This window comes from Tachypleus tridentatus, chromosome 6 (genome assembly GCF_004210375.1).
Source record: "Tachypleus tridentatus isolate NWPU-2018 chromosome 6, ASM421037v1, whole genome shotgun sequence".
NCBI classification, from domain to species: Eukaryota; Metazoa; Arthropoda; class Merostomata; order Xiphosura; family Limulidae; genus Tachypleus; species Tachypleus tridentatus.
In genome coordinates, this window is record NC_134830.1 from 122,785,779 (window position 1) to 122,899,126 (window position 113,348).

The following is a 113,348-nucleotide window of genomic DNA, read 5'->3' on the forward strand; positions in this document are numbered from 1 at the left end:
AGTTTTCGATTTCCAAAATAGAAGTTTCGAAATTATTTTACTTTAGGGAGAAATTAAAGTGAGAGAAATCTTACATTATACGATTTCTTTGCTTACCTTTTTTTCTCTACATTACATGCAGTGACGTATTTAGGTAAAAGCTAGAGGGGGCTCAGTTCCAGGACCCATAATCTTTATGGGGCCCACTGATTATTTTATTCAATGTAAAATTACATGGGATGTGGTGCCCACAAAAATTATTAGCCAATGGGCCCACAGAACCTTAAATCCTGGAAGGAATAGATATCGTTTCTATATATTAAATTTAATTTTTGTCGCCCCTCCCACCCCACCACTGGTACCGTAAACGGTTCGTCTGAGGTCTTATAAAGCTAGAAAGCAGGTTCGATACACGTGAGGGGCAAAGCACAGATAGACCAATGTGTAACTTTGTGTTTGACTTCAGAGAATGATGTTTGTTTTCTAGGCTAAATATGGCAACTTTATCATTTTGATTTTCAAACAGTAACTTCCAAACATTATATGTTTCAGCAGTATAAAAAATATGTTTATCACCATGTGTCTAAATGTTTCGTCGCAGCATAGTTATTGTTGTAAGCAATACTTCAATGTTATAAGGAATTTGTTTGTTATATGGGGTGCGGGTGTTAAAGATGAAGTAAATTAGGCCTAAAAAGTATAAAAATTTGACTTCAATTCAAGGTTAGATTAAATATTTACCGGGTCCAATGAAATATTAAAAAAGGTAGTTAAAAACAAAACAGAATGAATATTGTTCTGAAAGACGTGAACAGCAAAGCTTGACAAAGGATAAGTTGACAAGTTTGAGTAAATACTTTTATTTTATGCAATGTATTACACAAACGCTCTTAGTATAGCATTGTAGAGCATGTTAGTTTGAAATTTAGATAAAGGAAGAAGTGTTGAAGAGTTAGAATATATCGAAGTTCTAATTACGCGGCAACAAAAATACTGTTTGATAAAAAGATTATTGAACTCTTCCAGTAAATAGTATTAAAATTAACAAGGTAATGGAAAATAAATAATTAGAAGAACTGAAAATGGATTTCAATGTACAAATACAGAAAAATAATACACATAATTCGTAAAATAATGAACTGATAACATAATAATCCAGCAAAATATTTGCGAGAAGTGACAGACTTTCTTTTATGTTAGGAGATTTAACAAGGAATATATGGTAAGTAAAATACGACAGTAGAAAAGGTTGATGGAAAATATTTTAAAAATTATTGAAGATGGTTGTTTCCCATGACAACTATGTCAGAAGAAACACTGTGGTCAGAAAAAATGACATATCTAGAAACTGGAAGGTCAGTGGATCCTTCTCTTACAGACAGAAGGTGTTCACCAAAACGATCATCCAGTATATGGGCTACTTCTCTAAAATATACTTTGTGATACCTGCTACACTGGATGCAGTAAATTACGCATTCTGGAATGCAGGTGTAATGTACTCTGATGTGAAAGGTGTAACCAGAGTTTGTTGTTTGAAATGACAGAAATAACAAATTTGTATGGTTCAGTGGTGAGTTCTAATAACGAGGGATTTGTTATCTTATAGCTTCGGGTGCACCAGGTGATTTTTAAAGTTTGGATTATGTCTGTAAAATACTAAAGACGGTGTAGCAAATATTTGAGCCATTAGTAGTTAAAAAAAATCTATATAATATCCGTTCTTTTAAACTACTGGTACGTTAACATTAAGGAAGGCAGATCTTTCTTGACATTTCACCTTAGGTTGGATGACGTTGCTATTTGATACGTTTGTAATTTTTTTTATTATGTCATTTTGGGGTAACGTTTTTCGAAAAATCTTGTCCTCCTAGTGGTTATTTAGACTACCATTTTTTCTGTCCCTACAGAATCAAGATTGTTACTTCACAGGACTGAAATGTTTATGTTCTAATGACTAAGACCTCTTCAAAACCAACGGCTCTGTTCAATAGTCTTAAATACTAGTTAACTTTCTCTGTAAGATATACCATAGAGATTAATAACAGTACGAATGAAAACCTCTGGAAAGTGACTTTTACTCATTATGGTAGATAAAGACTTCAAAGCTACTATGAAATAATCAAGGAAAGGAAAAGAAATGGATATTCAGAAGTATCCCTCAGGTGTAGAATGTTACTGGCCATCATTTTATTATCGGTTATATCTTGGCCCCTTCCAAATTCAGATCTCTGCCAAATTTCTCAAATTTGGTAAAGAGATCCTATAAAGATGTGTTGGTGCCTTGTTTAAGATCCTCAGCTGTGTTAAAAGGAGAACCAACATAATCACAGGCCTGTGATAAATTAAAATTAACTTTGTAGGACTTTGCATAAGGGCAAAACGAGGCCAAAAAGCTCATTGGAGACGAAAATGTTTACAATAATGAACATTGCTGCACTGAGACAACTAACTGACTTGGTTCTACTACAGTTTGGATATTCATGAGAAAAGTCTTTATGGACACCTCCACCAAACAGAGAACCGTTTCTAGAAAGCTATATCAAAGCTGTAGAAAATGACATAATATAGACCTTAAAAATCTTCCAAGCAATGTTCTAATAAAATTAACCAAATTGAAATAAATGTTTTAAACGATCTTAAATCGAATAATAATATTACAGTAAAGCCAGCGCACTATATCACAGAAACTAATCAGCAACTAGAGGACATTAATTTCTATAAAAAAAACTCCCACATTATCCGACAACTTTGTTTATTAAAACCATAACTGATAAACTTAAAGAATTCCTCAAATACAGTAAAATCAACAATGAACTTTCAGTATTTGATGCCCAGACAAGCTTTCATATCTTACCCAAAATACACAAACCAAACAATCTTGGTCGACCCGTAATTTTTAATATAAACATGACTACTGAAAAACTGTCTGCTTTTGTTGACCAACACATAAAAAGTATCCCCTCTACCCTCCCCTCTTACATAAAGGATACTAGTCACTTTCTTAACATCATGGAAGATATTAACACTGACAGACAGTTACCACAAAATAGTCTTCTTCGCACGATGGATGTTTCTTCCCTTTACATCAACATCCCACATGATGAAGAGCCATCAACTCTAAAATCCGCATTAAACATCTCTAACCCATCAGAATTTCAAACAATAACGGATTTTACCAACATAGTTCTAACTCTGAACAACTTCGAATTTAATAACGAGCAATATATTCAAGTTGACGGTACTGCAATGGCTTCCAATTATGCCAATATCTTTTTGAATCATATTGAAAACCAGCTTTTACAACTCAGCCCTGTAAAACCTCATACATGAAAACGTTACATAGACGACATTTTTCATTTGGACAGCTGACCTTCAGTCACTTAAAGAATTTATTACACTTGCGAACTCCTTTCACAAAACAAACAAGTTTACTTGCGATTGTTCGCCTACACAGGTTAACTTTCTTGACGTAACAATTTATCTAAAAAACTGCATTTTAAAAACAGATTTGCACAAAAAGTCTACAGACAGACCACAGTATCTTCACTATGAAAGCTGTCACCCCCTCATACTAAACGAAATATTATCTACAGTCAAGCTCTTAGAATAAAGAAAATATGCTCAGATGAAACAAGTTACACAAAACACACTAAGGATCTAAAACTAATCATGTTACAGAGAAGGTATAAAGAAATCGAAATCGACAAACAAACTGAGAAGGCTAACAACATTCGGCGGAAAAATATTCTGAACCAGAATAATAGTAAACTTTCAAATATAATTCCTCTTGTTATTACCTACCATTTTAAACTCATGAATATTTCACGAATTCTGAAAAAAACATTTTCATCTACTACAGCTTGACAGTTGTCTTAAACGGATATTTCCCGAAGTTTCCGTTGTTTTCCTCCGGAAAAAAAACACTTTAAAATATATCCATTTTCACACAAAAATAAATTACACCACACCCCAGAATGGTTGTCATCCATGCAATGATGCTCATTGTCAAACCTGCAAATTTATAAAAACCACTAATTCATTTTCCGAAAAGCACAATCAACGAAATTTTAAAATATCTAAAGAAATTACTTGTGAAACAAAAAAACACTATTTATTTTATACAGTGTAAAAATGCAATTATCAGTACATAGGACATACACAAACATATCTCAAAAAACGTTTTAACAATCACAAATCCTCTATTAGCACCGAAAAAGATCTCCCTACCGCTGAACACTTCAACCAACACGAGCATTCCATTAACGATGTTACTCCCACTGGCATTGAAACAGGATTCAAAACTAGAGCAAATAGAAAAATAAAAGAAGCTTATTGGATTGCCAAACTAAACACTGTTCAACCTTTCTGAATTAATCTAGACCCAGGAATCAGTGATCTCTGGCCATTAGTTTCATCTCTGTCAGAAAAATAACTATTCTTCACATATTTTTTTCATGAAATAATTCTTTTTTCCTGTTTTTAAAATGATTTTTATAACATATCTTTCTCAATCACTTTCCAGGTGTTATCTTTACTTTTTTACTTAAACACCTAAGCACAGTTCTTAAAAACACACATATTTTATTCATTCCAGAGTTAAAATACCACCAACACCTTCCCATATACATTATCACCATCAGCTACATAGCACCGGAAATGAGACGTTTACAACACTACACAAAGAAATAAACAATTCCCGGAACGTTTGATGACATCTGTGATATCACTAAACTAAATCTTTATATATCACTCGTTCAGTTATACTGGAAATTCCCAGATTGCCCCTGAAGAAGGAAAGTCCACCCTTCGAAAGCGCTTGGGCTATAAGGGTTTCTATTTGAGTTTGAACATTGATATTTTGTAATTCTTCTAAAGCAGCCAACATGAGCTCAACGTACAGTATGCAGAGAATTCAGAAGACTGGAAATGAAGAATCAAAGATAAAATAAGTAGTTCCCAAACACTGTTAGTCACTGGTATGGAACTAGCTGAAACAGTTGCAAGGCTCAAAGTATGAGCCCAACATTGGATAGACAGAACTTTAAGAAAACTTGTCCCAAATAGAAGATTAGATGAACGTATCACTTACAGCACCTGCTTAATCAAAGATCTACCATCTTATTTAGTTGTAGTCTAAAAGCTTCTGGGGCCTTGTTGGAGACGGGAATGAACCATAAAATGTCTTCTGAAACATATACATCATTGCTCCAAGTTTGTTATATCTACCGTTTTAACAGCAAAAACAAAACAGCAACTGCTTTCATTCACTTTTTTAACTATGACTTCCTGGATCTTTGTTCCACAAATGAAGATCAGCTTGCTTTGTTTAACAAGAGGAATACACCTTTCATTACTATAGCTCTGTTCTGTGTGTTTCTTCGAGTTCTTTTCTCCACATTTTACTCTCATTTGTAAGATGGTTTTGAAGTTTCCATCACTGATCACAGGAGGCTTGACATAACCTGATGGTTAGGGCACTCAGCTTACAATCTGTGGATCGTGGGTTCGGATACTCCTCACCTTTCAACCGTGGAGGTATCATAATGTGGTCAATCCCACTATTAATCGGTAAAAGAGTAGCTTAAGAGTTGGCGGTGGGTGATGATAACTAGCTGCCTTCTCTCTAGTCTTACACTGCTAAATTAGGGATGGCTAGCACAGATAGCCTTGGTGTAGCTTTACGCGAAATTCCAAGCAAACAAACAAACGCAGACAATAATTACAATTGCAATGGTGTCATCCTTTAATGTAAAGTGCTGTCATCTAGTGGAGTAAAACAAAAGTATAGGCTTTAAAATTTGTAAAACTTGAAATGTTTACTTTTCGATCGACGGTACTTTTATCTGTTTTAGTTGATCTAGTGAAGACCATAGGCGGTCTTACCAACTAGACAAACTGGGCAGTTGCTTGGGGCCACATATATGGGAGGTACCCCGATGTTATACCTTTTAATCAACTGAGTTTTCTTATCATCATGGGGCCCCATATACTGAATTCTCCCGGGACTCCAAAATGACTAAGACCGCCCTTGTTAAAGACCCAAGTATACATTTAAAACCTTATTCTGCAAATGTACAGTTATTAAAGGTGTTTGGAATTCAGATAAAAGTATAGTAAACTGTAATAAGTGGTTTCATTAGCCTTTTGCACTTTGTCTATAATTTATGTTGTATAACATTGTTCACGACATCCCTTTAATGTATTATATCACCCCCATAGTCTTACGTAATTTTTGAATGACCATTAAGTAAAAATTTTCAGCAGTATAACTGAATATTTATAAACTAAAATATTTCACGTAAGGGCCCGGCATGGCCAGGTGGTTAAGGAATTCGACTCGTAATCTGAGGGTCACGGGTTCAAATCCCTGTTACACCTAACATGCTCGCCCTTTCAGCCACAGGGGCATTATGTGACGGTCAATCCCACTATTCGTTGTTAAAAGAGTCGCCCAAGAGTTGGCAATGGGTGGTGATGACTAGCTGCCTTCCCTCTAGTCTTACACTGCTAAATTAGGGACTGCTAGTACAGATAGCCCTCGTGTAGCTTTGCGCAAAATTCAAAACAAACTAATTTCACGTAAGTCTCCGAATATCCCATGAATCCAGATATGAATTATTGGTTGGATATTTTGATGTTTTAAGTGAAAAATTACAATACTATATATATTTTAACCCATTATTTTCCTTACATGAACTGTGGTATAATTGAAAAATGAACAAATCTGAAGAAAATTTGTGCCACTTTATAACCTTTTCAATTATATTTCGACTATGTCTGATAAAACGTTAATCTCTTTAAACTGTTCGTAGAGCGATAGAGGTCAGTGAATCTTTGAGTTATTTATTTAATTATACTTGTCCCAAGATATTGATATTAAATTACTTTACGTTAGGACAGTATTTCAACTACACTATTTTCGTCACATCCACTGACGACGACACGTAAAAATAACGTTTCGTGTGGGTTATACAAAGAGTGTTCCTACTATTGTTTTCCAGCCGGCCTGAAAACCTGTGAACTGAGCGAAACGCATCATAAATAATGGAAAATGGTGGACATAATATGACTGAAATACACTCTTATCCTTAAAAATCCCAAAGGAATTGAATAAAGAATGTAATGTTAAAAATACAATAGGCTTAATCCAATGTCTTGCTATAGATATAATCAATTATTACTTTGTTTTGACAACTTAGAAAAGGCATTCACACTATAAAAATTGGATGAAATACTATTTAGAAAATTTGGTGATTTATGTTATAAATTTTGAAATTCCTTGTGATCTGTTATTTGTTGTGTAACTAAAAATGTATAGTATTGGATATAGAGTTTGTTATACTGTATTAAGATTTAAATTAGCTCTTGCATATTAAAAGTGACAATATAACTCGGTATTTATATTCCTTCCGATATATTAAGCTAGCTTTCTTTTCTAAGAATTACATGACACAAGAGGAATGACATATCAATGACATAACATGTTATATTTGTTGTTTAGCGCAAAACTATATGATGGGCTACCTGTAGGTTGCCTACTGAGGGTATTAAAACACGATTGTTAGCATTATAAGTCATTAAAGTTTCTGCTAAATAATCGAGGACACAAACATACTTACATAAATGTTTGTTTCATTTCTTATAGCAAAGCCACATGGGGCTATCTGCTGAGTCCACCGAGAAGAATCGAACCCCTGGTTTTAGCGTTGTAAATCCGTAGACTTACTGCTGTACTTGCGGGAGACTTCAAAATAAAACATTGAAATTAAATACTTTACATTTGTATAGAATGTCTCACACATTCACTGAATATCTAAAAAGGTATTAGTAAATACCACTCCAAAATGTCTCAGCGATAAAGCTGGACCTGGAATACTCATGGTGGGCACAATAAACCATGTATACAGTCAAATGCCAATACAATTGCGAAAATCTAAAAAAAACAACTGTATATGTAATCACTAAATGAAACAAAAACGTCGTACGAAAGCAGTGCCTATTAAAGACATTAGAAAATAGGGAGGCCTATACTGCACTACACAATGATCATTGTAACTAAAATCGGCAAAATGAATTACTTAATCGTTATTTATAGTGGTTATATAAGTTAAACCGAACCGAACGTGTACGTTTTATCCCTGATGCTATTCTTTCATAAACCATCTACTGAATTCGTCAAACCGTAAGCCTAAATACTCAAGAAATTTGTTTATCGGGGAAAAATAGAAATTCAGCTTTTTAAAATAAAGCCTATTATATTAAACCTTGTTTGACACGTAAGACCAATCGGCGCTAAAATATCTTTAAATTTAATCTGTAGACAAAATAAAATAGTGGATAAGCGTTTTCAGAGGGAAAAAGAGCGATGTTTAACATTTTATTTATTTTTAACGTAAGGTTTTCACGAACTTCTAAAGCTGAGATAGAGGAAAAACGTAGAAAAAAGCCAACAACAAAAGATTGAAGTGAGAGTGAGCACCATGATGAGAGCAAAAGAGCTGTCTGAGGCCTTCAGAAAGAAAATTGTAGCAGCTTATAAGTCTGATAAGGGATTTAAAAGGATCCCAAAAGATTTTGAAATCAGCCATTCTACTGTCTAGAAAATAATCAACAAGTGGAGGGCTTTCAAAACAACTGCTAACATGCCCAGGTCTAGTCGTCCAAGCAAGTCCACCCCGAGAGCATACCGCTACTGAATGCCTCTACAATCAGAAAGAGACTGCACAAGTTCAACTTGCATGGGAGGTGTGCGAGGAAGAAATCTTTGCTCTCTAAGAGAAACATCAAGGCCAGACTGAAGTTTGCCAGATAGAATGTAGACAAAGACCAGGACTTCTGGAATAATGTTCTTTGGACAGATGAGTCCAAAATTGAATTATTTGGACACCAGAACAGAGGACATGTTTGGCATAAACCAAATACAGCATTCCAGGAAAAGAACCTCATACTAACTGTGAAGCATGGAGGTGGAAGTGTCATGGTTTGGGGCTGCTTTGCTGAAGCAGGACCTGGACAGCTCACAATCATAGAATCCACCACGAATTCTACTGTGTATCAGAGGGTGCTTGAGGACCATGTGAGACCGTCTCTAAGAAAACTAAAGCTGAAGCGGAACTGGACCCTGCAACACGACAATCACCCAAAACATACCAGTAAATCCACGAGGGACTGGCTGAAAACTAAGAAATGTAGAGTCCTGGAATGGCCGAGTCAAAGCCCATATCTTAATCCCATTGAGATGCTGTGGGGTGACTTGAAACGGACTGTACATGCAAGAAACCCCTCAAACATCTCACAGCTAAAAGAATTCTGCATTGAGGAGTGGGGCAAACTTTCTTCAGACCGATGTCAGAGACTGGTAGATGACTACAAGAAGCGTCTCATTGCAGTTATTTCAGCCAAAGAGGGTAACATTAGCTATTAGGGGGTAGGGTGTCCTAACTTTTTCTTCAGTTAGAATAAGCATTGTTGTAGAATTACATTTACAGAAGATCTTGAAAAGTCATTTCTTCAGTTTTAATTGTTTAGGTATATTCCTATAATCTCTCAGTATTGTTGAAATTGAGATTAAATATCTATATATCCAAAAATGTTACAAAAATACACAGGCTTTCATAGGGTGTCTTAACTTTTTGACATGACTGTATACATAGGCCTACTGACTGATACTTACGAACTATTGCTTAGATCGAAAAGCTTAGAAGCGCGCCTATATTAAAGATGTACATTTCAGCTACTGAAAAAGCCTACATCTAGGCCTAATTATGTAATTCGATTGGTAAGAACACGAGAATCACAAGAACAAACCCACAATTTGTAGGCCTGTTATGCAATAAAACATTTCAACAGACCAAACTGTAGGGGGATGATTGTATGCACCATACCCCCCACCTAAAATGAAGGGGTGTATCCCCCATCACCCCAGGATCTACGCCCCTGGTGTCGACAATTATATTATTTGTTATGTAATTGTATTTGTGTATTTTTTTTCCTTTTGAGTAAACGTAGCGTTTTCTTTTAAACGTGTAGTTGTAAGTCATGGTTTGAAAACTACTATGTGTCTTCCATCACAAAATCTCAAGATTACAAAACACATTATTACCCACAAAATGTCTGATTTTAAATTATTGTAAGAAAAAATGAATTATACATTTTTTATGTTGCGCATGTTCAGCTAATGTCCTGTGTTTCAGTTAATCCTCGTAACACTAGAAGCGATCAGAAATAGAAAAATATTTATTAACATGGACTTCACAAGATTAAAATGTTCATAGAATTATAATGTCGAATACAAAAGTCAAAAAATTGTCTAAATAGAGAAAGTAATAAAAATACGGAAAAAACAAAACAGGGCAGATTGGAAATACAAGCTCTCAGAATTTTAAAATAAAACAAAATTGTTGTTTTGGTTACTGAAATATATCTGGCCACAGTTTTCGAATGTCTGTTTCCTTTGTTTTCTCATTGAATTTTTTAATCAGTCTTTTCGATTGTTCAGGAGAGAAGTAATTCTTCCAATCTCCTACAACTCCTTTACGTACAAAGGTGGTTTGTTTCGGTGGCGAGATATTCAGATTTTTCATGTGGTTTATAATGTACCGAAGTCCTTCTGGTAGATTGGGATCTGCTAACAATAAATCTGGTGAAGATATTAAAAAGTCTGTAATGTGCTTGTTGGTGTTTTTCTTCATGTATTCAATACTTGTGTGGTATAAAATGTTCTTCATGATGGATGGATCATTCTCCATCATTGTTACATATTCTCTGTCGAGAAAGCCGGCCAGTTTCATCACCGCAGATTCTGTGTCAGCCTTTATATCCTCGTATGTCATAAACAAAACATTTGGATCATTGCGATGCTCGTACCAGGAGAGTAGGTGGTCGAAATAATCTCCAAAATCAACCAATCCATCAATAAACAACTCGAAGAAATCATCAAAACTTCCGTCCTCAAATTCATAGCCCGAAAACATCTTCGTATGATGATAGAATGACACACAGCAATCTTTAGGGTTCCTGGTGACGTAAATATACTTTGCTCTGGGAGAATAAGGAGTGAGATGGAAAGGAAGATGCGTTTTGATGGCTCCTGGCTTTGGCATAATTTCGACAGCTTCAGACCCAATCATCTCCAAGAAAGGTGTCGATCGTTGGAACTCCTGGAAATTATCAATCGCCTCTCCCTTCTTAAATATACTCATCACGATGTGTTGAACCCATGTTGTCCCACACTTGGGATACGTCACGATGAAAACATCATCATCTCGCGGCTGGTACTTAAAAGTACTTCGTAAAGCATCCGGGGAAAACATTTTAGGAATTCGAAAACCGTCCACATCTTGATAAGCAGGAGTTTTTGTAACTGAACCCATGCCTGTTTGTCTCTTCTCTTGCCCTTGCTTTTTCTAAAATGACTAAGAATAACAAAATTATTATTACATTAAACATATGCAGGAATTTCATCCCTCGAAGATTTGAGACCATGTTAACAGTTATAAAATTTAATGAACAGTAAATGTGTACTCAAGCGTTTTCCTCGGTTGGATCAGCGGGAATCTAAGAGGCTTATAACACAGAAGTTCGGGAATTCATCCCTCGGCGTAGCCCACCTTTTACCTTTTTTCTGAAACAAATATACTGTTAAGTCTGTCAAACTGGAATATTTAAATGATGCAAATAACTTGGTAATCATAGTCGACCTTTGTAACATTTAAATGGCATAGAGCCTTTAAATTATACAGTATTTGTATAAAAAATTAGTTAATCCTATAAGTCCACGCATGAATACTTTCAGTTTGAGTTACAGTTACGACAGAAAGTGTTCGTACCCCTGCATCCCAAGTGGTTTTTTTGCTTATAACTTACAAAATATCATGAGTAGGCTGATAGAAGTATAATATATTATAAATACTATACTAACATACATCTACATAAATTTTTATGTAAATTAAACGAAAAATAAACTGTTTATAAACAAATAACCAAAAATAGGAGGAGCAGAAAGTGTTCGTACAGTTCAGAACGTGTAAAAAACTGATATTCCCGTAAAAATTTTGTTTAATTTGGCGAATAAACTACATTATACCATTCCAGAACTAGACACTGGGTTCATAATTATTGGAATTTAGCCAACAAAAAATGTACTTCCGGCAATTTAGTGCCGTCTCCGTCATTATCTGCTTGGTCGTCATGGCGAGCAGGAAACAACTGTCCAGTGATTTAAAAAACCGAATTATTGTAAAATACAAGTCTCGTGTGTCTCCTTCCGGTATTGCTACACAACTTAATGTGCCGAAATATACTGTTCAAAGGATAATTGCCAAGTTTAAGCTCACAGGATCAACTGCTAATCTCCCTCGTTCCGGACGCCCTAGCAAAATTCCAGAAATAACCTTTTTTGAAAGAGGAAAGTTCTCAGAGAAGTTAACAGAAACCCTCGTTTAACACGTAATGACATACAGAAACTGGTAAGGAAAACTGGGGTTGAAGTAAGCACCTCTACAGATACGAACATGTAACGTTCTTCTGGGTTCAAAGCATGCCGTTCTCGTAGAACTCCATATTTAAAGCCTGTTCATTTAGAAGCACAATTAAGGTATGCAAGAAAGCACGTAGATAAACCCTTTACCTATTGGAAGAGTATTCTTTGGTCAGACGAGACTAAAATCGAGCTTTTCGGCCACAATGATGTTCGCTATATTTTCCGTAAGAAGGGGGAACGAAATCTTCCAAAGAACACCATCCCTACAGTTAAACACGGAGGTGGCTCGATCATGCTATGGGGTTCGTTCAGCTCTTCTGATGTAGGCAGTCTTTGCCGCGTCAACGGAATCATGAAAAAAGAAGAGTACGTTGATATATTAGGCACTTATATCAAGAATGATGCTCGGAACTTGCGGCTTGGGCGTCGTTGGATCTTCCAGCACGACAATGACCCCAAGCACACATCGAAATATGTGCAATCCTGGTTGCAGAGGAACCATATAAGCGTTCTGGAGTGGCCATCGCAGTCACCCGATCTCAACTCAATTGAAAACGTTTAGCATGAGTTAAAGACCAGGGTTCATTAGCGTCATCCGAAAAACTTGCAAGAGTTAAAGAAGAATGGAAGAAAATACCAGTCGAGTACTGTCAAACGATCATGGAAGGCTAAGAGGAGAGATTGCGCCAAGTAATTCACCTGAAAGGCTACACAACTGACCATTAAAGTAGACGTAAGAACACTTTCTGCCCCTCCTATGTTTGGTTATTTGTTTATAAACAGTTTATTTATCATTCAATTTACATAAAAATTTATGTAGATGTGTCTCAGTATAATATTTACAATATACTATACTTTGATCATTGATACTTTTCAAGTTATGAAGAGAAAACTACTCACGACGCAGGAGTACGAACACTTTCTGTCGTAATTGTATATAACTTATACATATTTCACCTTCTTACATTTGATCTTTAAACTCTTAAACTTGTGTTTATGTCGCGGCTTTGATTGTGACATCATCACCTTGTAGTAACGGAAAGCAGTGTTGTAATATGCATCAAGTTCAGAAAACCACATCATATGTTGATGAAACTTTGTAGAATGGACGGCAACTGCCTTCTGTGAAGACACAAGTGTTGAGGACGACGTTTCAAAAGTCCTCCGCCTTTCGTTTTCAGGTCAGTGTATGTGTAAGGTATTCTCGGTCTTTTACAGTGTCCTCGTGGATTGTGGAGAACGTGTTATGATTGGTTGGATTATTACAATGACAAAAGACCGACAACACCTTACATACGTACTGACCTGAAGACGAAAGGCGGAAGACTTTTGAAACGCCGTCCTCAATACTTGTGTCTTCAGAACAAGCAGTTGGCGTCTAATCTACAAAGTTTCACCATGAACACTCTGCCTAAACAATCTATCAAAGAACACATCGTATATTGGTTGTAAACACTTTATAATTGTACAAAAATAATGAACTAACACTTAACATTTTTCATTGTAGTCTAATAATGTTCCTCACCTGAAAGTGAATTTTCGTCATAATATCTTTCAAGGTTTGTCATGTTTCATAGCCAAACTGTACCGCTGCAGTCCTTACAAACATTAGCAGCTCTCAAGTTGTATCTTTAAAAGTTGTTAATCAGTAAACGTTCTCCAATGACCTTGATGATAACCACGTCTTTTTGTTGACGTAGTAGGCGTTAATACTTAGTTGTAACCTTACAGGAAAACGAAGACATGCGAGTTTTTATATTAAGGGTGATTTTAACACACCTTAACATCACAAATCACCGTGAAAAGAAATGCATAAATAATGGAATCACACATACGACAGCTGTGCTCACTGGTATTCACGAGCTAGGTGATGGTAAGTCACGTGATGTATCGAAAAAAAAACGGTTGTTCAACCGAAATAAACGTATTTCGATTTTAACGTCGTTAGAAGTGACAGTGAATAACTAGTCACATAAGTTTAACAGTAATGTTGATAAGAATTGTTATATAAGTAGCATGAATATGACAAGAACGTTTATAAGTTCTTCTGTTGAAACTACTCGTAATCCGAGGGTCGTGGGTTCGAATCCCTGTCATACCTAACATGCTCGCCCTTTCAGCCATGGGGGCATTGTAATGTGCGGTAAATCCCACTATTCGTTGGTAAAAGAGTCGCCCAAGAGTTGGCGGTGGGTGGTGATGACTAGCTGCCTTCCCTCTAGTCTTACACTGCTAAATTAGGGACGGCTAGCGCAGATAACCCTCGTGTAGCTTTGCGCGAAATTCAAAACAAATCTATTGAAACTAACTTAAAGAGTATATAGATTAACTTAGAAGTTCTGTAACAATATTTATAAGTTCTTTTATCAAAAACTAACTTAGACTATACAGATTAGTTGTAGAAAGTTAAAACTATGTTTATAATCTCAGTGTTTAACATAACTGAAATATTAGTCCATCAGCTCATTAGCAATATTTTCAGTAGAACAGGAAATACTAAACGAAAGTCTATTGCTGAATAATGGATTCTAAGTGTGTTATAACAAACATACCTTCAGTCACGGAATGAAAGAAAACAGGATACGTTGAACAACGCCGAAGTCTAATCTGTCGATAGCCCTTGTATACTGTATAGTGTAATTATATATATATGTTACTGCGCATGTGCACAAAAACTTTGAAGCCGTCCCAGTAGCCGCTGGAGTGATGACGATGTTTAGTAAGGGCTGTTCTTAAGGTCACGTGAGAGTAGACAGTTTTGTACTTTTACCAGCAAGTTTAAAGATGTGTTAAAACTTTAAAGAAATGTGTAGTCTTAAAGTAAGTATAGTACACAAAATACTTATGTGTTGTCTTAACAAAACTATTGTACGTAAAACACTCATGTATAGTGTTAATTCATAATATAAAAAAAGTAAACAAAATACGCCCCCTTCACCAGTGGCACAGCGGCATGTCTGCGCAATACCTTTGGTAGGCAAAGCACAGATAGCCCATTGTGTAGCTATGTGCCTTATTCCAAACAACCAATCAACATAAAATACGCATATATGGTGTTAATCTATCGATAGTAAATAAAATACATATATAAATAAGTCTTTGTGCAACGACAGTATATAAAACATACATACGTGTTAATACAACGCCAGCATATGAAGTATATATGTACAGCCTTACTACACCGATAGTACACATTATATACATATGGAGTCTTAACAGTACGAGAGTACACTGCACGCATATGCAGCCTTAGCATAACGATAGTACACAGAATATACATTTAGTCTTAGTACAACGATAGTACACAATACACGTATGCAGTCTTAGTATATAAAATATACTTATATGTTTTTTAGAAAGACAGTATATGAAATAAAAGTTTACAGAACTTTAACAAATATACATATACAGTCTGAAAACGATGATCACCACGCACATGAAGCTGTTAAGACAACCGTTTGGAGTTCATGTAAACAAACGTTGTTTGCTAAACGTCGGCGTGAAAATTTTGTGCACTGTTTATCCTCCAACTCGCGGCGTTTAGTTCATTATTTTGTTAGCCAGGGTCACGAAAAGTGTGGATTATTTTAAGATTTAAAGTATTTTAAAATACGTTTTAATGTGGTTTACACCAGTACGGAATTCTTATTTTATCCAATCTTCGTTATTACGAAAATAAATTAGTCTGAAGATAGTTTACTTAAATATAAGTACGCCAATGATGTCAGCGTGTTGACCTTTTTCAACAAAATAATCAACTTCGTTCACTGAGAGGTCAACTGCTCACAAAACATCAACAGCCGTTTCGAAACCGGCGGAGGGCAGATCAAAGAAAGCCCATTGTGTATTTTTGTGCTTAACAACAAACAAAGAAACAGTAGAAGTACATCTTTTTAAATATGCATAGTGCTTTTTATTTTAAAACATTTACTCAAAGAAACAAATCATCTCAGAAGAAAAATAATTATTGAACAATTATAATGCATAATTATTTTAATAAATGATACTGTAAACAATACGACTTTACGTGCACTGTCCGCTGATTTTAAGTTACCCAACACCCACTGTTCACAGATTCTAGGTTACACATTATCCACTGTTCACATATTCTAGGTTAACCAACACCTACTGTCCACAGATTCTAGGTTACACATTATCCACTGTTCACATATTCTAGGTTAACCAACACCTACTGTCCACAGATTCTAGGTTACACATTATCCACTGTTCACATATTCTAGGTTACCCAACACCCACTGTCCACAGTTTCTTGGTTAACCAACACCTACTGTCCACAGATTCTAGGTTACTCATCATCTACTGTTCACATATTCTAGGTTAACCAACACCTACTGTCCACAGATTCTAGGTTACTCATCATCTACTGTTCACAGATTCTAGGTTAACCAACATCTACTGTTCACAGATTCTAGGTTACTCATCATCTACTGTTCACAGATTCTAGGTTACTCATCATCTACTGTTCACATATTCTAGGTTAACCAACACCTACTGTCCACAGATTCTAGGTTACTCATCATCTACTGTTCACAGATTCTAGGTCTACTGTTCACAGATTCTAGGTTACTCATCATCTACTGTTCACATATTCTAGGTTAACCAACACCTACTGTCACAGATTCTAGGTTACTCATCATCTACTGTTCACATATTCTAGGTTAACCAACACCTACTGTCCACAGATTCTAGGTTACTCATCATCTACTGTTCACAGATTCTAGGTTACTCATCATCTACTGTTCACAGATTCTAGGTTACTCATCATCTACTGTTCACATATTCTAGGTTAACCAACACCTACTGTCCACAGATTCTAGGTTACTCATCATCTACTGTTCACAGATTCTAGGTTAACCAACACCTACTGTCCACAGATTCTAGGTTACTCATCATCTACTGTTCACAGATTCTAGGTTACTCATCATCTACTGTTCACATATTCTAGGTTAACCAACACCTACTGTCCACAGATTCTAGGTTACTCATCATCTACTGTTCACAGATTCTAGGTTACTCATCATCTACTGTTCACATATTCTAGGTTAACCAACACCTACTGTCCACAGATTCTAGGTTACTCATCATCTACTGTTCACAGATTCTAGGTTAACCATCATCTACTGTTCACATATTCTAGGTTAACCAACACCTACTGTCCACAGATTCTAGGTTACTCATCATCTACTGTTCACAGATTCTAGGTTACTCATCATCTACTGTTCACATATTCTAGGTTAACCAACACCTACTGTCCACAGATTCTAGGTTACTCATCATCTACTGTTCACAGATTCTAGGTTACTCATCATCTACTGTTCACATATTCTAGGTTAACCAACACCTACTGTCCACAGATTCTAGGTTACTCATCATCTACTGTTCACAGATTCTAGGTTACTCATCATCTACTGTTCACAGATTCTAGGTTACTCATCATCTACTGTTCACATATTCTAGGTTAACCAACACCTACTGTCCACAGATTCTAGGTTACATCATCATCTATTCTAGGTTAACCAACACCTACTGTCCACAGATTCTAGGTTACTCATCATCTACTGTTCACATATTCTAGGTTAACCATCATCTACTGTCCACAGATTCTAGGTTACTCATCATCTACTGTTCACAGATTCTAGGTTAACCAACACCTACTGTTCACAGATTCTAGGTTACTCATCATCTACTGTTCACAGATTCTAGGTTACTCATCATCTACTGTTCACATATTCTAGGTTAACCAACACCTACTGTCCACAGATTCTAGGTTACTCATCATCTACTGTTCACAGATTCTAGGTTAACCAACACCTACTGTCCACAGATTCTAGGTTACTCATCATCTACTGTTCACAGATTCTAGGTTACTCATCATCTACTGTTCACAGATTCTAGGTTAACCAACACCTACTGTCCACAGATTCTAGGTTACTCATCATCTACTGTTCACAGATTCTAGGTTACTCATCATCTACTGTTCACATATTCTAGGTTAACCAACACCTACTGTCCACAGATTCTAGGTTACTCATCATCTACTGTTCACAGATTCTAGGTTACTCATCATCTACTGTTCACAGATTCTAGGTTACATCATCACTGTTCACATATTCTAGGTTAACCAACACCACAGATTCTAGGTTACTCATCATCTACTGTTCACAGATTCTAGGTTACTCATCATCTACTGTTCACATATTCTAGGTTAACCAACACCCTACTGTCCACAGATTCTAGGTTACTCATCATCTACTGTTCACAGATTCTAGGTTACTCATCATCTACTGTTCACATATTCTAGGTTAACCAACACCTACTGTCCACAGATTCTAGGTTACTCATCATCTACTGTTCACAGATTCTAGGTTACTCATCATCTACTGTTCACAGATTCTAGGTTACTCATCATCTACTGTCCACAGATTCTAGGTTACTCATCATCTACTGTTCACAGATTCTAGGTTACTCATCATCTACTGTTCACATATTCTAGGTTAACCAACACCTACTGTCCACAGATTCTAGGTTACTCATCATCTACTGTTCACAGATTCTAGGTTACTCATCATCTACTGTTCACATATTCTAGGTTAACCAACACCTACTGTCCACAGATTCTAGGTTATCATCTACTGTTCACAGATTCTAGGTTACTCATCATCACTGTTCAGATTCTAGGTTACTCATCATCTACTGTTCACAGATTCTAGGTTACTAGGTTCAACATTCAGGTTACTCATCATCTACTGTTCACAGATTCTAGGTTACTCATCATCTACTGTTCACAGATTCTAGGTTACTCATCATCTACTGTTCACAGATTCTAGGTTAACTCATCATCTACTGTTCACAGATTCTAGGTTAACCAACACCTACTGTCCACAGATTCTAGGTTACTCATCATCTACTGTTCACAGATTCTAGGTTACTCATCATCTACTGTTCACATATTCTAGGTTAACCAACACCTACTGTCCACAGATTCTAGGTTACTCATCATCTACTGTTCACAGATTCTAGGTTAACCAACACCTACTGTCCACAGATTCTAGGTTACTCATCATCTACTGTTCACAGATTCTAGGTTACTCATCATCTACTGTTCACATATTCTAGGTTAACCAACACCTACTGTCCACAGATTCTAGGTTACTCATCATCTACTGTTCACAGATTCTAGGTTCCACAGATTCTAGGTTATCATCTCACAGATTCTGTTCACATATTCTAGGTTAACCAACACCTACTGTCCACAGATTCTAGGTTACTCATCTACTGTTCACAGATTCTAGGTTACTCATCATCTACTGTTCACATATTCTAGGTTAACCAACACCTACTGTCCACAGATTCTAGGTTACTCATCATCTACTGTTCACAGATTCTAGGTTACTCATCATCTACTGTTCACAGATTCTAGGTTACTCATCATCTACTGTTCACATATTCTAGGTTAACCAACACTACTACTGTACTGTTCACAGATTCTAGGTTACTCATCATCTACTGTTCATATACTAGGTTAACCAACACCTACTGTCACAGATTCTAGGTTACTCATCATCTACTGTTCACATATTCTAGGTTAACCAACACCTACTGTCCACAGATTCTAGGTTACTCATCATCTACTGTTCACAGATTCTAGGTTACTCATCATCTACTGTTCACATATTCTAGGTTAACCAACACCTACTGTCCACAGATTCTAGGTTACTCATCATCTACTGTTCACAGATTCTAGGTTACTCATCATCTACTGTTCACATATTCTAGGTTAACCAACACCTACTGTCCACAGATTCTAGGTTACTCATCATCTACTGTTCACAGATTCTAGGTTACTCATCATCTACTGTTCACAGATTCTAGGTTACTCATCATCTACTGTTCACATATTCTAGGTTAACCAACACCTACTGTCCACAGATTCTAGGTTACTCATCATCTACTGTTCACATATTCTAGGTTAACCAACACCTACTGTCCACAGATTCTAGGTTACTCATCATCTACTGTTCACAGATTCTAGGTTACTCATCATCTACTGTTCACATATTCTAGGTTAACCATCACCTACTGTCCACAGATTCTAGGTTACTCATCATCTACTGTTCACAGATTCTAGGTTACTCATCATACTCACAGATTCTGTTCACATATTCTATTCTAGGTTAACCAACACCTACTGTCCACAGATTCTAGGTTACTCATCATCTACTGTTCACAGATTCTAGGTTACTCATCATCTACTGTTCACATATTCTAGGTTAACCAACACCTACTGTCCACAGATTCTAGGTTACTCATCATCTACTGTTCACAGATTCTAGGTTACTCATCATCTACTGTTCACATATTCTAGGTTACCTAACATCCACTGTTCACATATTCTAGGTTACTCATCATCTACTGTTCACAGATTCTAGGTTACTCATCATCTACTGTTCACAGATTCGAGGTTACTCATCATCTACTGTTCACAGATTCTAGGTTACCTAACATTCACTGTTCACATATTCTAGGTTACCCAACACCCCCCGTCCACAGATTCTAGATTAGCTAACAACCAACTACTCATATATTCTATGATATCCACTGTCTACATAACTTCATTAAGTTTAGGTCTTTCATACACTATTGTATCTTAGCAACAAACATTCTTAGTTTTATTCTACTTCTCTCCTGTCTTAATGTTTTTTCCACAGGTGTACGGTTATCCGGTTTCTCGCCAGGTGACGATGAAACTCTCCATTAAAAGGACTCAGAATAAAGAGACCCGTTCCCTGAAAAACTGCCACAGAATACAACATTGGAACCTCTAATAGTGTATAAGGAATAAACTTTCTCAACGAAAATAACGAACAGAAATTTCTAGGGTAAATTTGTAAATACTGAAAAAGTAAATATTGTCAACAGGTGCTTAGTAACATTTCAATATATATGTTGTTAGTTTAAATTGAAACAGTAAGAGGACTGTAGAACTGTAGACAACAGTTTCTGATAATGACACACTTACACTAGCCATACAACAAAATGACTTGCACTTTTTATATATTATTGTCCTTCAGCTGTGGATATTCTTACGTCATGAACAGTGTAATCAGGACGAAAGCGAGATCACTGTTTCTCGTGACTGGCGTGTAATGAGTAACGCCCACTTGGTGGGTCAGTGGTAAGCCTAAGCTCGTGGCTTCCTAGTGGCTCAGCGGTGTGTCTGCGGACTTGCAACGCTAAAAACCGGGTTTCGATACCCGTGGTGGGCAGAGCACAAATAACCTATTGTGTAGCTTTGTGCTTAATTCAAAACAACAACAATCTAAGGTAGTGTAAAGAAGAAAGATACTTGTAATGGGAAGTTATGTAGTTTTGTGACTAATAATAGAAAACGTGCTATTTACAGAAGAGTGTTACGTAATAAACTCATTTCTGAAACGTATATTTTTAGATATGCAGGATCTTTTAAACATTAAAAACTGTTCGAAATATTTATTGATGTATAACTGACACTTGAAACCGTTCGTACGCGGTGAACCTGCATAATTACAAAACTGAGGAAAAACAAAAAAATTGTACGTTTTACAAGTAAATAACTTATTATAACCATGGTTTCACTAGTAAAAGCATTAACGAGTCTAGAATGTTTAATATCGAGGTTTATATATAAGTCAAAGCACGGAACCTACAGCGACTTTGACATTCATCTTGAATGTCATCTTTTTAACCAACGAATAGTGGCCCAAGAGTTGGCAGTCAGTAGTGATAATTAGCTTCCTTCCCTATAGTTTTACATTGCTAAATTAGGGACAGCTAGCTCACATAGCCCTCGTGTAGCTTTGCACGAAATTCAAAATAAACCTAATCAAACTTGTATCAATTGATGTTTAGTGTCAGTAAGATGGGATGCAATCTATTTTCTTTAAATTACATCTTCTAGAAAGTTCTTTAATTCACGTTTCTATGAGAAGTACTGTTTGACCTATATATACACTATCCCATTCTAAACATGTTGCTGTACTTTGTTATTGCACAACATGTTTCATAGGCTGTATAGTAGAAGGCTGGTCTTAGGTTTTTGTTCAGAATTGTGTATTTCATAAGGTTTTCTGATACGTATAGCTCATCTTAAACAAGTTCCTTGTTTGTAACAGTACGTGGCTTTATTGATGTTAAATGTATGGCTTCCAATTTTTAAACAAATTGTTAATTAATGTTGTATAACTATTGACAACAGCAGCTTGTTTAGTTTTAGTTCAGTTTTATTATCTTCACGTGACAAGGATACACCGATAATGGAACACAGCAAGTTCGAGAGTTATTAGATATCTTGATGAAGCATTTTCTGAGGAATTACTATAAGTCACTTTCCTGAAGGAATGTATCCTGTTATCTATATCAATATTTCAGTCTAAAAATTAACGTTTTAGTCTTCAAATTCCGTATTAAACTAAATAAATTTTGAATTAAGAAAAGTTACTGTTGACTTTAAGTTTGGATTCCGTCCGGAAACAAATCACATTTTGAACATACCTGTACCGATATTGTCATATTCTGTATTATTTCAATAACTAAACAGTTTGTTGTTTAAATTGTCCATAAACTTTTGCAAGCAAGGAGAAAGAGAGAGTGGGGAAAACCCACCGCTAATCCATCATTCTGTTTATATATTTGGTCGCCCCCCCGCTAGTACAGCGGTATGTCTCCGGATTTACAACGCTAAAATCAGGGATTCGATTCCCCTCGGTGGGTTGAGCAGATAGCCTTTGTGGCTTTGCTAAAAGAAAAACACATACACATATATTTGGTCAATGAATTTAAAATAGTTCTGATCGAAGAAGGTGTTGTTGTTTATAATTCCTGGGTCTGAACAAGGGTCTACTTGTGTTTTTATTGTTTGTAATACCTGGGTCTAAATAGTGGTCTACTTGTGTTTTTATTGTTTGTAATACCTGGGTCTAAATAGTGGTCTACTTGTGTTTTTATTGTTTGTAATACCTGGGTCTAAATAGTGGTCTACTTGTTTTTATTGTTTGTAATACCTGGGTCTAAATAGTGGTCTACTTGTGTTTTTATTGTTTGTAATACCTGGGTCTAAATAGTGGTCTACTTGTGTTTTTATTGTTTGTAATACCTGGGTCTAAATAGTGGTCTACTTGTGTTTTTATTGTTTGTAATACCTGGGTCTAAATAGTGGTCTACTTGTGTTTTTATTGTTTGTAATACCTGGGTCTAAATAGTGGTCTACTTGTGCTGTTATTGTTTGTAATTCCTAGGTCTGAACAAGGGTTTACTTGTGTTTTTATTGTTTGTAATTCCTGGGTCTGAATAGGGGTCTACTTGTGTTTTTTTGTTTATAATTCTTGGGTCTAAACAGGGGTCTACTTTTTTACATCCATTACATCACTAACAATTTTTATTGAACGTTTTAGTTCTTTCCATATTATGAAACTGTTTGAAGTAAGAAAGTCTTTAATTTTACTGTAAAAACTAGTTTTTAAAGTACACCAGTCGTATTATCTTTGCCTACTTTTACGATTACTAAACTATCATTTTTAAGTTTAGATTTTATTTAAACTAAACACCAATTTGATCCAGAGAAAAACCAAAAACAACAACAAAACAACAAAATTATTCACATCTGTTAAAAAGGTGAACTATACAATCTGAAATTTTAAAAATAATCAGATGTCTAAAAACAATTCCAGAAAAAGTTCTAAACGACCAAACTAGCTTAGATTTCTTCTACTTTTTACCCCACCAGTCTCCAGATGACTGTGGAGATTACTTCACGTTCTTTGTTTAATGAACATTCCCCGAACTTTAACCACCATGATCCATAAATTTATTTACAAGTTAAGAAAGAAGCGAATATAAATAACTAATTTCTGACCTCCCTTGGATTATTAATCTTAAAAACCTAGCAGAATTAGATTTATGTCTCAACCCGATGATGTCTTAGTAAATGTATTTGTGAAACGTACAACTGTCTTCTTTTACCCTAATTTTTCATTTATTGGTATGTTAATGTATGCATGGAAATAAACATGTACAAATTACTGATTATGAAATACGATTTAAAATTCCCTCAATTAAAGAATTATATCACCTTTAAAACTGAGTTTTGTTGAACCATCATTTTTGAAGTTAACTAGGGCAGTGAGTATTTTAATAAACAAAGTTTTGAATGACTTTTGTCTTCATGAGTAAAGAAAGAATCGTGAATTAACAACATTACGCCATCACACGGTTTGTTGTAAAGCGCAAAGATATACAATGAGGTATCTGTACTGTGCCCAAACTTTTGGCGTTGTAAGCCCTCAAACTTGCAGTCTAACCACCGAAGGGGTAAGCAAGTAGAACACCTTTTTATCTGACTAACCAGTCGAGCTGCGGCCCACAAGTTAGAATAATGAACTGTGATTTAAGGTTCCGAAGTACAGATCTCATACATTTTGAGATGTGGAGGGTGGTAAACTCCATTATTCAGTACACAGTTGATGATGTATGGTGTTAACTGCCTTCCCTCTAGGTTTTCAGCTCAAAATTATGGACGGTTACCTCAGATAGCCCTCGAGAAATTTAGAGAGCAAAAAATTCTATCTAACAAAGGCAGATCTTTGAGAACCATACAATTTTATATTTTATGTCAAAACGTACGGCAGCGTCATCTCTATCTAAGAGATTACTGAGACCTATTTTGAATTATGATTAATTCAATAAATTTCAACCATAACTCTATTACTTAGTTATAAAATTTAACTTAAAAACCTTTCTTAGGAAAACATTATTCGAAACTGACAATCTCACTAGATGGCAAAACATACTTGAAATTTTAAAATTACATCCAGAATATTAAAATCATGATCGTATTTTTTTTACTTTTGTAGAAGAGCTTGTCATGTTTCTTTACCCAATTTTGTTGGTTTTATTAAGAATTACATCTTCTGAATTACATTTAAAAATGGAATGTATAACAAGATTAAATATGCATAATTAATTTGAACTTTAGTTGAATTAAACAAACACCAACCCTTATAACGAGTTTATCTTCCACGAAATACCGCGATTATGCTTAATAAATTCGAAACTAAACTTAATGGTTAATTGTATTATAATGAACTAATTACCAAGATTTAAAGATGAAAAACATTAATTTAATTAACAAAACGTGGTTACAGAGTCTATTTATTGTTTTAATATTTAGTTGTGTCCCTTTCTGGTATTGGTAACTGACATTGCCATGGCAACGTTAAGTCATGATACCACACACGGTTTTATGAGGGTGCTTTTTAGTTTTCTCTTTTGCACTTTGTTACCCAACACATATCCACCAATTTTTAATAGAGTTGAGATATGGGTTGTTACCTGACCAGCTTAATGTCTCGATCTTTCCCCTTCGAAGATAGCCATTTATCTGAAAAAACAAATAAAAAAAACACGTAAGATGTCTTTTGAATACACATGGAAGAAATTTCCCCTTTATTTGATGTCTACTGTATAAAGTTCATGGAAATTAACAAATTTTAATCCTGTGGGGTGGAGCAGAGTTATCCTGAAATGTGGATGTGGTAACAGTGACTCTTGAAGTTTCCTTCAAGCTATTTTGAAATATGTGGACGACGGTCAATGGTTCTGCAGTCTTGGACATTTCAGATATGTTTTTTTACGCTTTATCTTCTCCTACTCCACAGTCAGCTATGCTACACCCAGTGGCTCACAGTAGACTGGCTAAATTAAATTAAATTATTCTAGTAGTCAGAAATCCCTCTTTGATCTTAGACACAATGACTAGTTTCCATTTGAGTTAACTCGCAACCCCTGGCTATCTTATGCACATTGTAACAGATAGATTTTTAAGCTAATTCTCGCCAATAATCTCTGTTCCGAGCCATAAAACAGCTGATGTAACACCCAGACAGCTGATGTATTAATTAGGCAGTACTGTATCATCCAAGAAACATATTTACAGCTACATAACAGACGATTGTTCCAAAGAAAAGTGCGGGAAAAAACATTGGATAATGCAATAAACTTTTTCACTGTTACATATCTTATACACAATTGTAGATACTTGCCACTTGGCAGCAGACAAGGATACAATGACATGAAGATGTGTTTCAAACAGTACAAAGGAACAATTATGACCTAACCAGACATCAGAAAGATAGGAACAACCGGAATTTGGGGCAATTGAGTTAGGAATACTTCATCAACCTAAAATAAGATACGAAATCAATTATTTGAGCGAACTCGTCCACAAATTCATGACTTATTTAATGGAAAATCTTTGTAGAATGATTTTACTGATTTTTACTGATTTTACAGCTATAATTAATGACTGATTAATAAACGGTATGAAATTGCTTCTATAAATAGAACACGCTAATATGAAAATTCAAAATCATCGTAATCCACCTGAAAGAAGCTCACGTTTCAATTTCACAGAAGAAATCTAATTAAAATGTTGTTTTCTTTGATATAGTTGGTGGTATCATAATTATTGCTCCCAATGGCTCAATGATAAGCCTGCAGGTTTACGACACTAAAAATTGGTATAGATACTTGTAGTGTGCAGAGACTAAGAAGCTTGGTGTGTCGTTTTGTGCTTAACAACATCTACATTATAAATAGGATCAGTGTAGATAACTCTTTAAAAATAACTACAAACACTTATTAAGTTTGTAAAAATTAAAGTTAGTCATAACAGAACTATGTGCATCGTTTCTTAACTCCTATATTTATCTCATTTTGTCATTATTCTGTTATTAAACAGACAAAATATTTTGCTCAACATACAAAAAATTAAGTTAAGTTTAGGCTTTAAATATTATTACATTGAATTTGTCTATATCTTGTCTGGTTGTGGGTATTTCACTTTCAACACGATGTTCTCTTGCAGAGATGTAAGAAGTTTTTCTTCAGGAGCAGCGACTTTTAACAAACTTGAAATTTTGTTAGCCCATTCTATAGCTTTGTGTTTAATTCCAAACAAACAAAAACACAAAGCTATAGAATGGGCTATCTGTGCTTTGCCCACCACGGCTGTCGAAACTCGTTTGTTAGCAGTGGGAGTCCGCTGGGGACAGATTTTCACGAAGGGCACTGTTATGGGACAACTAGTGACGTTTTATAAAAGTTAAACAAAGAAAAATTTTAACTCTTTAAATGGAAATTTCATTGTTATTTTGGTTTCCTCAGGTATTTTTATATTTGAAATTAATCACTGCCATTATCGATTACTATTTCCACACAAAATACAGGGGTCTGTTTCAACTCTCCCTGCTCTCTCAGTTCTTGCTTTTCTGTTCATATGAATCGACATTAGGCAAGTTTATGACACTTTCTATAATTATTCAATGTTAATCTTATTGAGCACGCAAATGCTGTAACACATTGCCCACTACATCAACACTTGTGAGAGATGGTAAATGAAGCAGTAATACGGATATTGAAATGTGTTAAGCCATGCATTGAAGTCAAGAAAGATGTGAAGGAGAATATAAAGAATACTGAACTGGTTCAGACAAATGACACTGAGTAAACACCGTTAAGACTAACAGCAGGGTGTTAAAGGAAATCGTGGAATGGATATACTACATAGGACTGATGGATGTACTAGATGAGACAGACACTGATCATGACAATGGTTAGATCAGTCAGGAAAGAACTGATAGCGTGGCAGTAGCCGCGTGGAGCAATGGACATCTAGTGTTTGAATTGTTTGCAGTAAAAACTAAGAGATTACATTCATGGTAAATATGAGACATTGCAGAATGCACTTGTCTGGTTGACCAGTAATGGTGAAAATTATGACAGGATCTTACTCCTGACAGAGTCCAGAAACTTCATGAAAAGATAAACTCTTTGAGAAGCCGAAAGGCTGGTCTGATAACGCACGTTCTAGCCCATAGACCATAGAGGCATAGTATACAATGAGATAATGAATCAATTAATTGGTAAGATTCTCCAATTATGTTAGTTTAAAGTAAGGTCACACTGGTAAGCTGTGAGGTTGTACGTAAGAAGCTAGAGAAAGCGTTTCAGTATACGTGAAGGACAGACGCTACTTTAAACAAACTGAATTGATCATTATAACTAGAAAAACCTTGAAGTGATTATTGGAGAGAGAAACGTTCGGACTTAAACTGGTGTCAAACTTTTCAAGTGTAAATTGGTAGGAGAAGTAATGTTAAAATTAGCTGTCTATACTGGTGTTAAAAATATGAATAATTACCACAAAAATTTGATACGTAGTAATTAATAATAATATACTATAGAGTAAAAGTTATTAAAATATAACTCAGGACGGTTGGTGTCGGTATTAACCTGAAGATGACCTCTGCTTTATTAGCGAAAGTGTTAAAACCCATACCAGCCGTCATGAGATATATTTTTACTTCAAGTGGGCTTCTCGTCATCACGAGTGAAAGTGGTTGTTACTGACCGGTTGCGTTCTTATAGTTGATGGTTCAGAACCACAGACAGTGCAGCATTAACTGGTCTGTGGATTAATAAATGTGTGTGACGATATTTCACAATTGGGGTGAAGGGTCCTCGTGTTTTGAACATTGTTAAACTCCCTATACGTAGGAAATAATTAATAAGTTGACACTTGCAATCCTGCTACTATTGCAACTTTTGATTCTAATTGAAAAAAAAAAATATAGTTATTCTATTTTTTATATCTTGTCTTATCCATGAAAATAGTTTGTGTCGCTTTTTATTTGGTATTTTAATTTAAACTTGCGATTTTCTGACAAAGTTTCAGAATTCTAGTTAAATAAGTAGAGAATCAGGTATTCTATATTTGACATGAAAATTCGTATTCGAAGCCGTGAAACCTGGAATGTCACGAAAAATTCTGGAAAGTGTAAACACTGTTTCACCATAGAAAAACAAATATCGTTTTTACTTTCTGCCACTTGGAGATGGTTTGGGATCTTAGTGTTGAAGTTTGGTCCAGTTGGATTGAAGGCTTTTGATAAGACAACTTAAACGCGTAAGTTTAAACCCTTAAGATTTAAAAGTACAAAGGTTAAGTATTACAGTTAGATGTGGAATAATTAAGTTTAAGAAATGTCAGCTGCTTTATTACTGTTAGTAATTAGGAAGGAGTGTTACAGAAAATTATCAAGTTTTCATAGAATTTCCTACCACCGGTCTCTCGGCAACAATTTTAATGTTACTTCAACTGCTGCAGGTCTTCAACAGGTAGGCTCGAGCTTTCAGCCTAACCATGGTATTGGTAATGACGTAAGTAAGAGAATATAAGTACATCTGTTGCTAGTGTACTGTCTAGAGCAGTGGTTCCCAACTTTTTTTATGCCCCACACCCCTAAAAAAGTTTAATATGTTCTCGCACCCCATGCAGTAATTATTTATTTGAGAATAAAGGTAAAGGTGGCCAAAACAAATGTTATCTCGCACCCGTGGTTGGGAACTACTGGTCTAGAGTATAGGTCTAAAACTTAAGTTTGAAACTTTAGTCAGAGGAGAGACGTAAAATTTCTGTTACCTTTTAGTGTAATCTGGTATGAACCTTGTTTTTTTTTTCTTGGTGTGTGTGTGTGTTCAAAACCATAATTCTAATTCCTACTAATAAGTAAGCCTTAACTATTATAACAAAAAAAATCCAAATTCTTAAAAATTAGTGACATTGAAATATTCTTTAAAAACTTAGACTAACCCAAATATCTGATTTGGTACTCATGGCAGTTGGGCACAGTAGTACTGTGTGCAACTGTAACTTCTAAGTGTAAAATGTTAAAAAAGACAACACTAATATTTGGGTTAAATCCAGACACGAAGACAGTCTAACTGGATCTTGAAGTTGAATATTATTGTTCGATAGATTTGTTGATTATCCAATAATCTATTGGAAATCTCCAGTTAGATTTTAAAATTGTTTGATAATTTTACAGTGCACTCTGTCAGAGGTTCTGACTATCCCATATAGGATTCTACTTTGGTCTATATTATATTCATAATAAATGGTTTTTTTGAATGATACTAAGGGATAAATTTCACACCAATAATTAGAATTTTGATTATTCGATCACTTGTGAAGTTTGTGTATACAGGGCTGACTCTGAAACTTTCAAACCTCTGAATAATTTCATTTATGAACTTAGTAAAAAGAGTATGTTACTCATAGTTTGAAGGCCTTTGGATAACATTTACTAATAAATGTTCACTCAGAGAACTTAGAACTAAGAGCCTAAAACTCATAGTATTTTAGGCATGTTTAGTTATGAAATATGTCACAGTTTCTAAAATAGATTCTTTTTGACCAGAAAAGAAAGCTGATTTAGGTAAACTGATATAGGTACAAATATCTAGTTAGCATAAGTTGTTCAGATTTAAAGAATGAAGAGAGATGCATTGAATCTTCATAGGTTGTCTAAAATTGTACTCTCTGAAGTCTTGAGGGCTTTTAATATTTTCAAACCATCTTCAGTTGGGATCTTCTGGCCACTTTGACCTCCTGGACAGTGAATGTTTTCTACATGCCACTGAACAAGCCCTTCCAAACTTCTCTTCAGTTTTGTCTTCCCCAAACCTTCCCAAATATAACCAAAATGTTTGTTAGCTAAACAAATTTAAATATAATGTCACATGGTATCTAACTTTTAATCTGTAACAGACACCTGGTCACAAGGTATTATGTATCACATGGTATCTAACTTCTAATCTGTAACAAACACCTGGTCACAAGGTATTTTGTATCACATGGTATCTAACTTCTAATCTGTAACAAACACCTGGTCACAAGGTATGTCATATCACATGGTATCTAATTTCTAACCTGTAACAAACACCTAGTCAGAAGGTATGTCACATGGTATCTAACTTCTAATCTGTAACAGACACCTAATCACAAGTTATGTTATATCGCATGGTATCTAACTTTTAATATGTAACAAACACCTAGTCACAAGGTATATCATATGATATTGTACCTAACTTTTAATATGTAACAGGCACCTAATCACAAGGTGTGTTATATCACATGGTATCTAATTTCTGTAACAAACACCTGGTCACAACATATGTCATATCACATGGCATCTAACTTCTAACCTGTAACAAACATCTGTTCACAAGGTATGTCAGGTCACACAATATGTACATTTCTTCTAATGGTTCCATTATGTCCATGACTCATTTTCAACTAAGGATAGAGGTATGTTCATACACATAAGAAGTTGGAAGTTAGTTTTAGAAAAAAACATTAGTTTAAGTGTCATCAGGTATATTTGGTTAGTAATTACACCTGTTATGGGTTGTTAGTTTGCTGTTTTTATCAGTTGCCAAATAATCCTTCCTGTATGTGTGTCTTTAGGTTTTGTTTTAAACGTAAGCATGTAAACATGCCAGTTTTCATGGTTTTATCTACAGACATATGACATTCAAGTTTCTAAAATTGAGGTCTTCTTTTTTTAACATATTACATAAGGCTTATTGTTTTAATATATGTTGGCTGCCAACTCTTTTAATGACTACAGGAAATCATTCTGTTCAAGTTATTATTGTAATTCATTCATATGTCAGTTGTTGTTAATGTTTTATTGTAATTTTCTTTCAGGCACCAAGCTCACTTGTGGTGTACTGTCGTCACTTGTAAGTCAATACTTTTTATTTGTGGTAGTTATATGGACAGGTACGCTGTCTGTTAATCAGATCGTTTTTTTTACACACATAAACATTACAATTTCAGCTGCTTAAATATGTAGCTTATGATAAGCTGCAGAAATGAATGTAAGATTTTCCACAAAGATACTTTAAGTATACTGGAGGCAAGGATAAACAGGATGGTCCAAATTTATCCTTCTAATTCTAATTTAGAATTAAATAAATAACTAGAAAAATACAACCATGCAGTTTAAAACATTTACATTCATAATTTATTACATGGTTAAGCAATTGTGACCAAATGGGTAAGATTTGAGAGTTGGTTAAGAAATGTTAAGTGTGCATGCAGATGCTTTAACAGAGAGTTTCATAAAGTATCTACATTAGGGAATAAAAGTATGTACTTACCTGGCTTGGTTATATGTTCCTTATGTGGAGATTCATTTATAATGTAAGGAACACATGTAGGTTCAAAAATCAGTTTAAGACAAAAACCTTTAAACAAACACTTTCCTCTGTCAGGGACATAATGGAAATTTCTATCATTAATTCCAGTGTGTTCCTGATGAAAAAAGGCTACATGGTTTGGTATTTGACATTAATAGATTTTTACTGTTACATGTGGATCAAAACTTCACAGAGATTTGGTTTAAAAACATCAATTTCCTAACTTCCATTGTAAGAGAGATTTGGAAAAGTAAGAGGTATGGTGCTACAAGGAATATACACTGCTGGCTAAAACCTTAAGGCCAATGAACATAAAGAAAAAATATGCATTTTGCATTGTTAAACTCAACCACTTATTGTAGTAGTGCTTTGAAAGATGAAAATAAGAAAAGGGAAAATAAAAATAAAAAAAAACTTTTGTAGTATTTAATAGGGAAAATGTAAACACTATGAAATTAGTCTAAATACTAGCTGGTCAAAAGTTTAAGACCATATCAAAAAGAAATCCTAAACAGGGTAGGAAATGCCCAACAAGAGGTCTCAGTAGTGAGTTGCACGGCCATTATTGTGAATAACTTCAAACATTCACTTTGGCATGGTCAATATAAGCATTTGCAGAAGGCTGGCTGGAATGTTATTTCAAGTGGTGAAGATGGCTTCATGAAGATCATGCACTGTTTGGAATTGACGTTCATTTCTACAGACTTCCCTTGCCATCCATTCCCAAACATTTTCAATGGGGTTCAGTTCAGGCGAACACGCTGGATGGTCCAAAAGAATCATGTTATTTGCCATGTTTTGTGGTGTGGAAGGAGGCATGGCCTTTGAAGACATTTACAGTTTTTAAAGCCTTTCTCTCATAAATGGTGTCTTATTGTTTTTGAGCTGCATTCTGCATCCGTAAGGGTCTTAATCTGGTCTGACGATCAGCTGGTGTCTTGATTGACAACCTGTTGCATCCTTCTGCTCAACGCCAGCAAAACTTTCTTGGGCTGACCACTTGAAATTCTCGTTCCTCAGGGTCTTTTAAGAAATTTGCAACAGCAGTTTTACTACCCCAATCTCACCAGCGATGGCACGTTGAGAGAGACCTTGCTTTTGCAGTTCGGCAATTCTATCGTGTTCAAACTCTGTCAACTTTTTAGCCTTTGCCATGTTTTTACCCAATGTAATGCAGGATATGTCAGTGGGAGATGTTGACAATGCTAATGCTTGAACACAAACAACTAAATTTTGTTACATGTTTACTGATTAACGCTTCATTTCAGAATGGTCTTAAACTTTTGACCAGCTAGTATTTAGGCTAATTTCTAAAAATTTTTTATTTTTTTTTTTTTCTTATTTTCATCTTTTGAAGCTCTACTCAAATAAGTGGTTGAGTCTAACAATGCAAAATGCATATTTTTTCTTTATGTTTATTGGCCTTAAGATTTTGGCCAGCAGTGTATGTACTCAATGAAAAAAAATGAAATTCCAACACAATATACAAATATTTACATTAATTAACATTAAAGAACACACAGAGTAGTAAGTCAGTATAAAAAATAAATAAATAGAGTCTATCTAACACAAAAGTAGGTCAAGTGTTGGTGCTCCATATTGCTTGTATGTTACCTTTTCATTAGTTGGCAGTTCAAAATAATGGATGGTGGAAGACAGCACTGGTAGCTTTACCATAATTCAGAAACAGATATAATATTTCTGCAACTGAAAGGGCAAGGAAGTTTAGTGGCAATGAGAATGGAACCTGAGACCTCTAAATTATGGGGTAACTGCACTAATAATTAAACATGAGATCACCCAATCATGAAGTTACTCCATGGATAACAAGGCCATAGCAGACCAAAGACAAATAAAACTTGAATTTTTAAAAGAAAATATTAAGAATTTAAGCAATCATAATGTTTCAATTACTTGGACAACTGGAATAAATGAAAATAGTAATTATTGGAAACATTAGTCTTCATTAACCAATTATTTTATGGGACACTGCAAAGTATAATCTTGGCTATAAGGTAATTAATATAGGGTCTAGTTGTGTATCGGCTAAATATCATAGTGCAGTGTCATGGGGCACTACATAGTATAATCTTGGCTATAAGATAATTAAGTTAGGGGCTAGTTGTGTATTAGTTAGAACATAGTGATGTGTCTTGTACCAGTTAAAGCTGTTGTAGTGATGTCTTGTATCAGTTAAAGCTGTTGTAGTGATGTGTCTTGTGTCGGTTTAAGCTGTTGTAGTGATGTGTCTTGTGTCGGTTTAAGCTGTTGTAGTGATGTGTCGTGTGTCAGTTAATATCCAGTAACAAACACAATCCATTTTATTTATAATGTAATACATTACTGTGCACTTTAATTCATTTCTGTTCCTGTAGATCATCAAAACATGCTAATGATAGCTACCAATACCTAGAGAAATGTTCTCTTCCTACAATGTATTTTCAAGCCAGTCTACCACGGCTTCCCATACCTGAACTGGAAAAGACTTGTGAACGATACCTGACAGCTTTAAAACCTATCATTTCACAAGACCAGATGAAAAAGACAGAAGAAATTGTGAACAGGTTCAGAAGTGGAGAAGGAAAGGGTAGGTAAATTAATATTAATTCTAAACCCTCAATAAACATTGCGTAGTATGCTAGTAAATAGTAGAGTATTTTCATTAAAACAAGTTCATGTCTCTGGCACAAATAAAGCAGAAGTAAAGTGTTATAGTTTCACCAGAATTTCATTTTACAAACCAGAATTTATATTTTAGCTGTAAGTGTTACAAAATGAATTCAAGAGTTAATTAATAATGGGTCAAGTCTTTCATCATGTTTCAAGTCTCTTTTGTGTTTTATGCAATACTATTCACTATTGAATGATAAACCTAACTTTGTTTCTCAATTCAAAAACTGACAAGTGCTAGAAGATATACAATAATTTTCTTTATTTTGGTAGATGGAGAAACCTGGTCTAAAGTTATGGTGATATGTATGTAGCTACCTTTTCAGAGCTAAAGGACTGAGATATAGTAGTTTGTTTAAACTTCTTTTTATCAGATTACTCTAGACTTATACTGTTTAAAGACTCCACATTGGAGGAATCCAACAAAAGCGATGCATCAGGAGAAGGTTAGTGCAGTATAACAAGTTTTGCTGGACTTAAAGCCTTCTGTAGTTAAAAGAAATTACTGGAGATTATTGATAATGAAGATAAATGAAGTGTAGGACATTGAAAATACTGATGATGAACAAGCCACTGAAGATGAAAGAAAACAATGTAGAACAGATGATAAAGAACACTGTTATCAAGAAGGAGGACAGGAGGGCTGTAGAAGGTACTGAAGAAAATGATGTGGGCTGAGATCTTGACTAGTGAAACCTACATGGATGATAGTGAAAGACAGGAGGGCTGTAGAAGGTACTGAAGATAAAAATATGGGCTGAGATGTTGACCAGTGAAAGTTACATGGATCATGATGAAGGACAGGAAGGCTGTAGAAGGTACTGAAGATAATGATATGGGCTGAGATGTTGACCAGTGAAACCTACACTACAACCAGTATATTCAGATCAGTAGGATGGTTAAACTTGTATTAATGGAACAACACTATAACTAGCATATTCAGATCACTACAACCAGTGTGTTCAGAGCAAATAAAAGAGATAATTATTTACAGATCCCTGTATTTTATTCCAACTTTTCTGGACTTGTGTGGACCCTGTTTGTTCTAGTCAATTCAGCAAGACAAATCATTTGAACCTAACTGTAATACCAGTATGTAGTTTACTAGTTAATATTATTGTTTCTTGTTTGTAGTTCTTCATGATGAATTAGTTGCCTTGGACAAACAACATCGATACACAAGCTATATTTCAGGTAAGACGTATTTGATCAATTTAATTATCTGCTACATGAAGAACATTGGTTTCAATGTTCGTAACATGTTAACGGTGTCAAAAAGGTCATAATGTTTATTATATATACATCTTAATGTTGTTAACAGTGTCAAAAAGGTCAGTGTTTTATTGTATGTACATCTTAATGTTATTAACAGTGTGAAAAAGTTCATAGTGTTTATCATGTGTACATGTTAATATTGTCAACAGTGTCAAAAGGGTCAGTGTTTATTGTATGTTCATCTTAATGTTGTTAATAGTGTCAAAAAGGTAAGTGTTTATCATATGTACACGTTAGTATTGTTAACAGTGTCAAGAAGGTCGTAGTGTTTATCATGTACATCTTAATGTTATTAACAGTGTGAAAAAGTTTATAGTGTCTATCATACGTACATCATAATGTTGTTACCAGTGTTACAAAGGTCACAGTGTTTATCACATGTACATTTTAATGTTGTTAACAGTGTTAAAGAGGTCAGTGTTTATTGTATGTACATTTTAATGTTGTTAACAATGTCAAAAAGGTTGCAGTGTTTGTCATATGTACATTTTAATGATGTTAACAGTGTCAGAAAAGTCTGTTTGTTGTATGTACATCTTAATGATGTTAACAGTGTCAGAAAAGTCTGTTTATTGAATGTACATGTTAATGTTGTTAACAGTGTCTAAAAGGTCATAATGTTTATCATATGTACACTGAGTGTTAGAAGTGGTCTGAAGTGTAGTCAAGGCTCTCATGATAGGAATACAAACACAGAACCTAAAGGTTTAACTGGTCAAGATTACTACATGTCGAAAAGTGTTTGAAATGGAGCTATTTGCATGTCCCAAAAGATGGTTTGTGAAATTGATTTTGCATGTTATATCATAACTTTGTGAACTGTTATTAATGTAAGATGTACATCATATCCTTGTTGATGATATGAAAATATAATGTACTGTACACCAAATTTATTCAAAATCTAGGTACAAAACTGAAGTCCATACAATATAAAAAACTACTCTGACAAACAAACCAACATTATGTATAAAATACAATGCAACAACTATCATGAGTTCTGTATTGGAGACACAAGCAGAAAAATGGAAACTGGATTCAAAGAACACAAAAAAACATCTTCACATGTTTTTGAACACTGCATATCAAATAAACACAACATAACCATAGAAAACAGCTAGATACTAAGTATGGAAACAAATATAAACAAATTCAAAATTAAAGAAGCCCTACTTATACAACAACTAAAACCAATGTAAAGGAACATCTTTGTACCTACACTAATTAATAACCTGTCATCTAACTGCAATCCTGTACCTGTTTACACTTTTGATCCTAAGACGTGACCAGCAGCAGTCTATTGCAAATTCTCTTTTTTAACCTGAAGATTACCTAAGAATGTCAAACATTGTTCTCTACTTTATTTTAATAAAAGTTTTAATATCCATACCAGTTGTCTTGAGATAAATGTGTAGTGAACATGTAAAATAAACTGAAACATTTGAACAGAGACTTGATGTTAAGCTGACCTATAAAATAGGGCTGTTTGTCTCATGTGAGCTTTTTCTCCAAAGTTATTTGATAAATATGACATCCTGGTTTATATATTGACTTAGATGTTTTTCTGGCTTTTAAGGTCCATGGTTTGAGATGTATCTCAAATCAAGACTTCCACTTGTCATTAATTTCAATCCCTTCATGGCCTTCAAAGATGACCCAAAACATGAATATAACCATCAAGTAAGTGAAATAAATAAACTTAGTAACAGTAACTCTAGACTGACAACAGAGGAACTTAAAGTTGAAATTCTTGAACTGTTTCTAATTAAATCTTATTGAATCATTTTCTTTTGTTTCATGAATTTTCTGAAAGTCTTTTGTATTAGAAGTTTCATTCTTCAAGTTTATAACATTCTATGTTTGACAAAAAACTTAAAATATTTATTAGCTAAGAAAAAAAGAAGTGAAGGAAGAACATTATAAATATAGAAATACAAAGTGTTTTTAACCAACCCTAAAGTTATAAATGTAATTTATACCAGGTTTATCTTGTCATATAATGAAAAAATATAAGAAACAAACAGATATATTTCTGATGGACATAGTTAACCAGACTATTAGTACAGTTGAAGATAAAATTGATTTAATGGAAAATGTTGTTATATATTAAATATTGAATAAATGTCAAACAGCTTACATAGAACAGACAAGAAGAAATTTTAAATTCATAATGAATGAACACACACACAAAAAAACTAAACATGGAATTCAGTGGGTAAAACTGTTATTTTAGCACAACATGGAAATTAGTATAAGTATACCTGAATCTATTGAGATAATTAAATATAAAAAAAGTAAAGTAAATAGGATGATGGACCTGATAGAAATGGTGTCAGTAGATGTCATGTAAGTTTTTAACATGCAAACTGGTCTTTTGATAAGTGTATAAATAAGGGTTATATTTACAAAACATTACACTCTTGATGGTGAAGTATTAATATATGTTTGAATTTGTAAAGTATATGAGATTGTTTTCTAATTTCGTTAGATATTTTACTCATTTTTTATCCTATATAGTATGTTATTTGTATTTTATTGTAATCTTAAGACTGAACTGTCTTGTGTTTAGAATTGTGTATAAAATAATTGTTGTTTTTGAACTGAGTTCTTAACATGTGATCTTTTAATGGAAACTTTATTTTTATTTTATTTTTCAATCTTAAAATTTTAATAGTTGATAAATTATCAAATGTTCAAGTGTTATCAACAATTCTAATTCGTATAACCAGAAATCTGGTAAATAATGCTGATAAAATAGAATTCATTTCAATATCTTCAAAAAGAAATGTTTCTATAATCACATTTGAGAATACATATGTACTTACCTTCTCTCTTACTTCAGCTTGTAAGAGCAACCAATATGTTGGTGTCATCATTAAGATTTTTCAAGTCGCTGAAGGAAAACCTTCTTAAACCTGAAGTATTCCACTTGAACCCGACAAAGAGTGATACTGAGAAATTTTTGAAGTTCATCAGGTAATACAGGGGAAGCTAACAGAACATTTGTGTGTGTAAACAGAAAGTCGACTTATACTCCAGTAATTTGTCTAAAGAAGCTAACAAAACAGTTGTGTGTGTAAACAGTAAGTTGACTAGTACTCCAGTAATTTGTCTAAAGAAGCTAACAAAACAGTTGTGTGTGTAAACAGTAAGTTGACTAGTACTCCAGTAATTTGTCTAAAGAAGCTAACAAAATATTTGTGTATGTAAACAGTAAGTTGACTAGTACTCCAGTAATTTGTCTAAAGAAGCTAACAAAACAGTTGTGTGTGTAAACAATAAGTTGACCAGTACTCCAGTAATTTGTCTAAAGAAGCTAACAAAACATTTGTGTATGTAAACAGTAAGTTGACCAGTACTCCAGTAATTTGTCTAAAGAAGCTAACAAAACATTTGTGTATGTAAACAGTAAGTTGACCAGTACTCCAGTAATTTGTCTAAAGAAGCTAACAAAACAGTTGTGTGTGTAAACAGTAAGTTGACTAGTACTCCAGTAATTTGTCTAAAGAAGCTAACAAAACATTTGTGTATGTAAACAGTAAGTTGACCAGTACTCCAGTAATTTGTCTAAAGAAGCTAACAAAACAGTTGTGTGTGTAAACAATAAGTTGACCAGTACTCCAGTAATTTGTCTAAAGAAGCTAACAAAACAGTTGTGTGTGTAAACAGTAAGTTGACTAGTACTCCAGTAATTTGTTTAAAGAAGCTAACAAAACATTTGTGTATGTAAACAGTAAGTTGACCAGTACCCAGTAATTTGTCTAAAGAAGCTAACAAAACAGTTGTGTGTGTAAACAGTAAGTTGACTAGTACTCCAGTAATTTGTTTAAAGAAGCTAACAAAACATTTGTGTATGTAAACAGTAAGTTGACCAGTACTCCAGTAATTTGTTTAAAGAAGCTAACAAAACATTTGTGTATGTAAACAGTAAGTTGACCAGTACTCCAGTAATTTGTCTAAAGAAGCTAACAAAACAGTTGTGTGTGTAAACAGTAAGTTGACTAGTACTCCAGTAATTTGTTTAAAGAAGCTAACAAAACATTTGTGTATGTAAACAGTAAGTTGACCAGTACTCCAGTAATTTGTCTAAAGAAGCTAACAAAACAGTTGTATGTGTAAACAATAAGTTGACCAGTACTCCAGTAATTTGTTTGAAAAAGCTAATAAAACAATTTTATGTGTGGGAACAATAAGTTAACTAATACTAAGTGATTACTACAGGGTGTTCGGAAAGTCACTGTGGACTTATATATTTACTAACAGACAAAACTGCACAGTGGCTTTCCGAACATCCTGTATTTGTACTATTGAGTTAATAGGTAGTAAACCTCTTTATGTTGGATACTATTTGTCATACTCAATTCATAGGCAGTAACTGGTTATCCGTGTGTTGGAGACTACTTGTACTACTCAATTAAGAGTTTGTAACCATCTGTTTGACATTAACCAACCTTACTGTTTTATCAGTGATTTGGTGTTAGTCTAAAGATAGAGGCTTACCCAACTGCTACCCTCAATGTTGTTAAGTATTAGTTGCAGCTCAGCAGTTATGAATCTTCAGCGTCTTCTTTGTTTGTTAAGTATGCAGTTTATTTTTAAGTTTATGTTTATACCATTATGTAAATACTGTTTCAGAGTTTTTTGTGTTCATATATCTTTTGTGTACATACTTTTAACAGTTTGTTTGTATACATTTGTTTACATGTTTTTACAGTTTTTTAAACATGTTTTTAGTTATTGTTGTTTTCGTTGATCACTTCATAACTTTAATTTCTTACTTTCCATAATTCTTGCAAAAAAGAAAAATTTAATTTAAGGAAGTTTCTGTATGTTTTTCAAATGTTGTCTCCAACTTTCAGTTTGTTTTTGTGCCATGTAAAGTGATCCATTCCCATGTGAAGTTGTCCCTTAGTTGGCCAATCCTGTATTGAAATGTGACATGCATACATTTCTGTTTCTTTGAGCAATCGTCAAGTAATTCTTATATGAACCTTTATGAAATCTACATTATTCATATTTTTATATTGACTCACATTATAATCTGGTTGACTTCACTTTCTGTTCCTTGACAGAACTGTTGTTTACCAAAAGCTTATTATAATTTTGTTACTTTCTGTTTAATACCAGACTATTTATGAAAATATTATTCCAAGTCCATTCTAAAAGTGTTACTGTTTTACATGAACCAGTTCTGAAACGTACGTTTGAAAATGTTAAATTTTGGTAGAAATTAAAACCCTAAACTATGTATGTAAACAGTGTTAAACCTTTTATTTTATTTGAAAATTTCCTTATAGAACTATAAGATTCTTATAATAGCTTCCAAAAATGTTTTTATGATAGTCTAATAAGTTCACATTATAGTATAATATATAAATATTGGTTGAAGGACCCTTCTATTTGTAGATGGTTTCCAAAGTCAGTGGCTTGTTACGGAGCTTATTGGTACAAAGCATTTCCCCTTGACATGAGTCAATTCGACAATCTTCTGTGCTCTACCAGGATCCCACGGCATGGGCAAGATGAAATACAGGCAGAACAAACATCTAAACACATGGCAGTGCTGAGAAAGGGACACATTTATGTCTTTGATGCTTTGGATCAAGATGGTAATTTTTTCAATTTCATTTAAAAAAAAATAGAAGGTTTAAAAAGGTTTTTAAAGGTTTTTATTTACCTTACTGTGTAATTTATACTATCTTTATGACCCAGTATGTTCTATCTCAGTAGAGAAACTTAAAACATAAAAGTAACATTAAGAAATGCAAAAAATCAGGTTCTGTTTACTTTAGACTTGTTACCTAACACCTTAAGGAGGAACACTAAAACTTGGTTCTGTTTACTTTAGACTGGTTACCTAACACCTTAAGGAGGAACACTAAAACTTGGTTCTGTTTACTTTAGACTGGTTACCTAACACCTTAAGGAGGAACACTAAAACTTGGTTCTGTTTACTTTAGACTGGTTACCTAACACCTTGAGAAGGAATGCCAAAACTTGGTTCTCTTGACTTGAGTGCTAAGTTTGTAATTACACACAAAACTGCACAGTGGGCTGGCTATCTGTGCTTTTCCCACCTTAGATATCTAAACCCAGTTTCCAGCACTGTAAGCTGAAAGAGATACTGCTGTGCCACTGGGAGATATTAAGTAATAAATATAGCTCACAATGGATGTAATTTCAGTATTAAAATTGACTGAACTATGTTAAGAACATTGGGGAAGATGTTAAAGTAATATTAGGAACTTAATGTTACTGAATATTTTAAAGTAATGTTACAAACATTTTTCAAAATGTAACTCTAGATCAGAAAAGTAAAGTCAATGATTTTAATAAATTATTGATATCGTGTATCATTAAAACTGAAAACCAGCATACATATGTAAGTAGAGTACATTGAATTATCATGTAGATTTGTTTATTGGTAACAATAGTTTCAATCACAATTCCAGTAATATCTTGAGAGATTCAGTTAGCTCAGGCAATTTCAAGTTACTTCTAAATTCATACATGAAGTTAACAATACACAATAATATTATAAAATCTATAACTTATTGGAAATTATTTCTAGAAATATTGATTGCACTAACTTCAAAGAAAATTGGAGTATGGTATTATACACAAATCACAGGAAAACAGTGAGTTTCTTTTAAGATACACGCACATGAACATAAAACTTTATAAATATTCATGCATTTTCAGCTGTGGAAAACCTGAGAAAAATTGCTAAACTTATTTTCAATTTGAAACTTTGTGATAACTGTATTAATACATGAACATTTTAGACTTTATGTGAATCAAGCTTCTGATGCTAACAGTTAAGTAGTTAATGGTAAAGTTCCATAATTGTTATTTCATAGGTAACATCTTCCCTCCATCCCATCTCTATAGCTGCTTAGCTTACATCTTGACTGACAACCATCCTGTTCCGACCCACCCTGTGGGTGTTCTCACTACTGAGAATCGAGACCAGTGGGCCACTGTTAGAGAGATGCTCAAAGATGCTGGCAATAAGGAGCAGCTACGTTTGATAGACAGTGCAATATATGTTATGGTTTTCGAGGATGAAACAGTAGGTGAAGACCACATTAAGGCAGCTAGCACTATGCTTCATGGCCCATTTGGAAATAGGTACATGGTATTTCTGGATAAGATAAGCTTAAACAAGCTGTACATGTAGTGTTGTGTCATGATATTAACTTAAAGTTTTGAAGAAAAAAAGTGCCTTAGACATACATTATTATTTTATTTATTGCTCATGACATTGAAATGTCAGTATAGTTTTAAACCTTATAAGTAATGTAATTACTTAGAAATTCCTTAATTTCATTAACCAGAGTCATAATACCTTACAAGTACTTGAATAAATTATATTATTAGTGGCCAAAAGTTAGCATATGGAAAAATTGTAACTTTCCAAAACTGATCAGTTTCCATTTGACAATCCAGGTGGTTCGACAAATCGTTCCAACTAATCATTACTAAGGATGGGAAAGCTGCACTGAACTTTGAGCATGCATGGGGAGATGGTGTAGCAGTCTTAAGGTTTTTTAATGAAGTTTACAAAGATTCAATAGAAAATCACCATATCCATCCAAACTCCACCATTCCATCTGATATAGATCCTTCTCAGTTTGTCAGGAGACTTGGTATGTAAAAGATGGGGTTATGTGCAGTTATTTTCTCAAGGGAGTTTATCTAGTTGTAAGTAATAAGCAGTACGTATACACATATATTTGAATTGTGTAACTAATAAAAAAAAAAAAAAAAAAAGCTGAAACTAAAGTTTAACTCTCTCAATACAGGCTTGGTCTATATGACTGACCATGTGACCTCTTTGTAATTGTTTAAAGTATTTTTAGATTTAATACTTCTAACTTTCAATATACTGTGTATATCTTCACAAAATTTGGCAGTATTTGGGTTAATATTATAAGTCTTTAACATACAAAAAAGGTTCATATTTTCAGTGAAGTATTATTAATAAAAATAAAATAAAGATTTGCTCATAAATATAGTGTTTGTTTTGAATAGTTCATGTGTAAAATAATTTTTGTATAAAAATTGAAAATACTTTTCCTTATCTCAAAAATCTCAAACTTCCATTGTGTAATCCTTATGACTTCTTAAATACATTTCAAGTGTTTGTTTTCAGTGAAACTTGATAGTTTGTTATTTTCTTTAATCTTACTCAAAACAGACTGGTCAATTTGGCCAACCTCATAACTATGATAAAGAATCAAAATATATCTAAATTAACCTTTTCTTCCTTTCTAGAATGACTTCATATTGTAATATGAAACCATATACATTTATTCTAAGCAGCTGTAAGTTCATAACAATGTACACCTACTTATAATTAAATTTTATAGTTTTATTTCCCCTTCAACCATGACTAACTACTGTCCATGCCAATATAAGTTGTAAATCACTTTGGATGTGCAGCTCACTATACACTATTGAATTACATTACCCATGAGCTACAACAAATAGTATAAAGAGCTCAAGTGCATGCCTTGTGAAACATTTTAAATCTATTATTGTTTATATTACTTAATCTATAATATTAAATAACTTAAAAAGATATTTTTACCTTCTAGTTGCTTTTATAATTTTAGTTAGAGAATAAATATAAAAAACAAGAAATAAAGTACTTATCCAGTCTTTTTTTATTTTGTTCTTGGTTCTCTAAAAGTATTGTAATTAATCATTTTTATTTAATTAAATAGTGCTTCAAACAATATAGACAAAGTCCCTTACCTCTCAAAAATATTCTTGCTTTTCAATTCTGAGACAACAGTTATTACAAATTCATCCAAACTAGTTGTTAACTGTTCCCCAGAAATGATGTTGGTACTGCAAGTAAAACTGACATTTAACTGTTCAAAACATAATATTACACAGCATGTCATTCGGTAAAGTAAATCCTTGACTTTATTTTGGTTATAGGTAATTTATAATTAAACATAAGAGTGAACTATTAATGAATTATGAAAGAGAGTATGTGGCAGGAGGGGTCAGATTTTCTATTGATAGTTTTGTAACTAAACAAAATTGAAGACTATAATAACTGTAGTTTGTTTGATCAATGATGATTTTACAGAGAGTAGTTTACATTGAATTTCATTTTTTTTTAGGGGTGGTGGATAAAATATGGATGTTGACGTGCTAAGATAAAATGTGTCACACTAGGGGAAATTCTGGACCTTTTTAAATATTGCTTTGTAGAATTGTGAACTTAAAACTTGTATACTATTAAAATATGAATTACTAAGTAAGATTTTATACTATTCTAATTGATATAATGTAAACAGAAAGTAGTTTAATAATATTTTGAATATGACATTCTGAAAATTTGTGTTACATCCAGTGAAGGATACCCAGGGTGATAAGGTTAAAATAATAAAGTATTAGAACTTGTATCAAGCCATAAGTCACCAACTTAGCAGTATGTATTAATCGTTGAATTACATTTTTCTTGTAATAATAGTTGTAAAAGTTTGTGAACACTGTAAATAAATTTATCACACATCTTATAAATTACACTCCTTTGAGTTGTTCCCCTGTTGTATTTCTTTATGCCACTCCCCATGGCATCTTAGTAAGTAGGTTTGTTATGGAATTAGTTGATGATGATATAACCTTCCACATAGATTCTTGTAAAGATATTTTGAAAAGCTATACTGTATTTAACAACCTAAACATTATCCATGTGGCTGTTGCCATTTATAAATTATAACAATAAAAATGTTGTACATTTCAGGTTAACCTATAGGCTCTACGTGTGAGCCACATATTGCCCATTGCTATTGCAAACCAGTTATTTGCGTATACCTTTCTGATTTATCTTACTTTTCAAAGTATTTTTGTAATACATGTTTATCTTGGGTGTTGATAGAGACTTAAACAAGATCAGAAATATGTAATAAATTTATCAACTTATGTAAAAAAACAACAAACATAACAACCTACACTCATCAAGCAGTAATGTGTTAACCATGATTTTTTTCTTTCCATTCTAAAATTTACAGAGTTCAGTATGAATGAACCCATCAAGACTGCTATTCACAAGGCACAGGATAATTACGAGAAGCTGACGAGCACCGTCAGACTACATGTGATGCAGTATGAAAGAATGAATCGTGATTTCATAAAGAAACAGCGTCTGAGCCCTGATGCTATTATGCAACTGGCTTTTCAAGTGTGTTTACTGTCAGATTTTTATATGAAACATGTTTACTTTAGAGTTGTAATTAAAAATATTTCTTGAAAAATATATGATTTGGAAAATATGTACGTTACGTACTTAAACAGACCTAAATGCATTTAACACTACTAAATATTGCTTCAGTAATTGGTACGGTGTGTCAGATTATTGTTACTGTGTAAGACAACATCATCTGATGTGTCCTGTTTAAACCTTTGTGTTTCAGCTTACAGTTTATATGTCATTAACCATTAGTATTAATTTTGCATTGCACTAAAAAAATTATCTGATTGTTACAAAGCTTAGTAAAATATCGCCAGAAAAATTAACATGAGTAGGAACGTGGCTTCTTCAGTGGTTTACAATCAACTATTCAGTTTAGTTATGTTCTTAATACCAGTTTCTTGTAACATAGTTGCCACATTTAATTATATGCAACTCCATCATCGTGGATTTAGTTGTTGTTTCTGTGGTTTGTTTTACCCACCAGAGTAATTTAACAACAAAGCACAGCATGTATGTTAGTTAGTAGTCCAGTCAATGTTGGACCATTACTAATTCAGAACTAAGGAAATACATAGTTTTCAACATCTTGTTGTCAAACTCACTCAATTTTTGTTATGTTTTTTTTTATTCCAGTGACTACTGTTACTATGGTAACAATATGTGAAAAGGTTAATGTTTCATTTAGCTTGCAGAATCCAAGTCAGTGACTGCAGTGCAGCATAACTACAGATCCCAGTACAGAAAGACGAGTGTGTGTGTGGGGGGTACGTTTAGAATATCACGTATTGCAAATATCAGTGAGTTAAAAAGTGAGGATAATAGAACAGTTGCTACTGTAACTGTGGACACAATGCAGTGAATGTTGATTTAAATCCAATATCAGTTAGATATGCTGAGAGCCGCTAATGGTGCACTTGTAGAAGTCTACTGACATGTAAATAGAAACTGTTTAACTTGAACTACAAGTTGTTGATAACTGCACAGTTGTGTGTCTCTTTAGTTATTTGATAATTAGATTTTTAGAATTGGAAAGATATTTTTGGGCTACATGTACATACACACATGATGTCAGAAAAATACATAGGTTGAAGAAGACTTTAAAAAATCCAAAAGAGGAACTTAGGTTTAACATTTTTCAACTCCAATTTTATTTTGATGCCTGAAAGACAACCCAGGGTGGTCAGAAAATTTTTGTTTCTTTTCACCTGTGTGATGACAGAGTTAATAACAAGTTGCTTTTCTTGAGCCACTTGGCTTATTTAAATTTTAAGATGTGGATTGTTGAGATCATATCTGAAGATGTGGATGCCAGAAAAGCTGTGAAACATTGACATGTGTAAAAGGAGAGCTAATCTTAATCTTGATTGAAGTTTGGACAATGGAAGTTGATGAGGATGTGATGATGTTGGACATGGACTATTGTTGTAGGTTTGAAGTAGCAGACACATCCAGACCATGTACATCCACAGTTACACATCTGATATTGTACACACGCACGCACGTAACATAATTGGATACAAACCTTATAACGTTTGCTCTTTCAAGAAGTGGACTTGTTTCTTATGTGTGTGTGGGTAATACATAGTGTGTAACATGCATTATAAAAGGAAGGAGGTTTGCTTGGTACGTTTCCCATGTCATTTTAAAATGGAATAGGCAGATATAACGTATGTCAAATTAAATTGTGTGTTATTACTAGAAGAAACTAGTGTATATTGTTGAAGAGAGTCTGTTTCAAAACAGATAAAAAAATCTTTTCAAGTGTATAATAGCAGTAGAAGTAATAATATCTTTATACATTTTGTATCATATAATTATAATTTTATATATGAAAGTGATAGAGAAAACTTTTAATCGTAATATCCTCCAGAAAATGTTTAAATGTTTTATGTTGAATGATATTAATTGTTTTTCAGATGGCCTACTACAAACAATATGGGAAAACAGTAGCAACGTACGAGTCGTGTAGCACTTCTGCTTTCAAACATGGCCGCACCGAAACCCTACGTCCTGCTACCATGGCAACAAAGAAGTGCACAGAGGCTTTCAATTCACGATGTAAACCAACCCCACTAGAACTGAGAAGTCTGTTAATGGAATGTTCCAAGTTACACAATAAACTAACCAAAGAAGCAGCTATGGGTAAGAAACACATTTTGTTTAATTCAGAACGGCTAATAATTTGAACAACTTGTTTCACACAGGTTCATGTGCTGATATCTTATAAAAATTATAAAGACATTACAAATACTCTTCTGAAAACAATAGTTTGTCTAATTACTAGTTTTTAACTTCAGTACTTTGTACACTTTATAATCTTTGTATTGAAATTTTCATGTAAGTAATGAGTCAGTTAATGACTATAAGGATTCAGTTAATGACCATAGAAATTATAAAATATTGGTACCAAACTGTCTAAAACAGACTAAAGATATTGGGACAGGACTGGTAACACTGTACAACAAAGTTTTTGCTTTTTGAACACTGTTGGGTGTTCCTTATAGATTTTGCCCATCATGTACTGTTTCATCGAAATCTTCAGTTCTGCTACAATGGAAAAACGATATCAGGGCAACTGGAATCCGTCAATGCTTGTTGACTACTGTTGGACACTGCAACATGATGCACTGGACATTGAGTACAAACAAAAATGAGGAGCAAAACACTTTTAATTATGTTGAACTTAATAGCATATTGGAAACGTAAATGCAATTAAATACATTATTGCCAGTAAACAGTTAACTGTCCATTTCTCAGAGTTTCTACGTGATGAAGCAAAACCAAAACTATATTTGTGCATACCCAGCCAGGTACCTGTCACAATTAGCAAAAACTTTTCAAAAACATTGTGCAGTGTAATTAGTGTTAAGACATGACTTTATAGCATTTGGAATTGGAAATGTGGTTAATATGCTCTTGATTTGTTGGTAGTTTTTAAAATGTTATATTTGGTTTTGAACTTCTTACATAAGACCATATATTGTTCTTTATAGGCTGTTTTTGTCAACTTGTATTTGTATCCAACATCATCAGGTAGTGATCTTTCAACTGACCTAGCTTTTATCAATGTCGTTGACTTATCTAGTATGGTTTAGCCACTCTACATCCAAGAGTGCATCCTTATTTACCCACTTTTTTCATTGCAGGATTGAATTACAGTATCTTTACCTGGTTAGGATCACTTTCACGTAACATTCTCTTCTACTCGGATGAGTTCCTCTCATTTTCTGCCCTGATATCTGACACATTCCACACAAGGACAAAGAGTATATCTGTTTTAGAAGTGGTTCAGTTCCTCTCTTCAGATCGTATGATCTGACTCTCTCTCATCAATGGAAGTATCATTTAAGTGCTTTCAGGGGTCATGTCTTTTCTTCCATCACATCAGTCCCTCCTCCTAATCAATGTGGGATTCTACAGAGGGCACATTTGTTCTTCCATCACACCTGTCCTTTCTCCTAATTAATCTGGGATTCTACAGAGGGCATGTCTGTTCCTCTATCGTGCTGGTACCTCCTTCTAATCAATGTGGAATTCTACAGAGGGCACATTTGTTCTTCCATCGTACTGGTCCCTTCTTCTAATCAATGTGGAATTCTATAGAGGGCATGTCTGTTTTTCCATCACATCGGTCCCTCCTCTTAATAAATGTGGAATTCTACAGAGGGCACGTTTGTTCTTCCAGTACACTAGTCCCTCCTCCTAATCAATGTGGGATTCTAGTTAATATTGTGAGAAAAGGGAAGAACTGTATCAATGTTATAATTTTACTACAATGAAAATGTATTCCCAATAGGTACCTCCCTCTTCTCACACTTCCCACCCTTCCTCCTCACACATTTCTGGTGTTTTGTTTTCTACCATACTTTGAAGTGATAGTTTGGTAGAGTTGCATAGATGGGGTGATGTACATCATGTGAATGTACTGTGCTCCTATTGGTGGAGAGATGATGCATGATGATTCACATGAGAGACATGTTGAAATCACTAGATTCCAATAAGGGGAGAATAGAAGGCTTGTGGCATGCATAAATAAAATGTTTGCATATAGGGGGCAGCAGTGAACAAGAATAGCTAATCATGTGAGAAGAGGGAAGTAGATATTGGAAATATGTTTTCAGTGAAATAAAATTACATCTTTCAACACTGAAACATGGTACAGACTAGGTTGAAGGAAAAAATATAAGATAATAAAAGAAACATTATCTGTAACACATTTATATCAGTATCATGAGGTATTTTGGGTAATTGTAAATCTTCTCAAGCAATATGAAAGATGTGGTGTTGTTGATTTAATTTTAATGTATGTGGATTTATTCAACTGATTTTAATGCATTGTTTCAACTCTTTAATTAACCATATATTTTTAGGTCAAGGATTTGATAGACATATGTTTGGTCTGAAACATATGGCATTAAAGAAGGGGACCTTGTTTCCTGAGATTTTTCAAGATGAAGCTTACATAGCTGCCAATCACTTTATCCTCTCCACTTCCACTTTGTCTGGACCAGCTTTTCAAGGAGGAGGCTTTGGAGCAGTGGTGCCGAATGGCTATGGACTTGCCTATGGTTTTTTTGAGAATATGCTTGGTTGCCTAGTGAGTTCCTATGATGGTTTCTGTGATGGAAAACAGTTTGTGGAGTGTATGGAGAGTGGCCTTAACGAGATTCATGATGTCCTTTATTCTACACGTAGTGAACTTGACAGGGATGAAGATAAAAGAAGTTGAGTAAGTGTGTGGATGTCTGATGAAAACTTGAGACTAAATGGAAGTGTGAAACTAAAGATGTAGTTTCAATAGCAGTAGCTTTTTGGTTTTAACAATGTATTGCAATATATGTATGAAAACTTGTTTCACCAAAAGGCTTTCTTAAAATTTTAAAATATTTTACAATATATGGTGACAAGTTACTATATTCCTTTTGATCATTCCATTTGATGAGAAGAATATTCAAAGTTTTAGAAACAGATTATCATTTGATTGTTCAATAGCTATTGTGCCCAACTGAGAATTTCTTAATTATTTGGAAAAAAAAACACTTTAATTAATTGAAATGAGTATTCAATAAATAATTATTTTAAAACATTCAGATTTTTATACTTTTTTTTAAATTGTACACACATTTAATTACTTTATAATTTGGAATATGTTTTCCTAATGAAAGTTGAGTTGTATTTATGTGAATCTGTTTTATTGTAAAGAAAGTTGTTTCTGCAACATCTGAGAGAAAAATAGTTACTTTTTTTTATCAGTCATTATATTATGATCTCAGGTTAAATTGCTTTAATCTTGTAGCATTAGTTTGGTTGCACGATCAAGTTTGTTACTATTTTTGTGCACTGTTAGAGTTACTCTTGTACCTGTCAGAGTTTAACAAAGTAATTTTGATAAAAACAAGTCAATTATGTATCTGTAGTTGATTAAAAACAACAACAAATAAACAAACAGGACAGTTGTTGTTTGTATGTTGACATAAGTTATTCATAACTAATCTTTCCTCTTCTCCACATGCCACAATAATCTTAGTGTCACATCTGGTTGACAATTCCTTAATGTCACCAGCATTAAATATTTTGATTTGACCAAACTATTGGAGCAATTTACAAAATAATGGATTGAATTGGCTTTATGTGCTTACTTGTAGATGCTATTAAATGTTTACTGTTATTTTCTCAACAAATTTGAATTTATTTCCAACCAGGTTTCTGTTATAGCTATAGTTAATAATATTATGTTGCTGTAAAGTATATTTTCAACGATTTAGTTTAACAGATGATTTAGCCAAAATCTTTATGATGAACAAACAAAGATAAACTGGCCACCATCTGTCTAGTTCAGTGTGACACTTGAGGTGAGTCAGTCCTAGAGGACTAATCTAAAATTGTCATTCAGGTAATAAAGCAAACATTTTGAAATTATTTTGTCTTCACAAACTAGGCAAATGTTGTCCATTTCAAAGATTTTTATTTTAATTTAGATGTTTGCAAGAGAGTGTACGATATTAAGATTAAGTTAGTTTTCAGAAGTAGTTGTAGAATACCTAGACACTTCAATGATGTGAAGGATCCAGAATCCTTGACTAATAGCTAGAAATGAGTACAAGTTTATTGATCAGACAACAAAATTGGTTGTTTTCTACATTTCTTTAATTACAGATCCAAATGCCCCTGATTTTTTTTGTAGATCACACTCAGAGATATAAGAATATACGGTAAAAATCTGAAAAGGCTGAATAACTGGTGACATGGTCAAACTGTGGCCTAAAGTAGGGTTATTTTGAGCTAAATCATAAAAAGTTGCATGCAACTAAATTTTTTTACAGGAGATCCAGTAGACTTTTAATTACAACAATTGCTAATTTATCAACTGATATGTTATAGGAAATTTGAAAATAAAATTCAGCTTTGTATTGTATTAGGTCTTAGAGCCATGGCTTATTAAATAAACCAATGTTTTTTATGATTTTGGGTTTTCAGGTGATTTTACAGCCTCGCTATGAAAATCCTAAGAGAGACAAACTTGGTTTGAAACCATTTTTTAATTCTGTGAGTTTAATTCAGTCAGTGTAGCAAATTTTAGCCTTCTACCACCATTACTCTTGCAGCTTTAAGCAGCCAAAGTTGCCCAAAAATGAATTTGCCAAAAATAAAACAAAATTACTTACATTTTACAGGGCTGTAAATCAGAAACTCTTAGAGATATTGATCTAATCTTTGGCAATTTTTCATATGGGTAGATGAACATGTGAATTTTCTCAAGGAATTCTGAGGGGGTCACCTGGAAAATTTTCCAAAATCTGAATGATTTGACATGGAATGACCCAGAAGTGCCACAAATTCAGCCAGACTCCACCAGTTTCCAAGCAAACTACAACCACACTCCAGACCCAAATCACACGAGTCTTGACTACCCACACATCTGCCTCAATGGACAACTAACCAACTACCCATCAGCATACTCTAACCCGAATAATCATAAGAGAGAAAAATCCAAACAGCAGAAGAATAAAATAAGACTCTGCCTATCACTGACTCCAATGATCAGAGATCTAGTCATCATGCACCAAACTGCTGAACTCTTCCAGCTGACCACAAATAATCCATGTGAATCTAATATTAACATTTATATGCTCAATCCTTAACTTGCTTTATTTGCTAAGATATTCTTTTCAATATTTATAATTCATTTTTTATTGTATTAACCTTTCTTTGTCTTCCAGCAACTTCCGGGCACAGTCAGGGTATTACATTCGGTGTCCTGATTGTGAAAGTGGGTTTTCTTGGGGTACTCCTGTTTTCCTCCACAACTAAATTTTTTGCCCTGTACTGTTGGATCCTATGATCCCAGCTTGGTGCCATATCACGTTAAACATCTAGTAGTAAATTAAAGTCATTCATAGTTACAACCAATTGTTACATTAATGCCTAGTTTACAGTTCTTTTTCAGCCAGCCATGTTTCACTGTCAATTTGCTAAACCAGGAGCTCATTACTTCATTACAGCCTTGGTCTCTTCCATATCCTATGGATCTACTAGTCATTATTCAAGCCCCGTCAAGCCGCTTGCCATCCTGCCAAGCCTGTTCTCCTAGGCCTCTCTTATGCAACCCTACTTATGTTGTTAGATCTATCACCACTTTCAAACTCCCCTCAAATAATCATGTATTTATCATCCCCTTGAGTAAGTGCAATATTTGTCCCCACTATTACGAACCTTATATCCACACGTGGGGCTAAAGAGAAACAAACATTTCTGAACACCACTAGTTGTCTCACGAGCCCCTTCGGGACTTAGGAGATTTTAAACCAAAACGACTGCCAATGTAATATTGGATTGGCCTGGCATGGCCAGGTGGTTAAGGTGCTTGATTCGTAATACAAGGGTCGTGGGTTCGTATCTTCGTCACACCAAACATGCTCACCCTTTCAGCTATTGGGGTGTTATAATGTGACGGTCATTTTCACTATGTGGTAAAAGAGTAACCCAAGAGTTGGCAGTGGGTGGTAATAACTAACTGCCTTCCCTCTAGTTTTACACTTCTAAATTAAGGATGGCTGGTGTATATAGCTCTCTGTTAGCTTTGTGCAAAAATTCAAAGCAAAGAAACAAACTCTTCTTTACTGACAGTTAAATGCTTTTTGGGCCATGAAATGACAACAAAACTTAATATGTATATATACTGGTAAAAACACTTTTCTTTTTGTATGTAGTGCTATTAAATTATTTTATTTTAGTATATTCCGGTACCGTATGCAAGCTCATTTCCATATAGTTAAAATACTGCATGTGGTACCATGACAGTTATTTCAGACCTTATATTTGATCTGTATGCTCCCTTACAAGTGTATAGGAATTCTAAAGAATGACAAGTTTCTCACCGTGGCTCCTTCAATTAATAACAGGGATTAGCGAAGCATTATTGTTGTGTTAAAATTTACATTCTGTAATGATATGGAAGAATTATCACCGTAAATTGGAAAGAATGATAAAATATGCTCTTCTAACACTTTTGCACACTACTGTATTTTTCGTAATTGCGTAACAAACAGCAAAAATAATGAGGGAATACTCAAATGCCGCAACACTTGATATTCTTTCAGTCAGGAGTATAATAAGTTAATCGATGAGATGTTGGGCAAGGTAAAATACATCAATCGAAAGGATCCGACCTTCTCATTCAAAAACTGTAATTAGATCTCAAATCGGATAAGAGATGGCGAAGCTATGACCTAAGTTTATATTGAAAAAAACAATACACAGCCATTTTATGAGCCACTATGTGATGACTAATAAATAATAAAGTTTAACGGATTTACTGTCATACGTTTATTTTAATACCTCTGTTTGCTTCACATGTGACGTACATTGTTGGATGTGTATTGCACAAGTCCCAAATTTTTTCTAAATTTCTAGAAGATTTTTGAGAGAAAAGACCAATGTTTGTGTCACAAACACGCTAGTGTATTTGAACATTGTTCAACATTTTCGAAACTCGCCTTAAATCATATAAACCAGCACGCCAAGAGAGACATTAAGAATATTACAGGTCAGCTACAGTCAGTGTGTTATAGGCCTCGGAAGCTATAATTGTGATTAACGCCTATTATTCGGAATATAATACTACTGTCTGATGTCAGAATTTCATATATATGGTTCTATAAATAGAATCTATATAAACATAAGTACTGTCTGTTGTTTGTCTATGTAACTAGTTCGCACATGGTGTGGGCAGATCTCCACTGATACTGGTTGGGAGGTTCATTACGTACACACAAATTTTCAGTTTTGCGATATTTTATGTGGATATTTTTCGTCTATGAGTGTTTTGCGTTTTTTACAATTACATATAAAGGAAGCAGCTTTTCATGTCTTAAGGTAATCTTTCATTAATCATGAATTTATGTAAGTCACGTCCAGGAGACGGATATTCCAACTAGTATAAAATAACACATCTGTAAGAATATGAATTAAAACCAGACTTCTATCTTGTCTTCAAACTATACTTGGGAAAAACTGGAATTTTGATGGACTAAAGTTTGGACTATTACATCTTCTCTCTTTACGTTTACGAAGTTTATTTTACACAATTATCCCGACGGAGATGAATTTCTGAAACACTGTATGCCGGTATAACACCTAAGCAAAGAATGTAAAGTAGTATATCATGGGTTATTTGTAATTTGGCATAACTCGTGTTCAGTCTTCATTTTCTGGCATGCCACAGTCGGTTACAGCTTACATCGAACTAATTCCATAAAACTGAAGGATCTGAGGCAGTGGTGGAAGGGAATTAAGTCTACAAAACAGAAGATTCTTATGTAAGTAGACGTTAATAAATAAAACTGGAGTAAAATAAGCACACAGCAAATGGGAACAATTTTATACAAGTCTTCCCATGATGGAGGGGGTAATGTTAGTCAAGAAGTTGGAAGTTTATTTGAAATTGCATTTTTCTTAAACATTCAAACAAGACTATTCAATATAACTCGTTTTCATCCAAAGCATATAACCCGGATTTAAATACCAGCACTGCTATTAAAATATTTAAATTAACAGATACGATATAATTTTTTGCTTGTAGTGGCCTAAGCGTAAATGCTTTTTTCAATTTGTTTTTTACCACGAAACCATTTTAAAAAAACAATTTGTATGTATTAAGTTACTTTCAAAGTGTTTTAATTTTTAAAATAATGAACGAACCGAATCCAAAAATCCAGTCTAACGCCAAGACACTTGTAAATCACTACGGGGATCTTTAAGGACCATTCATGTTGTCACTTAACTGATAGCTGATGGAGCAGAAAATAATAACCATTAATAAACCGTTTCTTTAAAGATGGAAATATGTCAACCGTTACATAATTTATATTACGAGTTCAGTTCATGTGCACTTATTCTTCAAATTGAGTATTAAAAGATTTATATATCTGTCAGGTTTTACAATGACAGTAACAGATGTTTGGGATTTTGAAAAGTAAATCTTGTCAGATTAAGCAGAAGGTGATAACTAGAACCAGACGGGAAACCTCAGCATTAGTAAGGAACTTTGTTTGTAGGCTCTCACAGTTTCCTTCTGAAACTGGGTAAGGTTCTAAAGTACTTTTCTCAGATGAGACACCAAGGGTGAACTATTCCTCATTAGGGGCATTTCCAGTTTCCACTTGGGTTATACAATGTTGTGTTAAACCAAGATGGTCTGTTAACATTACCAAAATGTTCCAATAAGACATACCAAAGACAACAGTTTTGAATAAAAATTTTATACCCCGAATGTTTTCAAAAGGTCCACCTTTTGAAAGTGCTCAGGTTATAGGTTTTTTATTCATTCCTGTCAAGACTTCTTGTACCTCCATGTTTTTCTAATATCATATCATAACAGAAAATAGTTTGATAGCTTCAGATTAATTACTTTCTAACTAACTAATAAATGTATTTCATTCCTTCCTATTAATATTTTATACTTCTGGGTAAGGATTAACTAAATATATAAACAATATATAGTCAAAATCTTATAAAGTATATACCAAGAAAATGTTTGTGATTTAAAACAGATTCGTCAGAAGAGGGTGACACAAGTTGTTTTATTGTCAAATGTACTTTAACCAACTCTAAGTGACAAATGGAAATGCTTCCATTGTGACAGTTTAAACTGGGCATACCAATTATTTCACACATACACATGAAATGTTTTAAATAATGAATATTTAATAACATAGGAAAATTTATGAACATCAGTTTTTAAGTAGGCATTAATTTCCCTGAAGCATTATCCACTAAATATCAACATTGTTCTATTACTTTCTATATATAATCATGAACTTCACAAACATTATCCAAATCTCCCCTAGATATCTACAATGGGAAAGTTAAAAACATTAAGTAAAGTTAAATTTATATAATACCGTGTTTCTCCGATAATAAGACCTAGTGTGATTTTTGGGGATACTTTTAATATAAGCCCTACCCTTAAAATAAGCCCTAGTTAAGAGTGGCAGGAAGAGGAAAGAAATAAAAATTAATTTATTAATTAGTTTAATAGTTAGTTAATTAGTTTAAGTATTACTCAGTTAGTTTAATAATAGTTTATTTTAAATGGTTAGTTTAATAGTTTGCAACATTAAATAGAATATAATTTTTTTAGTCATTTTCACTCCAGAACAAGATGAATATAAGAAAAAGTTATTCGATCGAGTATAAAAGAAGCATAGTGGAGAAATCACAGGGCAAGAATCTTACTGCTTTCTGTAAAGAAATGTTTTTCGTAATTTCTATTTATTTAGAGGTCTTATAATTTTTACTTTGTAACTTCATTTTTTTAATATATCAAAATAAGACATCCCCCGAAAATAAGCCCTAGTGTCATATTTTGGAGTAAAAATTAATATAAGCCCTGTCTTATTTTTGGAGAAACACTGTATTAATAAAGGAATATTTTCTTTTTGATGTAAATGTATTTACAAATGTATCAAAACCAATACATCTTTGAGATAAAAACAGGAACACCTGGTGTGAATTTAAGGAAATATTGCACAATAATCTTACACAATACTACCCTTGTATTGAAAAAATAGATTTCTTAAATTTTCAGCTACCTATACCTTCTGTCTGTTATATAAAAACAAATGTGGAACAGTGCATTTACATTGAGAACAGGCAGTGATGAATGGATAAAGTTTTAAAAAAGAAAGCAGTTCTCCATATCCATCCTTGTTCTTAAGACCCCATATGGTTAGGTAGCTCTTCAAATAAGTTACCTTAGTATTAACTAAAACCCTATAATTGAAAACAATAAAATCACATTTAAAAAGTAATAAAAACATATCTGAATTTCAGTTCAAGTTCATGTGATCCAAAGCTACGACATCATCAAGAGCATGATGACTTGTATAACACGGATGTGAACAATCATCTCCTCGAGCCAGGGTACTTTCAGCTTTTGCCGAAAGTCTATAGTCTATGCTTGCACTCTGTGTAGAAGATGGCATAGCATGCCCCATGAAAGCTTCAATAACCACTTCTGTGTGGTCTGCAAATTTTAAGGAGTATTCAGCTAAATGATAAGCAGGGTCTATTACAGCATGATAAGAAGTAATATGTTGTGTGATGTCTCTTTCTGCTTGTGAAGGATGGATAAAGCTTGCAGCAAAACCACAGCCATTGCACTTGAAGAGCCATTTGGTTGGTTCTTTCTGAAAATGTGGGAGGTTTCTATCGTATCTTGAAGTTGATGGGCTAAGAAGGGAATCTGGAGAACTGCAGGTGTGCTACTGCTTGGTCCTTGTAAAGAGATTCGACTTTTCTTTGGTAGAATTATGTTGTTAGAACAAGGGGAGCAAGTTTCTCCTTCAGGAAATGTCAACCACTGAACTTTACTACGTTTAGTCAAATCTCTACTTGTGTCTGATGACAAATGACTGTTAGAGTTGGGACTGTGTTGTGTTTTTGTATCCCTCAAAGGCTTTTCTCTCACAAAATGAATACCAGTTGTGTGTTCTTTTGCTAAAGAGTTTGAGACAGGAAAATTTGGAGATGTTAAGCTCTGAGACTTTGTTTGTATATTCTTAATTGTGCTTGAATTGCAACAACATATATTTCCATTTTTGGAAGGCTCAGGAATGCTTACAGACTTTTTGGCTCTACATTTACTTGATTTAGCATTACAAACAAATTTCCCTGATTCCCTGTAAGAGCCAATCTTAGATACGTCGTATTTTTTCTTTCCTGAATTTGCCTTTTTGATGGTCTGTTGTTTAGAGTAGGTCATATGTTTATCAAGAGATGATGGACAAGTTTTACAACCTACAGGGGAGCAACTAGAAGCATTTTGACTGAGGCCTGCAGTTTGCAAAGCAGCTTCCGTCTTCTTTTTCAATAACTTTAAAGCAAGAATTTGTAACTCTGACATAGAAACATTTTTCATTTGTGCTGGCATAAGTTGAAATTCAACTTCAGGTTTTCCTCCAGAAATAGGGAGTAATCTTTCACACAGCTTCCCTTGGTTTGGATCATCAGAACCACTAACCAAAGAAGAGTTGACAAGTTCCATTTCTGATACATTTACTGTATTCTTTTTATGTCTCTGTTGGTCATCAGCAGTATTCTTCACATCAACCAGTTTCACACTACACTGAGGGAGCTTCAAGACCCTTGGTGACCTATGGTGAGGAGCAGAGGGAGAGCCATGGCAAGTCCTTGGTGTTTCATTGAAGGTGAGTCTTGGTGCTTGCAATAACATTTTCAGTAACTCATTATTTTGTGATTTCAAATCTGAATCAGTTAGAAAACTGTGATCTGATGAACCTGACAGCTGTTCTTGTTCAAATCTATTCAGATGTTCACAATCAACTGTATGCAAATTAGTACTGTCAGTGCTTTTGCTCTTCTTGGAGACACTTGAGTGTATCAACACAGAAACATCCTGACTAGAAACATTGTTAACTGATATAATTTCTCTTTCATTGGATTTTGGTGTTAATTTTTCAGTCAGATATGTTTTTGGACAAGACTTACTTTGTTTCCAAGGTGGAGGTTTACTAAACAAACAAACATCTATTTCATCTGTTGATCTAAACGGTTCAAATAAATCCCTGTTTTTAAGACTTTTACTTTTCTGGGAATATGCAGAAACAGTTTCTTTAAACTGCAGTAACGAATCACTTTCTTGTTCATCTGTACAACTGTCAGATAACTTTGTTGCTATGCTATTTTCTAAAATAGCAGAATTACAACTATTATTGCCTTCAGACTCTTCAAAAAGGGTTTGTCTTTCTAAAGCAGAACTAGCCAAATTATTCTCCTTATCAGTTAATGACTTTCTTCCAATTTCTAATTGTTGTTTTACAGATAAAGGCAAAAACACCAAAATAGGATTATTTGAAGAAGATAAGAGAGACTGAGAACTTCCCATAAACTGTACTTCATAAAAATCATCACAGCTTCTGATCATCTTCTCTGAACCATGAGAACTCCTTTTCACCCACTTCTTTATCTCATCTTTTGATAATCTGTTTACTTTTATTCTTAGTGATTTGCACTGCTTCTTCAATTCTCTTCCTTGTTTATTTAAACCTGAATTGAAAATACAAGGGATTGAATTCAGTCAGTAGGAGCAGTTACTACACAGACATGTCTTTAAATCTACATTGAAAAAATGAAGAAATGAACTGAGTCAGTAGGAACAATTACTACACAGACACGTCTTTAAATTTACAATGAAAAGATGAAGGAATGAATTCCGTCAGCAGGAACAGTTACCACACAGACGTGTCTTTAAATCTACATTGAAAAGATGAAGGAATGAATTCCGTCAGCAGGAACAGTTATCACACAGACATGTTTTTAAATCTACATTGAAAAGATGAAGGAATGAATTCAGTCAGTAGGAACAGTTATCACACAGACATGTCTTTAAATCTACATTGAAAAGATGAAGGAATGAATTCAGTCAGTAGGAACAGATACCACACAGACATGTCTTTAAATTTACACTGAAAAAATGAAGGAATGAATTCAGTCAGCAGAAGCAGTTATTACACAAACGTGTCTTTAAATCTACATTGAATAGATGAAGGAATGGATTCAGTCAGTAGGAACAATTACTACACAGACACGTCTTTAAATTTACATTGAAAAAATGAAGGAATGGATTCAGTCAGTAGGAGCAGTTACTACAGCAGTCTTTAAGTCTACATTGAAAAGATGAAGGAATGAATTCAGTCAGTAGGAACAATTACTACACAGACATGTCTTTAAATCTACATTGAAAAGATGAAGAAATACTTACTACACCAATGTGTTTTTAAATCTACATTCAAAAGATGAAGGAATGGATTCAGTCAGTAGGAATAGTTACTACACAGATGTGTCTTTAAATCTACATTGAAAAGATGAAGGAATGGATTCAGTCAGTTGGAACAGTTATCACACAGAAATGTCTTTAAATCTACATTGAAAAGATGAAGGAATGAATTCAGTCAGTAGGAACAGTTACCACACAGATGTGTCTTTAAATCTACATTGAAAAAATGAAGGAATGGATTCAGTCAGTAAAAACAGTTATCACACAGATGTGTCTTTAAATCTACATTGAAAAAATGAAGGAATGAATTCAGTCGGTTGGAATAGTTACTACATATACATGTACATACCATAATAAATATTTTAAACTGCTCTTTAGATGTTTTATATAAAACTATAATCAAAGAACTGAATGAGAGAGTGTAATAGAGCTCTATGTACAGATGGCACAGATGCCCATATCAAAGCCATTTGGAGTTGCTTCTGTATAGGTCATGAGACTAAATATGAAGAGCTACTTTGCATACCTTCTTTATCTTTGGTAAATGTGCCACTTTTCAGCTATCTAGACTGTCAGTGTTGAAAACTGGGAAATAGCCCAAAATGGAGATTTCTTATTTTCATTCATTATCATCCTTCTTCAAACAGTCTAGTGACTACTTAGTTCTAGCAGTAACTACAATTTTATCATCATTTGATGGGGCAAACACCATCTTCAAAACCTTTGACTACATATTTTATTATTATGTTCAAAATTTATAAAACTTTAGAATAGACACAATAACCTAGAAATTCAAATGCACCATGCTATATAAAAGTAAACAAACAAGTATTCTGAAAAAAAAACATCATAATATAATTACATAAAAAAAATTATGTAGGACTGGCTACTGAACTTAAAAAATGTAACAAACAAGACATGGATAGAAGTAGACGTATCATGTTACCAAATTAATGATCACATAGCAGTTTAAGTTGTCTTCACTTTACAGGAGAATATAATCCATACATAATTGGCTTCCTCATTGGGAACACAAATAAAACTAGATTTCCAATTCTAAAACAGGCCTAAAAGTAATATTTGAGGGAAAAGTTTAATGATTGAAGCTCAGGTTTTAGTAAAACAACAAACTTTTAATAGACAGAGTGGGCAAGAACCAAGAAAAAGTTAACTATAAATTAGAACAAGTATTATATGTTAGAATAGTTTGGTTCTTAACTATAAATTAGTAGAAGTGTTGTATGCAGCTGTAGTTAGAAAGTTGAGTTGTTACCTATATATATAATACAATAGAAGTATTATATGTAGCTGTGGTTAGAGAGTTGGGTTGTTAACTATAATTTAGTACAAGTGTTGTATGTAGCTTTAGTTAGGAAGTTGAGTTGTTAACTATGAATTAGTACAAGTGTTATATGTTGATGTGGTTAGAAAGTTGAGTTGTTAACTATACAATAGTACAAATGTTGTATGTAGCTGTAGTTAGAAAGTTGAGTTATTAACTGTAAATTAGTACAAGTATTATATGTAGCTGTGGTTAGAGAGTTGGGTTGTGAACTGTAATTTAGTACAAGTGCTGAATGTAGCTGTAGTTAGAAAGTTGAGTTGTTACCTATAAATTAGTACAAGTGTTAAATGTAGCTGCAGCTAGAAAGTTGAGTTGGTAACTAAATTACTGCAAGTATTACATGTAGCTGTTGCTAGAAAGTTGAGTTTATACTTCCTTCCTCCTAGAAAACTGGAGAGTTAGATGAAACTGAAGATTACTGCCTAGGAAGTGAGTCTCAAGTATTAAAGAATTTCAACATGTTTATTGTTTTTGAGCTACAAGAGAAAGACAGAGGTTAGATAAATGGAAATTGTGTAATTGAGAGATAACAGCATTATGTTTTGTAGTGGTACTAGTAAGTGTACATTAAGTTGGAGAAACTGGCTTTGATAAATTGTGGATAGTAGATGGGCTGTGCAACTTCAGAAGAAATAAAAAAAAAAAAACCAAGGAAAGAAAGATTGTCTAATGCAGAGGCCACTGAAGTAGTCAAACTGAATGATTAGCAACCATATAATTAGGACACAGATGGATTGTATAGACTGTTAACAAAATTAGATTAAAGAATTGAGGTTAACTGGTTATGAAGTTAAAACAGTAGAGCAACTGTTAATGGTCAAAATCAAGAGGTTTAAAACAATTCAAAAGTCAACCAGCTTTAGTTAGTCAACAACGATGAATGATTCCAGAATCAAAATAATGTCAAGCCACAAAATTGGTGAAATTAAGTCCAGTTATAGGATATGATGATACCAGCAGGAGTTGTGAATCAGACTTTAACTGTGTCGATACAGGAACAGAAGAATTAAAGAATCCCTCACTGAAGTAGAAGGGTTTAGAGTGACTGTTGTTAAAGAATTAACCATCAAGAACCCAGGTTCTATTTCTCAAGAGTATGCTTGGTGAAGAGAACCAAGAACAAGTACATTGGATAATTGCAAATTTATACAAGATACACTGGGATGAGGGCAAATACAGCTTCTACAACTTAGTAGACGTTTGTCAGGATCTGTGACACTAGTACACAAAAGGGAGGAAAAAGGTTCAACTGTTGAGCCATTTAGCTGGTCTTCAGTATGCTAATTTTGAAGGTTTTAACTGTCCATCCTACCAGTGATTGGAGGTTTATGAGAGAATCATTGTGGTTAACACCAACACTGACTGACAGACCTTCCAACATTTCCAGGAAGAAGAGGTCCTTGACCCACCATTATTTTATATTGTTTTGTTGTTCATATAGTGTGATAATGTAGGCAAATTGTATGCAACATATTAATCGTTTGGACAATAACTTCATATTATAAATTCGGATATTTGATAAAAGCATATAAATAAATAAATATTGTAAAAACTGATAATATTTTCCTGTATGAACATTACCTACCCCAATGCAATATTAACCATTAAAATACATCAATCAATAAATGAATTAATATGAAATAATGTACTGTAAACATTGGTTGGCATAGGAGAGAAATAGAAAAAGCAGTTAGATGGTGAAAATTTTTTACAAGGTAAAAAAATCTTTAAAGAAAGAACTAGTGAAGAAACTGATTGTATTAAGTATTTTGATGAAATTGCTTCAGCAATTAAGAAAAAATAAGAAGAATTTACATCACAGAATTTTGTGGGTGTGGCATGCTTATATGAAGAAAATGTTGTAGGAGAGAACACTTGTACTGTGAAATAAGAACCAGAACTAGGTGAAGTACAGTTACCTAGTACTGAGAACCAAGAGTGATTAAAAATTAGTGTCTTGCCCATCCTTGAGAAGCCTTGAAGAAAAATACTAGGGGATAGTCCCCAGTTTGACAATGACAAACTGATGATGCTAAAACACAATATACTACAGAAAAGTGTATGTTAAAAAAAAATAATTAGCGCCTTTGATGTGGAATAGATTACTAGAGAATCATTTAGTGCCACAAGTATGCAGATGGTTGATTCACTCGTTAGGACAGCAACCAATCAGGAAGGAATTTTTGTTCTAAGAAAGTACAATGACTTGCAGAAATAAACCAATAAAGTTTCAGAACTATGCTACTTAGGAACTCATTAGAATATGAGAGAAATATCATTTAAAAACTCATCTGTAGTTAAAATCAGGTCTTTCTGGGCTGTAAATAAATGAAATCTCGCAGCAAATTTTCTTCAAGTTCAAAACACTAAAGTTGCGACTTACAATGAGGTCAAAACGCCTCTTCAACTTTCATGTAAATTAACTCATGTAGTGAAATGATAAAGAATTAAAATGAATTACATAAAAGAAACCAATAGCTACAGTACAAATGATTATTATTCATGTAGTATGTGGACTGAGAACTTGTTGCGAGTAAGAGATAATTTAATGAACGTTATAAAACAATTCCTAAAGGATATAACCAAATATCCAATGTGAGTGACTTTATTTTTTATAAGTGAAGAATTAATAAAACATGTGTAGAATCTCAGTCTCATTCTTTAGTCTAACCATAAATTACCTCCAGTTAGTGACTGTGTGATCCACTTGCAGCCACAAATCTCCACTTAATATAAATTTGATGTGACTGGCAGTAAAGTCGAAGCTCCAACAACTTCCCAAAAGCCTGCCCCTTACATTTCATGGTTAGTCTCCTGCGGAGTTGTCAGAACGTGACCACTTCGTGAGCAGTCTTTTGCAGAGTCCTCAGTACGTGACCACTTTGTGAGTAGTCTCTTGCAGTTTTCAGAATGTGACCACTTTGTGAGTAATCTCTTGCAGAGTCGTCAGAATGTGACCACTGCGTGAGTAGTCTTTTGCAGAGTCACCAGTACACGACAACTTTGTGAGTAGTCTCTTGCAGAGTCGTCAGAATGTGACCACTTCGTGAGTAGTCTCTTGCAGTTTTCAGAAAGTGACCACTTTGTGAGTAGTCTCTTGCAGTTTTCAGAATGTGACCACTTCGTGAGTAATCTCTTGCAGAGTCGTCAGAATGTGACCACTTTGTGAGTAGTCTCTTGCAGTTTTCAGAATGTGACCACTTCGTGAGTAATCTCTTGCAGAGTCGTCAGAATGTGACCACTGCGTGAGTAGTCTTTTGCAGAGTCACCAGTACACGACTACTTTGTGAGTAGTCTCTTGTGGAGTCGTCAGTACGTGACCACTTTGTGAGTAGTCTCTTGTGGAGTCATTTGTATGTGACCACTTTGTGAGTAGTTTCTTATGGAGTCATCAGTGCATGACCACTTTGTGAGTAGTTTCTTGTGGAGCCGTCAGTACATGATCACTTCATGTGTAGTCTTTCCTTATGATTTTGAATATTCATAAAGAAAAATGAAGACCCATTGACACATTCCCATGAAGTCTGAAAAGGAGATGTACTCCAATGTTAAGAGTTTACTCCTATGTGATGGACAATGAAATAATACCAAGGTTTTGTGGGTCCTGCAACAAAACTATATTCACAACAACATCTAAGGCCACCCAATACCACTTTGGTTGATCCTAACCACAACTGACTTAGAGGGTGGCCCTACAGGTATCTACAGGAATTAAGATCAAAATGGCGAGTTACAGTGATCCACTAAAAACATGGATATTCTCTCTTCCCTTTCACAGGCCATCATACATGGCAAACAAGAACAGACATTTAAATCTGAGATAAGATAAATTATATAGGTAGAACCTCTCAAAAAAAATTCCCTCCAACCAACCCCCACCATGAACAAATCCACATGAAGGAGTAATAGTTTCATAGGTACAATGAACATACAAGAGTGTTACATGTTAAGTAGGTTTCAAAGTTAGAATGAACATTGAGAGTTCTACAGATTTCAAATGTACAGTTTGTTCTCAGTAGCAACTTCTATCAACTGGGAAATTTTCATAGTGAAAGGGGATTTGTCAGTAAGACAGATATCTTTTTAAATGACATGAGAGTACAGAGAATGTTGTTCACACCACAATTACAACTTAATGTATTTCTTTCTGAAGGTTTGATTAGCTGTCCTCACTATCTTTGTGTGTCGTGGTCACTTCTTTCATATGAGAAAAATTACTTGTGGATAGCTACTGAGAACTTGCACTTGACTTCCAATGGCCAGTGATAAAGTTGTAATAAGAAAGAACTGTATGGGCAAGAAAATTACAAAATGAAAAATATAGTAATGGTGAAACATTCATCAAAGTAAAATACTTTCATTGGTAAACACAAAACAATGTTTCAAGCACTGTTACAAACCTGACGTGGAACTGTTGCCAAAAACTTGGTTTTTGTGTTTACCAATAAAATTATGTTAACTTGGTCAGTGTTTCTCCATCAGTATATTTTCTGTTTTGCAATTTCAAATGGCAAGTGGCTTACTTCCAAAAGAAAGAGAGCATAAGCAGAATAGAGCAACAGGGCTTACAGGCAGATGTGTGTGTAGGATTTCAAGTAAACAAAACACTTTGAATGAACAAACTTTACTGCACAACCCCAGCTTACCATAGCAATTTCAAAATGATTATAGCACTGTAGTCATAGAGCTTTCAATGTAGCAGCTGAGACAAAACTGTAGCAGCAGGCAGGCCTGATCATCTTACTGTACTTGGTAGGTAACAAAAAATGAATGTAAAAATTTGTCATTGCTTCTAATGTGGGATTAATGTAGAGATGTACTTGTAATGTACACTTCTCACCTAGCCTAGCTATTCACAGAATGTTTTCCAATCCTTTTTAAATACAGGAAGCATGATATTTAATTTTTCTATACATGTACACTGTCATATACCAATAATTCACACACACTCACTAGAAAATGATTCTATGCTTTTGGTGAAGTAAATACATTATACAGAGTGCATTGTTTTAAACTTCCACACTTTAAAAGAGCATTTTTCATTTAAATTTTATAATACTTTTTTTTAAACATTTAAATTTCCAAAATTATTCATGTAATGTGTTTCACTTGCAAAGTTCTTAATGTGTTTTTTCAAGGTTTTTATTTTTGAAGAAATATACATTTCAAAATGATCACTATTTTAACTACCTAGTTATGGTTTCTTTGGATTTTGCCCTTTTACCAATAATTTGTCAAAACTTTTAGACAGGTAACACCCCATCACTAGGCTAACGATTTATCATTCGATACCACATCAGTGAATCAGATTAACAACGAAACAGCTCATCAGTAATTTTTCAAAATCTATTTAATTAATAACTCAGAGCTAAACATCTCAGTTTTTCTTATTCTTTCTTTAAATGTGATTTAACCTAAAATAATAAAATTTACTTTTAATTACAGTACTCAATAAAATCTAGAAAAAGGTGAACTTTTACACTCTTTGTGTGAGTGGACCATAATAGTATATAATGATCCTACTATCTCAATAACAGATTAGTACAGTCTTTCACTTGCTTATAACTAAGGAGAAAAAAATATAATTTTTTATTGTTTTTTAAATGATAGCTTTATATCAACTTAAATGTACAATTAGTATTATAATGCATTTCCCACAATTAGAAGCTTTTCAAAACTGTGAACAATGGGTTTACACACAAATCTGTTTCTCAGCTGTTTGATATACATTCAATAACAAATGAAAAACCTTAATTCTATAACTAAAACAATACTTTACCAGTTTTCAAAATCTTAAATCTTTCACGACGCTCCTGGGAATTAAACGAGTACTGGTGACAAGAATTCTGCTGGGACTTGCGAAATGGTCGGTAAGTAATGGGATACTTGGTTAACATTTCTCTGTTCCTCAGGTGTGGTATATTGTAGAGACCAGGATGAAGGCTAACAACAGAAAAACGGCAGTATTTCTCACACTTACTGACACTTAGGAGAGAAGCAGTTGGATCGAGTAACCTACGGTTGTTAATTCTAAGCACCTGCTGTCCAAGAGGAGAACAAAGTTCCAAGTCCTCAAATATGTGATTCGTATGATGCATGTAATTTGGCCTCAACGAATCTTCCAGTTTAGAGACTTGACTACTACGAGCAATCAGTCTTAAAGGAAAAGTACGCTTCAGACTTTCATAGCCTTCTTTATTAAGGAGAGATTTCTCAACTAAGTCAAAAGCCTGAAGGAAAGAACTTTGATCAATACATTCATCAGAAGGATCTTCACAAGAAGATGAGACAGAATATGTTGTGATGCTTGATGATGCATCCGAGATGTAATATCTAAAGCAAAGAGAAAGCAAACAGTACTTGAAACTTGTATGAAGGTTTAGTTTCAAATATTAAACGTGTGTAAATAAGGAAAGGTTTTCTAGATCTGTATTTAAATCATATCAAATGGAGACAGTATACTAAAAATATACTTTCAAATAAGCCAATAACTGATTACCAATGATTCGCATATTATTTTCTTCATTCTTACTTTTGTTATCTGATCCACTTATCAGTGGTATACAAGGTGGCTTGTTATCCATCCCATATACATTTGATTCCATTAACCATGGTCCAAATAGACTGAGAATTGACAACAAATGCTCATTATTATAAACATAATGTTTCAAATTTATAAACTTTTTCTTTCACAAATCCATTACCTACAGTTCTATCATTCAACACACAAGTTTTATATATTGTAGGAATGTTGAAGAGGTAAAAATAACTAAAGTAATTAAATAAATAAATAGAAAAAGATGTTTCTTTACTTTAAATACATAAAGGAATGTTTTCAAAATTAAAGGGAGGTTGATATGTAAAATGATAAGATGAAACCAAAACAACCAATAAATAACTGTGGCCATTTATTCTTTATGAAAACAAAACAACCTAGAAATAACTTTGGTTCATTTGTCCTTTATGAATTCTGGTAATGGATTGGTTACAATTTCATCAAAGTCTTAACTTATAGCTGCCTTGTTCCCATTAATTACTATCATAACTAAAATGCCCACTATAAATCTTATTAGTTTGTACAGCTTCACAAAAAGCTGGGTTTATAAACTAAACTGTTGTATGTGATGTGACAAAATCAAACCTTTTGCACCTTATGATAACAGTAAATGTGGTTAGCCTTTCAACTCACTCGTTACAATGCGACAGTGATGGTTCACCAACTGTAACTGTATCCTTTCTGTGTTGCATACAGGAACAAGACAGATTCAGCTTTACTCCATCTTAAAATACATACATATGAGTATACTGGTTGTATTTATAAAGATTACAAGTAATTTTTAACATCTAAATAATGTATATTAAATATCACTTTATCTGTAATGTTAGAACATCTGACAGACAAGCCTATTACTTACATTTATACATAAAAATAAGAAATAGTTCCATTCAACTAAATATTTTTCATACACAGTAAAAGTTTTATTCTTTCCAAGTTTATGAATTTCATTCAGTTAACACTTCATTCACATAAAAAAGTATAATAAATTTCTCCAAAACTTGTGGTAGACTCAAATGTTATAACTTATAAAACTCAAATGTTATAAACAACACTATCAGAACTTACCAACTTTACAATAAAACTACTATACCATGTTTTGTATCTGATAATCTCGTAAGTAATGTCCAAAATTACTGTACCATGTTTTGTATCAGGTCATCCCATAAGTAATGTCTAAAACTTAATACCATCATTTCTGTCTTTGTAGAAGGATTTAATGAGTAAAACATGTGGTATGATGTGTATAAAAATGTTCAGACAAATTAAACTAACCTAACTCCACTTTTTCAGATCATTAATCAAATAAACCCTTATGTCAAAGGTGGTTGGTTGGTTGATTTGGTGTTTTATAGCACAAAGCAGCTAGGCTATTTGTGCAAACATCCCGTAAAAAGTTAAAATTATATTTAGTAAAATTCATAAAAGGAAATTAAGGTACAACAAAACAAAGTTTAAAAAAACATAAATAGCATAAAACCAATGTTTATTTCTAGTCTACAACATCAAGAAAAAAACTACAGTCATACAAGTTGTAAAGGACTTTCAGTAGCATAACTGTAATTATCATAACTTGCTAGGAAGACTAACAGGAAAGTACAAAAACCACTGTCAGTCACCTGAAGTTCGCCTTTCCAGTCCTGATTCCAAGTTACTTGATTTTATGGCCATTTTCGAAAAGTAAAGTAATAAAAGTTTTAAAAGACTTGCAGCAAAATTTTAATACTAACTTGCCAAGATGACTAACAGGTAATTCAAACAGCAGGGTTAGTCACCTGAAGTTGACCTTTCCAGTCCTGGTTTGAAGTATTTTGACGTTACAGCCATTTTTAAATTTCAAATCGAACTAGATGGACTGTGATTCGTAAAAGGAAATCACAATTAAAAAGGTCTAATGTATAAATTAAAAAACTTAAATGGCATTAAAAAAATTAATGGCCTTTAAAAACTAATAAAAACATTTCCAAAATGGACAGTATCACCATCACCAATAACACTGTTTAATATTATGGACAAACCTTGGGACAAAAGTTTAAAATAGTGCCATCATCGAGAGTCATAACGATGACAAGAAAGTAAAATGTGGCTTATTGTGACCTCAGTGTTACACAGACAACACATTGGTGCATCAGTTTCAGATAAAAGAAAACGAGTAAAAAACTGTAACCAATGCTTAGTCTAGTAAGAACAACTTTCTCTTTCCAATCCTTACAGAAGCAAGACGGCCAAAGTCCAATATAGGGTTTTATTTGGAAAAGCTTGTTTTCACGTTGCTCACTCCAAGTCAGCTGTCATAGAGCCAAGCCTTGAATACAGGAGCATAGTCCACGTATGGAACAGGCACAGTGGTAATAATGCCAGAGCAGAAAGATTTAGCTACGGTGTAGGTGAGCTCGTTCCCGTGAATACCAATGTAGCCCAGTATCCAGAAAAACTGGATAGAAGTAGATGTTAAAAAGAAATGGGCTAGTTGGTTTTGAATATCAGCGAGAAACAGGGTGTGAGCCAACGTGAAGTGATTCTAGGATCAGTAGAGAACTAAGCAAGTCAGTATAAATAGTGCAGTTTGAGTACTAATTAGCTTCTATATGATCCAGGGTAAGCAGTTCAGCAGTGAACACAGAAGCTGCAGAGGGGATTCTGCATGCAACCACCAAACCACAACAAAGCCCACACAATCACCTGATTTCGAACCATCTGTATAAATAGGCATGTAAGGATGGTTTGAAAGATATTCAGCAAATAACAGACTGTACTTCCAATCAGGAGTGTCTACTTTTCTCAGATGACTTAAAAGACAGGTCACATTTGGGGACAGTAAGAAGCCATGGTGGGATGGGCTGACCAGCGTATATAGCAATGTTATCCAAGGACAGACCCAATTCATCCAACTGTGCTTGGATAAAAATGGCAAAAGAACAATGACACATCATCTGTTTTGAAAAAGTATGAGTCACTGAGGAAGGAAAACACAACTCAAGGTAGGATGCTTTGGTAAGGAAAAAAGTTTTGAAGCATATAGTAAAGACAGTTGCAAATGGAGGAGGTGCAAAGAAGGTTCATGAGACTCTAAGTATAAACATTGAACTGGTGAAGTGCAGAAAGCCCCCAGTACAGAGCCAAAATCCTTGATGATGAATGGGGTCCAGCATCTTTAAGGCCGAGGTTCTGGCAAAGCCATAGACCAGTGATCCATTGTTGAGTTATGATCAAATAAAAGCACGATATATCTTTAGCATAGAACATCGATCTGCTTCCCAAGTGGTGAAAGAGAGGACACAGAGGATGTTCAGTGCTCTTGTACAATTGACCTGTAACTGCTTGATGCGTGGTATAAAGGTCAGCTTACAGTCAAATATAAGTTCCAAGAACTTTGTCTCAGGGACCACAGACATCACAACTTCACTGATACGGAGTTCAGGATGAAGGTGAATACCTCATTGGTAGCAAAAATGCATGCAAATGGTTTTAGAGAGAGAGAAGTTGAAGCTAAGTCTTGATGGGTAAAAAGGTGGAGGAAGAAGCAGAAGTGCTAGATACCCGGTAAAAGTTTTCACCTACAGTAATGGTGATGCTCCTAGTATTAGCTACTTCCTGGTCATCAGAAAGCAAGATCAAGAGGAGGACAGAATTATATTGCCCACTGACCTTTCAAATCTTGTCCCATATGACCTTGGAACTGATGGTAGAAGATATGCTGGTTGTGAACTTAATCCAAGATTCCTGCTGGCTTTGACGTCTTACTCACCAAGCATGTGCATGGACCTGCTGGAAAGCGATGCAGTTCAAAAGTGTGGGATATCTACAAAAAGTATTCCAGGCCTGTTTTTGAACCTTTTATACCATGTGTCAGGAAGGATTTCACTACAGATAAAGATATCATGGAAAACGTGTCGAGGTTTTAAAAATACACTGAGTGGCTACTTATATAATACAGTCAGTTACTGCTGCCACAAAGTTGTTTATAGATGGCTTACAGACAATGGCAGGATCAAGTTCTGCAAGAACAGTGAAAGAGTGCCAGTTTGCATGCTCCAGCTTCCATTGGGACACGCGGGTTGGGTGGCATCAACCATGGCCAGTCTCTCTCAAAATTATAGGAAAATGATCACTGCCTCATGGATTATGGTCAACCCTCCATGTAAAATGGGAGAATAGAAAAGGGGAACAAATTTAGAGATCATTAGCAGTGAAGGATTGACTAGGTGCATGAAAATAAGTAGAAGAACCAGTAATGAAAAGAGAAAGGTTGTGATCAGAGAGCATATGCTTTACAGAGCAACCCCTCCTATCAATATCAGCACTTCCCCAGAGGGGATGATGCCCATTAAAGTTCCCCAGAATTAAAAAGGGAGACAGCAGCTGTTTAATGAGTGTGTCAAGGTTTGATTAATCACAGGTCTCTCCAGGCAACATTTAGAGAAGAAACAGTGATAGTATGACCCAAGGAAATACAGATGGCTATGGCCTCCATGGGTCTGTTGAGTGGAAAAGAAAGGGTGGGCACATGCTGATCAACCAACAGTGCCACCCCTCCATGCATTCGTCCATCACACAGCCTGTATTTTCTGTACAAAGAAAACTGCTAAAAGGTGACTGTGTCGACAGGTTTCAGAAATGTTTCCTGAAAGGAAAGACATACAGGATGGTAAAAAGCAATCAGTGTTTTGATGTCATCCAGATTAGAATGTAAACCTCAACAGTTTCATTGTATCAAGGTGGCCATTTTTTATTTATGTGTTGGTGAACTGGGTGGAGAACCCTTATGTTTATGATTACGTCTTTTTTCTTTACTGTCTGTATTTGAGGGAGGACTATCAACCTCCATGGATCCTGCCCTGGATCAATTTGGTAAGTCTTTGCTGGTGGAAAAGGATTCCAGTGACTGAGGATGTAAACGAATGATCATTTTGCATCTTGGGGTGGAAGAAGATGATGTATCTGAGGAAATGCCTGTATCCGAAACCAAAGGAGGTGGATCTTGTGATTTGTTGGAATGTATGTAAGGGACAGAGATGGGTGTTGAAATTGATTTATTAACTTTTTTAACCATGGAGGTCAAAAGACTTTTCATTTGTTTTGAGAACAATTCTTTTGGAGGCACAAAGAGATCCATCTGCACTCCACTGTAGGGTCATTCCATGTCAAATCATCCAGGGGGCTGCAGGAGACCCCCACAGAATGCCTTGAAAAAATTTCACATGTGCTCATCTACCCATATAATGAAAAATTGCCAAAGATTAGATCAATATCTCTAATAGTTTCTGATTCACAGCTTATGTAAGTAATTTTGTTTTATTTTTGGCAAATCCATTTTTGGGCAACTTTGGCTAATTAAATCTGCAAGAGTAATGGTGGTAGAAGGCTGAAATTTGCTACACTGACTGAATCACAGAATTCAAAAATGGCCTCAAACCAAGTTTATCTCTCTTTGAATTTGCATGGTGAGGCTGTAAAATCACCTGAAAACCCAAAATCGTAAAAAACATTGGTTTATGTAATAAGGCATAGCTCTAAGATTTAATATGATACTAAGCTGAATTTCTTTTTCTAATTTCCAATAACATATCAGTTGATAAATCAGCAATTGTAATTAAAAGTCTATTAGATCTCCTGTAAAAAGTTTAGCTGCATGCAACATTTTAAAATTTAGCTACAAAATAGCTAAAAATAGCCCTACTTCAGGCCACAGTTTGACCATGTCACCAGTTATTTAGCCATTTCAGATTTTTACCATATATTCCTACATCTCTGAATATGATCTACAGAAAATATCATGATGGTGTTCAACCTACTTTTTGAGTTATAATTTTTTAAAGTATTGTCTGACTACAAGTTTTTTATTTTAAAAAAATTTAGTTCGGGTGTGTTACTGTGTGCAAATATATCCATACAATTTTGAAAAATACCTGTCAGAATTTTATGAATTCAACTGAAATATTCTAACCAGCCTTTCACAATGTTAAATAATGAAATTGTAAGAAACAAGAAAGATTTAATTCATTTCTGAACAAGTGTATTAGCATGACTAGTTAGATCACATGGCAATGCAAATATATTGTGTATGCATTACAGTTATGCAGATATGGCTGAGTTTAGGATTCATAATATAATAAATACTAAGGTAAATCAAACACAAAAATCACAGTGCTATAACAGGGGATAACTGAGAAAGATTATAGTCACACCAAACTGCAATAATCGTGACAATGAAATGTTTCAAAAACTGCACTGTCGATAAATTAGCCTAAACAACATCAAATAAACATTGCTTTGTTCAGACAGCTTGAATAAATTTCTGGAATTCGAGTTTGATTATGTTGAGATCACTTTGACTTAGAATACAGTGGCGAGCACTGCTGCCTTCCACGGCAGGTCCACTTATCAGACAAAGAATATGTTGGAAAGGAATCCTGCTTTCATCTTTACGTGACCTTGGAGGCCATGAGAACAGTTCATTTCTTGATTTCTTCATAAATGACACCAACACGTCGAAATGTTCATCTGATCTATCTTTTATGTTTCCCACTTACCATTCATGATCGTATATGCATGCCACATATTTCCCTGGCTGATAATTGTCATTGCTATCATTAGACCCTATTTGAGCTGCTGCAGCATCACTTTCACTGCTACTACCAACAGTTACAGCTGTGTACACATCATCATCTGATAGCCTTCTCATGTACAATTTGTTAGTAGAGTGGGGAATAAAGCTATGATGTGACCTAATACCTGTCACAGTTTTGCATTTTTCATAGCGCTCAAGTAGATCAAACCTTACACAATTCTGCAGGACTGATTCCTGATTTACACGATAGAACTGAATGCCCTGAATGTGGTCCTTTGCTCAATGGTACATGTCAGACACACATAAAATCTGATAATTTATTATTTTTCACAACCTTGATTTTTTTTTTAAGATCATGTTCAGAGATGTAAGAATATATGGTAAAGGATGATTGGAATATTTCAATGGGATTCATCAATTATTTCAAAATGTATGCACACAATAACACACCTGTATTAAAGTTTGTTTTTTCAAGTAAACAACATATGGTCAGAGGATACTTCAAAAAATTGTAACTCAAAAGTAGGCTGAACACCATCCTGATTCATTTTGTAGACCATATTCAGAGACGTGAGAATATATGGTAAAAATCTGAAAAGGATGAATAACTGGTGACATGGTCAAACTGTGGCCTAAATTAGGGCTATTTTTAGCTATATCATAAAAAGTTGCATGCAATTACATTTTTTACAGGAGATCTAATAGACTTAATTACAACAATTGCTGATTTATCAACTGATACGTTATAGGACATTTGAAAACAAAATTCGGCTTTGTATCATATTAGGTCTTAGAGCTATGACTTATTAAATAAACCAATGTTTTTTTTTACAATTTTGGGTTTTCAGGTGATTTTACAGCCTCACTATGCACATCCTAAGAGAGATAAACTTGGTTTGAGACCATTTTTGAATTCTGTGATTCAGTCAGTGTAGCAAATTTCAGCCTTCTACCACCATTACTCTTGCAGATTTAATTAGCCAAAGGTGCCCAAAAATGCATTTGCCAAAAATAAAAACAAATAATTAAATGTTAGTGGGCTGTAAACCAGAAATTATTAGAGATATTGAACTAATCTTTGGCAGTTTTTCATTATATGGGTAGATGAGCACATGTGAACTTTTTCAAGGCATTCTGAGTGGGTCACCTGGAAAATTTTCAAAATCTGGATGATTTGACATGAAATGACCCTGTAGTAGTGGAACAAAGTGCAGCAGCATACATCTAAGATGGAGTGGTAAAAAGCAACTTTCAAGCCTCAGAATAAGTAATGTTATGAATAATTTTCAAATGTTGCACCTCTTTTTTCTTCCAACCATTAGGGCAAGAACATAAGTAGGACAGGTGAGAGCAATTGCAATTGATGCAGTGAGGGTCCATTTCACACTCATAGGCATCATGGTCCATGCCACTGCAATAAGCACATGTCAATGAACCATGACACGACATCTCTGAGTGACCAAACTGCTGACATTGGAAATATTGGAGAGGGTTTGGAATGTATGGCTGTACCCTGCACTTAAGATAACCTGCCTTGATGTTGGCAGGTGGACGTGGTGATGAAAATAGCAGAATGAGAATATTGGTCAGCATCGTAATTCCATCTTTGCAAGTGGTGTGACCAATCGCCTTTGAATGCAAGAGGAGTTCACTGTATTTAGATGTCGATGTTTCCACCAATGTCACCAGAGCAAAGCTTCTTTACTGATTTTGGAGAGCCAGCAAGTCCCTCTAGTCCCTTCTGAATGAAAAAGGGGGACATTTGCCCCAAAGGTTTGTCTGACAGAGAATGTAGTTTAAGAAAATGAGGTACAACAGGTCTTGTTGAAGATTGCTGCTCATAATCTTTAAGACGAAGTAATTTACCTATGGACTGTTTTTCACTATTTTATTTAAATTTTTATTTGGAGGATCCATAACAAAAAGAAAAGAATGTTTTGGTGCCAACTGATCTCACCCATCATGGAGCCTTATGAGGGGATACACTACAATGTCAAACAAGGACACTGCAGCAACGCCAGGGTTTCATGAGCACTATACCCAAACACCAGCATCAGATACGATGTCCACAACACTTGTTGAGAACATCCAACACTGTTACTTGGTTGACCCTATGCCAAGTGGACTAGCTGACTGACACAAGGATGGCCACTCCAAAGCCACCTGTCTTCAGGAATTCAAGGCCAAAGTGGTGTGTTAGGGTTGAACCCCTTACCACAAGGTTCCTCTCCTCCCCTTCAAGGGTCACCACACACAGCAAACATGTGGGTGGATGTTTAGATCCCAGAGGAAGTAAGCTGAAAGAACAGAACCTTCACTGGGAAGTCCCCTCACCACGTACAGGAATCCACACCGAGGGGGTTGAAGGTGGTTGCACAAGTTCAGATCAGGTGACAAGAACATAAATGATGTGCCACATTCAGGTTTTCCTGTTGAGTTTAATGATGACTTGCTGCTGACTGCACTTGATGAAGATTGTGCTGTAACAGTTGAATAACTTACACATAAGCTTAAATCAACCCATTTAACAGTTCACCATCATCTGCAACAGCTTGGAAAGGTGTCAAAACTTGCAAAAATGGGTCCCTCATGATTTGACAGAAGCCAACCTTAGAGCAAGAGTGAACATTTCTCTGCACTTTCCTTGTGAACGTAACTCACCTTTTTTGAACAGGTTAGTAACTGAAGATGAAAAATGAATATATTACAAAAATGTTAAGTGCTGCAGACAATGGCTCTGTGCAGGTAAACTGGCTAAAGCAGAGCCCAAAATGGACCTTCACCCTAGGAAAGTCTTGTTAAGCATTTGGTGTGATACACTTTGAGTTACTGCCACTCCATGTAGCAATTACATCAGACTTCTACTGTCAACAGTTAGAGCACTTGAATGTTGTGCTGAAAGAAAAGAGGCCTGCTTTGATCAATCAGGAAGGTATGTGTTACACCAGGATAATGCATGGCTCCATACAGCAAGGACCACATTTGCAAAAACTAAAGAGCTAGACTGGGAAAAACTTCCACATCCTCTTCATTCTCCAGACCTTGCCCCATCTGATTATCATCTACTCCAAAGTTGGCAGAACTATCCTGATGGAAAACAGCTTTACCTCCAAACCCCAACAACTTTATAGAAGTGGCATTCAGAAGTTTGTAAATCATTGGCAGGAAGTAATTAATAATAATGGAACATACATTATTGAATAAATAACAACAAAAGCATTTGAAATCCTTTCTCTTTTTCTGAACCTAAAACTGTACATTACTTAAGGGATGACCAATATATTTATATAGATTAATATTGTCTTGTTTCACAATATATACTACTACATCAATGCATTGTTTTTCATACCATGTTCTGTGTTTTCTTGAAATCAATTACTCTACCCTGTTTTGCTTCTTACTACAAGTTACTGTACTACATTTTGTTCAGATTACCACACATTATCTTACTTTAGGTACTAGCTTGATCACCAAAATCATGTTCTATTCTTTATGAGCTCTATGAATAGAGTTTAAGTCTCATAAATTGTTCCACAACTATGTATATCCTTCAAAGTTAGGTTCATTTTACCATTGTCACAAGGTAGTTTGTAATTAATTTTATCAGTGCCTTTTATGTGAAACTGTTTTTAGCCTGATCATCTGAATGATTTTATACACACACACTGGTGGTAAGACAAACATTTAATGACCACCTGAATGTTTTCATACACAAACACACACAAGTGGTAAAACTAACATCTAGTAAGCTTATTTACCTTTTAAAATATATCATTATTTACCACAGATTGTTTTGATAATAGCTGCCAGAACTTTTGTTTATTGTAAAGGGAATTATTGATTTTGTGTTAGTTCAATAGTCGCAATTAAAAACACTACTTTATTTGTAAAACAACACAAAGGTAAGGCTTTTTATCCCACAAATGTCTCAATATGCCACTGCGATCTGATGAGTTCTTAAAACAAATGTTATTAAAAGCCTGATTAAGATATACTGTCATACCTCTGCTACAAGTTTTAGGAATGTTTCTTGTTTTCTGAGCTGGTACTGATGGGGAAGCACCCTGAAACACACAAAAATATTTGTAAATTGTGTAGAACATACAAAACACTCATTTGTCAAGAAACTGATTATGCCATCTATTTCACAGTAAAATATTTTTAAAGTCTGAAACTACCACATACAATTTATACTAAAATGGAAATGATTACCAAACAGAGTATGAATCTAATAATTTTTAATGAAAACAGTGTTTCTAAAATGCTTAAGAGTTGTTGAACATGTTACATAAGGATCAGTTTAGTAATGAAATATTTAATTTACAAAACCTCAGACTAGCACATACCTTTCTTTTTACAACATTCCAAGTTCACGAGACACATAAAAACCTGCATGTTATTAACACATTTACTTACATATATCAAGAATACAGTAAATGAAATTACAAAAACAAGAAAAAGCTGAAACTAATTAAAAAAGCAATCATAGCTACTAAAACATAAAGTATTCAGTTCATGAAATTTAATGACTAGTATGTATACTGTACAAAACTGTATTTTAAGAAAGAATAAAAAACTATGAATTAGATTACATTAATGATTTTTCAAAATTACAATTTCAATTTGGAATTCTTAATTCTCATGTTTACCAAGCAGTAAGCATCTTATAACACCCACAATGTTTGTAAGGTACAGTAGAAAAGGAACTTGAAAAGATGAAGAGTTAATGTCTCAACAAGAAAGACCAACTTACAGTTTTAAGTGTTTTGAACTGGTAAACAGTATAATAATAAATCCTTTAACAGAAACAGACCTGCTGAAATTTTACAGAAAAAAAATTATATTTGATATTGTCAGCTTACAACAAACAGTATGCAATTCACTAAATTTAGAATGAATGAAATCTTAAAATATAGTTTAGTAGAATTCCTTAAACAAATGGAGTTTAATCCCAAGATCTCGAAATTAAAGACAACTTATTGATATTACCACTAACTTGTTTTAGTGATGGAAACTGGTCCTTTGATGAATTATAGTCTCATTGTCTGGTGGTAAAGATAAGTATGCATATAAAAAAGAAATGGCTGAACACTGCATGAACCAGACTTTCCAGAACACAAGTGTGTAGGCTGAACACAGAAGGAAACTTGGTTAGATTTAAAGTTTGTTAGGAAAGAATGAGATGTTCCAATTTGCAAAGATAAGTTTTCACCCTAACTCCTCGAGTCAGGGTATCATAACTAAGTTAAGAAACCCCAAGTATCGTTGAGCCACTTGTAATAACCTAGATTCATCACTTTGAAATGTGAGTACATTCTCTTAAACTTGTAAAGATTCTATTAAACAGTCTGGTTATAAAAATCTTAACATTCTCACCACAGAATAAAAGATTTGTTACAAGTGCACTAAAATTACCACGTTTCTTTAACCAACTAGACTTTTTAGTTACATTATTATCTCTACTGTTGTATTACACTACCAACACATATACTGTTAGGACCAGTCGATCCTTTTGAGCTTGATAACTCACTTATCCACAAAATTAATACTGAATATGTAACATCGCTGACTCAGTTGATTTTCTGTCAATCTATACTTTTCTACTTCTACTTGTGTTACTACGTGACAAGCCTCTTTTATATATGGGAAAAACTTAACCCATCTGGTATGGAAAGAAAGGTTAGCAGCTAAAGAAAACAACAATTCAGTTTCAGACACATTAGCCACAGTTTCATTCTTGAAATGTGTCATGACATAAGTATGGTACATTTTGTAAGATAAGAAAAGGTCTGATACTTAGGAGACCATGACAACATGTGTAACAAAGTATAACTGTACAACACAGCACGATGATGTAATGCACAAAACACTGTCTCTTCAATCATCATTTTTATACTACATCACTACAAGATTAGTTTACTTTACAACATCACTTACATTTAGTACTAGCCGTAACAGGTGAGCTACCTTATAGGACAAGTAAAAAAATACCTGTAAGGACAGAAGACAAGTTATGTTTTACAACATCAGTTACATTTAGTACTAGCTAGTTACCTATGATATCAAGAAGCTTCTAATAGTATGATTGTGTCTTTTTTATTTCTTACAACAGGAAAAGTCAATCTTTGTAAAAATTAGGGTTCTCTCCTTTATTTATGTTATCTGGAATAGTCCTTGATGTAGGCAGTCTGAGGATTACTAGATACCATACTAGTACAGTATTTAATTACTGTATAACTGACCATTGAGCCATAGTTGAAAACCCTTAAAACATAGCAACTGCTGAGAAATTACAAAATCAAGTAAAGGTTCTCTAGTTTGGTACTGTATAAATATTTATGTATTTACCCGGTATTGTTGTTTTCTGTGTTAACTTTATTCCCTACCTACATTTCCACAACAAGTTAAACTATAGAGAGAACACATTAGTGAAAACAGAATGTATGGCTTCCCATTAAAAATAGGTGCACCTGAATGAAGAGTAAAATTTCTGAAAATACCTGAAGACTACAAGTGCAAGATTTAGCAAAAACCTATAAATTAAGAGAATAATAACAAACCAGTCATCGTGAGATATCAAATAACAACTTTGTAACACAAAACCTATATATTAATGTGGAGTTGATACAGAATAAAATATATTTGTAAGAAAAATGTAACAATTACCTCCTTCCTAACAGGAATAAATACCTAACTGCATGCTTCAATAAAGACCAGGAACGAACATTCAGCTGCATGCTTCAATAAATACTAGGAACATTCAGCTACATGCTTCAATAAATACAAGGAACAAACATTCAGCTGCATGCTTCAATAAATACCAGGAACGAAGGTTTAGCTGCATGGTTCAATAAATACAAGGAATGAAACTTCAGCTGCATGGTTCAATAAATACGAGGAACAAACACTCGGCTGCATGCTTCAGTAAATACCAGGAATGAACACTTGGCTGCATGTTTCAATAAATACCAGGACGAACATTCAGCTGCATGCCTCAATAAATACCAGGACGAACATTCAGCTGGACAGGAACATTCAGCTGCATGGTTCAATAAATCTGAGGAACAAACACTTCGGCTGCATGCTTCATGCCTCAATCAATAAATACCAGGAACATTTAGCTACATGGTTCAATAAATACAAGGAATGAACATTCAGCTGCATGCTTCAATAAATACCAGGAACATTTAGTTACATGCTTCAATAAATACCAGGAACATTTAGCTACATGCTTCAATAAATACAAGGAACGAAGGTTTAGCTGCATGGTTCAATACCAGGAACGAACACTCAGCTGCATGCTTCAATAAAGACCAGGAAGAAACATTCAGCTACATGCTTCAATAAATACCAGGAACGAACATTCAGCTGCATGTTTCAATAAATATCAGGAACAAACATTCAGCTGCATGTTTCAATAAATACCAGGAACGAACATTCAGCTGCATACTTCAATAAATACCAAGAACCAACATTCAGCTGCATGCTTCAATAAATACAAGGAACGAACATTCAGCTGCATGCTTCAATAAATACCAGGAACGAAGGTTTAGCTGCATGGTTCAATAAATACGAGGAATGAAACTTCAGCTGCATGGTTCAATAAATATGAGGAACAAACACTCGGCTGCATGCTTCAGTAAATACCAGGAATGAACACTCGGCTGCATGTTTCAATAAATACCAGGACGAACATTCAGCTGCATGCCTCAATAAATACCAGGAACATTTAGCTACATGCTTCAATAAATACAAGGAACGAACATTCAGCTGCATGCTTCAATAAATACCAGGAACATTTAGTTACATGCTTCAATAAATACCAGGAACATTTAGCTACATGCTTCAATAAATACAAGGAACGAAGGTTTAGCTGCATGGTTCAATACCAGGAACGAACACTCAGCTGCATGCTTCAATAAAGACCAGGAAGAAACATTCAGCTACATGCTTCAATAAATACCAGGAACGAACATTCAGCTACATGCTTCAATAAATATCAGGAACAAACATTCAGCTGCATGTTTCAATAAATACCAGGAACGAACATTCAGCTGCATACTTCAATAAATACCAAGAACCAACATTCAGCTGCATGCTTCAATAAATACCAAGAACCAACATTCAGCTGCATGCTTCAATAAATACCAGGAACATTTAGTTACATGCTTCAATAAATACCAGGAACATTTAGCTACATGCTTCAATAAATACAAGGAACGAAGGTTTAGCTGCATGGTTCAATACCAGGAACGAACACTCAGCTGCATGCTTCAATAAAGACCAGGAAGAAACATTCAGCTACATGCTTCAATAAATACCAGGAACGAACATTCAGCTGCATGTTTCAATAAATATCAGGAACAAACATTCAGCTGCATGTTTCAATAAATACCAGGAACGAACATTCAGCTGCATACTTCAATAAATACCAGAAACGAACATTCAGCTGTATACTTCAATAAATACCAGGAATGAATATCTAACTATGTTTCAATAAATAAGAGAAATGAATATTTAACTATGTTCTAATAAATAACAGAAATGAATATCTAAATATGTTTCAATAAATATCAGAAATGAATATCTGACTATGTTTCAGTAAATTAGGTAACCATCTCTCATTAAATGTAGCTACATGAGAATTTTTTTTGATGGTGGATTGTGCAACACCAAAATAAATACACAACACAAAGATGTAACACAAGCAGAAATGACAGTATCAATTAAGTAGTAAATACTACTTATTTGTGTGCTTGCAGATAGGTTATAAATATAGAAGTTAGTTATACTGTCACCATAACTTTAACACAGGGCTTTATGGGCTTTTGTTACAAGTGGCACAAGTGGATAAGAATACTTACCCATCTTCTCCTCAATGGGATGTTAGTACACTGCAGGTTAACCACCCACTAACAGTAAGTACCTATCACACAGCTGGACAGACTGAATAAGCATTATGTGAATCAGCTCTGAAATCACAACCATCTGACTGTGAGTCTAAAGCATGAAGCTTCAGAGCTATGCTGCTTATCAGTAAATAAAAGTGTCACATGTAACTAAAATAACAAACAAGGCATCTGTCTACTGTACCTGAAACAAGTAAAAAAAATCTAATTAAGGTGGATGATTTACTCACTTTTGGCACTGGATGTTTTCCTTGTACAACACACAGCAACTGATTTGTGTTGGCCTTGTAAACCAGGGTGGAACCATCAGAATTCTCCACAACGCGAAACATGTTTACTCGCTCTAGCCAAGATAATTAACCTGAAAAAATACAAAAATCTTAAAATTCATATTTAAAAGTCAGTAGTCTGTTTCCAGATTGTGTTAACCTTTATTTTTTTTATATTGATTGCTTTAAAATAATTTTTTTAGTTCTGTTATTATTATTTTAATTAAATAAAAAGGGGAAGGGTGAAATTGGGCATGTAAAGAAAGTTTTACAGTTACATTAATAATCTAAACACTTTCATCATCAATATATGTTAATAAACTCGGCATTCAAAGGTAGTTTGTGGTTCAAATTTAGTACAGATTTTAGGTTATTTATTTAAAAAGAAATATTTAAATAAATTATTAATCTTTACTTTGGTCAGTCACATGGTGCCTCTCTGTTCTGAATTCTCTTTTTTAGATTTTTCCTTCCATTACAAGAGTTTCAGATTATCCATAAATGCCACCTATAGATCTTGATAGGTCAGAATTTAATATATGAACCTCCAAACTCCTTTACTTTCTGAAATACCAATAAATTTATTACACCCAACAGCTTCTCACAGTTTTGTCAAATCATATACTTACTAATCAACAGTTTATAACCAACAGAGATTTTTTTGTAAACTACACAATTATATTGAAAGATTGTTAACTTATCTTAGCATAAAGGCATCATTTTCCAAGCATGTATTATCAGGTGTAGAATGAAATCTGTGCTCTGCTAAGAAATGCTTTTAACCTATTTATACATTATTTAAAAAGCTGGATAAATTGCAGTAGTTTCAATTTTTTACTGTCTGAATTACTATTTGCTTAAAAATGCATACTTGAAAGCTACATGAATTACTTTTTTGGACAACCAGTACACTGTGAAACATTAGTCTTAGCAAAGTATGTTAAGAGCATGTTTTTGAATCTCCATCAGCCTATAAATAATTGTACATGGTGAATTTCTTGTTTGTATGTACATTTATTACTTAACTATATTTTTAACAAAAGTAAAATGTAAAAATTGAAAACTTGATAGGTTATAAGAAAACATAAATAAAGAAAAATTAATATATATTTACTTCATGACATTCCTAGAGGAACTCGTGTGAACGTAGTTAGATGTTGTAACATGAAAGGATATCCAAACTCACTGTAGTTACTGATTATCTGATAAACTAGCTACTTAAGAGTCTCATTAAAAGTATGTTTCCGTCAGTTGCAAACTGTGTACATGAGAAGGATGAACAAATAAGATGTGACCATTTAAAAGGTCATATGTTGACAGATCTCTAATAACTATCTGAATCAATCTGATGGCAGTCTCTCATTTCATTAATAATTGTGTGACTGATGTCTATACACAGACAAGACACCACAAACTCAACTACAAAACACATGAAGCAAGCAACTGGTACTTCAGGGACTGAGTACTCTGGCTAATAAAGAGCTGGAAAAATGCCACAATCAGAATTCTGTCTTTAGGAACTACTTAATTATTTTATTACCTGTTGATGTGGCACTTGTAGCAGATGAAATTAACTAACTGTACAGTAGGCAAGAGCAAAACTTGATAATGTATATTACATACACATACCTTACACCTCCAGAACAGACCTTGGTAATGTATATTACATACAACTACCTTACACCTTCAGAACAGACCTTGGTAATGTATATTACATACACATACCTTACACCTTCAGAACAGACCTTGGTAATGTATGTTACACACACATACCTTACACCTTCAGAACATACCTTGGTAATGTATATTACATACACATACCTTACACCTTCAGAACAGACCTTGGAAATGTATGTTACACACACATACCTTACACCTCCAGAACAGACCTTGGTAATGTATATACATACATACACATACCTTACACCTTGCTCAGAACAGACCTTGGTAATGTATATTACATACACATACCTTACACCTTCAGAACAGACCTTGGTAATGTATATTACATACACATACCTTACACCTTCAGAACAGACCTTGGTAATGTATATTACATACACATACCTTACACCTTCAGAACATACCTTGGTAATGTATATTACATACACATACCTTACACCTCCAGAACATACCTTGGTAATGTATATTACACACACATACCTTACACCTCCAGAACATACCTTGGTAATGTATATTACACACACACATACTTTACACCTCCAGAACATACCTTGGTAATACCTTACACCCTCAGAAGAGACCTTGGTAATGTATATTACATACATATAATTTACACCCACCTCAAATGTTTCTCATAAACAAAATTAACCTAACATTAGTAATACCATTACAATACTAAATATTGAACTGTTTTATTTATGTGTTTCTATTTGTGGAAATCTTTAAACACACATTCTGATGTTAAAGACGTCCACGTATGTGTAATTAGAGTGAATTTTGTAGAAAATGAAAATATACAGAATTATATGATTGAAACAATTCAAAATAGAGATGCTTCAACAAAACGAATATCTAACATCAGGGCAGAAATCAAATGGTGGATCATTACATAATGTAGCCAAACATAACTTACTTCTAATGGTACCTCAAAACCCAAGGGCACACTACTTACTGAACCAGCTGATGATTTGTACCCTGGTGTTGGATATTGGTTTTTGGCTGAATCTTTATTTTTTCATGTGTATGTGTACATTTCTTATCTACAAAATTATATATAATTATATTTCATATTTAAATATATTTCATTAAAGATTTCAATTTATTGTAGAAAATTCACACTATCCTTCCTTTGGATGTAATTTGTTTAAAAATGTTTCTGTAGCTCACTTAAATACTTATATATATACACACGCATGCACGTATAAATATAACAGTTTCCCAGTGTCTGTTCGAACAAAATAAGCACACACAAATTTACAGATATGAGACTTGTCCAGTATACTACCTCTTTGTACTGAATATACCATAGATTCCATTCTGTGTCTCCTAAAAGTGTGTTGTGTAACAACTGACTAGGGGGTATGAAAGATACTAGTCATTTCATTCACAAATGGTGATGTTCAGCTAGTGATTTTATACATGCTGTGAACTGTGATGCATGTTCAATGTTCACCTGTTTCACAGTTGTAAAGTTGTACACATTAGCAAAACTGAGATTCACTTTTGAAATGGAATGATAACAAATATGAATAATGTTGATACCAAATTTTATTTCACAAGCAGAATATTCTACACTAAATTGTTAGGACTTAATCACACTTTCATTCAGATTTCAAACTATTATGTAACTTAATGAAGGAAAGCATATATTTATCACATTACTGTTTAATAACTCTTAGCATGACTGAAATGCTAAACAATTATTTTTCATGGTATGAATCACAAGTAGTCCAGAACTTTGGCTCTGAGTGAAACCAAGAGTGAAACATAGTTAAACCTTTTAAAATCCATGAAATAATTTAATATATCAAATTTTTTCCCATCACTGAGAATAAGTACTTTTGCCTGTTAGAGATACAATTAGTTTGACTGAGAAAGTTGAAGATGTACTTTCTATACTAGTTTTAAAGTGTACTAATATACCAAACATTGTGAAAATGTCATGGTAACCTTAAAATCATAACAGAAGCCTTACTGTTGTCAATGTATGTATTAACATTAGGTACCCATAAGACCTAGACAATGACTTACAGAAAATGCATAATATTTTATGCAAGTAATGAAATATTAATAAATCATCCCTATACAATAAAAAAAGATACTTGTACTATTAATAAATTAAAAACAGAATTTTATTCATATGCCAGTATTTCAAACCAGTAACAATACAAGTATCATTGTTGTTCCCAGAGAAGAAATTTACTTTTACAAAAGTTTTATCTACTTCTTTAAAATTGGATAAAATTCATGTAACAATAATACACCACAATCAAAACTGCTCCACATAGAGATACAAAAGTTTATCTCATTGCACCTTAATAGTTATTTTACAACTATATAACATACAGCAGGTTAATTCTGCACAACCAAGACATATATTTGTTTTCATCATCAAAATCTATGTGGTTGTAAATGTTATCACACCAATTCTTATTTACAAAAAGCAACAAAAAAACTTACTCCAATCAATATTCAGATTGAAAATCTTGTTGTTTTGAAAGAATTTCTAAGCTAATAGTCCTAGCTGTATCACTATGAATTAGTGCAGTAAGTTTGGTGTGGCCGAATTGGCCATACTATTACTAGGACTAGCTCGCTGTTCAACTCCTTTATACTGAGTAAACTAAGCCTAACTAGATAAACAAGACATATAATAATTCCTTGAATCTTCAGTTTAAAGTTTCTATAAACAGATATTTTCAAACTATAAAATAATTCATCGTTGCAACAGCTCAAAAAGAGGTTACTTTACTTTTTATAACCTCATTATACAACACAGCTTTAGGTATTATTACTATTAGTAAGAGTGACACTATTACTTTAATGCTAATTTTTATAAAACATATTTTTATAGCATAGCCCTAACAGTATAAGTTACAACTTACAAGAGTTGGTCGTTTGAACTTCCATATAACTAGAAGGAACCTGTTCACAAAATTAAACACACCCTTTAAAAACAAGATAGAAAATATTGGATGAGCTCACGTAGCGAAAACAAGACTTGTTCAGCAACTGTTACATTATACTTACACTGTTACAGTTTAAATGTTACGAACTTACTTTTTATAGATCACACTAGCTTCCTCACGCAGTAAGTGACCAGTAGTAGTATTACTAATAGTAGTACTTAATTATCAGTAACGAGTATTGAACAGTGCGTACAGTATAGTATAGCGTATATAATTGCAAATACATTCAATATAATATCACTCTTAATTTCACTAAAAAATTACAACTTGTACAAAAAAAATATATATAATTTACAAAGCATGCGCCATTGGCATAATCCACTTAATGTTTCGTGCAGACATACTTTGTTAAATCTATTATATAGTAGAAATATAGCGAATAAAATTTTACAAAATCAATAAAAGTTAGCATATCAATAAATATAAGTAATGAAGTTTCTAAACATTTCTGCACAGATTGATAGTTATACTGAAAATTTACCATGGCCAAATATAGCGCGAACCATAAATATTATTGCAAGCTGATTTCAGCTATAATTTTGACATTAGCTCCAGAGCACGTGACGTGAGAATTATGCGAGTTTAAAAAAGTATCCTCAGAATACCGAGAATATTCAGGAATACTTGCGATCGAGAGACTTTGCTACATTATAACTATTAAATAAATTAAGCATTGGGCCAGTTGTTCAGTTAGTAAAATTCCAATGCATCAGTGCTGTACTAAGTTGTTAGCTTGTTTAGTGATTGAAGAGTTAATAAAGTATACAGATCAGCGTTAATTACTCAATCAATTAGCCGTGGAATGTGCAATCAAGTTTATTTGTACATTAGTCGAATCTGAAAATAAGAACGTTTTGTGTGAACAAGAGCATAAAACTGTGTAAAAGGGATTGCACCCTGTAGTCAACGTGAAGGCTGAAATGATTAACATGTTATAAATAAGTGAATTATAATTGGCTTTATTTTCACCAAATAATTTAAAATAATCCACCTAACAATATAACACGTTAAAGTATTTGTGTGAGAAGTGTGATTAATTTGGTGAATGGCCCGGCATGGCCAAGTGGGTTAAGATGTGGAACTCGTAATCTGAGGGTCGCGGGTTTAAATCTCCGTCACACCAAATATGCTCGCCCTTTCAGCGGTGGGGGTATTATAATGTGACGGTAAATCCCACTATTCGTTGGTAAAAGAGTAACTCAAGAGTTGGCGGGGGACGGTGATGACTAGCTGCCTTCCCACTGCTAAATTAGGGACGGCTAGCAGATAGCTCTCGAGTAGCTTTGCGCGAAATTAAAAAAAAACAGACCAAAAGGAAGGCAACTAGTCATCACCACCCACCGCCAACTCTTGGGCTATTTTTTACCAACGAATAGTGGGATTTACCGTCACATTATAACGCCCCTAAGGCTGAAAGGGCGAGCATGTTTGGTGCGACGGGGATTCGAACCCACGACCAGCAGATTACGAGTCGAACGCCTTAACCAACCTGGCCATGCCGGGCTAAAGAAAAAAAGACAGAAGAAATTAACAGAAGAATCAAGAAGAAATAGAGAGAGAACTAGAAGAATGAGTCTTTCTTTATATTTAAAGAAGAATTAAGAATCAAAATATATCTGATTATATACAAAATATATGAAGCTGTAAGAAGCATACAGGGAAATTACAGCAAGTGTTAAGAAATGCTGGAGGATATCCAAGTGGTACAAGAAGGCCGTAGTGATAAAACTGATTAAATACACAAAACAAAGAAGAAAAATCAGTGAGAGAACAAAAATAAATAATGAAATAAAAATATCAAGCCAGCCACATCTCTTTTCGTAACAGCTCAAGCTTTCCAACATAAAACACCCCATACTACAAAATAGAGACGAGGAGACTAGAACTTATCCGGTCTACATTTAATATCACTACTGCAGTGACAACTTGAACTATTCAAATCATGTCACCATCAAATTCATTCCCAAAATATAGAAAGTCAATTGAACAACATTGCTTGATTGAGAAACCAACAGAGTGTGATAGAAAGGCATTATAAGTGCCATACCAAGCTTGAAATAGTTTTCAAATTGATGGAACAGTGAACAAGAAACTACTCACTTTGCTGCCCATTTAAATGGATGAGCTTTAAAGACATTAAGAATTTTTTGATTTTGAGAGTTATAATGGCCATTAAGCATTTCTAACTACTCTATTCAAAAGAATCAAAGTAACACATCACAAGGAAGTATTAAGAGCAGGACACAGAGGAAAAAAAGATAACTTAGCGAAAATTGCAGAAAATTTGAAAGACTTGCTCACCTGTATACTCCGGTGTAATGATGTATTCATTGACACATGGCTAGTTTATATAGATACTATAACTGACGAGGATATGAGAATGTGGAATAAGAAATGAATGCATATATCATGAAATAAAACAACTCTATATTTGACAATAAAAATATGATCCATGAAAGTCGCAAAAGAACAACTAAAGATAACATTTAGAAATTACAAGATTTTCAGATTGAATTATATTGAAACATCAACCCCTTTGACAATGGTCTAGAAGAACTAAGAGGGTTAGCTAGACAACTAATTACACAGGATGGAATAAATAAGACACAAGTCAATGAGTATTTCAAGTGCAACTTGAAGGGTCATGTTGTCTAGAACTGCATACAGAAGTCTGTAAGGAAGAGGAATTTCTAAAAGACACCAGAAAGAGGGAGCTGTTAAAAATGTGGGAAGTATAGCCATTATACTCGAGACTGTAAGAAAACAACAGCTGTTACTAACTCAAGAGACAATACCATGAAGATATATCTCAGAGAACTTCATATCAAAAGTACAACGAAAGGTATTGAGGCTTAAAACATACAGGAACTAGACTGGATGTATGACATCGAGTTCAGGTGGAAATACTACACATACCCCCAATGAGAAAATACTATTTATTCAAGAAAAATCTTCTGGGAATACTGAATTCTTTGATTGAAAACCTTACAGTAGATTGATCGACGGTGGTTCTAAGAATCAACAGTTTGACCAAATTGGTTAACGAAAGATGGGAATTTCCCTTCATAGATGAAGAAGGAAGAGGGATTGATGCAAATAGTGGCATAAAGTTCCAGCAAAAGGAAAACTGAAAGTTATCCACACTGTAGGAAGCTTTTATATTCTTCATGACGTATTGGCAATAACTATTGAGAAAAACTGGATATTAGGAAAAAGATATAAAGTTAAGCTAGATTCAAATAACTTTATTCTATCACCAGGGAATTTTATGAACTACATGCCATATCACACACAAGAGTTAAATTTTTCAATAACAATGGAGTGTCCACTGTAACATCAAGAAGTGAAATATGTACTCATACCAGGAGTTATTAGCAATAATTATTCATCTAGTGACTGGAATATTTTAGCAAGTTATGGGAAATTGATGGATACGAAAAACAATGTTGTTTAACATGACATTATTCAAAGAAGACTTAAATAAGTTGATTATGAAATGGAAGATCACAATGATTTCATCATGTTGGCATGGTATGAGTGAACAGTTCTTTCCACAAGAGAGAATGAATTCAGTTGTGCGAATTACAGAACATGGAAGTTTTGTTTGTTTGTTTTTGAATTTTGCGCAAAGCTACACGAGATCTATCTGCGCTAGCCGTAACTAATTTAACAATGTAAGACTAGTGGAAAAACACCCAAAACCAACTCTTGGATTGTTTTTACCAACGAATAGTTGAATTGACCATCACATTATAACGCTACCACGGCTGAAATGGTGAGCATTTTTGGTGTGACGGGGATTTGAACAGTCAAACCTCAGATTGCGAGTCAAAAGCCCAAACCACCTGACCATGCTTAGCCTATACATGGAAGGGCAGGTAGTTCAAGCCAAAGTAATCCATTATAATTGTCTTTGAAGGTATATCAGCTAGAGGAGAATTTCTCAGTGGAACATAAACTTGTTGAGGAATCTAGGGCTTTCAACAAGGATATCGCCTCGAGTAGATTCACTCTACCACCTACTTAAGAAGAACTCCCAGCAACAGAACAACCAACTGCGATAAAGGAAAGAGATTATCCTTTTTGTACACTATGTGCCTCGAAAGAGAATAATACTGAAAATGTATAGTGAATGGATACTTTTATAAAGTGTTTTGTTTTTGTATTGGGATTGTTTAGAAGAGCTCATAATTCAGATCAGGGGTATAGTTTCAAGCAATATTTTTAATGTTTTAATTTAGATGTTAATTGTAGGACAAATAACGACAAACTAGTCTTAGAATACCTAGAACGTTCTGGAATACAGTGATTGAGAGACTTCTTAAATCAATATTATAAATACAAGAATTGTGGAGCAGTGAATCAGTCATTTAATTCAGTGAAATATTTTGTTTTAATGTAGTGGATTCAGTTATTATATCTATTTGAACATCATTTTAAAACTTATTTAAACCTAAGAGTTACAACAGTGTACAAGTGAAAGCAGCTTATAGAAACGTTAAGGAAGGAATAAATTAATTTATTACTGGTACGTAAAATGGACTTGGCCTTATTTTCACAAAATAATTTAAAAGATCTACCTCCAAAGAAAGAACAGCATTACAATATTATTAAATGACTTGAAGGAAATTTTCTGCAAAAGTATATAATACAATATAAAAAGTAAATCAATAATGTTTTTCGGTTAAGATTCCATCTATATAATTCAACTAAGTATATTTGAATAAAGAAAAATATCGTTAGCAAACTTAACAATTAATATAAATGTCTCTTGACATAATTTGTTCTTCCATAATATTAAATGTAGTAGTTTTTTTTAAATTATAATATTTACTAAAGCTCAAAGGTCATATAAAATGGTACTGTTTCTAAACTACGCTTACAGAAACAGTCAATACAATACTTATACATTAACGACTACCTCGTAAAGCTTCAAGGAAGAGAATAGAGATCTAATGTTTCAAAAAATGTTACAGACTAAAACTGGTGACACTAGCAAAAATTTAAGATGTGTATGTGTGAAAGTTGGATGTATGCATATGTGGTAGAACAAGTTTAAATTGGTAAAAATCTTATTTCCTATATTAATAGAAACAGTGACTTACCCTGATAATTATATACAAGTCTCTATTCTCCATTCAAAAAGGCACTTCACTGTTGAGTTAAAAGCTGAGAGCAAGTACTTCCGAGTTTCATTGCATATGGATGTCGGAAATTTGAATTTTTAACAGCCACAATTCAAACAGATTGGACAAGATGTAGCCACATGGCATTTGTAAGTGCTAATATCTTGATCCAGTTGAATAAAAATGCAAAATAACAGGATGAAGTCAATTAACAAATACAAATAAATAACAGAGAAAAAATAGGATAGTGCAACAATTGTAAAAACATTATACAAGTATCCAGAACAGACTTGAGTATTGTGTCATTGTTGCACTCTCCACCATTGTTCCTTACACTTAGTAAGAACATTAAAAATGCCATCATTTTTCTACGGAAGTAATTTTTCCAGGAAATTTCGAACTTTCGTAGTCAACCATCACAAACTACCCAACAGTGTCATTCTTTACATATTTTTTGCTATTGCTCCTAAAGCACGTCTTATTGTTGAGTCATTTTGATGAGTTTAATCTGCAGGACTGCATCATGCAACCAGTTTTATTTTATGACTTTTCGTTATGTTTGTCCTCTTCTCCATTCTTTGGATTATATTCTTCTTCATCAATGAGGGATTTACTTCCACTGTCTTCATTTTCAGTATTGAGCTTCCTTCTTGTTGATCCTGCTAAGTTAGATCTTCATAGCCAATACTCTTTCCTGGTGATGACGCATTTTCTTTCGTCGTCATCACCACCAGCTCTCCTCATTAGACTCAACAACATGTTTCTTACATTTTTCAGAGCTTCACGAGTGTTGGCTCGATTTATAGCCGGCAGCCCAACCTGTGACAGATCTAGAGGAAAAATGCTCAACTTTTTTAAACCTAGCCTGCAAGTTTGTATTTGTCTCAGTATCATTACGATATAAAGATACATACAGTTTCTTTAGCAATGATGGAAATAAATCTGTTTTACTGGTTTTGCTATTTCTCTGGCCAGTTGGTTTCCAATCATCCATAATTTTTCTCCAATACTAATTCAAGGGACTATAACATGTAAATCATGTGGTTGCATCATATGAATTGTGTTGAGGCGGCAAAAAACCAAGGATATATTGTTCTGACTAGTATACCCCTAAACATAATTATCACATAGATCTGTTTCTTCTGTAATCGTCATCCTTCAGTTTTGATGTCGAGAAACCTATTTTTTAGAAAATAAGTTTTAAAGATGGCTTGTATGAGTTTTTCTTACAGCAATGCCATGTCGGGTTATTTACTGTATTCATCGAGAGGAATCAAACCCCTGCTTTTAGCATTGTAAATCTGAGACTTACCGCTGTCCCAACGTAGGACTGGAGACGACTTGAGTGAGTATTTAAATAAACTTTATTACAAATGTGCAATGTACCTTATGATGACAGATGTTTCTCGAAACGTTGTACATTTGTATTAAGGTTGATTTCACTAGCCATTCAAACTTTATTATGTCATTTTTCGATGTCTCTTCTAGGTGTTTAAAGTATTTTTAACGTTTTCAGTACTAACACTTGCCCGCCATAGTTTGGTGTTCTGACATGCCCCGTATATAATTTTATATTTATGTCTGTCCATAAAAGACATTTGTTATTCAGAAGTTGCTGGAAAACTGCTGTCACTACGACCATTTAGATAATTCAGAAGTGTCAAGTATAAACTCTTAACGTACTGCGACTTTTATATGATTCGTGAATGATTGTTCCCGTAATTTAAAGAAAACTGTTAAATGTCCTACCCCCCACGTTTTTTGTTTTTTTTTTCATTTTGTAACTTAACTTCTCAAGGGAAATGTACTCCTTTCTGGAGTTTTAAGGGACATACCTTATCGAGAAACATTTTTACATTTTCGTTCATATAGCACTTGTAGTCACAAAACTAAGAGAACGCCATTTGTAATGTTTCTTCGTTTCGACAAATATAACTAGTTTCGTTGGATATATGTTATTACTGGTACGAATTTATAGTCGCCCCATATCTAATTCGTACCAGTAATCATCCAATTATATTTATAATTTTCTATACATATGCGTTGAGGGTTGCTTAATTAGTAAACGTAACCTCAGGAACAACGTTAGTTATATTAAACGTGAATTTAGGGTTCTACTGAATAGCTGGGGTTGCTGTTAAACAGTCTACCTCATGCATGTAATTCATATAACACGTGAAAGTATAACCATGCAATAAACAGGTTCAGTTTTCTTTCTCACTTTGTGTCTACATAAGATACTTCACATTTGAGCTAACTGTGCTGCCCCACATATATTTTCTTTATCACACAAAAAAATTACCAAAAAAGCGTGACAACCGTTTGTTGGTGGTAATCCTGTTTGAAAAGTTCCTGCGGGCCTAATTTTTTCTCAGAAATATTTTATCATTAAAACTTATCTACAAAATAGTAAAAAAATTACTGCAAATAAATATTGCTTTAATAGATTGTTGAATTTTTATGGTTGATTAAAATGATCGAATTTTTTTCACAAAAATGTTAACAAATTACTCCAAATTATGGTACTGATAAAATGAACTAAACACACTTATTAAAACATCTTATTCTTGGTGATTTTGCTGTAATATATACTTAACACTAATCTTGTTGTTGGTTATAAGAGAACAACACAGCAACAAATGAATGCAATTCAGAAAGGCATTTACAGAATTTCTTTATGGATCCTAGCTTTTTCTTTGTTCTCGTTTATTCGTTAAAACATGTAAGTTTGGTATCCATTTATAGTTAGTTAATTAGTTATCACCATTAGATTCCATCTAGGAACATAGGGCCGCAATCGCTTGCGGATTCTTCAACAAGTATTTAAGTGAGTAGGTTGTTAGCCCACTGCACCGAGCCGTCCCTAATTTAGCAGTGTATAATGTGATTGACCGTCACATTATAACGCCCCCACGGCTGGGAGGGCGAGCATGTTTGGCGCAACGCGGGCTTGAACCCGCGACCCTCGGATTACGAGTTGCACGCCTTACGCGCTTGGCCATACCAGGCCTATCCATTTATAAATCCACTCCAATTAGGCTTAAGTAAAGACGTACGAAGTTTGTACCAAAGCTTGTGATGTCATCATACCAGGCAAACTGAGACACAGATTTCATCAGCAGTAAAATGGCAGACTTACGTGAGAAGTGTTATTGTGAGTTTAAGAACTCGTGGTTTAGAGTCTTGTAATTCAGGTTGTTATCATGTGTATCTTTCAGTAAACCATCATACTGTGGCAGCATATAGCGATTATACTCACCGCAGCATTATAAGGTATAAAATAGTGCAAAAAGTAGCTTCAAATAATAATAACACACAGCAATAAGTAAGTGATGTCCAGATTTACATATAATATGGGAAACAATAATGGAGATAAAAAAGTACTGTTGTATCTGTATATTAAACTAAAAATTTCTTTCTTTCCTCGCTTCTCTGTTATCTGCACTCTGATTCTGCAGTTAACCGCAGAAGTCCAACTAACAAGTCCAACTTCTCTCACATGAAGGTGCGCAAAACGACATTTTTTTCGTTGATATGTGCATATATCGTTTGCTAGCCAAACTAGTAATTTTATCGTTAGGATATCTTACTTGATTGTGATTCTACGCAGACTTTACTTTTTTGTTATTGGTAACTTTCAGTTGCCATTTAATTTAGAATATAGCATTAGAATAGAAAGGTCTCTTTATTTAAAAATCAATTTATACACCATACATTTAACCTCACGCACAATTTGAACGTCGTTTGTGAAAAGTAAACATAAGCCTAGCCCTTAAAATAAAATCATGCCGTCTGCCGTAAAATAGATTGCGCGATAAGAGAAGGGCTTAAAGAATAATACTTAATGTGTACAATGAGAAGTCAAGTCAGCGTTACTGATAGAGTGCTTGCATAAGGTGGAATAAGTGTTGAGCATTCAGATTTTACTTCTTTTTAGCATTGGAATAGATAGGTCTCTTTAGTTATAAGTTATTAATCTACTAACATATCATATATTTAACCTCACATACAAAAAAAATGTATACACAATTGGAACACTGTGTGTGAAAAAGCAAACAATATGCTTATTCTATAAAATAAAAGTATGACTAGGAACAAGAAAGAGTAACATGTTTCCATCTCACGTATCCCATTAATTCCAACCAATTTCCTCTTTGAATTCAAACGCCTATATTTTGCAGTCAAATTAAGTTTTGTTATGTCAGTCAACAAAGCACAGATCCAGTCTCTGAAAATAGTGAAAGTTGAACTGACAACACCATGTTTCTCGCATGGACAACTGTACCTTGGATGCTTAAGAGTGTGGAACAATAAGTGTCTATTTAATCTTGTTTGTTTTTGAATTTCGTGCAAAGCTACATGAGGACTATCTGCACCTGCCGTCCCTAATTTAGTAGTGTAAGGCTAGAGGGAAGGCAACTAGTCACCATCACCCACAGCCATCTCTTGGGTAACTCTTTTACCAATGAATAGTAGAATTGATCATAACTTTATAACGCCCCCACGGCCGGAAGAGCGGGTATGTTTGGTGTGATGGGGATTCGAACCTGCGACCTTCAAATTACGAGTTCAGTGCCTTAACCACCTGGTCATGCTGAGCCATTAATCTCACCAGTGAAGGAAAAACAAAATATCATTCATAAGGAAGCCCTAATTTAAAACAGGTTCATTTAAGTTATTTTTTTCATAAATTCACAAAATATTCTCTACTTATTAAAATATGGAACGGGTAAACAAAGAGTTGGTTTCTTTATCAAAAACCTGAACAACACCTAATTTCTCCAAGCCTGTTCCCTTGTCTGTGGTTTCACTAGATAGTAGATACTGCTTGCAGCAGTAGTAGTAGAACATAAAACAAAAGTCACTGTTGTGTAATAGTACAAGATAAAATGACACTTTAAACGAAACTACCCTGAAATATCTGTAGGTTTAATATCACATGCTACAGGTTAGATATGGTTGCTACAATTCAAACATACTTATAAACATGACACATTTTTGAAAATAAAAGCCATTATTAAGTATTCTATTAAGATAATATTGTATTTAAACAATAAAAACATATAACTTAAACTGGTATCAGTCATCATATTTCAGGAATGCCAGTTCAGTGATCTACATCGATGAATGAGGAGAGTTCTGAACATCAAACAAATATAAATATTGTCAATGTTTTATAGTTTTACTCTATATCAGTGTTTGATCCCCCTCAAACATTTGTTTTTGGCACTTCCTTGACTATGAATACCTACCAGGAATAAATTATTTTACCCAAATTAGCTTGCTGCAGTAACCACATAATGACTTACTTCCAACCTCGATAGCTTGGCAAGTTCCTCTGACACCAAAGAAAAACTATTTTTGACAAGGTTAAGTATGCATGGGTATAGTATTGTTCCTTTAAGGGTGCTGAAGGTTTTAGCAGAAGATTGTAAAATAAAATAAATTGCTACTTCATATATTTGAAAAGTGTTTGTGTACTACAAGTTAAAAATCAATAAATTATAATCACATTATGACATTATGAACATTCTAAAAGGTACGAGGACAAATGTAGTAGATGAAGTCTTCTGCAAAGATGGTCAACAAACGTTGTCACATTAAATGCTTGAAACTAAAAATTTTGTTGAATATTAGCTTAGATGATTACTGAACACACTGTCTTTACTAGCTTCTAGCTGAGTAAATAGAAATGTTTATTAAATCAAATATGTTCATATTCTTTTAATAAATTGAATTGCCACATTATTAGGAGCAGTTATTTAATTTGCAAGTGCAAAATTCTTTAATCATGTTATGTGAGATGTGAGTGATTGACTTAGCCCTACAAATTCTAAAGTGCAGTCCCAATATGGATGAACTACAAAGTTCATGGGTAAATAGGAGCAAGTTCTTTCAAAATTTCAAAGGGGCATGATAGTAGCTGTCCATTTCATAGGAGCATCATTTATAAATGCCATTTCTGTGATTATGTGTTTCATTACAACATCATTAACTTACCAAAGGTGGCAGTCAAAGGGGAAAAATATGTTATAGGGGAACTGTAGATATTTAGTAGATACTAATCACAGAAAAATACATTACACTGCCAATTGACTTATTCCTTCAACTGTGTCAATAACCCCAAACTACAGCAAGCAAAGGATAAAAACAAGCCCTAAAACTCTTTATCAGAGTTGGTTGTAGCAAAGCATCGTTTCATTGGCATTAAAGCATTTGACTTTGGTTTATTTCAACACAGAAAGCTACTGGAAGTGGTGTAATAGTGTGGGAAATTTTCTTTAGAATGCAAACAACTTTCATAATGCAAATGCTGTTGCCAACTGTGTCAATCCCACAATGCTACATTTTCATTCTGATGAATGAAGGCTTTTCTATGCTGGTAATCTGCCAGACAGGTTTCATTCAAACTAATTCTAAAAAAGTACAAAAACAATGATTTCAGTAATTTTTCTTGTCCAGCGTAATTATAGCTCAATGATTATTCTTGTAATGAACTTACAAACTGTATTCTTCTGTTACCATCAGTAAACCATATTTCTTCTATTATGTTCTGAAGACTGCCACTATGAGTACATCAAGTTAAGAGATCAATCAAATGTGAGATGGCATCTTAATAAAGTGGACAATGAAACATCTACAAAATTATCCTTCAACAAGGGGTTTTAAAAAACACAAGACCACAAACATATTTTTATTTAATGATACATTCATAATTATTTTGAAATTCTACACTGAACTTTCATACTTGTTTGGTAAAACTTTCCATACTTCTAGACAGATATAAGCCTCTTCTCACATATTATAATTAAATGCAGCTGTGACCATTTAGCTTCCAATCATGTCATGATTTAAACAACCTTAGTTGTTAAGCCTGTTTTCATATATCTCAAATTAAATGGGTCTGTCATTTTTAAGCCGTTAATAAGCCTGTTATCTTATATCACAATTAGAGCTAGCTGATAAGTGACATTTGCTAATTGAATAATCCATTCATATGGTATTTCCAACACTATGGTGCATACGAGTAAAACAAAAGTTGGTAGCCAGTTGCATTTCCTTTGGTACTTTAAAAGAAGTTGGTGCTCCCAGACAATTGCATTCCCTCTAATTAGCATTACTAGTAAATAGCATTAGTAGTTTTGTCAGAATAAAGACAAGGCAAGCAAATCTGAAGGCAGTGGTAATCAAATCTGAGACTCTTTTAACCAAAAGACTCCTGAACTGTAATTTTGATTACTCAATTGTTAGAGAAATTGAAAGTGGCAATAATCAGAAGTACCTATTTTGTTTAGCTGATTTTTGTTTGTGACAATCATTTTAAATGGAATTTTGATGAATCAATGGTTGGAATAATAGAAAACACCAATAATCAGAAAGATTAATTTCAATTATTTCTTCAAACTAAATTTAACCAAAATTTTGATTGATTATAAAGTATAATAATCAGACACGTAATTTCATTTAATTGAACAGCTTATGTGTGTCACTAATCACTGCAATTAATTACATCATACAGCTTTAATTTAATCACAGTTTTATTTGTTAAGCCTATTTTCATACATCCCAAATTAAACATAGCTGTACTTGTGAAACCTACTTTTTTGATTTTGAAATTAAAGTCTGCTTTTTTTTATATCAGAAATATAACCATATTTGTTAAGCCTACAAATATAATACAAAGCTTTATAATAAGCACCAATACATTAAATGTACTAAGTTTCTATATTACTGGTTTGTTTTAAAGCAAAACTGTCTCAGGTATCACAACAATTAGTTTTTCCCAGTAAAGAAAAGGCATTTATGCATTTTTGTTGTATACAGTGAATTGCATCTTCATCCTTTAAGTTTGGTGGTTTTGACATAATAAAAGATATTTTAGAATGTGAATGTTAATAAACATCTACTTATCAAAAGAATATTTTGTGGAGGTATTATTTACATTTTATAAAAGAAACATTTTCAGCTGAAACTATAAAACAACATTTAATCATTTTTGAAAGATGTTTGTACATTAGACAGTTCAAGTATTTAAACAGTAACTAGTGTTAGAAGGTCATTAGTGAACGACAGTATTGATGGTTAAGGCACATGCTATTTTAACTATCTGTGACAGCCAAGAATAACCATAATACCAAAAAATATACTAAAAACTTACAATAAAAATTGTTCTCTCTATAATTCCAATTTTATCTATCACACAGATGTAGACAAAAATCTTGGAAATGTGATGATGTGAAAATTCTACATTAAAAAATTCAAACAATAGAAGTTTCGATAAAGTTTTTGTTGTTTAAATCATTTTTGATCACTATATTAGAGACATGTATCAATGTTAAAAACAAGTGAACAATTTGATTGCCACCCAGTGGTTAGTTACGGCTAAACTTGCACGTCGATGGCTGGTACTGATTCTTCCATGTTGTGATACACAAGAAGAGCCAGCAGCAATGTCACTACGACAATAACAACAACAACAATGGAACGTAACCAAGATGTTTTAGATAAAGTCTGATTAGCATGGTGCTGTGAACTTTTAAAATGAGTTGAACTGGAAACATAATCTTCCAGCCTAGAGTGAAAGGAAACTGCATTTAACAATGAATCGACATGTGAATCTATACATACAACACAATCACTGAACGAATGTTATACTATTATAACTATAAAAAAAAAAAAAACTTTTACAGTTTTCTAAGAGATGGAAATTTACCAAGACTGAAATAAGTTAATTTAGCCATGAGACCAAAAACAATGGTTTAAATCTTGAATCCCTGGATCAGTTCCAGAAGTACAATCCCAATGACTTGGTGTGTACAGAGACATCCTAAGAACCAACACTGGAACAGAAGTTTACTGATATGAAACAATAAAAATAAAGAACTGTTAATGAATAATTAACCTTCCACCAAGATGCTGTAACTTTACAGTACAAGTTATTGAGACCGTTTCCAATTCAATTATGACCGTTGATGATTCTTTCTTGGTGGATGACTTCTTAAGATTGAACAGAAGTACAGACCTAATATTTCCTGTGAAATACGATGTGATACAAACTGTCTACAATGTTGTCTCACAACAGAACAAAAGATTAAATACAGCTACATGTCAAAATCAAAACCTAATAGTACATTGGAAATGACAGTTTAAAATTTCTTTTCTCACCAAATACTCTGAAACACAAGTTTGATGATGCAAAAATGTGATATATGATGGAAGTTAAACAGTGTGATAGAATATTATAGTAATAGTGCATACGTAATGAATAGTGTCATTGTATTCGCAAAGAATCTGTTCTGCAATCAGTCCAAAGCATCTTGATTCATTCGGAATGTCCTAATATCACATAAAAAGAAGATACGTAATAAAAGTAATCTCTTTTGTTTGTTTATTAAAGCAAAATTACAGAAGAGCTAAGTACACTGCCTGACCCTAAATATTTCACTGATATCACTGCCAGTCAATAATCTTTATCTGATATCACTACTAGTACCTAATATTTATCTGATATCACTGCCACTCCCTAAATATTTCAGATATCACTGCCAGTCAATAATTTATCTGATATCACTACCAGTACCTAATATTTATATGATATCACTGCCAGTTAATAATATTTATCTGACATCACTGCCAATACCTAATATTTATCTGATATCACTGCCAGACCCTAATATTTATCTGATATCACTGCTAGTCAATAATCTTTATCTGATATCACTGCCAGTACCTAATATTTATCTGATATCACTACCAGTACCTAATATTTATCTGATATCACTACCAGTACCTAATATTTATCTGATATCACTGCCAGACCCTAATATTTATCTGATATCACTGCCAGTACCTAATATTTATCTGTCAATAATATTTATCTGATATCACTGCTAATATTTATCAGTACCTAAGTATTTATCTTATCTGATATCACTGCCAGTACCTAATATTTATCTGATATCACTGCCAGTACCTAATATTTATCTGATATCACTGCTAGTCAATATCAATCTAATATTTATCTGATATCACTGCTAATATTTATCTGAGTACCTAATATTTATCTGATATCACTACCAGTACCTAATATTTATCTGATATCACTACCAGTACCTAATCTTTATTTGATATCACTGTCAATCTCTAATAGTTAGCTGATATTACTAGAAGAAAAAACAGGCACCAGCAGCCATCACCAACTCTTATAACATACCCATCTCCTCAAAGTGCAAAGTATGATTTTTTTCTTTACTGAACACACATTAGGAATTCTTGGAGTCATAGTCCAGCACAGTAACATTAACTTAACCTGAAACTGTATTTCCAGAACTCACCCCTTCACAAACAAATGCCTACAAATGTTTGGGCCACTGGCCTTGAGCTAATTCCTACTACAAATTTCATAATTATTGCAAACTGTGTTTGTGCATAATGGCATCATTGTACAACAATAACCATGCACTAATAGAAAAGTGACACAATCTTCATATTACAACAATAGCCCTGCACTAATAGAAGTGACACAATCTTAATGTACAACAATAACCCTGCACCACTAGAAGAGTAATAGTCTTCATTGTACAACAATAACCCTGCATTAATAGAAGAGTGACACAATCTTCAACATACAACAATAACCCTGCACTAATAGAAGAGTGACAAAAATATTAACCTGAAGATAACCTAAGGAGGCCAAAAACATTGTTCTCTGTTTTATCAATAAAAGTGTTAATACCATACCAACTGTCCTGATGAAATTTTAGTCTGACTTGGAAAAGCATATTTTAAAGTACTGTGTTCCACCCAATAACAAGAATGTTTTTTGACATCTTATGGATAGTAAGGTTTTGTTATCACTGAGATGTGTCTAAAAATTTATGTTTATTTCTGTACATAAAGCAATGTACCTTTTTGTCCTATTTAGTCCATAACCACTAAATGGTTCTGGGCTGTTGGCTGTTAACAGGAGTCGCCTGTGAAGTTCACTAAAGAAGTAAAAACATAAATTTTGAATTATTACCACAACTGATTTACTGATAAATGAACAATTTCATGTCTAACAATTTAGTAATTAACTTACTAGTTAGTTTGTTCCAGATAATTAACACAAAACTTTGTATTGTTTCACTAACTGTGGTCTATGATGAAGAATGTTTCATGTAGTTACAAGATGACAGAGCTACATTAACATAGTAAGAATCACTTCCTTTTTTAAAAAAATTATTAAAATTTACAACATGAAATTTTTTCCCTTCTAATCAACAATTTTTAGTGCTATCTGAGAAACACTTATTTCATTTATCTTTGACAAAGTGTTCCTAAACCCATGAATATAATATTATTACAACAATTTCTAAACTGAATGTTTACTGATATTCATATAAAGAAATTTGTTAGGTGTAGTGTAAACTGGAATAAACTGCATGAAAATTTAGTAACACACATCTGTCTCTGCACCTGTCATTATACTGGTCGGTGTTAACTTTAATAAACTGGTGATTTAAAAAAGTATTTATATTTTTGAATTTACTATACAAAAATGGATTTGAGGACTTTCTGTATAATGATTTCAATAGATTAAAGACTTGTTAGAAAAATGGTTCTATACCTTTCATGGGTGTGAAAGTACTCCTGGTCTAAAGTATCTTGATCCAAGTAAGAAGAACTTTCTACTTGTGGTTCACCCTTTAGTAATTGGGCAAGCTTTCTCTCATAAACAGCCCTTGTTGATTCTATAAATGAATTACAACTCATAGGAAGTATATAGTTACCCAAACAAATGAAATACTTGCATATCAATTGATTTTAACAAATAAACAACTGTAATTGAAATAATATAAAATGTTCATTAGGGTGAATGGAACCATCACAACTATCTAACATAGAACAAATGGAACCATCACAAAGTAAAGGAAACAGTACAACATAAACTACCTAACAGAACAAACTGAACCATCACAAATATATATGTCATCACGGATCATGAACCATCATAAGGTAGAAGCACTGGGATAAAATGAGCTATCTGCTACCAGTTACAAACTGTACTGAAACACCCCCAAACTCATTAAAAATAAATCCCAATGTTCTACAATATCCAAATACAATGATTTCAGTACCTTTCATGCACTGCACTGTTGAACTTAAAACATTTTTTCCTAAAGCCTCACATTCCTGTGTGGACCAAAATTAAAACAGTCTTATCCAAAAATTATTCAACAGAAACTTACCAATAATTGGCCCAGCATTGACTCCAAGTTGACGTAATTTCTGAAACAGTTCATCATCAGTCAACTTTGAGATGTTAACCCCATCAACAATCAACATTCTTGTGTTCTTCTAAAAAAACCTTTTCCTTTCTAAAAAGATGGACAAAAAAATACCTTACATTTCCATTACAAGACCAATTTTGCACTATTTTGATCTTCCGATACCTACCAGTTACCAAACAGTATTACAGGAAAATGCCAGAATCAGGTATGGTAACTGGTAGGGATTGGAAGGCCTTTATCCACATTCATTATGAAGTGAGCTATTTGATGTTTCTGCCATTACATCAGAAAGTGTTGTCCTTGTGTTTATTATTATTCCATGAACATGAATCACCACAACAATGTAATGGTAATACCCAAACATTAAAATAATTCATTTTTGTTTTAGTGATGTAGCTGTAGTAAACACTAAACACATGGATGAGTGTTAATGTTTACACCAGTTCTTGTATGAAAAAAAAATACCAGGCAATAAACACAGGTGCTGCCAAATACAGCTAACCTGACCCGTAATAATTTTTAATGAATTCACTTCATGAAAACAGTTTTTTCATTGTTGTTTTTAATAAAAGTATGTTTAACATAATAACAGTGTAACAAATCACTAAGGCAACAGTGTCATCAACAGTCTAATGACGGCATCAAAATGAAATTTGTTACCAGTTTCCACTTCATAATTAAAAAGAAATGTGGAAATACATCAAACTAGCAGATGTCCATTGAAACAATTCAATGAAAACTTTCCTGAAGATAGTAACGGATAAATATCAATGTGTAGTCAACCCAATCATTTGGATAATGTGCAGCAGGCTCCCCTAGTGTTTGCAGTTGTGTTTCGACACTCTACATGTTACTTCAATAATGAAAATGGCATTTGTTTTTAAGCAAAGAAGACTGACTACAATGTATTGTTGGCAAAAGATATTTGGATTTTGACATGATAGATACATCTAGTACAAGTGTTCAGGGTCACTAAGCAGCCATGGGTCTTGTTACTCTAGATACTATTCCTTGTCATTTTACCAGAGATAAGAGAAAGACCACTACTGAAGAAAGTAATTTTTTACACATTATTTCTACAAGTGCAGAAGAGGAGATATTCAAATCAATTTATGTAACTTGGTACAATCATGTATATATGTAATACTGATATGAAGAAAGATTAAAAGTATATACAAACCAAACATTATATATATTCAAACAAGTTCCATTCATGCTTTACTTTTAAAATATTTCTTTTAATCAGTTGATTAAATTTTTAAGTTCTTTTCTCAGACTGATGTTGATATTGATACATAATTTCAGAAATTGTAAAAAAAAGAAGAAGAAAGAATAGTTTTCCTAACATGACTTCTTGAAAAAGAAACATTTTAATATATTTCTTCTATAATTGTTTGGGAGATACAGAGCATGAGAGACAGAGATTTGATTATTATATGTACATATATGACATTTTCAATATTGCATAAATAATGGGGATTTGTTAAAAGAAAAAATGTTATCACCCCACTAATGGGCATTGAACCCTGTAGTTCAGTCATGTTATTATGGAAGAACAAGAATGTGAAAATAATGTTTCATTTCCATGTTTAACCTGCTAGCTGTTTTTATTTTGGAATAATTTGTGATTTTCTGCCTGCCACAGATATATGTTGAATTGTTTTACGTTATCAAGTAATTTTTCAGAATTTTACTTCACCAGAACTTATTCTATCTTATAGGTAATATGCTCCTTACCAAGCAATGAACTGAGAGACCTCAAATTATTTCATTTTATAATAAAGCCCTGTTGGTATGTCATATGCAAGTCTGTGGGTGGCTTCTGAAGTACTTTCAATTTTTCAGAATTTTTGTTTTCCAAAACACAATGGAATTAATAGATTTTATGTCCACTAGAAGATAAATTATCTTAGGGACATTCAATTTTCTTATTCTTAGAATGAAACCATTCCTATTTGCAGTCACATATTTGAACTTAGTGGCTTCAAAAGTGACATATTAGTTTGAATTTTTTTTTTGTAGGACATGTTAAAAGAGATTTTACACCCCTAGAAGATAACTCTGAAGACATTCCATTTTTTTTCTTAAATGAAATCCCTGGAACATCTGAAATTTTAACAGTTTTTAAGAGTGAAAGTAATTTCTTATAGTTTTTGTTTTCTGAGACATCAGAGCTGAATGGTTTCATGCTCTCTAGTGAGTGAATAACTGGATAATCCCTTTCCCTGTTGTTTTTTTATAATAAATATAATACAGTTGTTTTAGTCTATTTAAGAATGGAAAATTAAGCATTCACTATAAAGGGTATTAATAATTATGGCTATTATTAACACTCTAAAATTGGCCAAGAAACATGCAAAATATTTAAATTTGTGTGAAGTCAAAAATTGTTCCTTTTGTTTACTCTAATAATGAAGACCCATTCCTTGTAAGTTGCACATGAATTTGAAGGCAGCTTCAAAAGTAAAAATATATATTTTAAAGATTTTTCCATAGATTTGAGCTAATACTCATAGTAATATATTTTATTCTTACTACCAGGTTGTAGATGACATACTTGTCTTTTCTTATCATAATAAATTTGTTGTGACTTAAAACATTTATAAAAAGGCACGTATTCATTTTACAACTTTGAACTTTATAATTTATATTCCCATTATGCCTTCCGAGTTCCATAAACAATTACTTAGAATTAAATACCGTAACTCAGTTACCAAAATGAGGTCATTTTCATATTTCACTTTCACACCTGCACACTCAGTTTCAAGTTTTAACAAAAATCACCGGTTAGCGTGTACACGAGTTGTATGTAGCAGTATAATTGAATGTTTGATTAGACTATCTGAAATTGTACTAGGACTGGAATGGCCTTAAAATTTAAAACTTAAATTTGTTTTCTAAAATCTATCATTTAGCAAACTGTTTATGTCATACCACAATTACTTTTCTTTTACTACTTTCCTACTTAGTTTTAGCTTCTATAAAGATAAGTTTATCGAAACTTTAACGCAACTTGGCATGCTACATCGGAGATACAAAACATTCAATAAGACAAATGGTATAAATTATTTAAATGAATTTTACATTCATAAGAATATTACAAAACTTACGCCTCACTTCTAACGCTAATGTACTGCCATTCTGTTAAGTTTATGAAGTTAGATAGTATGCTGTGACTAATAGATCATTGATTTTCACTCCCTCTGGTGCCTATAACATGTAATTATAGTAAATTAACTTATGCATTATACATTTCAAAATGGAAAAAACTTATACAGTGAAAAAATAAATAATGTGAACTAAATGCTTCAATATTCATTACGTTTCAGATGAGCTTAATTACCTTGGAAGGGCATCTCAGCCTGAAACGTTGCAAATATTAAAACATCTGTTCCACATTAGTTATTTTCCGTTTTATAAGTTTTACACTTTTGGTTTTGGACTTCATCGTACCACAGCGGAATTCAGCTCACATAAAAAAGGAAGCTTTCTATGGTGCAAATTTAACCGATTCAAACCAACATCTAAGTTTCATTCGTAATCTAGATAAATATAATAGTCTTATTTCTTTTTGATATAATCTCTTATAAAATAAGGCAAAGTTTCCTACAATATAGTAATATTTATTTAAATTAATATCATGTTGCGTTTGAAAATACAATGTTTGTATGTAGTTGAGCACAAATTTACACAATGGGATATCTATGCCCGGCCTACCACTGGTATCAAATCCCAGTTTCTAGCGTTGTAAAGGGGGCAAATACAGAGTAAAATCAATGTAAACCCTACAAATCTGAACTGATCACTGTGTCTATACTTTCAAGCATCTGTTTTCAAACTTAATTATTTGTGTAAAGCCCATTTTACTTCTCCGATTTTAACTTAACATAGAATCAAAATTCATGTTTGCTACAACTTTCCCCCATCAAAATAAGACATCGACTCGTGCGTTAACTTTAAAATAATTAATTTAAATAGTAATTTACAAGTCTGTAAAAGTCCTGTATGTTTTGCTGTTGTTGTTTTTCTTTTGTAAAATCTTATGCTGTTGTTGTTGTTGTTTTGAATTAAGCACAAAGCTACTCAATGGGCTATCTGTGCTCTGTCCACCAAGGGTATCGAAACACAGTTTTTAGCGTTGTAAGTCCGCAAACATACCGCTGGGCCACTGGGGGGCAAAATCTTATGCATGTATATTCAGAATTTTGAGCTCAAGATATTTGATTTATAGAAATCTATAATGCACTATATTCTAATAACTACATCTTGTCCAATAAAAACTTTGACATTTAAAGGATTATGTATATCATGCAATTTTACAGCCCCTTAAAACTTTCTCAAAACCAAACTCAGTATATACTCACTACCTATTCTCTAATAAGAGTTAATTTCTAAGCCTATATATCTATTATTTTTATGTACTTACTATTTTTATATATTTATTATTTTTATGTATTTACACATTTTTATATATTTATTATTTTATGTACTCACTATTTTTATATATTTATTATTTTATGTACTCACTATTTTTATATATTTATTATTTTATGTACTCACTATTTTTATATATTTATTATTTTATGTACTCACTATATCTTTATATATTTATTATTTTATGTACTCACTATATCTTTATATATTTATTATTTTTACTTATCAAGAGGAATAATTCAAACAACACAAACTTCCACAATTAAATTTGTATTACCCATATAAATTGAAATTTGTATTTCCCATGTTAATTTAAATTTTGTATTATTCCTCTTTATTTAAAATGAATAATAAGCGATGTTGTTTTACTATGACTAAGAGCGGCGATTTTTACAAAATAATCACTGGAACAAATTCTTGAAATACATAATTAACTTGTTAAGATTAATGATCCGTACAGCAATTTGTAATTATTTACTAGCTGACTACTTACTAATTGATTGTCTTCAAGAAGGCCATGGTGGGGCTTAGTGCATTGGACAGCCAGTCTGAGGGACAAAATCACGCTGTGCACTATGGGTCGTGGCTGCGTTATAAGAATGAAGGTATGTGTATGTTTTCTTATAGCAAAGCCACATCGGGCTATCTCCTGAGCTCACCGAGGAGAATTGAAGCCCTGATTTTAGCTTGTAAATCCGTACTCTTACCGCTGTACTAGCGGGGGGCTAATGTGGTGATCCAGACGTGAGAATGAAGGTATAGCCCAAGCATTATAAGAGTGAAGGTATAGCTAAAGCATTATAAGAGTGAAGGTAATTATAAAACTTGAGTTGTAAATATAAACCCCAAAAATTAATAAACGTCCATTCGCAAAATAATAAAATAATAATCTAGGGAATTAATTATGGGAAGAAAATGAATTTCGCATGGGTAAGTTTGAAGACGAAGTTTTAACCAGGAAGATAAGGTAAACCTATCTAAGGAAAAGAGAAATAATTTAGAGAAAAGGTTAACAAAATTTTATAATTATTTGAAAGTAAATTTTCCGTTAATACTATAAGTGGACTTGATATTGACTTCAAGACTTTCTCGTGTTAACTTGTTGAGTGGTCTATTTCTCATGAGAATTACAACTACTATGGTCAGAAGAATTGAAGTGTCTAGAAACTAGGTCAGTGGACCTTTTCTTACAAATCTAAGG

General features: G+C 33.7%; 4 protein-coding genes and 2 long non-coding RNA genes across 16 annotated transcripts; 1 reads left to right on the top strand and 5 right to left on the bottom strand.

Annotated features, from left to right (window-relative positions):
- Positions 1-4,068: 4,068 nt before the first annotated feature.
- On the bottom strand, positions 4,069-7,728 carry LOC143253509 (uncharacterized). Its single transcript, XR_013029676.1, has 2 exons — positions 7,599-7,728; positions 4,069-4,280 (listed from the first exon to the last, which is right to left on the bottom strand). It is a non-coding gene; the product is annotated as an uncharacterized LOC143253509 (long non-coding RNA).
- Positions 7,729-10,197: 2,469 nt separating this feature from the next.
- Positions 10,198-15,170, bottom strand: LOC143253501 (sulfotransferase ssu-1-like). 2 transcript variants are annotated; one of them, XM_076507503.1, is made up of 3 exons: positions 15,013-15,138; positions 13,986-14,184; positions 10,198-11,393 (listed from the first exon to the last, which is right to left on the bottom strand). In XM_076507503.1, the coding sequence occupies exon 3, from the start codon at positions 11,349-11,351 to the stop codon at positions 10,389-10,391; it is 963 nt and encodes a 320-aa protein (XP_076363618.1). In that variant the 5' UTR covers positions 11,352-11,393; positions 13,986-14,184; positions 15,013-15,138; the 3' UTR covers positions 10,198-10,388. The 2 variants fall into 2 exon arrangements, with proteins under 2 accessions (XP_076363618.1, XP_076363617.1); XM_076507502.1 differs by lacking the exon at positions 13,986-14,184 and having other exon boundaries at positions 15,013-15,170.
- Positions 15,171-29,291: 14,121 nt separating this feature from the next.
- CPT2 (Carnitine palmitoyltransferase 2) lies at positions 29,292-52,171 on the top strand. 4 transcript variants are annotated; one of them, XM_076507508.1, is made up of 12 exons: positions 29,292-29,734; positions 32,067-32,101; positions 34,936-35,147; positions 36,365-36,424; positions 38,079-38,182; positions 39,345-39,478; positions 41,909-42,111; positions 43,363-43,633; positions 43,952-44,151; positions 46,534-46,703; positions 48,632-48,857; positions 51,086-52,171. In XM_076507508.1, the coding sequence occupies exons 1-12, from the start codon at positions 29,558-29,560 to the stop codon at positions 51,442-51,444; spliced, it is 2,151 nt and encodes a 716-aa protein (XP_076363623.1). In that variant the 5' UTR covers positions 29,292-29,557; the 3' UTR covers positions 51,445-52,171. The 4 variants fall into 4 exon arrangements, with proteins under 4 accessions (XP_076363623.1, XP_076363625.1, XP_076363624.1 ...); XM_076507510.1 differs by having other exon boundaries at positions 29,304-29,480; XM_076507509.1 differs by having other exon boundaries at positions 29,401-29,692.
- A 5,729-nt stretch (positions 52,172-57,900) lies between these two features.
- LOC143253502 (uncharacterized) lies at positions 57,901-90,649 on the bottom strand. 4 transcript variants are annotated; one of them, XM_076507504.1, is made up of 7 exons: positions 90,407-90,543; positions 86,079-86,227; positions 85,625-85,755; positions 80,489-80,549; positions 70,548-70,638; positions 69,138-69,691; positions 57,901-61,283 (listed from the first exon to the last, which is right to left on the bottom strand). In XM_076507504.1, exons 3-7 carry the CDS (start codon positions 85,724-85,726, stop codon positions 59,287-59,289), a joined length of 2,805 nt encoding a protein of 934 aa, XP_076363619.1. In that variant the 5' UTR covers positions 85,727-85,755; positions 86,079-86,227; positions 90,407-90,543; the 3' UTR covers positions 57,901-59,286. The 4 variants fall into 4 exon arrangements, with proteins under 4 accessions (XP_076363619.1, XP_076363620.1, XP_076363621.1 ...); XM_076507505.1 differs by lacking the exon at positions 86,079-86,227 and having other exon boundaries at positions 90,407-90,649; XM_076507506.1 differs by lacking the exons at positions 86,079-86,227; positions 90,407-90,543 and adding an exon at positions 90,232-90,388.
- Positions 90,650-102,961: 12,312 nt separating this feature from the next.
- LOC143253511 (emerin homolog 1-like) lies at positions 102,962-110,928 on the bottom strand. 4 transcript variants are annotated; one of them, XM_076507519.1, is made up of 5 exons: positions 110,824-110,928; positions 107,672-107,800; positions 107,050-107,173; positions 106,349-106,426; positions 102,962-104,013 (listed from the first exon to the last, which is right to left on the bottom strand). In XM_076507519.1, exons 2-5 carry the CDS (start codon positions 107,766-107,768, stop codon positions 103,824-103,826), a joined length of 489 nt encoding a protein of 162 aa, XP_076363634.1. In that variant the 5' UTR covers positions 107,769-107,800; positions 110,824-110,928; the 3' UTR covers positions 102,962-103,823. The 4 variants fall into 4 exon arrangements, with proteins under 4 accessions (XP_076363634.1, XP_076363637.1, XP_076363638.1 ...); XM_076507522.1 differs by having other exon boundaries at positions 102,962-104,777; XM_076507523.1 differs by having other exon boundaries at positions 103,913-104,029.
- On the bottom strand, positions 104,816-106,341 carry LOC143253512 (uncharacterized). The gene is made up of 2 exons (XR_013029678.1): positions 105,495-106,341; positions 104,816-105,231 (listed from the first exon to the last, which is right to left on the bottom strand). It is a non-coding gene; the product is annotated as an uncharacterized LOC143253512 (long non-coding RNA).
- Positions 110,929-113,348: the final 2,420 nt, after the last annotated feature.

Excerpts from the sequence above, each read along its gene's own strand:
- CPT2 (XM_076507508.1), top strand. The coding sequence starts at position 29,558 with ATGTCAGCTGCTTTATTACTGTTAGTAATTAGGAAGGAGTGTTACAGA. Across the intron at positions 32,102-34,935 it reads GTGGTGTACTGTCGTCACTT|ATCATCAAAACATGCTAATG; the intron begins GTAAGTCAATAC and ends CTGTTCCTGTAG. Across the intron at positions 48,858-51,085 it reads AACCAAAGAAGCAGCTATGG|GTCAAGGATTTGATAGACAT; the intron begins GTAAGAAACACA and ends ATATATTTTTAG.
- LOC143253511 (XM_076507519.1), bottom strand. The coding sequence starts at position 107,768 with ATGTTGATTGTTGATGGGGTTAACATCTCAAAGTTGACTGATGATGAA. Across the intron at positions 106,427-107,049 it reads TACTTTCACACCCATGAAAG|TGAACTTCACAGGCGACTCC; the intron begins GTATAGAACCAT and ends TTACTTCTTTAG. Across the intron at positions 104,014-106,348 it reads GGACTAAATAGGACAAAAAG|GCTGGAAGATTATGTTTCCA; the intron begins GTACATTGCTTT and ends CTTTCACTCTAG.
- LOC143253501 (XM_076507502.1), bottom strand. The coding sequence starts at position 11,351 with ATGGGTTCAGTTACAAAAACTCCTGCTTATCAAGATGTGGACGGTTTT.
- LOC143253502 (XM_076507505.1), bottom strand. The coding sequence starts at position 85,726 with ATGTTTCGCGTTGTGGAGAATTCTGATGGTTCCACCCTGGTTTACAAG. Across the intron at positions 70,639-80,488 it reads TCCTAAAACTTGTAGCAGAG|ATGGAGTAAAGCTGAATCTG; the intron begins GTATGACAGTAT and ends ATGTATTTTAAG. Across the intron at positions 69,692-70,547 it reads TCACTGTCGCATTGTAACGA|ATATTACATCTCGGATGCAT; the intron begins GTGAGTTGAAAG and ends TCTTTGCTTTAG.